This window comes from Triticum urartu, chromosome 2A, assembly GCF_056163025.1.
Source record: "Triticum urartu cultivar PI428250 chromosome 2A, HENAU_Tu73, whole genome shotgun sequence".
NCBI lineage: Eukaryota > Viridiplantae > Streptophyta > Magnoliopsida > Poales > Poaceae > Triticum > Triticum urartu.
This window is the reverse complement of record NC_141874.1, coordinates 273,889,745-274,033,923: the sequence shown is the minus strand read 5'-3', so window position 1 is coordinate 274,033,923 and position 144,179 is coordinate 273,889,745. Positions and strand designations below refer to the sequence as shown.

At 47.2% G+C, this 144,179-nt stretch overlaps 1 protein-coding gene across 4 annotated transcripts; it reads right to left on the bottom strand.

Moving 5' to 3' along the window:
- Positions 1–44,250: 44,250 nt before the first annotated feature.
- On the bottom strand, positions 44,251–79,635 carry LOC125541548 (uncharacterized). Of its 4 annotated transcripts, none has more exons than XR_015616222.1 (4): positions 77,636–79,635; positions 76,750–77,541; positions 60,691–75,976; positions 44,251–44,810 (listed from the first exon to the last, which is right to left on the bottom strand). XR_015616222.1 is itself a non-coding variant. In XM_048704926.2 (2 exons), exon 2 carries the CDS (start codon positions 68,993–68,995, stop codon positions 66,917–66,919), a length of 2,079 nt encoding a protein of 692 aa, XP_048560883.2. In that variant the 5' UTR covers positions 68,996–75,976; positions 76,750–79,631; the 3' UTR covers positions 60,060–66,916. The 4 variants fall into 4 exon arrangements, 1 of the variants encoding a protein (XP_048560883.2); XR_015616221.1 differs by having other exon boundaries at positions 60,691–74,636; positions 75,888–75,976; positions 76,750–79,633; XR_015616220.1 differs by having other exon boundaries at positions 76,750–79,631.
- Positions 79,636–144,179: the final 64,544 nt, after the last annotated feature.

Sequence of the window (144,179 nt, the reverse complement as noted above, 5' to 3'; positions counted from 1 at the left end):
CCCTCGAGTGCGCAGGCTCACTGGGAAGCGTGCGAGCTGTAGGCTGCGCAGGCTCACTAGGAAGCGAGCCCTTTGACTTCCATGGCCACCCGCCTTGTTTGCATCCTCTCCATTAATGGTGCCCAAGCCACGGTTTAATTCACTTTTTAAATATAAAACACTCATCGCAAACGTTTTAGTTAGAACACCCTTATGCAAACCGACAGCTTCCCCAGGAAGCCAAGAGAAAATGTGCCGAGCAGGATTTCTGCAGCTCTTGATCGCAAACGATTTAGATAGAACACCTGTATGCAAAGTTAGAGCAGTGCAGGATTTCTTCATCCCTTCTACGCAAACAGTTGTTTTGGATGACCCGTGTGCAACCACGTACAAACAATTTGGTAAGATTTGCATCTATCATATTGGGTATGTTGCCATTTGTCAAATTGGAAAGATTTAAATTTCTTGATCTAGTAATGTTGCCATTTGTCAATCCTTATAACACTGCGATTTGTCAAAATATGCAGCTAGAAATCATTAGCACTACGTAATTTTTGCAACTAAGATTCAATAATTAAGCATAGATTTCATTCATAGATTAAGCAGTCGTTCTTAATTTATACAAACAGTTCAACTCGACAACTGAACCGACCAAACTTATCCCCAATTGTTTCCAACCACATACTGAAATAGCTAGTTCAACTATATATACTAGCTAATTTTAAGTACATTGTACAGTTCGACCACACATCTATAGTCAGATGAACTGAACAAAATAGCTCCTAAATACTACTACCACGGAGGGTGTCGGGGATATACCCCGCGGTATGACCCGGCCGGATGTATGACCCGGCTGGACTTGGCGACTCACTGGTGACCCGCCCGGACTTGGCGACTCACTAAGTGACCAGCCCGGGTCTCTCCACTCACTGATGACCCGGCCGAGCCAGGTGACTCATTGGTGACCCGGCCGGCGGGTCAGAGGAGCGACAAGACCCGGTGGCCCAGAAGGCGGTTCATGGCGAGTCTGGCTCAAGCTATTTGGTGGGACGGCTTAAGAGGAAAGCATAAGAAATATTCCCTTACAAAGGAAGCAAGACTAGGACTCCACTTGTAATAGACTAATCCTAATCCTAATAGGACTAGTCATGTAAGCTGCCCCTTCAACATATATAAGAAGGGGCAGGGCTCCCTAAGGGGGACATGTTCCACAAGTAACCACAAGTTAGGTTTAGATAGACAAGTCAATATCTCTCGAGATAGAGCACCCTTGTAATCGTGATCATCATCGTCAATATCAATGAAGCAGGATGTAGGATTTTACCTCCACTGTGAGGGGCCGAACCTGGGTAAAACCTCACGTCTTTTGTCCCACTCAACCCCTCTCAAGCTACCACATAGATGCATTGGCCTCACGACTAAGTCCTTTTTACGAGGACATTTGCCGTGACAATTCCACGACAGTTGGCTCCCACCATGGGGCCTGCGCACGATGATGATGAGTTCTTGGAAGGATCTCTCTCAAAGATTGAGAAGTTCGCGATTTGCCGGGTAGAGAAGAGTCGGTGCAGAAGGATCTAAATCAATTCTAAGTTTATCAGTGAAGATCGAAAAAGTTTTTGCAGCTGCATAAACCAGACGAGAGTCAAAAGGTAAATTCAACGACGACCGTCCAAATGCGTCTGCCCAACAAGATCCGGTGAAATCTAAAAATAGGGTCACGTGTGGGAGTCCAGCTGCCATTCTGCGATCTTTCACGAATATCGCCAAGACCGAGAGTTCAAGGAGATCGAAACCGTTTCCTTCACGGGCTGCTCGCCTAATTACGCCGTCGGATCAATCCCTTGAAAGTAGCAGCCGTTCGGTGAGGTTGCTGGTACCCCTCGCTTCAAGTTCTGAGGTGATTCACCGGTGTACTGCGCAATGAATCTGCAAAGCCAGCGGCTACTAGTGGTCCTACAAAACGTCAAATTAATCTACAGTCCACACGAAGGCCGAAGCCAACTCCAGCCATCAAGTGTTTTCAACTAGTACTCTAGCTCATCACGTGGAGGCTACATGCCCATGGCGTGGCAAGGCGGTATCTCCAGCAGTCTGAGACAAAAAGAAAGGAAAGAAAGAAGGCTATCTAGTCATGCTAAACGATTGATCGATCAATTAAAAAAAATGCCATGACCCGGAAGACTCAGAGAAAGATACGGTGACTGTAGTTTTGTTTCGAGCGGCCTGCCGCGGCCGTACCTTAAGCCGCCAGTGCCCCTAGCACACGTCCTGAGCCATTGGTCCATGCTATCGCTCCCCTTGCCGCAGCCTCTGCTAAATCGCCGGCCACCGCCGTTGTCCATTACAATGAGCCGCCCTACATCTGCTGTGACCCGTTGCTCTGAGTTGGCCTGCTCAAATCGCCGTAGCTCTGCCTCGCGGCCATCGTCGAGCCGCCGGGGCTGCTGTGTCTTTCTACAAGCCGGCCAACTGTCGTGGATGGATCCGCCAGGTGACTTCTCCCGCGTGTGACCTGCCACTGTTGGTCGCGGCTCGTGTTAAGCCGACGGACCCTCCGCGTGCGAGACGCCGCTTCCAAGCTACCCGACTCCATGGCCGCGCCCCGCACTAGCTCTGACCCGCCGATGTGGCGTTACCCGGCCATTCGAGCCGCTCAAATTGTCAGCTCTGACCTATTTGAGCCGCCGCTACCACTGTGGCCTGGACTCACCTCCGCGCTCGCCTCTACCGCGCGTGGCTGTCATAACGGCCTCAGTTCTGAACCGCCGACGCCCCTCCGCAACTGCGGCACCAGTGTCAAGCTGCCACTGCCATTTTCAAAAGCTTCCTACTGAACGTTAAAGGTCACCAAGTCAGTGCAGGTTTTCAGTGTTCGGTTGTGGTGCAGAGTAGGGTGTATATTCAGAAGAATATCTCATGGGCACTCCTCTCACTATTACTATTGTTCGGTGTACAAAGCAAAATAATCCCAGTTCAATGAAACATCTGCGGAGGATCATCTGTACTAGTTGACGTACATCCAAAAATTATCAAGGCGGATAAGCAAAAATACCAGCCTCCGCCCGCTACTGATGCTTTGTCCATGAGTGAATAGCAACAATACGGCGCCTGATCGCTGAGGCTATCGCTGACGGACACCGCTGAGGATCATAAGGTCCAAATACATCAGGTGATATCCATCCAAACTATTTTAAATAGCACATCCATATTGTTGGTACCTTCGTATATGATTTTGGATCTGCGTATGGATCATCTATGGTCCGAATAAGATAGGTGATATCCATCCAAGTTTATTTTTATATTATATATTGTTTTTTTTAAAAGAGCAATTACTCTGGCTTGCGATATTTTTCATAGGACAATTGTTCACTGCAAGAGTGGCGGTTGTGTCATGGGTATATAACTCGCGCCACCATTATCATGCATCTGACCGCGCCATCAAGCTCAAAGAATATATGTGCAAGCCGCTGCTTTTGCGGCTCAATTTATATCAATAGGACGCGGCTGACTCGTCCATCCACGCCGGCTTACAACGTCGTGGCCGACTCGTCTGTCTATATCACCTCTGATGTTGCGGTCGTCTTTGCCGTTCGTCTCTCGCGGCCTGGTCTACATCAACACACCAGGATGTACCTGTCTGCACGAGCTGTTTATTGAGTGTGAGCAAGTCACTACTCGGGTAGCCCGATTTTCTTTCAACAAATTGGAGGCAAATTATTATATGTTATCAGCAACCGTCTGCACTGGATGGCTCAATGGGCAGGCGCACAAGTCGTCGCCACTACAGTTTGGTTAACTTTAAACATCCAGTTGGAAGGAACCATTGGCCGAGTTGCTGACACGGCTCATACGGGATCATTTACAACCCGCCGCAGTCACCTCAACCTTCTCTGGATTCACATCGCGCTAGCAACACCAATGATATACACCCTATGCTATGGCCAAATATGGAGAATCTCAAGCCAACTCCTCGAGTCGCCTTGAGACTCGGGGGCTATGATGACATGACTCAGTAAATGACTGACGGTTTAAAGTAATGCAAGTCAAAGACCCCGGGTCATTGAAGGGAAGATAACCCGGTCCCGGAGGCTATTGTTATATTGATGAAAATTTGAAGGCTGTCAAACGATTTCCAGCTCAAAATTAAGAATTCTGGTTTAAAATCCAGATTCAAGGGAAATCTGTCACCCACAAAGCTCTGAAGCTCTCAATATCCGATTTAACATCCGGTTCAATAAGAATATTATCTCTCGCAAAAAATTTGAGTTCTCAGAAAAATTAAAGGCTTCCAAGAGTACTCGTTGCCATAATGCACTGTTCAAACATAGGTATCCGATCCGGCTTATATGCCATGCTTACAGAAAACACATGGGGGCTTTTGCTTTATAGAGCGAAGTTATGATTACCGTTTGATCCGGCTTATTGGGCACAAAAAAAACTTGGGGGCTTGCTACCCAGGTTGAAGGGACCAAAGAGAGTCTGTTGCAAAAGCACAACTCAAACATAGGTGCCCCTTGAGCACAACTCAAAATATTGCCTGGGGGCTCTTTTGTTCTAAAGAACAAAAGTTGCTATAACCCTTGTGATAGGCTATAAAAGCCAGGCTTGGAAGCCAGGTGTATTCACCTAAAACCCTGGGTTATCCTGCGTGTATGCCAGATGCTTCTCCATCAGGTAATCCTGATTGACCCGCTGAACTCTTAGCAGTCAATCTTTTAAACAAGACCATGAACTCGTTAAGGTTAAAACGCAGGTTTGTCATGTGAGGGCACGATTTAAGGAAAGCAAGGAGAAGCTCAGGATGATAAAGCCGCTTCCTTAAAACTTGGATAAATCGGCCTGTGATGCATGATGCTACTCTGACCCCGCATACTCCTGATAAGTCTATCTTTAAATAAGAAGTAAACTTATCTGGGTTAAAATGTCGATTAGGTAATGTGAGTGCCGGCTCACGGAAAGTGCGTACCTTCTAGTGGCTAATGCTAGTTTCATTGAAGAAGATATTTTGGCTTGGCGGCCTATGAAAGCCTTGGATTTTCTGTTGTTTGATTTGAACGTATTTTTGAGATTTTTTTTTCTGGTGACATAGTAATACATGGTTGAAAACCAATAAGGCTTATAATGCCTTCTGAGTCATATATGACATTAACCGGTGTTCATTAACCCTGCCTGGTCTTCGACTATAAGTCGCCAGTATGAGATGAGATACTATCCGGTGTTTATTAACCCGGCCTAGCTTTTGACTATAAGTCGCCAGTATGAGATAAGATACTATCCGGTGTTTATTAACCCGGCCTGGCTTTTGACTATAAGTCGCTAGTGTATGATGAGAAAATATTCGGTGTTTATTAACCCGGTCTGGCTTTGGACGTTAAGTCGCCAGTATATATTTGGATTGCTCCATTGGAATCATGCGCTTATAAATCATTGGGTTATATTATTCAAATAGCCAGCATGGGTGGATTTTTATTATGGTTATCAATAACCAATATTATGATTGAGGTTTTCAATGTTGCTTCAGCGCAATGGCTATTATTTTATCAATGGATATAATTTATTCTACAATGGAAAGAATAGTCCCGAGTCGCTGTAGGCTTACGACCCGGCACTTGGGGGCTACATTATTCAAGTTGAGATTACATAGAATATGCAAGTCCCATGTCACTGCCAGGATGCACCATGACACCTGGGGGCTACATATGTGGAATATTCAGTTTTGATTAGTGACTGAGATGAACAACCCGGATTTCTTCAAGGTTGCAACACTTATATTGAAGCAAGTCTTAAGTTGTCGCTATGTTCTCCTCTTAAGACCTGGGGGCTACATGTATTATGCATATAAAGGAGGAACGTCTTCAAATTCTCAGTTTTGAGCAAATCAGGAAGATCAATTACATGACCCGGTGTCAACAACAATTATGACTCGACATCATCAAGTCTTTTATTACCCAGAGATTTTGGAAATTATATTTGGCAAGTTCAACATCTTCAAGCCGACAGAAAATCAGATGAGTATTTCAAAGACCAATATTTTTGTTAAGCATTGGGAGCTGAATCAAATGAATTATTCTTCACAATATTTTTGTGAGAAACCAATGTGAGCAAATTGATTATGAAGCTGGTCTATTGACCCGGATTTTCCAGGAGAAGGGAATGACAAGGACTTAAGGATGATCAGGTATCGATTCAGAAAAACTTTTAACCCGGAGCACAACCTGTCAAATTTGTTCTTGTGTTTATTTTGCAGGATGAGTTTAACATGGATAAATCCAAATTAAACTGGGGGCTAATGTCGGGGATATACCCCGCGGTATGACTCGGCCGGATGTATGACCCGGCCGGACTTGGCGACTCACTGGTGACCCGCCCGGACTTGGCGACTCACTAAGTGACCCGCCCGGGTCTCTCCACTCACTGATGACCCGGCCGAGCCAGGTGACTCATTGGTGATCCGGCCGGCGGGTCAGAGGAGCGACAAGACCCGGTGTCCCAGAAGGCGGTTCATGGCAAGTCGGGCTTAGGCTATGGTGGGCCGGCTTAAGAGGAAAGCATAAGGAATATTCCCTTACAAAGGAAGCAAGACTAGGACTCCACTTGTAATAGAGTAATCCTAATCCTAATAGGACTAGTCATGTAAGCCTCCCCTTGAACATATATAAGGAGGGGCAGGGCTCCCCAAGGGGGACAGATTCCACAAGTAACCACAAGTTAGGTTTAGACAGAAAAGTCAATAGCTCTCAAGATAGAGCACCCTCGTAATCGTCATCATCATCATCAATATCAATGAAGCAGGATGTAGGCTTTTACCTCCACCGTGAGGGGCCGAACCTAGGTAAAACCTCGCGTCTCTCGTCCCGCTCAACCCCTCTCAAGCTACCACATAGATGTGTTGGCCTCACGACTAAGTCCTTTTCACGAGGACATCTGCCATGACAATTCCATGACAAAGGGGCTTTGTGCTACTTCTGGCAGCCTCTCCTCTGCCGAGCACGCTCAGTAAGAGGCAAAGGAGGAGGAGGAGCCTACTGACGAGCTGGACAAATGCAATACGGTGCCTACCGTTGCTGCACGTTCAGCGACGCTCACCAGCTCGAACGCCCACTTCCGCTCCAGAAGATCCCTCTCAAAGCGGCTGGATTGCTCGTAGATCTCTGATAACCCACAAGTATAGGGGATCACAATAGTTTTCGAGGGTAGAGTATTCAACCCAAATTTATTGATTTGACACAAGGGGAGCCAAAGAATATTCTCAAGTATTAGCAGCTGAGTTGTCAATTCAACCACACCTGGAAACTTAATATCTGCAGCAAGGTATTTAGTAGCATAGTAATATGATAGTAGTGGTAATGGTAGCAAAAGGTAACGGTAGCAGAAGTAATATTTTTGGTATTTTATAGTGATGGTAACAGTAGCAGCGAGAAAGTAAATAAGCGAAGAACAATATATGGAAAGCTCGTAGGCAATGGGTCGGTGATAGAGAATTATGCCGGATGCGATCGATCGTGTAACAGTCATAACCTAGGGTGACACAGAACTAGCTCCAGTTCATTAATGTAATGTAGGCATGTATTCCGAATATAGTCATACATGCTTATGGAAAAGAACTTGCATGACATCTTTTGTCCTACCCTCCCGTGGCAGCGGGGTCCTATTGGAAACTAAGGGATATTAAGGCCTCCTTTTAATAGAGTACCAGACCAAAGCATTAACACATAGTGAATACATGAACTCCTCAAACTACGGTCATCACTGGGAGTGGTCCCGATTATTGTCACTTCGGGGTTGACGGATCATAACACATAGTAGGTGACTATAGACTTGCAAGATAGGATCAAGAACTCACATATATTCATGAAAACATAATATGTTCAGATATGAAATCATGGCACTCGGGCCCTAGTGACAAGCATTAAGCATAGCAAAGACATAGCAACATCAATCTCAGAACATAGTGGATACTAGGGATCAAACCCTAACAAAATGAACTCGATTACATGATAAATCTCATCCAACCCATCACTGTCCAGCAAGCCTACGATGGAGTTACTCATGCATGGCGGTGAGCATCATGAAATTGGTGATGGAGGATGGTTGATGATGATGATGGCAACGGATTCCCCTCTCCGGAGCCCCGAACGGACTCCAGATCAGCCTTCCCGAGAGAGTTTACGGCTTGGCGGCCGCTCTGTATCCTAAAACGCGATGAATCCTTGTCCTTGGTTTTTTTTCTCCCCGAAAGTGAATATATGGAGTCAAGGTTGAGGTCGGTGGAGCATCAAGGGGCCCACGAGGCAGGGGGGCACGCCCAGGGGGTAGGGCGCGCCCCCACCCTCGTGGACAGGTGGAGGCCCCCCTGACATGGATCTTTCTTCCAGTATTTTTTATATATTCCAAAATAATTCTCTGTTGATTTTCAGGTCATTCCGAGAACTTTTATTTCTGCACAAAAATAACACCATGACAATTCTGCTGAAAACAGCGTCAGTCCGGGTTAGTTCCATTCAAATCATGCAAGTTAGAGTCCAAAACAAGGGCAAAAGTGTTTGGAAAAGTAGATACGATGGAGACGTATCAACTCCCCCAAGCTTAAACCTTTTCTTGTCCTCAAGTAATTCAGTTGATAAACTGAAAGTGATAAAGAAAAACTTTTACAAACTCTGTTTGCTCTTGTTGTTGTAAATATGTAAAGCCAGCATTCAACTTTTCGGCAAAGATTATGAACTAATCATACTCACAATAACATTTAGGTCTCATGTTTACTCATATCAATGGCATAATCAACTAGCAAGCAATAATAATAAATCTCGGATGACAACACTTTCTCAAAACAATCATGATATGATATGACATGACAAGATGGCATCTCGCTAGACCTTTCTGAGACCACAAAACTTAAATACATAGCACCTTTAAATATCAAGGACTGACTAGACATTGTAATTCATGGCAAAAGAGATCCAGTCAAGTCATACTCAATGTAAACTAATAGTAATGAATGCAAATGACAGCGGTGCTCTCCAACTGGTGCTTTTTAATAAGAGGATGATGACTCAACGTAAAACTTAATAGATAGGACCTTCGCAGAGGGAAGCGGGGATTTGTAGAGGTGCCAGAGCTCGGTTTTGAAATAGATATGAATAATATTTTGAGCGGTATACTTTCATTGTCAACATAACAACCGAGAGATCTCGATATCTTCCATGCTACACACATTATAGGCAGTTCCCAAACAGAATGGTAAAGTTTATACTCCCCCTCCACCAACAAGCATCAATCCATGGCTTGTTCGAAACAACGAGTGCCTCCAACTAACAAGAGTCCCTGGGGAGTTTTGTTTGCAGTTATTTTGATTTGATTTGCATAAAGCATGGGACTGGCATCCCGGTGACCAGCCATTTTCTTGTGAGTGAGGAGCGGAGTCCACTCCTCTTGAGAATAACCCGCCTAGCATGGAAGATACAGACAGCTCTAGTTGATACATGAGCTATTCGAGCATACAAAATAGAATGTTTATTTGAAGGTTTAGAGTTTGGCACATACAAATTTACTTGGAACAGCAGGTAGATACCGTATATAGGTAGGTATAGTGGACTCATATGGAACACTTTGGGGTTTATGGACTTGGGTGCACAAGCAGTATTCCCGCTTAGTACAAGTGAAGGCTAGGAAAAGACTGGGAAGAGACCACCTAGAGAGCGACAACAGGCATGAACATGCATTAAAATTAATCAACACCGAATGCAAGCACGAGTAGGATATAATTCACCATGAACATAAAAATCGTAGAGGCTATGTTAATTTTGTTTCAACTACATGCGTGAACATGTGCCAAGTCAAGCCACTCAAATCGTTCAAAAGAGGATACCACCCTCATACCACATCACAACCATTTTAATAGCATGTTGTCACGCAAGGTAAACCATTATAAACTCCTAGCTAATTAAGCATGGCATAAGCAACTATAATCTCTAATTGTCATTGCAAACATGTTTATTTCATAATAAGCTGAATCAGGAATGATGAACTAATCATATTTACAAAAACAAGAGAGGTCGAGTTCATACCAGCTTTTCTCATCTCAATAAGTTCATCATATAATCATCATTATTGCCTTTCACTCGCACGACCGAATAGTGTGAATAATAATAATAGTGCACGTGCATTGGACTAAGTTGGAATCTGCAAGCATTCAATTCAAGAGATAAGACAAGGTAATATGGGCTCTTTGTTAGATCAATAATAATGCATATAAGAGCCACTCAACATTTTCATTATGATCTTCTCCTCTCAACCCCCAAAGAATAAGAAAGAAATAAAACTATTTACACGGGAAAGCTCCCAACAAGCAAAAGAAGAACGAGAAATCTTTTTGGGTTTTCTTTTTAATTACTACTATAGGCATGGAAAGTAAACTAACTAAAGGCTACAACTATATTTTTTGTTTTCCTTAAGGTTTATAAAACACACAAGAAGAAAGCATAAAAAGGGAAATAAACTAGCATGGATGATACAATGAAAAAGTATGAGCACCGACAACTAGCATGAGTGCGTGAACATAAATGTAATGTCGGTGAGAAATACGTACTCCCCCAAGCTTATGCTTTTGGCCTAAGTTAGTCCATGGCCACGGCTGGCATGGCGGATATCCAAAGTAATAGTTGGGGTCGTACTGAGAAGAATCCCCCTAGTGCCACTGGTTGGCGATCTCTTCCAGATTCCATTGATAAACAGACTGCCAGTGAGGATCAAATTATGGTTCTGGCTCTGGCTCTGTAGCTAGTGTGGGGTTTCGGTAGGCATGAATGGCCTCCGGCGGAACAAGGTACTTGCCTACAGATAAGTCAAACAAGGAAGGAGCAGGCAAAGTAATAGTCTCAGGGTGATTTTTATCAAATATCAGCTTGTACTTGAGCATCTTTTCCTTATTCTTAACGATAAAATCATGTGCTACCATACTCTTATATTCTACAAAAACAGCAGGCAACAACTTCTCTTCCTTCTCATAATGACTAATAGGTATGTTAAAGTGTGCAGCGAGGCGCGAGGCGAAGATACCTCCCAAGATGGGGCCCCTAGTACGGTTAATATTTAACCGCTTTGCAACAATGGCGCCCATACTAAATGTGTCATCACGGAACAAGGCATGGCACAAAATAACAATATCAGGGGCACTAAGGTTTCCATAGTTTCCGCGACCCATTAAGCATCTACTAGCAAAAATTGCGAAGTAACGTAAAACAGGAAAATGTATGCTAGTCATTCTTGCATCGAAAACTTTCCTCGTTTCCCCTACAACAATTGTATCAATAAACCCTTCCACATCGTCACGATGTGGTTCCTCTATGCTTCCCTCAAAAGGTATCAAACAAACCTGACAAAAATCACGGAGTGACATCTCCTTATGCTCATCATATAAATAAAATTCCACCGTAGGTGGTGAGCTCCTAGCATGGAAATGAAAGTTTTGCACAAAGATATTGGTGAGTAAGAGATACTGTTCGCGTTGGTCGTGGAGGAAGGTGGTGAGGCCTGCATTCTCAGCCAATTCATAGAAATCATCATAAATCGCGGCTGCTCTCAAGAAATCATCACAAGGCCATTCACACGGCCGAACCTCCGCGGTGCGAGGGAGATTATATTTCGGCTTCTTGTTCTCTTCACTTTGTTTATCCTTCGAGCTTCGGCTCGATGAGCCCCTCAAAAATATCTTCATCTTTTTCTGAAAATTTCTGAAATTTTTAGTAACTTCAAAATAAAAGTGAACCAAACTCAAAAAAATTGATAACAACTACTCCCACAAGTTCCTAGAGATTATATCATGCATTAAAACTACTTTTGACCATATAAATTTGACATGCAAGCTCAAGAACAGGGTCACCTAAGCAGCAAAAATTTGCAATGAATAAAGCACTAGAACAAAAACTAATTGGACCATTGGAGGAGTCACATACCAAAGAACAATCCCCCAAAGCAGTTTTGTGAATGGACCTTTGAGCAAGGAGATCGAAAATGGCAACAAGATGAGCTTGGACTCGGGTTTGAGCTGGCTAGTGATGTTTTGGGGAGGAAGAAGGAGTGTGTGGTAGTGAGAATAAGTGGAGGGGAGCCACCGTTAGCCCACGAGGCAGGGGGCGCGCCCAGGGGGGTGGGCGCGCCCTGGACCCTCGTGGCCAGGTGCTTGCTCCCCCTGCTGTGTTCTCAGTGCCAGATATTCTCAAATATTCCAGAAAAAATCATATTTAAATTTCAGGGCATTTGGAGAACTTTTATTTTCAGGGTATATTTTATTGCATGGATAATTCAGAAAAGAGACAGAAAAATACTATTTGTGCTTTATTTAATATAAATAACATAAAGTAAAAAGAGGGTATAGAGAGTTGTGTTTTCTGAATTCATCCATCTCATGCTCATCAAAAGGAATCCACTAACAAGGTTGATCAAGTCTTGTTAACAAACTCATTCCGAATAACATGGAATCGGAGAAATTTCGAATAACACTAGGTTACCTCAACGGGGATATGCACATCCCCAACAATAAGAATATCATATTTCTTTTTGACAGTAGGAAGAGGAAATTCAAAACCTCCAATAGTAATTGTTGAAAATTTTCCAATAGAATTGATACTGTGGACTTGAGGTTGTTTCCTCGGAGAGTGTACCGTATGCTCATTACCGTTAACATGAAAATTGACATTGCCTTTGGTGCAATCAATAACAGCCTCTGCAGTATTCAAAAAGGGTCTTCCAAGAATAATAGACATACTATCATCCTCAGGAATATCAAGAATAACAAAGTCCATTAAAATAGTAATGTTTGCAACCACAACAGGCACATCCTCACAAATACCGACGGGTATAGTAGTTGATTTGTCAGCCATTTGCAAAGATATTTCAGTAGGTGTCAACTTATTCAAATCAAGTCTACGATATAAACAGAGAGGCATAACCCTAACACCGGCTCCAAGATCACATAAATCAGTTTTAACATAGTTTCTTTTAATGGAGCATGGTATAGTTGGTACTCCCGGATCTCCAAGTTTCTTAGGTATTCCACCCTTAAAAGTGTGATTAGCAAGCATGGTGGAAATTTCAGCTTCCGGTATCTTTCTTTTATTAGTAACAATTTCCTTCATGTATTTAGCATAAGGATTCATTTTAAGCATATCAGTCAAGCGCGTACGCAAAAAGATAGTTCTAATCATTTTAGCAAAGCGCTCAAAATCATCATCATCCTTTTTCTTGGATGGTTTAGGAGGAAAAGGCATGGGTTTCTGAACCCATGGTTCTCTTTCTTTACCGTGCTTCCTAGCAACAAAGTCTCTCTTATCATAACGTTGATTCTTTGATTGTGGGTTATCAAGATCAACAACAGGTTCAACCTCTACATCATTGTCATTGCTAGGTTGAGCATCAACATGAATATCATCATTAACATTATCACTAGGTTCATGTTCGTTACCAGCTTGTGTTTCAGCATCAAAAATAGAAATATCATCGGGATTCTCAGGTGTGTCTACAACAGGTTCACTAGAAACATGCAAAGTCCTATCATTTTTCTTTTTCTTCATCTTAGAAGGACTAGGTGCATCTACATTAGCTCTTTGAGAATCTTGCTCAATTCTCTTAGGGTGGCCCTCAGGATACAAAGGTTCCTGAGTCACTTTACCTCCTCTAGTTGGAACTCTAACATCAAAGTCATTATTCTTATTATTTAATTCATCGAGCAAATCATTCTGAGCTTTAAGTACTTGTTCTACTTGAGTGGTAACCATAGAAGCATGTTTAATGATAAGTTTAAGTTCACCTTTAACATTAGCCATATAATCACTCAAGTGTTCAATCATATAAGCATTGTGTTTCAATTGTCTACCAACATAAGCATTAAAATCTTCTTGCTTAACCATAAAGTTATCAAATTCATCCAAACATTGGCTACCAAACTTAGCAGGAGGGATTTCAGCTTTATCATATCTATAGAGAGAATTTACCTTTACTACCTGTGTCAGGTTATCGAGACCATGTGTTTCTTCAACAAGCGATGAATTAAGACCATGTATTCCTTCAACGGGAGGTAAATTCTTAACATCTTCAGCTTTTATACCTTTTTCTTTCATAGATTTATTTCCCTCTTGCATATCTTCAAACTGAGAAATAGAATACCCCTTTTCTTCGGAGTTGGCTTAGGAGTTGGTTCAGGAAGTGTCCAATTATTTTCATTAGTCAACATATTATTCAATAGAATTTCAGCTTGATCAACAGTTCTTTCCCTGAAAACACAACCAGCACAACTATCCAGGTGGTCTCTGGAAGCATCGGTTAGTCCATTATAAAAGATATCAAGTATTTCATTTTTCTTGAGAGGATGATCAGGCAAAGCATTAAGTAATCGGAGAAGCCTCCCCCAAGCTTGTGGGAGACTCTCTTCTTCAATTTTCACAAAATTATATATTTCCCTTAAAGCAGCTTGTTTCTTATGAGCAGGGAAATATTTAGCAGAGAAGCAGTAAATCATATCCTGGGGACTACGCACACAACCAGGATCAAGAGAATTAAACCAAATCTTAGCATCATCCTTTAATGAGAACAGAAATAATTTAAGGATATAATAGTAGCAAGTTTTCTCATCATTAGAGAATAGGGTAGCTATATCATTAAATTTAGTAAGATGTGCCACAACAGTTTCAGATTCATAGCCATAGAAAGGATCAGATTCAACCAAAGTAATTAACTCAGGATCAACAAAGAATTCATAATCCTTGTCAGCAACAAAGATAGGTGAAGTAGCATAAGCGGGATCATATTTCATTCTAGCATTCAGAGATTTTTGTTTAAGCTTAGCTAATAACTTCTTAAGATCACCTCTATCATTGCAATCAAGAAAGTCTCTACCAGTTTCTTCATCCATAACATAACCCTCAAGAACAACAGGCAATTCATATCTAGGGGGAGAATCTTCATCATCACTTTCATCAATATTACCAGTTTCGATAATTTCATTCTCTCTAGCCCTAGCAAGTTATTCATCAAGAAATTCACCAAGTGGCACAATAGTATCAAGCATAGAAGTAGTTTCATCATAAGTATCATGCATAGCAGAAGTGGCATCATCAATAACATGCGACATATCATAATTAATAGCATAACCAGGTTTAGGTGTCGCAAGTTTACTCAAAACAGAAGGTGAATCAAATGCAGAGCTAGATGGCAGTTCCTTACCTCCCATCGCAGTTGAGGGAAAAATCTTGGTTCTTTGATATTTCAAGTTCTTCATAATGATAAGTAGATATAAATCCCAAGTGACTCAAAGAATAGAGCTATGCTCCCCGGCAACGGCGCTAGAAAATACTCTTGATAACCCACAAGTATAGGGGATCGCAACAGTTTTCGAGGGTAGAGTATTCAACCCAAATTTATTGATTCGACACAAGGGGAGCCAAAGAATATTCTCAAGTATTAGCAGCTGAGTTGTCAATTGAACCACACCTGGAAACTTAATATCTGCAGCAAGGTATTTAGTAGCAAATTAATATGATAGTAATGGTAAAGGTAGCAAAAGTTAATGGTAGCAAAAGAAATATTTTTGGTATTTTATAGTGGTGGTAATAGTAGCAGCAAGAAAGTAAATAAGGGAAGAACAATATATGGAAAGCTCATAGGCAATGGATCGGTGATAGAGAATTATGTTGGATGCAATCGATCATGTAACAGTCATAACCTAGGGTGACACAGAACTAGCTCCAGTTCATCAATGTAATGTAGGCATGTATTCCGAATATAGTCATACGTGCTTATGGAAAAGAACTTGCATGACATCTTTTATCCTACCATCCCATGGCAGTGGGGTCCTATTGGAAACTAAGGGATATTAAGGCCTCCTTTTAATAGAGTACCGGACCAAAGCATTAACACATAGTGAATACATGAACTCCTCAAACTACGGTCATCACCGGGAGTGATCCCAATTATTGTCACTTTGGGGTTGCCGGATCATAACACATAGTAGGTGACTATAGACTTGCAAGATAGGATCAAGAACTCACATATATTCATGAAAACATAATAGGTTCAGATCTGAAATCATGCCACTCAGGCCCTAGTGACATGCATTAAGCATAGCAAAGTCATAGCAACATCAATCTTAGAACATAGTGGATACTAGGGATCAAACCCTAACAAAACTAACTCGATTACATGATAAATCTCATCCAACCCAGCACCGTCCAACAAGCCTACGATGGAATTACTCATGCGCGGCGGTGAGCATCATGAAATTTGTGATGGAGGATGGTTGATGAGGACGATGGCGATGGATTCCCCTCTCCGGAGCCCCAAACGGACTCCAGATCAGCCCTCCCGAGAGAGTTTAGGGCTTGGCGGCGGCTCCGTATCATAAAACGTGATGAATCCTTCTCCTTGGTTTTTTTCTCCCCCGAAAGTGAATATATGGAGTCAAGGTTGAGGTCGGTGGAGCGTCAGGGTGCCCACGAGGCACGGGGGGCGCGCCCAGGGGGTAGGGCGTGCCCCCCACCCTCGTGGACAGGTGGAGTCCCCCCTGACGTGGATCTTTCTTCCAGTATTTTTTCTATATTCCAAAATAATTCTTCATTGATTTTCAGGTCATTCTGAGAACTTTTATTTGTGCACAAAAATAACACCATGGCAATTCTGCTGAAAATAGCGTCAATCCGGGTTAGTTCCATTCAAATCATGCAAGTTAGAGTCCAAAACAAGGGCAAAAGTGTTTGGAAAAGTAGATACGACGGAGACATATCAATCTCCTGATTTCTCACCTCTGCATCGGCGTGTGCTGCGGCCACGGCTGCAGTAAGGCTCTTTGCGTGCTCGACGAGGCGCTCCTCCTCCTCCCGCAGGAACTCGATGTAGCGCGCAAGGTCGCTGACGCATGTGCGGGCCTCCACCTCCGCCTCCCTCCTTCGGAAGGCGGTGGCGGAGCGGGTGATGATCCCAGCGATGGATGGTGGGCTAGCGGCCATGATGGCCGATGATGGGGTGGCAACCACGACCACCACCTCCCGCCTTCGGGCCGTGGTGGCAGAGCGGGTGATGGCCACGGTGGCCGGCAGTGGGGTGGCGGCCACAACAGCCACCTCCCGCCTTCGGGCCACGGCGGCGGAGCGGGAGATGGCCCTGGCTTTCGATGATGGTGTGGCGGCAACGGCGGCCGGCAACAGCTGCCGATGGGCAGCGGCGGTGGAGCGTGTGGTGGGTGTTCCGCGCACACCCAACAGGGACGCCACGCACACTACACTACGTCGGGGACTGCGCCGTCGCCGCGGTGTAGCCTCCCAGATGGAGCTGTCCTCTGATGACGGCGGAGTGGCTGAGCGACGACGACGGACCAATGCCATTGGTGATTGTGGGGAAGTAGACGAGATAAGCTACAGGGAGGGAGGGGAAAATGCGACGCGAGACTCGCCGGCCCTGAGGGTTTTTATAGCAGGCCGGCAAGCATTGGGATTTTGGGGGATTTCACCGAGTCGGGCGGGAAGCTTGCGCGGGAACCTGCGAGGTTGCGTGGGAACGGGCTCACCGACGATTCATTGGTGCCACCATTTGGCCAAAAGAACGCCCCCGCGCGCTGCGCAAGCTTGCGTTGTAAGCCGTCTGCGGCAGCGGGGTGACAAGACGTGCGAGAGGAGGACGAGAGGACACGTACACATATAGTTAATAAAAAATGTTTGTGATTTAATTACCTACAATACCCCTGTCCTAGTTTATAAGTAGGATTTAACTAATAAAATACGAATGCATGTCGCCATAGATTATATCGTTGGAGTCGTATTCGAACATAGTTTCCAACTATACAATTTTTGTAACATGCATTAACACTTCTTTTGTTAAATTTAAGGTTATACATAAGCAAGCGTTTGCCCGCAACACACACGGATTATTCCATGACAAACAGCTCTGATGGATCAATTGTCTGCCACGTATCGCACACGCAACTCTAATCTGATTCGTGCTTGATGTCTCCGACATCGCTCGCACAGTTCGTCTTATTTGCCATGTATCACTGTGCCGTCCTCTACTCGCGTCCCTTGGCAAGCTCTGCTGGACGTTAGGTGCCGTGGCGCGCTCTGTCGCGTCCGTTGGCGTGCTCTGCTCGCGTCCGTCGACGCACTCGGCTTGTAGACAGCTTTTCCTTGAGGCGACCGTGGAGTGCTCTGCTCGCGTCCCTCCGCGTGTGCTCTGCCAGCGGTTGGGCGTGCGCACGATCACGTCGGGGGCACCATATGCATGCGGTTGCGCCGTGCGCGTTGCCACGCGATGCAGTTACGTGTGGCACGATGGAGTTACGCGCTGCAAATTAGAACTGCCAGCAGGGTCTGCCGATATTCCTGGCCGTCCGGCTTCCCCTTTAATCCCCGTGGCCATTATAACCTTAGTCTCTTCAACCTTTCGATCGCGCCCCACAAAACAACAAGCACACCCACGACGACACATAGAGAGGGGATGTCCGGCGGTGCTCCAATGGAGTTCGGCGAGCATAGAGTGGAGACCCACGCGAGGGAGATGGATCTCTTCGTTGTGTACACCATCGACCCGACATCAACAACGTTGAGCAGTTGCTTACTGGAGACAAGTACAAGGTGATCGGCATCGACTTCCAGTACACCGCCGGTCGTCCCAGCATAGATCAGAAGGTTGCTGTCGCCCAGTTGTGCGTGCGCCATCATGTCCTCATCTACCACTACTGCATGGCAACAGAGCCTTGCGACCGTTTCAACAGGTTTGTCAACAGCACCGACTACAAGTTCGCCATGGTGGAAACCAAAGACGATGTAAAAGTGCTCAGTGTTACGGGCTTGGCGTGCAAGAACCTTGTCGAAATCCGTGAACACTACATGGTCTGGGGCAGCACGAAGCAGGACTCCCTGGTCGAACTCGCCTCGGCCATCATCGACCCCTACTACGAAAAGATGAAGCAGGATGCCCAGAGAACAAGTCCCGTATCCTGGCACAAGGCCTGGATGCGGCAACTGGATGAACCTCACCTCAGGTTCGCGGCCAAGAGCATGTACACATGCTACGAGATGCACAGGCAGATCGTTGACATGAGGAAGTGCCTCGTTACCCAAATCGACGAGCCCGGATCGAGCCACAAGCAGAGCAAGCGTCACAAAAGTAGATGATCATCAGATGATCGTTTATGCTAGTTAATCATGCATGTAATATATAGTGTACTTTATTGGTGTGTGTGGAAATGCCATGTGTGTAGTAGCCACCTATGTAATTATGCATGTAATAGTTTACTTTGGTGTGTGCAAATGCCATGGTTGTAGTAGCCACCTATGTAAGTGGATGTTTAATTTGGTTATGCAAGCATGTCCTTATAAGTGTGTGTGTGTGTGTGTATGTTGTTGTTCTGTATGCAATCCCACCGCACAACACACACGTCTTATTAGCAACAACCGTCTGTGTTATTATCGTTCTTCACACACATTTCTGATTACAAACCTGTTTGCCGCGTATCACACACATCTTGTTAAGTTGAACCGTTTCTGTTCTCATGTCTCAACGCAAACAGTTCATCCGAGTGAACCGCATGCCGTATATCGCACACACCTTTGATCTGGCTCACCATTTCTTTTGTGTTGCCTAATCACAAACAGTTCATCCAAGTGAACCGTATGCTGTGTATCGCACACGCCTTCATCTGGCTGCCCGTTTCTTTTGTTCCTCATCGCAAATAGTTCATTAAACTGAACCGTGTGCCCTTCATCGCACACGCAAATAAAACCTGAACCGTGTTTGATGCATCTGTCATCGCAAATGTTTTATACATTTCTGATGGTTTCCATACAACACCGTTTGAGATTAGTGCATCGCACACAGTTTCTCGAAGGGTCTCTGATCGTAGTGTCGCGTTAGCAGCATCCTGCAGTAGTGAGACCTCTACGTTTTCTTCATAAAAATACATAAGTTGGGCTGCATATGTTTCAGGAAAAATAAAACCTAGGATGGGAGGTCCATAGGCCGGTCTATACATGACATCCCTGAAGAAAATACAAACCGGCATGTCGTGGGCTACGCATGTTAAAAAAGAAAGCCTAGACGGGGCAGCCCACAACCCAGCTGATACTTGCCAGCCCACTGATAATAAATGATACCTGCCAGCTCCTCGACTTCATTGTAAATATATGTCCTTTAGTAACTACATTGAAGCACCTCAAAAAATGTAACTATGTTGACAAACCCGTGGGCCCCAACGTCAGTATAGCATTAGGAGGAAATATTTTTTCAATGAGGCACTTGCTTGCATACGGACATAGACCTGGTGGGTCCCGACTGTCCACCTCTTCACGTACAGTCCTCTCCAGATTCCTCTCGTTTGTTCAACATGTTCACAACAGCAGACAACAGCGCCGTGGCGAGCGCACAAAGGCGGAGGACGAGGACGAACCACCGGAGCCGGTGAAGGCATACTAGACGCAGTGCCTTATTTCTACCGAAACTACTGAACTAGCCCAGTGGCCAAGTGACACTACCCGACCGCTGTTCTGCCCGGGTTTGATTCCACTTGATGCAGTGAAAATATCTCCTAATTTTTTGCCTCTGCCATTATTGACATGTGGGTTCCCATTTTCATCTACACACACCACGTCCAACACTTGCCAAAACTTCATCCTTCATTTTCTCTATTTTGCGCACACTCGACATTGTGTGGGCATTTTGAAAATAGCATATCTTTTTGACTATCCATCATATGAAGATGTGCTATGCATGAATGTTGATCAGCATGATGTTATCTGGCTGGCAGTTCCATTTTCGACCATGAATAAAACTTCCAACATGATGTTATCCCTGTTTGAAAAGGGCGTGTTAATATAAATGCTCTGCCTTTGAAACTTGCAGTTTCTACCTGAAACTTGCAGTTTCTTATGTGAAACTGAAACTTGCAGTTTCTTTTGTGAGAATCACATTGTCTGCACTTTTATGTGAAACTGCATTCTTTTAAGTGCGAAAAATAGATCTCTAGAAGTCATAAAATACTTCATATGCTCAATACTGCAAATCTGAAATTCAAAAGACATTCATATATGAAAATACTCTCAAAATACACAACACAAAACATAATTCACAACTTGCAAATACTCACAACCCTAAGCTCCTCCTGACAATTTACAACCTACCCGACTATTGAGTTGGGGGGCAGTCCCCTCCTATTTCTCGGCGGCAGACAACCGCCCCGTGAGACGATGTGAACGGTGAGGGAGAGGATGGCGGGGAAGCGTCGTCGGGCCAACTGCTTTTCTCTTCTTTCAGTTGGGTTCGGTCGATGAAGACTCCACCGGCTCGCTCTGGCACGACACCCTGTAGATTCTCGATCCTTGATCTCTGATGGATGCTCCATATGGGATCGATACTACCACCACCACTGCCTCATGATCAGATTCGGTGAATCTGTTTGCTCCATGGCCCGAAGGAGCGGCTCTATGTACTCCCGCGCAACTCCCTTCGGGAGTATCGCTGCCTTTTCACTCTGTTGTAGATATTTGGCCATGGATGTCGCCGTCGCCACTAGTTGGTCCTTGTTGTCAAACCAAGAATGTATCTCCAACATCGTAGCTAGCATCACAGGGTTGCCGTCTGTGATCCTCATGTATCGGTTGTATTCCTCCATCGATCTACTTCTCCACAACACCTTCACTCGCCGGCGGTGGTTTTTGAATGGAAGAGGAGAGGAGCGGTGCTGGTTTTGGATTAGAATGGGAGAGGGGCGGCGCTGGTTTTGGATTGGAACAGGAGAGGAGGGACGGTGGTTTTGAAATGGAAGAGTAGAGGAGCGGCGTTGGATTTAGATTAGAACAGGAGAGGAACAGCGGTAATTTAAGAGGAGAGGAGCGGCGCTGGTCTTGGAAGTATTTTTTTTGTTTTGCGTATTTTGGATCAAAGTTTGACCACGTACTGTATTTGACAAGCAAAATGTGAATGCATGTCACCAAAAATTGTATTGTTTGGTTAATATCTGAATGTACTTCCAAATTATATTATTTTTGCAACGTATAACATATATTTTATTTGTGAAAATCATGGTCAATTATGTCCCAGAATAAAAGGGAGACTAGTTAATGTGTGGTCGCTTTCTTAATTGAAGGGTAAATTGATTTTGATTTTGATCCAGTCACAGCGTGCCGGCCCTCCCATCCAATCCTAAATCACTGCTGCATGCTCCTCTCCCTCCTCTCCATCGCAAAACCACCTCCTCTCCTCTCCATCATATCCATTTCAAAACCACCGTCTCGCCTCTCCCTCTTCTCCATTGCAAAACCACCCCCTCTCCTCTCCATCTTCTCCATTACAAAACCACCGTCTCGCATCTCCCTCTTCTCCATTGCAATACCACCATCTCACCTCTCCCTCTTCTCCATTGCAAAACCACCCCCTCGAGGCAAAAGTGAGGCCGAGGTGGTGGGCATACAGGTCGAATATCGAGCATCCACAGATTAACGAATCGATCGAGTACGGTGTGCCGTTCGTGAGGGTGCAGAGCCAGCCGGAGCCACGGGAGTATTTGTTCTCCCACCGAAAGAGGAGGCCGGATGGCGTGACATCGCTTCCCCGTCGTTCTCCACGGTTCCCTCGATGCTTTCCTTGTTTCGACGATGGCGTTAGGGTTTAAGATAAGCTTCACACTAACCTAATCTCCCATCCGCTCATGCTTACAATCAGCCTTCACCCGCGAGCTGCGGCAGTTCCAGTGGCCCACCCACCGCACATTCAAACCTGAGGTAGGACAAAAATACAATGGCAAGACTCACCCGTCAGAGTTCCTCAGCACCTACACTATCGCGATGCAAGCTGCCGGGGCTCGCGACGACAAGGTGCTCGCCAACTACTTCCCATTGGCACTTAAGCCCAATGTCATGTCATGGTTGATGCACCTGCCAGTGGATTCCATTTCTTCTTGGTCGGATCTATGTCACGAGTTTGTTGGCGCCTTTACCGGAGGCCACCAAGCTCCTGGCCAGGCAAGTGATTTGCATGTCATCCCCCAGAAGGACGGCGAAACCCTACGCAAGTACATACAAAGGTTCAGCCGTGTGCAGTACGACATCCCAGATGTTCATCCCATCGCCGTCATCAATGCATTCCATCAGAATGTGCGCAACCGCAAGATGCGTGAGGAGCTGGCGATGAACAAGGTTAAGGATGTAGCTGTGCTTTATGTTCTGGCGATAGATGTGCTCAAGCTAAAGAAGGGAGGAAGTACCCCGGCGAAGATGCCGACGCGGAAACCGACTCCGTAGACGAAGAAGAAGAAGGGTCGACGCTGCAATAGGAAGCGTAAGGGCAAGACTACGCTTGCCGTCGAGGGCTCCGGCGACCCCAGCGCCATCAAGAAGGCCAAGGTTGACGACCCCGGCAAGGAAGTTGCCGGGTGCGCCGCCTGCCGGACCTTGGTTGACGACTCATGATGAGGACGATGAGTACGAAGAGCACGAGTTCCAGAAAGCTACGGAGGCCATGTGCGTCGATGGTGGCGCCTTGTTGCACAACTCTCACCACGAACTAAAGCAGTGGGCGCGTGAGGTCACTACGGCGGAGCCATCGTTCGATGCCCAGAGGCCACTGAAGTGGTCCAGGACGCCTATCATTTTTGACACTGAGGATCACCCTGATCGCACGACTGCGGTCAGGTGTTTGCCATTGTTGGTTTCACCAAAAATACGCAACCTCAAGGTGACAAAAGTGCTAGTTGACGGTGGGGTCGGTCTGAACTTCATCTCGCCCGCCGTGATCGAGAGGCTACAAATCCCCGATGGAGATCTCGAGGAGACGAGCACGTTTCATGGGGTCAACCCGGGGAGGAGTTAGCCAAAGGGTAAGATCACGTTGCCCGTTACATTTGGGGGCGAGCTAAACTGTATGACAGAGAAGATTGTTTTTTATGTTGCCGAGATCCCCTTGCCCTATAATGGGATCCTCGGCCGCCCAACGCTGGCCAAGTTTATGGCGGCATCACATTACACCTACAACACGTTGAAGATGCCCGGGCTAATGAGCATCATCACCGTCCCCTCCGACAAGAAAGACGCACTCATCTGTGCCGACCAACTCTACCGGGAGGCAGTTGCAGCAGCTACCGCCAAGGCACTTGTTCCTACTGCTGAGACCCCAGGAGCGAAGAAAGCCGGCAAGGCCCCTTATGGCAAGACTACTGACCCCGGCAAGGACTCCCGCACCCCCTCCGGCAAACGCGCCTCTTCGGAGCACCGTGTTCCTGTGGAGGACATGCTAGAAAGTTGTAGGATCGAAAGTATGTCTAGAGGGGGGGTGATTAGACTACTTAACCAAATAAAAACTTAACCTTTTCCCAATTTTAGTTCTTGGCAGATTTTAGCTATTGTAGGACAAGTCAAGCAATCATCACACAATTCAAGCAAGCATGAAAAGAGTATATTGGCAGAGGAAAGTAAAGCATGCAACTTGCAAGAATGTAAAGGGAAGGGTTTGGAGAAATCAAATGCAATTGGAGACACGGATGTTTTTCCCGTGGTTCGGATAGGTGGTGCTATCCTACATCCACGTTGATGGAGACTTCAACCCACAAAGGGTAACGGTTGCGCGAGTCCACAAAGGGCTCCACCCACAAAGGGTCCATGAAGAAGCAACCACCCACAAAGGGTCCACGAAGAAGCAACCTTGTCTATCCCACCATGGCCATCGCCCACACAGGACTTGCCTCACTAGCGGTAGATCTTCACGAAGTAGGCGATCTCCTTGCCCTTACAAACTCCTTGGTTCAACTCCACAATCTTGTCGGAGGCTCCCAAGTGACACCTAGCCAATCTAGGAGACACCACTCTCCAAGAAGTAACAAATGGTGTGTAGGTAATGAACTCCTTGCTCTTGTGCTTCAAATGATAGTCTCCCCAACACTCAACTCTCTCTCATAGGATTTGGATTTTGTGGAAAGAAGATTTGAGTGGAAAGCAACTTGGGAAGGCTAGAGATCAAGATTCGTATGGTAGGAATGGAATATCTTGGTCTCAACACATGAGTAGGTGGTTCTCTCTCAGAACATATGAGTAGGAATTGTGTATGTGTTCTGATGGCTCTCTCCACGAATGAAGAGGAGGTGGAGGGGTATATATAGCCTCCACACAAAATCCAACCGTTACACACAGTTTTCCAATCTCGGTGGGACCGAATCAACAAACTCGGTCAGACCGAAAATGTAAACCTAGTGACCGTTAGAGATTTTCGGTGGGACTGACATGCAACTCGGTAGGACCGATATGGTTAGGGTTTGGGCATAACGTAATCTCGGTGAGACCGATTACACAAACTCGGTGAGACCGAATTTGGTAATTAGCTAACCAGAGAGTTGGTCAGGCAAACTCGGTGGGACCGATTTGCTCTTTCGGTGAGACCGAAAATTTACAAAAAGGAAACACTGAATTTACATTGCAATCTCGGTGGGACCGATTCGCTCTTTCGGTGAGACCGAAAAGTTACGAAAGGGAAACAGAGAGTTTGCAATCCCATCTCGGTGAGACCGAGATCCCTATCGGTAGAACCAATTTGCTAGGGTTTGGCAGTGGCTTAAGACAAGTGAAACTCGGTGGCGTCGGATAGAAAGAGTCGGTAGGACCGAGTTTGGCTTTGGTTTTAGGTCATATGTGGATATGGGAAAGTAGTTGAGGGTTTTGGAGCATATCACTAAGCACATGAAGCAAGAGGCTCATTAAGCAACACCTCATCCCTCCTTAATAGTATTGGCTTTTCCTAAAGACTCAATGTGATCTTGGATCACTAAAATATGAAAGGAAGAGTCTTGAGCTTTTGAGCTTGAGCCAATCGTTTGTCCTTAGCATTTTGAGGGTTCCACTTTCACATCCATGCCATGCCAATCATTGAGCTTTCCTGAAATAGTCATCTTGGAGTAGCATTAGCTCAATGAGCTATATGTTGTTATGAATTACCAAAACCACCTAGGGATAGTTGCACTTTCAATCTCCCCCTTTTTGGTAATTGATGACAACATATAGATCAAAGCTTCGACAAATGATAATAAGCATGAAATATATCGTCACTTTGAGAAGTATGTGATAAGTAAGAGCTCCCCCTAAATTTGTGCATATTTAAAATTTGCTTTGGACTGCAAATGCACAAAGAGTTAGAGTCATGGGTTACTCTTCCTTGTCACATACATCTTGGTGGAGCGCTTAAAATGATAAGAATGAAATACATGAACTCATCACCAAGAATAGTGAATGATCACATAAGATAGATAAGATAATAGCATTAAGCAAACATTAAGTGTAGCTTTTGATCAAACACATGATCATCAATGTCTCACAGATAATGACGTAGTATCTCAAGCACTCAAAAGCAAACAAAGTTCGAAAAACCACCAAATAAAGCAAGAGAGAAAAAAGCAACACTCTCTCTCTCGAAGCCTATGATCTATACATTTTTCTCCCCCTTTGGCAACAAGTTACCAAAAAGTTCCTAGAAAATGCATAGTGCTAGATCGACACTCAGGCTTGATCTTCTGGTGGTGGAGTCCGGATCACTCCAAGGACGAAGGCTTCTGTAGACGCTGAAGTAGACGCTGGAGTTGGAGCTGAAGTAGATGCTGGAGCTGGTGGAACTGAGGCTGTAGCTGGTGCTGAAGTGGTGGCTCTGGTGTCAGCAACTGGCACGGTAGACGACCTCGGACCTCGTGGCACTCTGTCAAAGGCATGAGTGGTAGTCCTGCCTCTCCTCTCCTGCATGTCATCCTGGAGCTGCTCCACTGCAATCTGAATCTCTGTCACCTTGACATCCAAGTCATAGAACTTTTGTTCCATGATTCTCTCTAGGCTTGCCTGGTTTTGAGTTAGGGTGGCTAGTCCTTTCTCAATCCGCAGGGTGGATGCAATCAGATAACCAAGCTGCTCTTGTTTGGTCTTCAAGAAATACTCAGATGCCTCCTCTTGAGTTGGCATCTTGGCAGCTTTCTCCTTCCTTGCCTTCTCCTTCTTTGCTTGTGCTTGGGCAGACGATGGTTCATTTTCAGTCATCACAACTTGATTGTCCTCAAAATCTGGACGGATGTGCAAGTGTTCCTTGTCCAACAGGTATATGCCCATGCCTATCTTGGAGTTAATGAGCTCCTGAATTTGTGGGGCATACCCACAGCTCCTCTTCTAGTCTGCTGTAGTCCTCTTGATAGTCTCAACTATGAGGCTCATGACTTTGAATTTCTGAGGTACATCAAATACATGAAGCAAATTGATTGCATGGCCTCTGATCATCTTGTGATCTCCAGACTTGGGCAAGAGAGTGTGCCTCAATATCCAATTTATAGTAGGCAGCCCTGACAGAAGATAATGCACAGACCCAAACTTGAAAGTATCAAGAGCTTCATTGGGAATTTCCTTGTACATATTGGACATTGAGTTATGATCCATCTTCTTCTTGGCATAGATATCCAAGTCATCCTCATGCTCCTCTGGGGCATTGATGAGCTGTGCCCACTCAGCAACAGTAGATTGGTACCTCGTACCCTCTGACATCCATGTGATCTTTCCATTTGGGTAAAAGTGTGCTGTGGAGTAGAACTGCATGATTAGCTCCTCGTTCCACTTTGTGAGCTTCTGCCCAACAAAGTCTGCAACTCCACACGCACTAAAGCTGTCATACACTCCAGGGTAGTGTTCCTCATTTTCCTTCATGTAGGTCCAGTCGACCCATCTCATGTCACAAACTATTGGCTTCTTGTCAAGCAAAACTGTCTCATAGAAGTCCTGCTGTTCCTTGGTGTGAAATGTGTAATCCACAGCAGTCCTTCTCCTTGAAGCATACAGATCTGCTTCTCTCCATTTCCTCAGCCCTGAGTCTCTCCTGAGCTTCATGTCTTCAGCCACAGGATGAGCATCGTTGTGGTCTGGGATCTTGGGCTTGAGCTTTCTCAGAACATTCTCTTCCTCTTCTTCTGCAGCTTCAGGCACTGGGGCCTTGTTCTTTTCAACAGCTGGGATGCTTCTTGTATTTCTCTTTGGTTTTGTCTTTGAAGCTGGCTTGGCCTTGGAAGCAGCTGCCCCTGATCTTATGGCATCACCCATCAGCTTGGGTGCCTTAGGTGCTGGTGCAGCTACCTCTTCTTCTTCCTCTTCTTCCATGATGGAAGCCTTTCCAAGCACTCTGGCTACGGTCTTCTTGACCCTTTCCTTCCTATTCTTGCCTTCAGCAGCAACTGGCTCTATGGGTGCAGGCTTTTCAGTTGAAGCTCTATCCTTTGACATAGGCTGCCTGCCTGCTGGCCTTTTGATCTTCAGTCCTGGCTTTGTGCCTTGAGCTGGCTCAACTCTCTTTGATGTGGCCTCTTCCTCTGCCACATAATCTTCATCTTCAGAATCTGAAGTTCTCTTCTTCCTTTGTCTAGTGGCAGCTTTTGGCAGATTGCTTGGGGTACTTTTGCTGCCATCATCTGAAGAGCTGGAGGGACTAGTGCCCTCACTCATCACCACTTGCTGTTCTGACACATTCTAGCTGTCACTCTGATCTGACATGTTGAACAAGCTGACTGCTGACCCTGTGAATAGTTTATAGATGAGGTAGAGTAGATGAGCATCACAAAATGCAAAGATCTTTGCAAAAAGAATGATCCAAAAACTTAGTTTTAGTTTCCCACTAAAATCATCTCGAATCTACCGATTTTCAAACTCGGTGATACCAAAGCAGTTTTGGAACCTAAACTAGTGAACTCGGTTGGACCGAGTCACAGTTCGGTGGCACCGAGACTGCTAGGGTTTCACAGAGTTCCAAAATCGGTCACACCGATAAGTAATTCTCGGTCAGACCGAGTCTCACTTGTGCAATGGCATAAGCCAAATCGGTGGGACCAAGTTTTTCAACTCGGTGGGTCCGAGATGGTTTCGGCGGAAACCTAACCCTAAAATTTTCGAATCAAACCTAATCTACGAACGCATTGACTGGACAGGAGTGTTTCAATCGTGGCAAGAATCATGATGATCACAATGTGCTAAGAATCGGATTGGAGAATAGCACAAAGATCGAGTCCATACCCTAGTTCGGCGGAGACTCGCTACGGCGGCAACGGTGGGGTAGAATTCCCGTTGACGGCGATGGAGACCAGTGGCTGGAGGTGGCTGGCGGCGAGGAGACGATCCGGAGACCACGTTGGCGGAGCAGGCTATCGCGCGGGCAAAGGGGTTCGGAGAAATTTCCAAAATTTTGCCCGTGACTATATATAGCCTGACCCTATCGGTGTGACCGAGTGGAACAACTCGGTGGCACCGAGATTCATAACTGCAAGCAGTTACTGAAACTCGGTGTGACCGAAATGTTCAAATCGGTTGCACCGAGATCGAAAACCTAGATCAACTTAATGATCTCGGTAGGACCGAAAGTGGGGTATCGGTCATACCGAGAATCATAAAGAGGTTTTGGAAGTTTAAGTCTATGACGAATCGGGGACTCCGAGCGCTCCTCACACAGAGTGGTTCGAATCTGACTTGATCAAATTTTGTGATGCAGCATGAATAGAGTTTGAGATGAGAAAAGCATAGATAGCTAGAGGAGGTTCTTAGGCATTCTTGTCCATCCACTTGGCAAAAGGAAATAAAACCAAACAATCAAAACAACAAGTGGATGTGCTCGAATGAGTAAAATATGCAACCAGCATGCTCACACAATAAGATGGCAAATGAAATATGTGACAAGGCATGCACAACCAATTCTAGCATCTACCAAGCAATTTGCGATGACTAGGTCATCTATATATGAGTATATTGACTTAGGAGTCAAGTGAGAACACTTGATCATAGGTCATACTCATCGTTTAAGCTCAAGTGGGGTTACCACTTTTACATAAAGCATTGTTGTGTTCACATCTTTAGAGTTGCTTTAGCTCAAGTCTTAGAGTAAAGCTCCCCCTAGATGTGATATCCCCCCTTAGAGGGATGAACTAACCTCGGGTTTTGTCGATGATGACTTCATGTAGATGTTGAAGATGTGGATGCTCAATGTTGATGTAGGTCACTTGGAGCTATCCATTTGAGTGAATTGCACTTTCAAAACCTACATGGGTTAGTCCCACAAGGAACAAACAAGGATATCCATAGACATAGAGTGATGCACACACAAGATGATGTCCATGAAAACTTTTAGGTTACCTTGTCCCTTGTCTTACCAACAAGAGGGTTTGTGACTCCTTGAACTAGTGCAAGATGTGGAAGTTGATTGCACTTGTTCTTGCCAAAATGATAAGAGTGAAGTATGTTGGCGGAGTCACCCTCAAGAACTCTCTAGTTCTTCTTCTTTTGGATCCACACCATCTTGATGGGAATCCTTGGAGTTGTAGTCGTACTAGATGAAGTGGAACTTGAAGTAGTCTTGGGAATCCACTTGACTAAGGTCTTAGGAGCTTCTTCAATTGCATCAATTTCCTCTTGAAGCTTGTCCTTGCCTTTTTGCTTGTAGTCTTGTGGTGAAAGATCATCTTGAGCTTGTGTCCCCTTGAAGGAAGTATCATACTTCTCTTGTTGAGGAACAAACCTTGTCTTGGGGTATTGATCTTCTTCCCACTCAACTCCATTGGCATTGAACTTTCGTTCAAAACCAACACCTTGATTCTTCCGGTGCATTCCTTGCTTGCGCACAATTTCCTCGAATTGCTTACTCCCGGCAAGGCTTGTGTACACTCCTTTCTCTATAATTCCCTTCAATAAGCTATTTTCTTGCTCAAGTGTAACTTGGCTAAGAGAATCATTAGTGGAATCAAGAGAATTACTAGAATCAACAATATTGGATTTAGCATGATCATTGTTACTACTAGAGGAAGAATCTTTCTTGTTCTTGTTATTAGACTTGACTTGAGGCATGTAAGTGGATAAGAGTAAACGCTTGGCAATGTGAGAAGAACTTTTCTTGCGGAGATCATCATTGATTGCTTTTAAGAACTCATGCTCTTGCTCAAGATTGAGCTTTTCAAAGCGTAATTTCTCATGAGCTCTTAAAAGTTCTCGATGATCTTCGAAGATAGTTTCATGAGCTAACTTAAGAGTGTTCAGTTCTTTAGTTAGAGCCTCAATCTTCTCCTTACCATTGTCATTCGTTTTATCTTGATTAGCATGATTAATTGACGTTTCATCATAGTATTCATCACTAGAGTTGTCAACAAGCAAATCATCACCTAACAAGTCATCTTCATCACTATTGAAATCAACATACTCGGGGTGTGTTACCTTAGGACCTTTGGCCATGAAGCATCTTCCAATTCCTTCATTTGGTGAGTCAAATATGTCGTAGTAGTTGGTTGACACAAGTGCTAGACCGGCAACACCTTCATCTTGAGTGTCTTCAGAGTCGGAGTGATAACTTCTCTCGGAGTGGCTGTCGGAGTTGGAGCCGGATACCCATTCACCAACATGAGCTTGATGTCTTTGTCTTGTGTAGCTCCTTGATGATTTTTCCTTCCTTTCTGAATCCTTGCTTCTCCGTGAGTATCTTCGTTCATAGCGATCATCTCTACTCCTTCTCTCTCTTGGTGGTGATTCTTTGCTTCTTCTTTTTGGAGAATCTTCTCTTCTCTTGTAGGGAGCCGTACACTCATTGGAATAGTGTCCGGGTCTTCCACAACTATAGCAGTTTCGCTCTTGACTAGAAGATCTTTTGTCATTGTAGGACCTTGACTTGAAGCTTCTATCTTTGCTTCTACTCTTGTAGAACTTGTTGAAGTTCTTCACCATTAAGCTCAATTCTTCATTGAAGTCTTGTTTCTCACTTGATGATGTAGGGGCTTCACACGAGGCTTTGTAGGCACCACTTGATTTGTTGTGAAGTTCCTCTTTATCCTTAAGTGACATCTCATGAGCAACAATTCTTCCAATCACCTCCGTTGGCTTGAGATCTTTGTAATTGGGCATCATTTGGATCAATGTGCACACGGTATCATATTTTCCATCCAAGGCTCTTAGAATCTTCTTGATGATGAATCTATCGGTCATCTCTTCACTTCCTAAGCCGGCAATCTCATTTGTGATGAGAGCAAGCCTAGAGTACATTTCAGCGACACCTTCACCATCCTTCATTTCGAACTTGTCAAGTTGACTTTGAAGCACATCCAACTTGGATTCCTTGACGGAGTCGGTACCTTCGTGCATATCAATCAAAGTGTCCCAAATTTCCTTTGCATTCTCAAGACGGCTGATTTTGTTGAATTCTTCGGGGCACAATCCGTTGAAGAGAATATCACAAGCTTGAGCATTGTATTGCAACATCTTCAACTCATCCGCGGTAGCTTCACGGGTTGGTTCTTTCCCATCAAAGAAGTCACATTGCAAACCAACACACACAATAGCCCAAACGGCGGGGTTATGTCCAAGAATATGCATTTTCATTTTATGCTTCCAACTAGCAAAATTAGTACCATCAAAGTAAGGACCTCTACGGTGATAATTTCCCTCGCTAGACGCCATACTGTCCTAGGTTGTGAAACCAAGGCTATGACCACCAAAAGCTATGGAGATCAAAGCAAATGGAGACCAAAGCTCTGATACCACTTGTAGGATCGAAAGTATGTCTAGACAGGGGTGATTAGACTACTTGACCAAATAAAAACTTAACCTTTTCCCAATTTTAGTTCTTGGCAGATTTTAGCTATTGTAGGACAAGTCAAGCAATCATCACACAATTCAAGCAAGCATGCAAAGAGTATATTGGCAGCGGAAAGTAAAGCATGCAACTTGCAAGAATGTAAAGGGAAGGGTTTGGAGAAATCAAACGCAATTGGAGACACGGATGTTTTTCCCGTGGTTCAGATAGTGGTGCTATCCTACATCCACGTTGATGGAGACTTTAACCCACAAAGGGTAACGGTTGCGCGAGTCCACAAAGGGCTCCACCCACAAAGGATGACGGTTGCGCGAGTCCACAAAGGGCTCCACCCACAAATGGTCCACGAAGAAGCAACCACCCACAAAGGGTCCACGAAGAAGCAACCTTGTCTATCCCACCATGGCCATCGCCCACACAGGACTTGCCTCACTAGCGGTAGATCTTCATGAAGTAGGCGATCTCCTTGCCCTTACAAACTCCTTGGTTCAACTCCACAATCTTGTCGGAGGCTCCCAAGTGACACCTAGCCAATCTAGGAGACACCACTCTCCAAGAAGTAACAAATGGTGTGTAGGTAATGAACTCCTTGCTCTTGTGCTTCAAATGATAGTCTCCCCAACACTCAACTCTCTCTCATAGGATTTGGATTTTGTGGAAAGAAGATTTGAGTGGAAAGAAACTTGGGAAGGCTAGAGATCAAGATTCGTATGGTAGGAATGGAATATCTTGGTCTCAACACATGAGTAGGTGGTTCTCTCTCAGAACATATGAGTAGGAATTGTGTATGTGTTCTGATGGCTCTCTCCACGAATGAAGAGGAGGTGGAGGGGTATATATAGCCTCCACACAAAATCCAACCGTTACACACAGTTTTCCAATCTCGGTGGGACCGAATCAACAAACTCGGTCAGACCGAAAATGTAAACCTAGTGACCGTTAGAGATTTTCGGTGGGACTGACATGCAACTCGGTAGGACCGATATGGTTAGGGTTTGGGCATAACGTAATCTCGGTGAGACCGATTACACAAACTCGGTGAGACCGAATTTGGTAATTAGCTAACCAGAGAGTTGGTCAGGCAAACTCGGTGGGACCGATTTGCTCTTTCGGTGAGACCGAAAAGTTACAAAAAGGAAACACTGAATTTACATTGCAATCTCGGTGGGACCGATTCGCTCTTTCGGTGAGACCGAAAAGTTACGAAAGGGAAACAGAGAGTTTGTAATCCCATCTCGGTGAGACCGAGATCCCTATCGGTAGAACCGATTTGCTAGGGTTTGGCAGTGGCTTAAGACAAGTGAAACTCAGTGGCGCCGGATAGAAAGAGTCGGTAGGACCGAGTTTGGCTTTGGGTTTAGGTCATATGTGGATATGGGAAAGTAGTTGAGGGTTTTGGAGCATATCACTAAGCACATGAAGCAAGAGGCTCATTAAGCAACACCTCATCCCTCCTTAATAGTATTGGCTTTTCCTAAAGACTCAATGTGATCTTGGATCACTAAAATATGAAAGGAAGAGTCTTGAGCTTTTGAGCTTGAGCCAATCATTTGCCCTTAGCATTTTGAGGGTTCCACTTTCACATCCATGCCATGCCAATCATTGAGCTTTCCTGAAATAGTCATCTTGGAATAGCATTAGCTCAATGAGCTATATGTTGTTATGAATTACCAAAACCACCTAGGGATAGTTGCACTTTCAAAAGTTCCGCCAGCGGAAGCAAGAGGTCCAAGGTGGCCCCACCAGAAACCAAGAAGGTGCCCATCAAGGAGGATGGCACGGGTGGAGGTTTTACCATAAGCTCCACCCTAGAGAGCAAATAGGAAACTTGATCATAGGTCATACTCATCGTTTAAGCTCAAAATGGGGTTACCATTTTTCGTTTAAGCATCTTGATATATTCACATCTTGTTGAGTTGCTTTGACTCATGTCTTGGAGTAAAGCTTCTCTAAGATGGAATGATATACCTTGGGTGGTGATGTGGTTCTTGCTCATGTAGTTGAACTTGTGTGGGTGCTCAGGGTTGATGTAGTTCATCAAGAGTTGGGAGCACCACTTGGAGTTTGAGTTCATCTACCTACATGGGTTAGTTCTTGCAAGGAAGAGCACTTGTGTATCCAAAAATGACAATCATGAAGCTTAACATAGAATTTGTCAAAGGATATGTTTGAATGGTTTTGTGCTTCCTCGTCTTCAACCACTATTGTGTAGAGTCTTGGTTTTGTAGAGATTGCTCAAGATGTGAGTGAGTCGCAATCTCATGGAATTGAATTCAACCAAGCACCTACATGGGTTAGACAACATACAAGGTGCAAATATATCCAAGACATAAGATAGTTATCATAGGAGATACATCATGGATTAGTTATAAGCTCATGTCTTGCATGTAGCCAATGGAGTTTCTACTCCAAGTTCAAAGCATCAATGATGTTCAATTCTCCTCTCAACCTGCAAAACACTTTCTCATCAAGCGGTTTAGTGAATATATCCGCTAATTGCTTATCGGTGCGAACATGCTTAAGATTGATGTCACCCTTAGCAACATGATCTCGAATGAAATGATGACGAACTTCAATATGCTTAGTTCGAGAATGTTGTATAGGATTATGACCAATTTTGATAGCACTTTCATTGTCACAAAGCAGTGGAACATGTTTCACATAAATCCCATAATCTTTAAGAGTTTGGGTCATCCAAACTAATTGAGCACAACATGAACCAGCGGCAATGTATTCCGCTTCGGCGGTGGATAAGGATACCGAGTTTTGTTTCTTGGAAGACCAAGACACAAGAGATCTACCAAGAAATTGACAAGTACCCGAAGTGGACTTTCTATCAACCTTGTCTCCGGCATAATCTGAGTCGGAATAGCCAACAAGATCAAAAGAAGACCTCTTAGGATACCAAATGCCAAAATTTGGTGTATGGATTAAATATCTCACTATCCTTTTCACAGCCTTAAGATGACAATCTTTAGGAGCAGCTTGATATCGTGCACACATGCACACACTTAGCATAATATCGGGACGTGAAGCACATATGTATAACAATGAACCAATCATAGAGCGATAAACCTTTTGATCAACAGGTTCACCATCTTTGGTCAAATCATTATGTCCGCTAGTAGGCATGGGTGTAGACATACCTTTGCATTCTTGCATATTGAACTTCTTGAATAAGTCCTTGGTGTACTTTGTTTCAGAGACAAATGTACCTTCCTTAGTTTGCTTGATTTGTAACCTGAGAAAGAATTTGAGTTCACTCATCATAGACATCTCAAACTTCTCTAACATTAGCTTTCCAAACTTTTCACTAAAGAGAGGGTTAGTTAAACCAAATATGATGCCATCAACATAAATTTGGCATACAAATAGTTCTCCATTAACCCTTTTAGTAAAAAGAGTAGAATCAATTTTACCAATTTCAAAACCACTTGTAGTAAGGAACTTGGTCAAGCATTTATACCATGCTCTAGGAGCTTGTTTAAGACCATAAAGAGCTTTGTGAAGTTTGTAAACATGATTTGGTTTCTTAGGATTGACAAAACCGGGAGGTTGTTTGACATAAACTTCCTCCTCTATTTCTCCATTTAGAAAAGCACTTTTAATGTCCATTTGGTACAAGGTGATATTATGGTGATTAGCATAGGCAAGTAAGATGCGAATGGACTCAAGTCTAGCAACGGGAGCATACGTCTCACCATAGTCCATACCTTCAACTTGTGTGTATCCTTGGGCGACGAGACGTGCTTTGTTGCGAACCACTTGTCCATCTTCATCTTGCTTATTGCGAAACACCCATTTGGTACCAATGATGTTGTGGTTGTTGTCGGGCTTCTCAACCAATGTCCAAACTTGGTTTCTCTCAAAATTATGTAGCTCTTCATGCATAGCGTTTATCCAATCCGGATCTTCCAAAGCTCTTCAACCTTCATTGGTTCAATGCTCGAGATGAATGAATAGTTTTCACAAAAGTTAGCTAAACGAGTTTTTGAGCGAGTGATTCTCCCGGTTTGTATATCATTTAGGATTTGCTCGACGGGATGATCTTTGTCAATTCTTGCTCGAACTCGTGAGAGCTTTTGCTTGGGTCTTTGTTGAGCATCTTCTTCATCTTGTTCTTCTTCTTGGCCTTCTTCATTGTTGACGTCGTCGTTCTCTTGTCGTGGTGGAGAAGGAGGTTGTTGATGTTCATCTTGACGTACTTCCTCGTTCTCTTCATCTTGGTGTGGCCCACTTGTGGATGCTTCCGTGTCGATTCTTGGTTCACCTTGTCGTGAAGTAGAAGCTTCCACTTGGACGGACGAAGTACTCTCCTTCACCTCTGTTGGACGAATTTTGCCAATAGACAAGTCTTGAATTGCTTCTGAGGGGTCTTTGTCTCCTACATCAATTGGCAATTGCTCTACTTGCGAGCCATTAGATTCATCAAACTTCACATCTACCGTCTCTTCAACCTTTCGGGTGAAATTGTTGTAGACACAGTAAGTGTGAGAGTTTGATCCATAACCAAGTACAAAACCTTCATGAGATTTAGGAGAAAACTTTGAACGATGATGCTTATCAAGAATGTAGCACTTTGAGCCGAATACTCGAAAGTATCCAACTTGAGGCTTGTTACCGGTGAGGAGCTCGTATGCCGTCTTGCCGAGTAGCTTGTGAAGATATAAGCGATTTGTTGCGTGACAAGCTGTCTCAACCGCTTCTGCCCAAAAGTGCTTTGGCGTCTTGTATTCATCAAGCATTGTTCTTGCCATTTCGATGAGCGTCCGGTTCTTCCTCTCAACAACTCCATTTTGTTGAGGTGTGTATGTAGCCGAGAACTCGTGTGAAATCCCTTCTTCGTCAAGAAAGGTGTACACATTTGCGTTCTTGAACTCCGTTCCGTTGTCACTCCGAACCTTCTTGATCTTCACATCAAACTGATTTTGGGCTTTCCTAGCGAAGTTTCTGAAGATCTTCTGGACCTGCGACTTGTCATTAATAAATAACACCCACGTAAATCTTGAAAAATCATCAACTATAACTAGACCAAAAGAATTTCCACCGAGACTCTTGTAGGCATTGGGACCAAAAAGATCCATGTGAAGCAGCTCGAGTGGCCTCCATGTGGTCATGATGTTCTTCACGGGATGTCTTCCTCCAACCTGTTTACCTGCTTGACAAGCACTGCAAAGTCTATCCTTATCAAATATGACATCGTTAACTCCAAGGATATGATTTCCTTTAATAAGCTTGTCAAGGTTTCTCATGCCAACGTGACCTAGTCGTCTATGCCACAACCAGCCTTTTGAGGATTTAGCAACAAAGCAAGTTTTAGGTTGTGCCTTTTTAGAGAAATCGACAATGTAAAGATCACCTCTACGCATACCCGTAAAGACCATTTTATGATTGTCTCGACGAAATACTTGGCAATCTACTTCAGTAAATAGGACGTTCAAACCGAAATCAGCAAGTCTAGATACTGAAAGTAAGTTATAGCCAAGAGATTCAACAAGCATGACATTTTGAATGGAACTATCATGTGAGATGGCCACCTTACCAAGGCCAACCACTTTACCCTTTGAATTATCACCAAAGGTGACATATTTTCGAGGGCCATTGTTTTCAGCAAGTTCACGGAACATCTCTTCATCTCCGGTCATATGATCAGTGCATCCACTATCAAGAACCCATTCCTTTCCTCCTGATTCATATCCCCGAAGATTTGCCATAAGACCAAAATGTCTCATTGCATTATCAAGATCGGAGTCACTATCATCATCATCATAATATTCATGTTCATCATGATCTTGTGACTCATCATTTCCTAGAGAGGGTAATTCATTAGATAAATGATCAAAGTGGTTACTTTTATGAATTCTTATAGCTTTGAGTATGATATCATTAATGATTCCAACATCTCCTTTAGCATGCTTAAGATTGGCAAGTTCAAGAAGACATTTACCAAAACTATGATCACTAGAGTTCATCTTACTCAAGGCAATAGATTTATGGAGAATTTCATCCAAAGTTTTCAAGGAGTGATTGGGAAACCGTTCCTCAAGAAATTTCCATATAGTATAGGCGCAATTTTGAGTAGGCAAACTAGCAATCAAATCTTTGGGCAATCCTCTAATGATGAGCTCAATAGTTCTAAGATTGCGAATCATGTTAATATCTTCATCTAGGGTAGGATGCAAGGGATCAATATGGGGTGCACAAGGACTAGCAATATACTTGTTTAAATGATATTGATTGAGGATTACAAGCATCTCATTTTTCCACTCATGAAAATACTTTCCATCAAGAATAGGCACTCTATGTCTAAGACTCCCTAGAGTAGACACATCCATCTTCCTCCACTGGTGATTAAACCAAGGCAATGGAGACCAAAGCTCTGATACCACTTGTAGGATCTAGAAGTAGATGTGTCTAAAGGGGGGGGGTAGACACTTCGTGCTAAAGTTGCAATTTTTTAATCTTTTTCGGTTCAAGTGGAGTTTAGGCACAATTTCAATACACACTATACATATCAAGCAAACATGCAAAGAGTATATGAGCAGCGGAATGTAAAGCATGCAACTTGCAAGAATGTAAAGGGAAGGATTTGGAGGGATCAAACGCAATTGGAGACACGGATGTTTTTCCCGTGGTTCGGATAGGTGGTGCTATCCTACATCCACGTTGATGGAGACTTCAACCCACGAAGGGTAATGGTTGCGCGAGTCCACACAGGGCTCCACCCAAGGGTAACGGTTGCGCGAGTCCACACAGGGCTCCACCCACGAAGGGTCCACGAAGAAGCAACCACCCACAAAGGGTCCACGAAGAAGCAACCTTGTCTATCCCACCATGGCCATCGCCCACGAAGGACTTGCCTCACTAGCGGTAGATCTTCACGAAGTAGGCGATCTCCTTGCCCTTACAAACTCCTTGGTTCAACTCCACAATCTTGTCGGAGGCTCCCAAGTGACACCTAGCCAATCTAGGAGACACCACTCTCCAAGAAGTAACAAATGGTGTGTAGGTAATGAACTCCTTGCTCTTGTGCTTCAAATGATAGTCTCCCCAACACTCAACTCTCTCTCATAGGATTTGGATTTGGTGGAAAGAAGATTTGAGTGGAAAGCAACTTGGGAAGGCTAGAGATCAAGATTCATATGGTAGGAATGGAATGTCTTGGTCTCAACACATGAGTAGGTGGTTCTCTCTCAGAACAAATGAGTTGGAATGATGTGTGTGTTCTGATGGCTCTCTCATCGAATGAGAAGGAGGTGGAGGGGTATATATAGCCTCCACACAAAATCCAACCGTTACACACAATTTACCAATCTCGGTGGGACCGAATCAGAAAACTCGGTCTGACCGAAGTAGTAAACCTAGTGACCGTTAGGAATTTCGGTGGGACTGACATGCAACTCGGTAGGACCGATTCGGTTAGGGTTTGGGCATAACGTAATCTCGGTGAGATCGATTACACAAACTAGGTGAGACCGAATTTGGTAATCAGCTAACCAGAGAGTTGGTCAGGCAAACTCGGTGGGACCGATTTGCTCTTTCGGTGAGACCGAGTGGAACTCGGTGAGACCGAAAAGTTACAAAGGGGAAACACTGAGTTTACATTGCAATCTCGGTGGGACCGATTCGCTCTTTCAGTGGGACCGAAAAGTTACGAAAGGGAAATAGAGAGTTTGCAACCCCATCTCAGTGGGACCGAGATCCTTATCGGTATAACCGAATTGCTAGGGTTTGGCAGTGGCTAATGACAAGTGAAACTCGGTGGCGCCGGATAGGAAAAATCGGTAGGACCGAGTTTGGCTTAGGGTTTAGGTCATATGTGGATATGGGAAAGTAGTTGAGGATTTTGGAGCATATCATTAAGCACATGAAGCAAGAGGCTCATTAAGCAACACCTCATCCCTCCTTGATAGTATTGGCTTTTCCTATGGACTCAATGTGATCTTGGATCACTAAAATGTAAAAGTGAAGAGTCTTGAGCTTGAAGCTTTAGCCAATCCCTTGTCCTTAGCATCTTGAAGGAGTTCCCACAACCTTTAGTCCATGCCACTTCATTGTTGAACTTATCTGAAACATGCTAGATAGAAGTGTTAGTCCAACAAGAGATATGTTGTCATCAATTATCAAAACCACCTAGGGAGCACTTGTGCTTTCACTCCCGGAGGGGAGCCCCCTCCCACATACCAGTGGAAGCACCATGCTCAGCGCTGGCTGACGACACTGCCGAGGAGCGGCTATGCCCGTACACATACGGAAGCGCTATGCTCCACGCTGGTGATAAACAACTGAGGGCGGCCCACGGCCGTACCAACCACAGGGACCCCGGAGCTCAGTGTCCGGCACCATCGCAACGCCTCCTCTCAGGAGCGCCGCGCGAGGGGGCTGGACATGGGGTCTACGCCCGGGCCTCGCCCGAGCGCACGCCACCCAGCCAGGTCCCTCGGACCTGGTCGTCACGCGCCCCTCCCCGAGCGGAGCCAAGGTACGGAAACCCGTTTGAACGTCAAGGGGGACTCCTGAGCATCGCGACTCAGGAGCCTAACTTGCCCCGTAGCCCCTCACTCCTTAATCTTGTCCTGGTTTCCGGTCGGGGCTAACGCTGGGTGAGGTATGCGCGGGGCCGGGCCCTGCCGATGCAGAATGATCAATCCACTCCTCATTCCCCCCTTTCCTACTTGTTGCTTACGCGTCAAGGGGGACTCCTGAGCATCGTGACTCAGGAGCCTAACTTGCCACGTACCCCCTTGCTCCTTAGTCCCGTCCTGGTTTCCAGTCGGGGCTAACGCTGGGTGAGGTATGCGCGGGGCCGGGCCCTGCCGACGTAGAGTGCGAGCAAGTAGGGGAGAAAAATGCAAATTCCAGGAAATTCAAAGCAAATATTACAAGCCATAGATTGTTTCACGACGCCAAACACAAGTTTAAACGCCTCCACGAGGCATGGTGCATGTTGCAGGAATAAAAACAGTAAAGAAGACGCGAAGGGATCACGCTTTAGTGGCGCCGCCGCCTGTGGTGGACTCACACTGGACCACTCCGCCTCCCGGGGCCGTGGAGCTGGCGGCACCGCGCCCGGGCAAGACACTGAAGGCGCGGAACCTCCCCAGCAAAGCTTTGGCTTGGCCTTTCACGACCTCAGCGGCAGCGGCGGCAAGGTCGCCGCTCACAGGTTCCAGCAGGCTGTCGAAGTCGACGTCGGGGTCGCGTAGGTAGACGAGGCTGAGGATATGCGTCAGCGCCGAAGAAGACAGGACACGCGCCTGGGCCTCGACCGCGGGGCCAAAGCCGTCTACGACATCTTCAAGCGCACGACCTAGGAAGGGAAGCATCTTGGCAGGGCCGTCCTCCGCATCGGCCAGCGGCTCCTCCAAGCCGCTCTCGTAAAGCGTCTTCAGCGCGACACGAGCCCTCTTCTCCATCTTCGCGAAGGCCACCCGATCCTCCGCCAGGACCTTCGCCTTGGCTTCTAGCTCGGTCCTCTCCGCCTTCAGCGACCGCTCCAGCGTCTCCAACCGGTCGTGGCGGTCATCAAGCTTGACGTCCCGGTCCTTGACGGCAGCCTCCCGAGCCTTCATCTCCCTCTCTTTCTCCTGGCGGCCGTGGACCTCCTTGGCGAGCTCGTCGCGTAGGCCTTGCAGCTCGATCTCCAGTGCCTCGCAGCGAGCCTTGGCAGCCTCAGCGTCGCCTAGGGCAGCGTCGCGAGTGGCCTTGGCTTGATTGGCGGCCTGCTTCCCCCCATCGGAGGCCGCCATGGCCTGGCTCAGCGCCACTCGGACGGAGGCAGCGGAACGGGCCCAGCAAGAAGCTAGCTCCAGGCGCCTGGCCACTAGGCGAGGGTCCACGCTCAGAATATCCTCCCACAACTGGCTCAGCTCGCTGGCGACCTGGACGAAGACGGCGGCAAAGGAAACAGAAGAAGCGAGAACCGGCGGAGTGGGCGAAGAAGACTGCAGCGTGATCACATCTTGGCAGGAAGGAACCCCCTGGGCCTTGGCTGCCCCGGCTACAGCATCGAGCGCAGTCGACTCCAGGGTTAGCGGGGCCACGGGGGCTGACTCCTCGCCGAGGCGTCCCAGTCGGACTCGCGAGGAGGCTAACCGCCGAGCACCACGATCGTAGGTAATCATGACAGGTTTCTCTACATGTAGGGACTTGTCAAGTCGTGCGGTCACCGGGGCATCGTGGGGAAGCGCATACGCCCACGTCCAATCAATCACCACGCGGCGCCCAAGGCCGCAGGCTATTAGGGCCCGCGGCGCTTCGCGCTTGCCCCTTCGCTTCCCTGCTAGGTCAAGCCTGGGCGCACCTTGGGCCTGGGGGCTACTATTGGCGTTCTGGGAACGGGGGTCCCCAGACTTGCCTGCCTGCGGCCTGCGGCGTGGCTCAAGTGGGGGCCCAGCGCGACCCATCTTCATCAGCTCAAGCTCAAGACCCTCGCGAGGGGCCAAGCCTCGCGAGGCGGACAACAGGAAGCTTCCTCAGAGGCAGCCTCGTCAGGCATGCTCGCGAGGAGGCGGAGAGATCAAGGCAGGGGTACCTCGCGAGGAGCCCGTGACTCAAGCCATGACGTTCGAGACCAGGCGGGCGCCAGGCGGGCGCCGGCCTTCGCAGTGTCCTTGTTTCCCCTTTGGTGCAAAGGGGGCAAGCACAGGCCAAGGCATCGGCAAAGGTTACCATTCCGGTGCAATGAGACCAAGACCAGCAGAGTGGCAGGACGGAGGTCACCGTGGAGCCCAAGACGACGTCATCACTAGTACTTTTGGCAGCCGAAGACCACCTTTGGTCAGGATAACTTGTACTAGATGTTCCCCTTCAAGATGGCCAATTGTTGGCGCCCTTCCCGCTCATTATTTGGGAAGAGGCCCAGGGCCTCTATAAATAGAGCTAGCGACCACAGAGTAGGGGGAGGGGGAGAACAATATAGAAGGATCCAGAGAGCGATCTAGGAGGGAGACGGCTAGAGATATGGTAGAACCCCAACAGAGAGAGAGAGAGGTGACTGAACTCACCCTAGCAGTTCATCGCACCAGCTCAAGAACACCTCTCGCGAGGTTGTTCTTCCCTTGTACTGTTCATCATCAGCCCCTGAGGCAATCCACCACACCACACACTGGAGTAGGGTATTACACCACAACGGTGGCCCGAACCAATATAAACCTCGTGTCCCTTGTGTTGTTCGTTGTTTCCAGCTTAGATCACGTGGGGAGATTGGACGTAGATCGGTAGGGGAGAGATCTCCACGTTCACCCTAGTGTTCGAACCTCAAGGGTCTGCCGGAACCCGAAATCCGACAACATCCGAGACAAGTAGACCGACTCCTGCCTGCATCTACTACTATTACTCCACACATCGACCGCTATCCAGCATGCATCTAGAGTATTAAGTTCAAGAGAACAGAGTAACGCTTTAAGCAAGATGACATGATGTAGAGGGATAAACTCATGCAATATGAAATAAACCCCATCATGTTATCCTCGATGGCAACAATACAATACGTGCCTTGATGCCCCTACTGTCACTGGGAAAGGACACCGCAAGATTGAACCCAAAGCTAAGCACTTCTCCCATTGCAAGAAAGATCAATCTAGTAGGCCAAACCTAACTGATAATTCGAAGAGACTTGCAAAGTTAACCAATCATAGATAAAAGGATTCAGAGAAGATTCAAATACTGTTCATAGATAAACTTGTTCATAAACCCACAATTCATCAGTCTCAACAAACACACTGCAAAAGAAGATTACATCGAATAGATCTCCAGAAGAGAGGGGGAGAACTTTGTATTGAGATCCAAAAAGAGAGAAGAAGCCATCTAGCTAATAACTATGGACCCGTAGGTCTGAAGTAAACTACTCACACTTCATCGGAGAGGGTATGGTCTTGATGTAGAAGCCCTCCGTGATCGATGCCCCCTCCGGCGGAGCTCCAGAACAGGCCCCAAGATGGGATCTCATGGTTATAGAAAGTTACGGCGGTGGAATTAGGGTTTTGGCTCCGTATCTGGTAGTTTGAGGGTATGTAGGTATATATAGGAGGACGGAGTACGTCGGTGGAGCAACAGGGGGCCCACGAGGGTGGAGGGCGCGCCTAGGGGGGTAGGCGCGCCCCCCTACCTCATGGCCTCCTGGTTGATGTCTTGACGTAGGGTCCAAGTCCTCTGGATCATGTTCGTTTCGAAAATCACGTTCCCGAAGGATTCATTCCGTTTGGACTCCGTTTGATATTCTTTTTTTCGAAACCCTAAAATAGGCAAAAAAACAGCAATTATGGGCTAGGCCTCCGATTAATAGGTTAGTCCCAAAAATAATATAAAAGTGTATAATAAAGCCCAATAATGTCCAAAATAGAATATAATATATCATGGAACAATCAAAAAATTATAGATACGTTGGAGATGTATCAAGCATCGCCAAGCTTAATTCCTGCTCGTCCTTGAGTTGGTAAATGATAAAAACAGAATTTTTGATGTGGAATGCTACTTGGCATAATTTCAATGTAATTCTTCTTAATTGTGGTATGAATATTCAGATCCGAAAGATTCAAGACAAAAGTTCAATACTAACATAGAAATAATAATACTTCAAGCATACTAACTAAGCAATTATGTCTCTTCAAAATAACATGGCCAAAGAAAGTTATCCCTACAAAATCATATAGTCTGGCTATGCTCTATCTTCACCACACAAAGTATTTAAATCCTGCACAACCCCGATGATATGCCAAGCAATTGTTTCATACTTTTCGTGTTCTCAAACTTTTTCAATCTTCACGCAATACATGAGCGTGAGCCATGGACATAGCACTTTAGGTGGAATAGAATGGTGGTTGCGGAGGAGACAAAAAGGGGGAAGATAGTCTCACACCAACTAGGCGTATCAACGGGCTATGGAGATGCCCATCAATATATATCAATGTGAGTGAGTAGGGATTGCCATGCAACGGATGCACTAGAGCTATAAGTGTATGAAAGCTCAACAAAAGGAACTAAGTGGGTGTGCATCCAACTCGCTTGCTCACGAAGACCTAGGGCATTTTGAGGAAGCCCATCATTGGAATATACAAGCCAAGTTCTATGATGAAAATTTTCCACTAGTATATGAAAGTGATAACATAGGAGACTCTCTATCATGAAGATCATGGTGCTACTTTGAAGCACAAGTGTGGTAAAAGGATAGTAGCATTGTCCCTTCTCTATTTTTCTCTCATTTTTTATTTGGGCTTCTTTGGCCTCTCTTTTTTCGTCCGGAGTCTCATCCCGACTTGTGGGGGAATCATAGTCTCCATCATCCTTTCCTCACTTGGGACAATGCTCTAAAAATGATGATCATCACACTTTTATTTACCTACAACTCAACAATTACAACTCAATACTTAGAACAAAATATGACTCTATGTGAATGCCTCCGGCGGTGTACCGGGATATGCAATGAATCAAGAGTGACATGTATGAAAGAATTATGAACGGTGGCCTTGCCACAAAGACAATGTCAACTACATGATCATGCAAAGCAATATGACAATGATGGAGCGTGTCATAGTAAATGGAACGGTGGAAAGTTGCATGGCAATATATCTCGGAATGGCTATGGAAATGCCATGATAGGTAGGTATGGTGGCTGTTTTGACGAAGGTATATGGTGGGTGTATGTGTAACGCCTCGAGACCGATGTGCCAGGTGTCTTCCAGTTATTCGCTTGCGTGTTGCATCTTGCCATGTCATCATACGCATTGCATCTGCATGTTTTCGAAACTTGCATCCGTCCGGGTTTCCCCAGTTCCGTCCGTTGTCCATTCTGAGTCCAACCACACTCGCACGCGCCTGCGGCATGTCCGAAATAGTATTTTATAAGTGGCTGGAAAATGTTCTCGGAATGGGTTGAAAGTTGGCATGCGGTCTTATTATAGTGTAGATAGACCGCATGTCAAGTTTCATCGCATTCAGAGTTAGTTTGATAGCCCAACCGTTAAACTATAGCGGCATTATAGCCGGTCTTTTCGTCGGACGTTTTCGGTCTCCGGAAACAGTCGCCGGGTCTCTCTCTTCTCTTCTCTCAGCTCGAGGCCGTCTACACAGCCCACTACTAACCGCCAGGCCCTACCTAACCTCTCTCGTCAGCCCGTGACCCTCCTCGCGCGCGTCCGAAAGTTGTCCCGAACCCGACCCAGACTGTCGTCACTGTTGGATCCAGAACATCCCCAAACATCTACAAAACATCACCGTTTCCTTATTTGGAATCCCTACCTATTTTATTCTCGTCCGTTGGATTTCGATCCGATGATCCAAATCCCTCTCCTTTAATCCTTTTGCTATATATAAGAGGACCAAACCCTAAAATCTAGGGAGATGTCCCATCCATCAAATCCTCCGCCGCCGCTGTTTTTCTCCCACCTCGGGATCCCCTTCGCAACAACCACACACTACCTCTCAATCCCCACTCAGCCAACCACCGAGACCACAACCACCTCCTCCCACCTCAGGATCCTCCCAGATCCCCATCGTCAAACCCACACACCTCACCAATCTCCGCTGCTCTTTGCTTCCCAACCGGTGCCAACCACCGAGACCATAGCCAGACCTTCCCTGCTCCTTTCCTTCTCCTTCTCCTTCCCTGCCTCTACTCCCTCCTCTCACATCTCTCTCTTTCTCTCTGTACAGCTGCAACAGGGAGCACGCCAGGCGCCATGGCCGCCGAAGGAACTCCGCCGCCTCACCGAATCCACGCCTCCATCTCTCCGTGCATCAAGGTCGCCATCCCTGCCGGACCTGCAGGACGCCAAGTCCAATGCCATGGGCACCTCCTCTGCCCGATCCCGCCTCTGTCTCGACTTCGCCGTGCTCCTCCTCTGCCCCGAGCCTCTGCCGTGACCAGCACCCGAGCAGCAGGGCCGCCAGCGCGCCCGTTGCCTCCTCCTCGCGCGCCTGCCGCCCTCGCTTTCTCTCTTCTTCCCCTTTTTCGTTCGGCTTCTTTGATTAACTCTCTCTCTCCATGTCCTTGCCTCGAACAGGAGCACCAGCCGGCGCCACCATCATCGAAGATGGGCTCCCGCCGGCCGAATCCGACGCGGCCCGTGTCCTCGGCCTCGTCCCCGCCTCCAGGGCGCCGCGCCGCCCACAGGAGACCACTTGCGCTGCCCGCCAAGTCCCTGCCGCCCCTGCATCTCCTGCAACGAGCTGGAGCTCGCCCGATGCCACCTTTTCTCCCTGATCCGATTGGACACCAGATCCGGCCATCTCCGACGCATACCCGCCGGTTCCCGTCGACCCTGTCGCCAGAACCTCCCCGGCGCCTGCGTCGCCCTGAACCTGTCGCTGCAGTTTTCCTTCAGAACAAGAAGAGCAGCTCACCGCCCTGCTCGACCGGATTGACCGCACCTCCATGCACCTGGGCTGCCTCCTCTTCGTTCGTTGACCGAGGCCCAGTCCCCACCTCCATAGATCTGGGCCTTTGGCCCATGGTAAGCAGCACCCGAGCCCCTGTGCAATGTTGGGCCGGCCTCTATTTCGGCCCATAGGTTTTGTTTCCTTTGTGCAATTTTATCATTTTCCAGAGAATGTGGTTTTTACAGAAAAGCCCCTCTTGTTCATGCATTTAATATCTCACAAACCGTGCATCGGATTAAAACAAGTTATATATGAAACTTGCTTAGAATTTTGTCTAGATTCGTAATATCCAACTTTCATCCATGTTCAAAATGTTTAAAATGATGTTTGTTTAAATTTGCCCCTATGCCATGCTAAAATGATTTATTTCATAACTAAATAACCGTAACTCGGATTTCAATAAACTTTATATGTATATGGGGTAGAATTTTTGCCTGGTTTAACATGGTGGCATCACTTTGCATGATTAACAACTATAAAATATGGTTTAGGGCAGAACAGTACCAAAACTAATATATGCATATGGGGGTTTACTGGAATTGTTGTTCGTTGCTTCCGGCCTCATTTAAACTTGACTAGATAGGTAGTTTTACTTTGCTTCACCCTCTTGCCATGTTCAACAACATTTAATATTGTTGGGTACATAAACGAGATCGAACTAAATAACTTGATGTGGTGTTTCGTCAATATGCAACCCGTTGCATATTGAGCCCCACTTAGTTTGTAGGGTTGTTTGTGCACTTTACCATGCCATGCTTCATTAAACCGGACATGCATCATACTTGATTGTGCATCATGCCATGTTGTTGTAGTGGTTGTTTACTATGTTGTTTGCTTCTTTCCGGGTTGCCTTTCTCGTGAGCTTCGGTTCCGTTCCGGAGTTGTGAGGATCCGTTAGACTTCGTCCGTGTGTCTTCTTCATGACTCGTTCTTCTTCCTTGCGGGATCTCAGGCAAGATGATCATATCCTCGAAATCACTTCTATCTTTGCTTGCTAGATGCTCGCTCTTTTGCTATGCCTATGCTGCAATACCTACCACTTGCTTGTCATGCCTCCCATATTGTTGAACCAAGCCTCTAACCCACCTTATCCTAGCAAACCATTGTTCGGCTATGTTACCGCTTTGCTCAGCCCCTCTTATAGCGTTGTTAGTCGTAGGTGAAGATTGAAGTTTGTTCCTTGTTGGAACATGGAGATTTTGTTCCTTGTTGGAGCATGTTTACTTGTTGGGATATCACAATATATCTTATTTAATTAATGCATCTATATACTTGGTAAAGGGTGGAAGGCTCAGCCTTATGCCTGGTGTTTTGTTCCACTCTTGCCGCCCTAGTTTCTGTCATATCGGTGTTATGTTCCCGGATTTTGCGTTCCTTACGCGGTTGGGCTATAATGGGAACCCCTTGACAGTTCGCCTTGAATAAAACTCTTCCAGTAATGCCCAACATTGGTTTTACCATTTGCCACCTAGCCTCTTTTTCCCTTGGGTTCCGCGGACTCAAGGGTCATCATTATTTTAAACCCCCCTGGGCCAGTGCTCCTCTGAGTGTTGGTACGACCGAGCAGACTTTGGGGCCACCTCGGGGAAACTTGAGGTTTGGTTTTACTCGTAGGATGTCTCATCTGAGTGTGCCCTGAGAACGAGATATGTGCAGCTCCTATCGGGATTTGTCGGCACATTCGGGCGGTGTTGCTGGATTTGTTCTACCTTGTCGAAGTTGTCTTGTAGAACCGGGATGCCGAGTCTGATCGGAATGTCTCGGGAGAAGGTTTATCCTTCGTTGACCGTGAGAGCTTGTGACGGGCTAAGTTGGGACTCCCCTGCAGAGATTTGAACTTTCGAAAGCCGTGCCCGTGGTTATGGGCAGATGGGAATTTGTTAATGTCCGGTTGTAGATAACTTGAACCTTAACTTAATTAAAATAAATCAACGGTGTGAGTTACCGTGATGGTCTCTTCTCGGTGGAGTTCGAGAAGTGAACACGGTGTTGGAGTAATGTTTGCCGTAGTTGGTTCTCTAGTGCTTCGTTCGTGCTTTGCCTTCTCTTCTCGCTCTCTTTTGCGAACAGGTTAGCCGCCATATATGCTAGTCGCTTGCTGCAGCTCCACATATTTACCTTTCCTTTCCTATAAGCTTAAATAGTCTTGATCGCGAGGGTGCGAGATTGCTGAGTCCCCGTGACTCACAGATACTTCCAAAACCAGTTTGCAGGTGCCGATGTTACCGAGCAGGTGACGCAACCAAGTTCAAGGAGGAGCTCGTTGAAGATCTTGTCCTTTGTTTTGTTTCATTCTAGTTGATCAGTAGTGGAGTCCAGTTGGGGTCGATCGGGGACCTTGTCGCATTTGGGGTTCTTCTTTTATTTTGGTTCCGTAGTCGGACCTTGATTGTATCTGGTTGATGTAATGCTTTAATTCATGTATTGTGTGAAGTGGCGATTGTAAGCCAACTATGTATCTTTTCCCTTATTGTACTACATGGGTTGTTTGCGAAGATTACCTCACTTGCGACATTGCTTTCAATGCGGTTATGCCTCTAAGTCGTGCTTCGACACGTGGGAGATATAGCCGCATCGAGGGTGTTACAGTATGATACCGGCGAAACGTGTGCGGTATTAGAGAGGCTAGCAACGGTGGAAGGAAGAAAAGTGTGTATGATCCATGGACTCAACCTTAGTCATAAAGAACTCATATACTTATTGCAAAAATCTACAAGTTATCAAAGCAAAGTATTATGCGCATGCTCCTAGGGGGATAGATTGGTAGGAAAAGACCATCGCTCGTCCCCGACCGCCACTCATAAGGAAGACAATCAATAAATAAATCATGCTCCGACTTCATCACATAACGGTTCACCATACGTGCATGCTACAGGAATCACAAACTTTAACACAAGTATTTCTCAAATTCACAACTACTCAACTAGCATGACTCTAATATCACCATCTCCATATCTCAATACAATTATCAAGTATCAAACTTCTCATAGTATTCAACACACTCATAAGAAAATTTTATTATTAATCTTGAATGCCTAACATAATTAAAGCAAATTTGTGATAGCCTGGCTTATTAGGGATGATAGACTACTCATATCAATAAGGAATTCCTTCTTTTCCGGAAGCCCATCCGGACAGAACTCCAAAGTTAAGCGTGCTCAGCTTGGAGTAGTTTCAGGATGGGTGACTGTCGGTGTCAAAACCGGCGGATCTCGGGTAGGGGGTCCCGAATTGTGCGTCTAGGCCGGATGGTAACAGGAGGCAGGGGACACAATGTTTTACCCAGGTTCGGGCCCTCTTAATGGAGGTAAAACCCTATGTCCTGCTTGATTAATATTGAAGATATGTGTAGTACAAGAGTAGATCTACCACGAGATCAGAGAGGCTAAACCCTAGAAGGTAGCCTAGGGTATGATTGTATGTTGTGATTGTTGTCCTACGGACTAAAACCCTTCGGTTTATATAGACACCGGAGAGGGTTAGGGTTACACAAGGTCGGTTACAAAGGAGGAGATATCCATATACGTATCGCCTAGCTTGCCTTCCACGCCAAGTAGAGTCCCATCCGGACACGAGACGAAGTCTTCAATCTTGTATCTTCATAGTCTAACAGTTCGGCCAATGGAGATAGTCCGGCTGTCCGGAGACCCCCTAATCCTGGACTCCTACAGTAGCCCCTGAACCAGGCTTCAATGACGACGAGTCCAGAGCGCAGTATTGTCTTCGGCATTGCAAGGCGGGCTCGTTCTCCGAATACATGACAGAAGAAGTTGAATACGAGGATAGTGTCCGACCCTGCAAAATAAATTCCACATTCCACCGTAGAGAGAATAACGTTTTCGCAGATCTAATTTGCTGGCTTGTTTTGGCAGCATGGCGTTACGTCACGGCCCGATGATTATTCGAACCGTTTCTTTTAACCAGCTCCACACATAACGCGAGGCGGTTTCATGACACGTCTTGCTGAAGCGGAGATCGTGTTCCCCCAATTACGGGATTCTCATTAATGTGGTCGTGGGTAACCCAACCGTGTCTAGGACTCCTAGATTATAGGCAAGTCCTAAACGGCTATGGAGAGGACGCTTGATATTCACCCTCTTTATAAAGGGACGAGGTTTTTCTTTTTCTCTCTCATGCTCAATCAAACCCTTCCTTCGCCTCGAGTTCTAACACCCAAAGCCCAGGTTAGGTGCTCCGGATCTTCAATCATGTCTGGATCCAGCCTTCAAGGCCGATGGATGCCCTCCTCCATTACGGAAGAGGACATTAAGAAGTTGAGGGAGGCCAGATACCTGACCGCCGAGGTTTCGCATCGGCTGCCTGCTCGAGGGCAGATCGTCCCTACTCTCGAACCCAACGAGAACGTTGTGTTCGTCTCCCACTTCCTCCGAGGTCTAGGCCTCACTCTGGATCCTTTCGTCAGGGGTTTGATGTTCTATTACAGGCTAGATTTTCATGATCTAGCTCCGGACTCCTTTCTTCACATCTCGACGTTTATTGTCGTGTGTGAGGCCTTCCTCCGTGTTACCCCTCACTTCGGCCTGTGGCTCAAGACCTTTGAAGTAAAGCCGAAGATGATCGAGGGGCGACAGGCAGCGTGCGGAGGTGCATCAATAGGCAAGATGGCAGGAGCTCCATGGCCGGAAGGTTCCTTTCCAGAGGTGTCCGAATTATGGCAACGGGAGTGGTTTTACGTCACGGCTCCCCGAAGTGCCAAGTGCGCGGCTGCCCCCGCTTTCCGCTCGGGACCCCCACCACAACTGATGTCATGGGTTAGTAGAGGCCTGAGCTGGGGTCCAGCCAAGGACGTGCCTATACTGCAAAGCCGCATTCGAGATATCTTCGAGGGAGATTTTAATTTGGCTGTGGTAATACAAGTTATGCTGGTTCGTCAAGTCCAGCCTTGCAGACGCCGGCCCCTTCGCTTGTGGGAGTTCAACCCAGAGGGACCGCGCTCCATTCAAAGTTTCCTCGGCCTGACGCACGAGGAGATGTACAAGTCATTCTTCGGATCTCAAGTGGAGTGTCCGGATATTACCGAGGACGTGGGCCTGAGCAGTAACCGCGCCGCCGAACAAGTAAGAAATCCTCTGGCCGAACACACTGTCTTTTATTCGATGTTGTTTCTGAGAGTTTGCTTTTTGACCAGGACTTGCTAACGAAGGCGAAGATGATTCGGTGTTTGGCCCCCCTCCCCGAGGGTTTAGAAAATCCGGTATTGGAAAAGATGCTCGAGGTCGCACCTTTCCCAGAGCCCTCGAAGGAAGATACTAGGGGGGGTTAATACGGGCGGGCACGGGCCCCTGTCACTGCTCGTTCCAACCGCGGGAATGAGCATCTCGATGAAGGAGGACAACCGGGGGAGCAAATGGACTGCTTCCGAGGATCCGGAAGCCGAACCCTCCAACGGGAGAAGAAATCTCCCACAGAAGGTCCCGCCTTGGGGGGTGCTCCTGCCGCACACAGTCCGCGGGGGGATCTTCCCTCCAACGAGTCGTAAGTGATCCCAAAATACTTTAAGGTATGCTATCTTTCTTCTGAGAAAATAACCACCGCATATATCTTGCAGTTCGGGCCTTAGCCCCTCTCAGATGAGCTCGTCTTCGGGGGATCTTCTTCCAGAGATGATGGAGAGCGAAACGCCTCCCCCGGACTCCTCCGCTCCAGAAGCGGGCAACCCCGAAGTGTCGTCACGGAGGGCCTCTCCGAATCCGGTGAGGCCAGAAGATAATCCCATAGACCCCCGAAGTCCCCAGCGTCCGGCTCCCGAGGAGAGCAGACAAAAGAGTCCGACACCGTCTGATGCACGGTCGGACGTTCTGAGGGAGTTGGTGGGGTGAGCGGCCATCTCAGAAGAACACCGTGTGCTGATGGGTACGGTGATGGAGAGAATCTCGTCCGCCAAAAGCGGATCACATGAAGCCTTTATGAGTCTACTGACAGGCTTTGAGGTAGGTAAGAATGTGATAGTACTGCACGTGTTAGGTGTGCCCTGTGTAGATAGTAGCCCCTGAGACTCTGGTTGTCGTCGAGAACGGCGGCGAACAGAGGATCATATTCTCAGGCAATAACCAGACTGCCCTTATGTGCAGGTGGTGGAGGCTCTGGTGGCTAGCCGGACTAGTGAGTTTGCCAAATTAAAACGGCAACTGAATGCGGCAGACGCCGACCTCGAGCTTGTTAACAAGAGGCTTGACGAGGCACATGGTAAGTGTTATTATCTGGTGAACGCCGGATAGTAAGAGAAGCATAATGCCAGTATCTTTAATATGTTGTGACTGCAGATGGAGCTGCCTCCGTGGAAACCTTGCGGGCAGAACTTGCCCGAGCCAAGGAACAAGCGAGGATTAGTAATGTTGCTGCTTTGAAGGCGGCCGAAGAGTTGAAGGCTGAGAAGGCCGCACATTGCGAGAGCCAGGAGAAGATGGCCAAGATGGCCGTGGAATTAAAAGACACTGCCGACCGTTGCCGGGTCCTTGAAAAGGAAAACCGAGCAAAGGCAGCGGACCTTGAGAAGGCCACGGCAACGGAGAAGGACACCCATTCTGCTATGAGAGCGAAGAAGGAGGAGCTGCGGGAAGCCGGGGATATTGCGGCTGGGAAACTCTTCATGTTACGGAGGAAGTTCAGAGATCCACGGTATGCCCCTCTGGATTGGCTGTGGAGTTCGGTAGATGCGTATATGGATTTGGTGGCGAGTGCTGCCGATGCTGCCAAGTACTTCCAAGGTCAGACAGATCGTGAAGTGGACAAGTTGTTCTGGTTGCAGTTCAACGTTCCAGAGCGTCCGCTTTCATTGACTGACCAGCTAGCCGAATGGGCCGAACTGAATAGGTTGTCCAGACTCGCCATGAGGGCTGTTGTGGATCAGCTGTGGCCGGAGAAGCAAAAGTCGGATAGCTATTTCAGCTTAGTGCAGCAGTTCCTTGGTGTGATGCTGCGCATTAATGCGATGAAGAGGTCGGCGTGCATAGAAGGCTCACGGATGGCCCTTGCCCGTGTTAAAGCATATTGGGCGGAGATGGACGCTTCCGTAGTCGCGGCGCAGGGTTCGGTCATAGGCCTAGTGGCAGCCGAGCATTATTTCGAGGAGGTTCTCGAGGGTGCTCGTTTGATAGAGGCACAGTGCTTGAAGAATATTATGTTTGAGTGATATGTATTCTCATTGTAAACACAATGCTTTTATGAAGTTTTTATAAGGCTATTTTTATACTTTTTCCTGAAAGTAGTATGAAGCGTCCTGTGCGGCCGTTTATGTATACATGTGTATAACCTGAAAGATTGCAGCCGTCGGCTTCAACCCCCACGCATATAATGTGGAGGTGCTCACAAAAAACGCGTGTTCACACTTAACCCAATGTCTTGGTCCTAATAAGGAGGTGATAGCGCAGCGAGCGAGGCAAACGGACTATAATGCTTTAACACTTTCACTTAGCCATAGGAGTTTGATAGTGGGGCTACTAGATAGCCCCTGGTGGCTCCGCACTCTCCCGATCGCAGGGTGCGTACATGCCTGGCCGGAAAACAGCCCTTCGTTAAGGCGGAGGAATTCTAACATTATGATAGGTCATCGAGTGGTTGACCAGTCTCATGCTATATCATGACAGACAGTTTTCGGCTTTCTCTACTGAGGTGCTTGTCCGGATGAACCAGGGCACAATCGCAGTAGTTCTCCTGTTGCTACCTTAGCCGGTAAAGCGGAACGTAAGGCACCAAAACATAGGAGCCAGGAAAACCCAACATTTGACCAAAGACAATGATTCGAAGCTGATGCATATAAGGCCAAACTCGCGATGCCGAACACTCCCTAAGGTATTCGGTCTTTATGGTATAAACCGGGCCGAAATAGTGCCGCTTGTAAGAAGCCCCTTGTGTCCAGGTACGTGCATTATTCTGACGTGGCCACATGCCAAGACATCAGCATCCTTCTCAACTGTGTTGAGAATTCGGTGGATATGTATCAACAAGAGACGGTAAAAAAGGTTTACACAGGGTCTTAATCTAAAAAGAATCCTTGGAGCGGGTCCCTGCTGCACGTCTGCGCCTGTGTCTCCGTTGTGCCGTATCCTGGACGGGTGTAGCACGATGATTGTCTATAAAAGGGAGGAGCTTAGGTGAAAAAGTTGTCGTGCAAAAAGATAGTTTTTAAAGAAACCATGTATAATTCAAGGTGAGTAAGAATTGCCACTTGTCTGCGCACGTTGAGCTCCTTGTATTTGTAAGAGGGGTGTGATCATTGATCCAGTATAAATTGCATATAGCTGCGCCGGACTCGTCTAACCGTGTCCGATGTCGGGACGACCTGCTAAATGCTTTAGTTGGTGAGGCCAGTTTTAGTGTGCAGCTGCTAGGGCAGCCGCACGCTCTTCGGCGCGCTTAATACTTCCGTTCACTGTAATGATGCCACGTGGACCAGGCATCTTGAGTGTGAGGGAAGCGTAGTGTGGTATTGCATTAAAGCGAGCAAGAGCTTCATGTCCGAGTAGTGCTTGATAGCCACTTTGGAACGAAGCGATGTGGAAGGTTAAATGTTTGCTACGGAAGTTATCGGGGAAGCCGAATATAACTTTTAGTAGCAGGGAGCCCGTGCAATGAGCCCCTGGGCCTGGCATTACTCCTTTAAAGGTAATATTGCTATGGCAAATTTTTGTTGGTTCTATCCCCATTTCGCAGATTGTATCCTGGTATATCAGGTTTAGACTGCTGCCACCGTCCATCAGGACTCGTGTGAAGTGGTATCCGTCAATTATTGGGTCTAATACCAGGGCAGCCCATCCTGCACGCCGGATACTTGCTGAGTAATCACGATGGTCGAAAGTGATCGATTGAGACGACCAGTGGCAGGACTCCGCGGTGATAGGCCTTCGGGCGTATTTTTCTAGGAGTGCCGTTTTGTTTCTTCCATTGATCACGTGTAACACGTTTACTGTTTTGACTTCTGGTGGAAATTTCTTTTGTTCCCCAGTGTCTTCCTTTATAGGCTCATCCTCATCTTCGCTTGGTGTATCCTCCCCCTTGTGTACGACGTTGAGCTTGCCGGACTGCTTGAAGACCCAACATTCTCTGTGGGTATGATTGGCTGGTTTGCCAGGGGTGCTATGGACCTGACATATTTGGTCCAAAATTTTGTTTAGGCTGGACAGTTCGTCTCTGGCGCCTTTAGAGGGCGGCTTTTGCTGACCTGGCCGAGAGCTTTTGAATCCGGCGTTTACTGCCGTGCTCTTCGTGATGTCTCCTTTATTCCGGTGTTTGTTATTGCTATTGCGTCGTGATTTCCCATTTTCATCTCTGACTTCAGATGTATTGGGGTCACTGGTGCTGCATCGGGCTAGCCAGCTGTCCTCACCCGTGCAAAAGCGGTTCATGAGGCTTGTTAATGCTGCCATTGTTCTTGGTTTTTTTAGCCGAGGTGTCGGGCAAGCCATTCGTCACGGACGCTGTGCTTAAAAGATGCCAAGGCTTCGGCGTCCGGACAGTCGAAAATTTGGTTCTTTTTAGTAAGAAACATGTTCCAAAGCTTTCGGGCTGACTCTCCGGGCTGTTGCGTTATATGACTCAAATCATCCGCGTCCGGAGGTCGGACATATGTCCCTTGAAAGTTTGCCCGAAAAGCGTCTTCGAGCTCTGCCCAGCTTCCAATGGAATTTTCGGGGAGGCCTTTAAGCCAGTGACGAGCTGGCCCTTTGAGTTTGAGTGCTAAGTACTTGATGGCGTGGAGATCATCTCCTCGAGTCATATGGATGTGGAGGATATAGTCCTCGATCCAGACCCCAGGGTCTGTTGTTCCGTCGTATGCCTCTATGTTTACAGGTTTGAATCCCTTTGGAAATTCATGATCCAGCACCTCATCGGTGAAACATAGGGGGTGTGCAGCACCCCTGTATCTGGGTGTACCGCGTTGTTCGGATGTTTGTTGTGTTATATCGTATGCTGGGGCGCGCTTGCATGGTCCATAGATGGATTTGGTTGCGATGTCCTTTTGGTGCAAGCCCTCGCGTGAATCGTGTATTTTCTTGTGAGTGGCATTGTTTGCCGCTCTATGTTGGCCGTGAGGTCATCTATCCGGCCAGGTGGCTGTTCTGATTTTTGGTTGTGAGGGGTCTGAGGCCTCCTCATCGAATTCAGGTAGCAACTTCCGCTTTGGGTAGCTCTTGGTGGGGCGACTGTCGCCGTACTTTGTTGCTGTGTTGAGTACTTTACTCCATGTGATTTGGAGTGTGTCCTACGCAGCCTTGAGCCTTTGCTTCTGCTTTTTCAGACTCCTCACGGTGGCAACAAGCCTTTGACAAGCATTCTGCTGCTCCGGGTGCCTGTCCGGCGTTGTGTCGTCCAGACTATTATCTTTGACAGAATTGGTTTGTTCGGTTTGATTCTCTGTATTGTCGTGGTCCGGCAGTGGTTCGCCCTGCTCCAACGATGGGTTTGTGTGATCATTATTTCTGGCGAGGCGGGATTTGGGGCGGTGCTTGCGCCGCCGCTATGACTGCTTCTCGAGGGAACAAGCCTTCGGTGCGTCCTTCCGTTCCTCGTCGTCTTCTTTTGGTGTGTCCACCATGTATATGTCATATGATGAAGTGGACGTCCAGTGCCCTGTGGGCGGTGGTTCCTCTTCGCCTCCCGCATCGTTGTCCATACTGTCGATGTCTGCGGAGTCGAAGTCGAGGATGTCGGTTGAGTTATTGACAGTGGCTATTAAGTGGGTGGTGGGTGGGCATCGAATTTCTTCGTCGTCCGCATCCCAATCCTGTTGGCCATAATCCGGCCAGGGCTCTCCTGACAAAGAGAGAGACCTTAGTGAATTCAGAATGTCGCCGAAGGGCGAGTGCTGAAAGATATCCGCGGCGGTGAATTCCATGATCGGCGCCCAATCGGATTCGATTGGCAGGGGCGCGGATGGTTCGGGGTCCGGAAGAGAGTCCGGCACCTTGGAGTCACGGGCTGTGCAGAGGATTATGCTGGTGTTTGGCTCGATCGCCGTCGAGACTGCAGCCCCTGAGGCGGTGTCTAGCCACCCATCCTCGATTGGCGTAGTTGGCTCCGAGCTAAGGGTCAGAGCTGATGCGGGCGCGGCCTCTGGAGTACCGTCCGGTGGCAGAGCTAGGTCATACCCATCGCGACAGTGCGGCGCGCCCGGCTGTGGGTCGAATCCGTCGAAGATCAAGTCCCCACGGATGTTGGCCGTGTAATTCAAACTTCCAAATCTGACCTGATGGCCAGGGGCGTAGCTTTCAATCTGCTCCAGATGGCCAAGCGAATTAGCCCATAGTGCAAAGCCGCCGAATACGAAGACCTGTCCAGGGAGAAAAGTCTCACCCTGGACCGCATCTCTATCGATGATAGTAGGAGCTATCAAGCCTAACGGCGACGACACAGAGGAACTCTCAATGAAAGCACCAATGTCGGTGTCAAAATCGGCGGATCTTGGGTAGGGGGTCCCGAACTGTGCGTCTAGGCCGGATGGTAACAGGAGGCAGGGGGCACAATGTTTTACCCAGGTTCGGGCCCTCTTGATGGAGGTAAAACCCTACATCCTGCTTGATTAATATTGAAGATATGTGTAGTACAAGAGTAGATCTACCACGAGATCAGAGAGGCTAAACCCTAGAAGCTAGCCTATGGTATGATTGTATGTTGTGATTGTTATCCTCCGGACTAAAACCCTCCGGTTTATATAGACACCGGAGAGGGTTAAGGTTACACAAGGTCGGTTATAAAGGAGGAGATATCCATATACGTATTGCCTAGCTTGCCTTCCACGCCAAGTAGAGTCCCATCCGGACACGAGACGAAGTCTTCAATCTTGTATCTTCGTAGTCTAACAGTCCGGCCAATGGAGATAGTCCGGCTGTCCGGAGACCCCCTAATCCAGGACTCCCACAGTGATCGACCGGGAGGACAAAGTGTGCGGAAAATACTAGTATTGATCTATGGGGCCAGTCTAGATCCCGCCAGGAGTAACGACCACCGGTGGGTGTGTCCGGGGAATTACAAGTTCGTATCAGAGCCGACCCTCGCGGTTACACGAATGTTTGCGGACAGGTGCGCGGTCATGTTGTTCACAACGTTTGTGACCCGTCGTGACACACGACATGGCACATGTACCGGACTGGATGCACAGACGTATGTGCCAAGAGGGAACGTTCTTGTGGCCCATGTGATAGCCTGGCTTATTAGGGATGATAGACTACTCATATCAATAAGGAATTCCTTCTTTTCCGAAAGCCCATTCAGACAGAACTCCAAAGTTAAGCGTGCTCAGCTTGGAGTAGTTTTAGGATGGGTGACCGACCGGGAAGTTGCTCCCGGGTGCGCACGAGTGAGGACAAAGTGTGCAGAAAAGACTAGTATTGATCTATGGGGCCAGTCTAGATCCCGCCAGGAATAACGACCACCGGCAGGTGTGTCCGGGGTGTTACAAAATTACCATGTTGTCTTTTAGGACTCTCAAAATAATCTAAGTGAAGCATGAGAGAACAATAGTTTCTATAAAACAAATCCACCGACGTGCTCTAAAACATATAAGTGAAGCACTAGAGCAAAAATTATATAACTCAAAAGATATAAGTGAAGCACATAGAGTATTCTAACAATTTCCGAATCATGTGTGTCTCTCTCAAAATGTGTGTACAGCAAGGATGATTGTGGAAAACTAACAAATAAATACTCAAATAATACAAGACGCTCCAAGCAAAACACATATCATGTGGTGAATAAAAATATAGCTCCAAGTAAAGTTACCGATGGAAGTAGACGAAAGAGGGGATGCCTTCCGGGGCATCCCCAAGCTTTGGCTTTTAGGTGTCCTTAGATTATCTTGGGGTTCCATGGTCATCCCCAAGCTTGGCTCTTGCCACTCCTTGTTCCATAATCCATCAAATCTTTCACCCAAAACTTGAAAACTTCACAACACAAAACTTAAAGTAGAAAATCTCGTGAGCTCCGTTAGCGAAAGAAAAGAAAACACCACTTCAAGGTACTGTAATGAACTCATTCGTTATTTATATTGGTGTTAAACCTACTGTATTCCAACTTATCTATGGTTTATAAACTATTTTACTAGCCATAGATTCATCAAAATAAGCAAACAACACACGAAAAACAGAATCTGTCAAAAACAGAACAGTCTGTAGTAATCTGTAGATAACGCAAGATCAGGAACCTCAAAAATTCTAAAATACATTGCTGGACCTGAGGAATTTATCTATTAATCATCTGCAAAAAGAATTAACTAAATATCACTTTCCAAATAAAAATGGCATCAGTTCTCGTGAGCGCTAAAGTTTCTGTTTTTTACAGCAAGATTAAAAAGACTTCCCCCAAGTCTTCCCAACGGTTCTACTTGGCACAAACACTAATTAAAAACACACAAAAACAGAACCAAAACAGAGGCTTGATAAATTATTTATTACTAAACAGGAGCAAAAAGCAAGGAATAAAAATAAAATTGGGTTGCCTCCCAACAAGCGCTATCGTTTAACGCCCCTAGCTAGGCATAAAAGCAAGGATAGATCTAGGTATTGCCATCTTTAGTTGGTAATTCTTTAATGAGACATCTATCACCTTTAGGAGTTTCCTTCCTTTTATCAATAATCAAACTTCTAGTCACAAGATCGTAAAAATCATTAGTAGCAACTGGTTCCTTAATGATAGCAAAAAGATTAGGATGAATACTTATAGATTTGAGATCCGCAGTTTCCTTGCTAGAGGATTCACCCTTATTTTTAGGAACATACATAAGCTTGCCAATTTTAGTTGGAGGACTTGGAGTATTCTTTACGGAAGAAAAAGCGGTTCCCAAGTTGTTAATGATACCCTCAAGTTTATCGATTCTAGTGGAATCATGATTTATTCTTTCATTAACTATAGGTTCCTTCTCTTTAACACTTTTCAAAGTTACTCCCACTTTAGATCCATATTGGGTAATTTGGTTGTGGATCTTTTTATCGAAATTTTCAATTAACTCAACGGTAGCAACTTTATTTTCAATAATTTCAAGTTTTTGCATTACATGCTCCAAAGTTAACATAGTTCCATTAACCAAAAGAGGGGGTGAGTCAAATAAATCTATCATAGCATTATAGGAATCAAAAGTGTGGCTACCCAAGAAGTTCCCTCCGCTAATGGTATCAAGGACAAATCTGTGCCAAGGAATAGCACCTACATAAAAATTGCGAAGAAGAATAGAAGTAGATTGCTTCCTGGTAGACCTATTTTGAGCATTGCAAATTCTATACCAAGCGTCTTTTAGGTTTTCTCCTTCCCTTTGCTTAAAATTAAGAACTTCATTTTCGGGAGACAACGGAGAAGATAGGGGACTAGCCATAATGGCAAGCAAACACGGAATGGGCAAAAAGAGGCAAATAGAGAAAGAGAGGGAGGACAGAGAGAGAGGGCGAATAAAACGCCAAGGGTGAAGTGGGGGGAGAGAAAAACGAGAGGCAAATGGAAAATAATGTAAAGCCGGAGTTAAGGGTTTGTGATGGGTACTTGGTATGTTGAATTTTGCGTAGACTCCCCGGCAACGGCGCCAGAAATCCTTCTTGCTACCTCTTGAGCACTTGCGTTGGTTTTCCCTTGAAGAGGAAAGGGTGATGCAGCAAAGTAGCATAAGTATTTCCCTCAGTTTTTTAGAACCAAGGTATCAATCCAGTAGGAGGCCACGCACGAGTCCCTCGCACCTACACAAACAAATAAATCCTCGCAACCAACGCGATAAGGGGTTGTCAATCCCTAGACGGTCACTTACGAGAGTGAGATCTGATAGATATGATAAGATAATATTTTTGGTGTTTTTATGATAAAGATGCAAAGTAAAATAAAAGGAAAAGGAAATAACTAAGTATTGGAAGATTAATATGACAGAAGATAGACCCGGGGGCCATATGTTTCACTAGTGGCTTCTCTCAAGAGCATAAGTATTCACGGTGGGTAAACAAATTACAGCTGACCAATTGACAGAATTGAGCATAGTTATGAGAGTATCTAGGCATGATCATGTATATAGGCATCACGTCCGAGACAAGTAGAGCGACTCCTGCCTGCATCTACTACTATTACTCCACACATCGACCGCTATCCAGCATGCATCTAGAGTATTAAGTTCAAGAGAACAGAGTAACGATTTAAGCAAGATGACATGATGTAGAGGGATAAACTCATGCAATATGAAATAAACCCCATCATGTTATCCTCGATGGAAACAATACAATACGTGCCTTGCTGCCCCTACTGTCACTGGGAAAGGACACCGCAAGATTGAACCCAAAGCTAAGCACTTCTCCCATTGCAAGAAAGACCAATCTAGTAGGCCAAACCAAACTGATAATTCGAAGAGACTTGCAAAGATAACCAATCATACATAAAATTTTTAGAGAAGATTCAAATATTGTTCATAGATAAACTTGATCATAACAATTCATCGGTCTCAACAAACACACCGCAAAAGAAGATTACATCGAATAGATCTCCACAAGAGAGGGGGAGAACTTTGTATTGAGATCCAAAAATAGAGAAGAAGCCATCTAGCTAATAACTATGGACCCGTAGGTCTGAAGTAAACTACTCACACTTCATCGGAGAGGCTATGGTGTTGACGTAGAAGCCCTCCGTGATCGATGCCCCCTCCGGCGGTGCTCCGGAACAGGCCCCAAGATGGGATCTCGTGGATACAGAAAGTTACGGCGGTGGAATTAGGGTTTTGGCTCCGTATCTGGTAGTTTGGGGGTACGTAGGTATATATAGGAGGAAGGAGTACGTCGGTGGAGCAATAGGGGGCCCATGAGGGTGGAGGGCGCGCCTGGGGGGTAGGCGCGCCCCCCCTACCTCATGGCCTCCTGGTTGATGTCTTGACGTAGGGTCCAAGTCCTCTGGATCATGTTAGTTCTGAAAATCACATTCCCGAAGATTTCCTTCCGTTTGGACTCCATTTGATATTCTTTTTCTGCGAAACCCTAAAATAGGCAAAACACAGCAATTCTGGGCTGGGCCTCCGGTTAATAGGTTAGTCCCAAAAATAATATAAAAGTGTATAATAAAGCCCAGTAATGTCCAAAACAAAATATAATATAGCATGGAACAATCAAAAATTATAGATACGTTGGAGACGTATCAACTGTGCTGTCACCTTCCTCACTGCTTCCACTTCCGGCCACTTTGTGAACTTGTCGATTGCAACGTACAAGTACTCAAAGCCCCTGACAGCACGGGGGAAGGGGCCCAGTATGTCGAGCCCCCAGACCGAAAACAGCCAGGAGAGAGGAATTGTTTGAAGGGCTTGAGCTGGTTGATGAAGCTTCTTTGAATGGAACTAGCACGCTTCACACCTGGTTACTAGTGTCGTCGCATCCTAGAGGGCGTTGTGCCAAAAGAAGCCTTGCCGGAATGCCTTGCCGGCAAGGGCCCTCGACCCTATGTGGGAGCCGCATATGCCTCCATGTATCTCTGCCAACAGCTCCAGTCCTTCCTCCTGGGGGATGCACTTCAATTTCACAATGTTTGGTCTTTTTCTATACAGGACGTCATCGACGAATTGGTACAAGGCAGACTGACGGGCTACTTTTTCCGCTTCTTCCTGCTCTTCAGGAAGTTCCCCTGTCTGGAGGAAACGGACGGTATGTTGTGCCCATGCCGGAGCCTGGGGCTCGACGGCAAGGACCAAAGGCACATCTTCCGCCATGGGGGCAGTCGTCTCTACAGCCATGGCTTGGCGCCCTGCCGGAGCCAGCTGCCCCTTGGCAGGCTTGGAATCCGCGGTAACACTCTTACCGGCGGCCCCTAGGGGCTCGGCGGGAAAGTACTTGTCGGGGCCTGATTTCCTCCGCTTGTTCCGCTCCATTGACGGTTCGACGGATGGTTAAGTTAGCCGAAGCAAAAAGGTACCTGGTTCCACAGGTAGCTTGAATGCAGTGCGCTTTGACAGGTATTCAGCAATGTCGTTCTTCACTCGGGGAACGTGCTCCGCTTGAATACCGTCGAAGCGCTCCTCCAGCTTCCTCACCTCATCTACGTAGGCGTCCATCAATGGACTCTGGTAATCTTTGTTGACCTCTCTGACGACAAGCTGCGAATCACCCCTGATGATGAGCTTCTTCACCCCGAGGTCTGCCGTGATCCTGAGACCGGGAGCAGCCCCTCGTACTCAGCAGTGTTGTTTGTGGACATCTCCCTGGGAAAGTGCGTCTGGATCACATACTTGAGGTGCTCTCCGGTGGGTGCGACAAGCAGCACACCGGCACCGGCGCCTTGCAGCGAGAAAGCCCCGTCAAAGTACATGATCCAGTCGCGACTTGCCTCCTTGCCGGGAGAGCGGTCTCCTGGATTTCCTCGTCGAGCGTTGAGGTCCATTCTGCAATGAACTCCGCCAAGACTATGCTCTGGATTGTCGGAGTACTTTCAAACTTCAAACCAAAGCTTGACAACTCCAAGGCCCACTCCACAATCCTTCTGGTTGCATCTGGGTTGTGCAGTATACGTTGCAACGGGAGGCGGGTGACGACAGTAATCTCGTGGGCTTGTAAGTAATGACGCAGCTTCCTCGAGGCCATAAGGAGGCCGAAGAGCAATTTCTGCACACCGGAGTACCTTTACCTGGCCCCCTGCAAGAGGGAGCTGACAAAGTAAACTGGGTGATGCATCATCCTCTTCTTCTGCACCACTTCACTTGGCTGCGCGGGCCCTTCCCCGATGGCGTCGGATTCTGCCGGGGGCCTTGCCTTTCCAGCACCAGGCCCTGCTGGGGGAATCCCTGACTTGCCATCCGCCGATCCTGCCGTGGCCACTGCCTCTTCGTCGACCTCCCTCTGCACCACTAGTGCGGCGCTGACCACTTGATTTGTTGCCGCCAGATATAGCAGCAACGGCTCTTGTGGTTTAGGCGCAGCTAGTATTGGTGTAGAGGAAAGGTATTTCTTCAGATCCTGCAACGCCGCCTCAGCCTCTAGGGTCCACTCCATTGGGCCTGCCTTCTTCAAGATTTTGAAAAAGGGAAGGGCATGTTCAGCGGACTTGGAGATGAACCTGCTCATGGCGGCAACGCAGCCAGTGAGCCGGCGCACATCCTTGATCCGCTTGGGTGCCTCAATATGCTCAATAGCCTTGATCTTGTCTGGGTTTGCCTCGATCCCACGCTGCAATACAAAGAACCCGAGAAGTTTTCCTGATGGGACGCCAAAGACACACTTCTCAAGGTTCAGCTTGAGGTTGATCTTGCGTAGGTTGGCAAACGTCTCTCCTGGGTCTTGTACAAGGGTCGCCTTGTCCTTGGTTTTGACCACTATGTCCTCCATATATGCTTCCATATTTCTATGTAGCCGGGTCTCAAGACCAATTTGGACCGCCCTTGCGAATGTCGAGCCAGCACTCTTCAGCCCGAAAGGCATCCGTAAAAAGCAATACGTACTACGTGGGGTGATAGAGGCTGTCTTCTCTTCATCTTCACTTGCCATGAAGATCTGGTCATAGCCCGAGTAGGCGTCGAGGAATGACAACAGATCACACCCGGCCATGGAGTCAACAATCTGGTCGATGCGCGGCAACGGGAAGGGGTCCTTAGGACAAGCCTTATTGACATCCGTGTAGTCAATATACAACCTCCACTTCCCATTTGCCTTGCGTACCACCACCGGATTGGCCAACCACGTCGGATGGAGCACGCTTCTCACCAAACCTGCCGCTTCCAATTTCCTGATCTCCTCTGTGATGAACTACTGTCATTCTAAAGCTTTCTTCCTGACCTTCTGCTTGACGGGTCACGCATGGGGACAGACAGTAAGGTGGTGCTCAATCACTTCCCTGGGAACGCCGGGGATGTCAGATGCTTGCCACGCAAACACATCGACATTCGCCCGCAGGAAAGCAACGAGCGCGCCTTCCTATTTGCTGTCGAGGGTGGAGTTTATGGTGAAAGCCCCTCCCATGCCATCCTCCTTGATGCAGCTCTGGGTTTCTTGCTTTTGTCGGTAGAGCTCTAGGGCACGTCCTCGATGGTAGCACAGCACTCCGAAGAGGTGTGCTTGCCGGAGTGGGTGCGAGAGGTCTTGTCGGTCTTCTTCTTCCTTCCCGGGGCCTCAATGGCAGGAGCAAGTGCCTTGGTGGCAGCTGCTGCAACTGCTTCTCGATAGAGTTGGTCAGCGCAGATCAACGCATCCTTCTTGTCGGAGGGAGCGGTGATGATGGTCATCGGCCTAGGCATCTTCAGCAAATTGTAGGCATAGTGCGACGCCGCCATGAACTTGGCTAGTGCTGAGCGGCCGAGGATCCCGTTGTAGGGCAAGGGGATCTCGTTCACATCGAAGACGATCCTCTCCGTCATGTAGTTCAACTCACACCCAAACGTCACGGGCAATGTGACCTTCCCCTTCGGCTGGCTCCTTACCGGGCTGACCCCTTGAAATGTACCCATTTCCTCAAGGTTTCCATCAGGAATTTGCAGCCTTTTGATCATGATGGGCGAGATCAAGTTTAGGCCGGCCCCTCCGCCAACCAGCATCTTATTCACCTTGAGTTTGCATATCATTGGTGAGACCAAAAACGGCAAACACCCGACCGCAGTTGTGCGGTCAGGGTGGTCCTCGGCGTCAAAGATGAGGGGCGTGTTGGACCACTTCAGTGGCTTCTGAGCGTCGAACGATGGCTCTGCTCCTGTAATCTCATGCACCCACTGCTTGAGCTGGCGGTGAGAAGTGTGCAGTGAGGCGCCACCATCGACGCACATGGCCTCCGTAGCCTTCTGGAACTCATGCTCATCGGACTCGTCGTCCTCGTCACAATCATCTTCTTCATGCTTCTTGTCGCAGCCCCGAGCGGGCCTCTCTTGCTGGTTATCCTTGCCGCGGCAACCTCCTTGGCCGCCACGCTTCTTGTCGGATCCTTCGGCACCATCCCGACCCTTCTCCTTGTCCCGCCTCTCATATTCGGCTTTTTGCTTTTCAGCAAGCAGCTCAACTTGTCGGCAGTTCTGGAGGTCATGGCCCTTGGTGCGGTGGATCTTGTAGTACTGCTTGTCGGAGCCCCTGGCTTGTCGGCAAATGCCAAGGCCCAGCAAGCGACGCACCTGGCAATCTCCTTGCCGGGGTCGTCTGCCTTGGCCTTCTTGGCGGTCCTTGTGTCGCCGGATCCCTCGACGGCAAGCACGGTCTTGTCCTTGCGTTTCATGGTTGCGACGCCGGCCCTTCTTCGTCGGGGCGGCGGTGTCTTCGTCGGTAGAGTCAGTTTCCGCACCGGCATCTTCACCGGGGTACTTCCTTCCCTCTTCAGCCCGGGTGTATCTATCGGCCAGAATGTAAAGTTCAGCCACGTCCTTGACCATGTTCATTGCCAGCTCTTCACGCATCTTGCGATTACGCACATTCTGATGGAATGCGCTGATCACGGCGGCTGGATGAACATCTGGGATGTTGTATTGCACTCGGCGAAACCTCTGTATGTACTTGTGCGGGTTTTCACCTTCCTTCTGGGGAATGATATGCAAATCACTCGCCTGGCCATGAGCTTGGTGGTCTCCAGTTAAGGCACCAATGAACTCGTGGCACAGATCTGACCAAGAAGAAATGGAATCCACCGGCAAGTGCATCAACCAAGACATGACATTGGGTTTCAGGGCCAACGGGAAGTAATTGGCAAGCACATTGTCGTCAGGAGCACCAGCGGCCTGCATCGCGATGGCGTAGATACAGAGGAACTCTGACGGGTGGGTCTTCCTGTCGTACTTCTCGCCGACGTCGGGCTTGAACGTGCGGTGGGACGGCCACTGGAACTGCCGCAACTCACGGGTAAAAGCTGGGCAACCCACCTCGTAAGGTAGGCCGCCGGAGCCTCCCGGTGCTGGGTGGTCCATAGTGGGGCCCGCCCGCCTGTCTAACTGGTGGCGCATATCACACCGGCGCTCGATGGTGGTTCGAGCGTCTTCATGGGCTCGCTCTCGAAGAACCTGGCGTTGGTCGCGGCGGGTCCGTGGGTCGGACGACGCTATGGAAATGTCATCACAAGCGTCATCATGACGGACCGACATCCGCGATGGTTTGCGTGGAGGAGGAGAGTGCACCATGGCCGCGGCGCCTCCGGCCCCTCCACCGCCAGCATGCAGTGGCTCGATGGAGCACCGACCTAAGGGCCCTGCCGGCTGTGGCTCGTCTTTGTTGGCGACGCCGATGAGGCTCCGGATAGTGGATGTCCACTCGTCGAGCTTCTCCGCAGTGGGAGGGAAGTCGAGGAGCAGCTATGCACGCGCCAGGGCTTCTACTGACATGGGTGGCGGCGAAAGCTGCATGGACCGTGGTGCGCTTCGACTTCTAACCACGTTAGAAGGAGCTCGGTCATGGCCCAGCGGCTGTGCGCCGTCCTCGCCAGCACTTCGGCGGGCATGCTGGCCCCCTTCGTCCCGCGGATGATGCACAGGACTCTTCCCACGGCGGCGTCCAGGGTCACTGGTGTGGTGACGCTGCTCGTCACACACAACCTGGGAAGAGCGCGCTGTGGGCGCTGAAGTGGGCATCTTGGAGGTCACCGCACCGCCCGCGGGTGGTACGGCGACACCCCCGGAGGGTCCTGCGCCGTCTGCTGGGGGCCAGCTCCATCTCTGGATTTCGCGGCGTGTGGCCTTTTGCCTTGCCCACGAACGACACCGCTTGCTAGGCTCTGACTGCCAGAGCGATGTTGGTGCTCGCAGGTCGCGCCTCGGGTTCTGTCCGTGACTGGCCCGCTGCTCGCCCGCACTGGTACGGGCCGTCCGGCTCCCGACGAACCGACTGCCGTGGCCGCCTTCTTCTTGGGAGCCATGGGGACGAAGAACTGGTAGGCTAACTGCTAGACCAGATTCTCACAACCGCCTCCCCTGCCTAGCGCGCCAAAGATGTCGGTGAGAATGACACCTATGGGATCACTAGGATCCCTTCTACGGTCGGCGGGTGCGGGGTCGTGAGAAGAGCAGGTTTAGGAGCAAGCACACGGGTCGTTTACCCAGGTTCGGGCCGCGAGGATGCGTAAAACCCTAGTCCTGCATTGGTGGATGTATTGAGTGTTCTTGAGCTTTTTGAACTAGCTACGGTGGTTGTGCCGTCCCAAAAAGCCGAATCCCTCTCCTGGTCGCCTCGGGCCTCCTTTTATAGGAAAAAGGGGCTGCCACAGTGGCACACAGGAGGTGGAAAGGCCTACAGTGCGCGAGCTTATCGCATGGAATTACGGGACAAAGCGCATTAAATGCGCTACGTAGGTGTCCATTAGCTTTATCAGGGACGGGAACGAGGCCCGGCCTGTCCGTCGCCGCTCCGCCTCGCTTCGACATGCGCCTAGGCTGGCGATGCATGCAGCGCCATGTAGGCAGGCAGGCAGCTGAGGTGGCGCGGTGGTAGGGCCTTCATGAAGATCTGCATGCCGCCACGCTGGTGCTTGCTGATTTGGCCTGGAAGCTGCATATTGCCACGCAGGTGCCTGCCCAGCTGGTTGGGCGGGCAGCAGCATGCGAACGACGGCAAAGTCTTGGCTAGTGCGGGCCTGGCAGTGGCCCTGCTGACGCCCTTGGCAAGGGTCTTGCCGGGGGGCCGGCAAGGGTCTTGCCGGGGCGTTGTTGTCATCCCCGGTAATGGTCTTGCCGGGGGTCTTGTGGATTTCCTCGGCTAGGATCCTGCCGAGGGTAGCCATCTTCTAGTCCTCATCTGAACTCATATATTTATGAGCTTGACGAAGATTTGCATGCCACCACAGAGGCGCCTCCCGAGCCCTGGTTCCAACGCAGTTGGTTAGGTTGGAGCCGATGGGCTCAAGGGTGGTTCACTCCGCTGGCATCGGGCAAGTTGCCCCGGCAAGGCTCTTGCCGAGGTAGACCACCTCGCCCTCTTGCCCTCCCGCACTTCCGGTCTTGGCGTCGCCTTGGTCGTCTTGTGCTTTGGCTTCTCTCCGGCTTCCCTCCTCTGCCCTGCTAAGTGTGGCCGTGGCGCGTGGCTCTGACTCCCCCTGCACAAGTAAAGGGGTCAAAAGGAGAGCCCCTACTTTTGTACACCGACACTCCGGTTAACAAGAGGAGCAAAACTTGATAAGATGAAAAGAACTTGAACAGAGGACAAAACACTCCTGCTCAATGGATAGACAAGGAAAAGAACATGATATTCACAAAACGAGAGGAAGGGTTGAAGAGAGCAACATCACAATGCCTCCAGAACGAACGAATAGTAGCTAGATCGTCGGAATAAGAGAACGTAGAAGGAAATGATAACTTCTACCACAATTGAATTTGGAAAGCATCCTTCCAAGAAGGTTAGAACGAAGTTATTGGAAAACCAACAACAAAAAGAATAAGCTTGCAGCGGGCTTATGGAAACATCTCAACACTTGAGGTGAAATTCTGCCACTAACAAAAAACAATTGCTTGCTTGAGATCAAAGAAAAGATGAAAACTTGTTTCTCCGAGAGGATAGGAGAAAACTCAGATCATTGATAAGCACCACAAATAGCAACATTCCCTAGGGAAGGCTTTAGGTGAAATATATATCAAGATAACTCCTACAAAGAAATTGATGGATTTAAAATACCTCATTCTTGACAACATGCGAATCATGGAACACGAACGGAAATTATCAAGAATGACAGAGCACCACCTCAAAAGATGAGATATAAAGAACTGCACTTCAAAATGCATGATGAAGAACGCTTAAGCTCCTTCAACAAGAATCTTGACGAAGAGAATGAATGAAATCTTTGATGAACCACAATGAAGAACCTCCATGATGAACTCCGGTAAGAAAAGAAATGGTAGGAAGGAAGTGAAGGTTGAAAAGAACAAGAATTGAAGCATTGCAATGATTCAGATGGAGCTTCATGGCGAGATACTTGAGAGATCTTGGAACTCTGACAGAAAAGATGAACAACTATGAACCGAGAAATTGATATCATGAACGAACTCCGGAAGAAGGAATTAATCACTTGGATGAAAGAAGAATAAGAATTATGTTATGCGTGTCCTTCACCAATTTCAATTGATGACAAGAAACGGATTTGGCATACTACTTATCTCACTAAAAAAGGATTGAAGAGAGATATAGCGCAAACTTGGGAAAATCTTCATGAACCACCAGTAGGATTGGAAAGAACGAATGAATTTATATGATAACCAAGGAAGAGAACTCTTGAACGAACCACCGTAAGACTTGAAAACGATTGAAGAAAAGAGAACAAAACACCAGGAAGAATTAGAATAGAATGAAAATACTTGAGGGAATTTTATACAAGAGAACGAAGATACCACGAGCTGACTAGAGAATACTTGAACGATGCACCGGAAGAATGGGGAATGAGAGCTGAATGTTGAGAATCAAGATTTCTGACATGATGGCCTTCGAATGAATAAAATGGAAAGAACCCATGAAATGCTTTGGATGGGTATGAAAAGAATTCTCACAATTGAAAACAATTATGAAAGGATGGCATGAAGGTAGAACCATGAATCTTTGAGAGAACGGATAAGATTCAAGAGAAACTCTTCTTCGGTCTTCAAAATTCGAGAACGACGACGAGAAACACCACCATGAATTGTTGAGATACTCCGGAATGAAGAATATAAAGATTGAGCCAAACATGAAAAGAATTTGAAATCGATCTTAAAGGAGGCATATGACTGATGGAATCCATTCTGACGTCACACTTTGAAAAGAATTTGAGAATAACTCCAGAAAAATAGAAGAGTCAGGTAAGATCCTGGGAAAAGACGTGTGGGTTAGGGCCCACTCAAAGATACACCGTTGAACGATTTTTGAAAATAGAGATTGCACCGGTTGAATTAAATGGCTTGAATGAGGTAACAACCTCGGAATAACTTGAACGGATTGAGAATGGAAACGCGAATCTTCCAAGATATCTTCAGCACTCCAGAACAATTGAATAGCAAGCGGGGAATAATTATGAGGTGCACCGGCATGGGAAAGCATTTGGAATGAGGAAAGGTATATGATCAACACCAAAAGCTTGAAATTAATCCACCGAAGAAGAAAACGAGTGAAGAATGACGAACTTGAAGCTCCCTTAGCATCTTCATAAAAAACACCGGGTAAAAACATTAAAGGAAAAGAATGAAGAGACTTCGCATGAATAAAATGAATATTTGATTAAGGATTCTGGCTCCATGAAGAAAAGGGGTGGGAGGGTGGGAAAATATAGACAACTAGGGACAAACGAAATGAACACCGTTGAGAAGAACTAGGTATTGATCTTGCAAATGTTGAAGGGATCTAATTAACTTGAAGAGAAGCACGTCAGTTGGAAAAGAATTGGCATGAAAATCTCGATTATTATAAAGGATTAGTATTCACATAGAAATATGAGAACATCGCTTAGGAAAGGTATGGAATCAACACTTGACATTGAAGCAACTAAAATATCACAACTCAAAACAAAACAAAGGATTTGGTTTGCAGAATAAGCCGGAAACAAACATATGATAGAGATTTTGTCTGAAGTTTTCATGGTGGGGCCCACACGGGCTCGATCGTACAACAGCATCATGTACAAGGTACTGCACATGACATACAAAGTGTTCCCGAGTCAGCATAGGCAAGGACTCTTTAAGACACAACGAGACCACTGTAAAAACGATCATGGACAGGCGGACCACTTGACGTCGAACCCCAATCTCATATCATGCATCTGTCGGAAAGATATCCTAGGTAACTACTTGAATTCCCACCTATTAACTCCTGAAATTATCTGGTTATGCAATCCGGTGTTGGGGATACAAGGAGGCACAAATATCTCGCACAACTAACAAATCCTACACTCCAACTGGCCATCCGTCAACACATAACCAAGAAAACTTCAGAAATCGTGTACCTCAGACCTTCGAAAACATCCGATATACTAGCTATGGCAATACATCTGATCGCTCTCCCCAGTACTGGGTGTCGTCAAACTACTCTCACCACAAAGAGAATAGAAGCGTTTTCGATGTCGGCGAACTCTGGTATTCCGGAATTGAAACGATAAACACTGTGAAAAAAACACCTTGGAGCTCAACTCCCCGGGACACTACCATAACCCCTAAATGTCAGGAGGCACCAAGATAGAATCCCCGTCACAATGATATCACAACGATCCAAAAATACCCGCATGATCCTAAAAAAATTGAGTGAAAAAGAGGAGAGTGAAGTCAAAACATCTATGTCACGAGTCCTCACCAGAGCGACGAAGGGGATAAGGAGTAGAAAGAATTCGTACTCTCCGATATAACTAGACACAAAATAGTTTTTTTTCAACACTCAACAACGCCAGTGATTCGATCAATCAAGGGGGCTCCTAAGGTCGGTAAGGCTCTGATACCAACTTGTCGCGCCCAAGATGCGATTCTATCCCAATCACGTGATGAATTCATGATTGGGGCACAACCGCATTTCGAGCACATAGCAAGGTGGATATCATTACAACATACCATGTACTGGATAGATGAGAATACAAGATAAAGGCTTACACTCATGACAAGCTACATCATTCATACAATAGTTCATCAATACATAGCAACCATCATACAGAAGAGTAGGATCCTACTACGGATGAAATAAAATGAAAAAGAAGAATGACATCCACCCTGCTAATCCCAGGTTCCCCAACCTGGAACCTATCCCTTGATCAAAGAAGAAGAAGCAGAAGAACTCCAAACACACAAGCATCGCACTGGCGTCAGATCATCGCATAACATGTACCTACAACTGTTGGTGTAGTAATCTGTGAGCCACGAGGACTCGGCAATCCCATTACCATGGGTATCAAGACTAGCAAGGCTTAATGGGTATGGAATGGATAAGTGGTGAGGTTGCAGCAAATGACTAAGAATTGTATAGTGGCTAACTTATGAGTACAAGAATAAGATGAGAAACTACGCAACGGTCGCAAACTAGCAATGATCAAGAAGTGATCCTGAACTACTTACGCTCAAACATAACCCAACCATGTTCTCCTCTCAAACTTCCCCGAAAGGAGACAGTCACGGTTACGCACACGGTTGGTGTATTTTAATTGAGTTTACTTCAAGTCCTCTACAACCGGGTATTAACAAATTCCCATCTACCACATAACCGCGGGCACGGCTCTCGAAAGTTTAAACCTTGCAGGGGTGTACCAACTTAGCCCATGACAAGCACATGATCCGCGGAGACAATTCTCCATCGCGGGACCCTCCGACCAGACTCAGAATCCTGGTGCACAAGACATTTCGACAATGGTAAAACAAAACCAGCAAGACCACCCGGTGCATCGATACCCCAATACGAGCCACACGTATCTCGTTCTCAGGAAAACACCGTCTATGCAAAGTGGACGATAACCAAAATACCATCAAGTTGCCCCGAGGTGGCACCGCCAACTGCTAGGTAGGTGGACCAACACTCATGTGGAGCACTGGCCCGGGGGTTAATTAAGGGACCTCGGGGCCCAGCAAGTCTCTATGCAAGTTTTAGTTGTTATTGGGCAAATGGTAAAACCAAAGTTGGGCCTTGCTGGAAGAGTTTTATTCAAAGCAAACTGTCAAGAGGGGCCCATAAAACCTCATCATGTTAGAGATGCAAAATCAAGGAACATAACACCGGTATGACGGAAACTAGGGCGGCAAGAGTGGAACAAAACACCAGGCAAAAGGCCGAGCCTTCCACCCTTTACCAAGTATATCGATGCATTAATTAAATAAGAGATATTGTGATATCCCATGATATCCATCATATCCATGTCCCAACATGGAACAAACTGCAACTGCACCTGCAACTAGCAATGCTATAAGAGGGGCTGAGCAAAGCAGTGACATAGCCAAACAACGGTTTTCTAGGATGGTGGAAAAGGTTAGATGCTGTTTCATGGCATATTGGGAGGCTTGATAAACAAGTGGAGGGTAGCGCGACATATCAATAGCATCGAGACAACTAGCATAGCAAAGATAGTAGTGAGATCCAAAGTCACGATCATCTTGCCTGAAATCCCGCTAGGAAGAACACCGAATCCATGAAGTAGACGAACCAACGTAGTCAAACGGGTCCTCACAATCGCAACATAACCGGAACTATCGAGAAGAAGCAACACCGGAAAGAAGCAAACGACATGGTAAACCAACAAGCATAATCATGGCATTATGCACAACCAAGTATGATGCATCTCCGGTTTAACGAGCCATGGCATGGCAAGGTGAAACAAACAATACTACAAGTTAAGTGGAGCTCAATATGCAATGAGTTGCATATTGACAAAACACCGCATTCAATTACTTAGTTCGCTCTCGTTTATGTACCCATCAATATTAAATATTGTTAAAAATGGCAAGAGGTGAAGCATAACAAAACTATACTATCTATGCAATTTAAATGGGGCCGGAATATAACAAACAACAAATCTGGAAAATCCCCATGTGCATATTTTGGTTATGGTACTCTTCTGCCCTATACACAATTTTAGAGTTGCTAAACATGCAAGGTAATGCCACCATGTTAATCTATCCATTTTTCTAGACAAGTTACATATAAAGTTTATTTAAAACGGAGTTACGGTCATTTAGTTATGAAATAAACCATTTTAACATGCTATTGAAGCAAATTTAAGCAAACAACAATTTTAAACATTTTAACATGGTTGAAAGTGACATATTGTGAAACTAGACAAAATTCCAAGCATTTTTCATATATAAAGTTTTTACATAAGATGCACGGTTTGTGAGTTATTAAATGCATGAAGCTTAGGGGGGTTTCTGCAACTCTGTAAATCCTGGATAATAGGTAAAATCGTTGGACTGGAAAAAAACATCCGCGGGCCGAAACAACTAGGCATGGTTGGGCTGCTCACCACAGGGGCCTTGGGCCAGATCTGGTGCTGGGCTGGACGGAGGCAGCAGCATTGGGCCGGCGGCTTGAGGCAGTGACCCGGTCAACGCACGGCTGAATCGAGCGAAGCAGGGCGCGTAGTCCTGGACAAAGCAGAGGAAGCAGCGCGCCGACAGCAGGGACTTGACGCGGAGGGGCTCGCGTCCATGGCGCGTCACCGGGGCTGCGCAGGGCTTGAGGAGGCCGAGGTCAATGAGCGAGGGGTCGTCTTCCTCGCAGAGAGACAAGATTGACAGCAGCTGCGCTGGAACGGGGTACGACGGTGCCCTCCGGCGGGTGAGGAACGACGGGCGGAACTTGGCGAGGAGAAGGGACTTGACAGATCCAGGCGGAGGCGGCGCTCGACGGCATAGGCTGGAGGCCGAAGCAGGGGAGGCCGCGATGTAGAGGAGGCGATGGACCGAGCAGGGGCTGACGGCATGGCTGCACATCAGCGATGCCAGGACAAGGCAAGCGGTAGTCGCGGTGGCGCTGAGGACTCCGACAGCGAGGAACTTGAGGCAGCGGTGGGACTTGAGGAGCTCGGCGAGGAGCAGCTTCCAGTGGAGCCGCGAGGGTTGCGAGCGTCTGCGTGCTGCGGCTGGGGAGGTTCTCCGGCGCGCCTGGGGCGCGAGGTCGGAGGCGATGACGAGCGGGGCTCGAGGCTGTCGGAGAGGGTGGTCCGGTGGCGCCGGCGTGGATCCGGGTCGAGGAGGCTGCAAACGGTCTCCTAGCAGGAGAAAAACAAGGGCGACGGACATGGCAGCTCGATTCCCTGTTGCAACAGAGAGAGAGAGCATTGAGAAAGAGAGAAGAGAGACACGGGAGAGGAAGGAAGGGATGGTAGGGGCGGCGCGAGGCTCATCTACTGGTCCGGCAACTCGGCTCTCTGCCGGACGTGGGCGCGGTGCTCGGGGAGGAGCTCGATGCGGCTGCGGGCTGGCTCCTCGGCCAGGAGGAGGGAGGAGTTCAGGGAAGCCATGGGAGGGCTTTGATTGGTGGGTTTTCGGATCGGGAGGAGATTGGTGGGATGGGGATCGAGGGGGAGACCGCTGGCCTGTGGGTGGCTGCGAGATGGATCCGGGAAGATCCCGAGGTGACGATGAGTGCGGCGGCGGCTGCACGGACAAATCTCCTAGAATTTAGGGTTGGAGCATATTTGGTTGGGCTGTCATCTGCTATAAATACCATATGGACTAGAGGGGGATTGGAGCAAGTTTGATCATCGGATAGCGATCGGACGACCCAAGTCGGATGGGGATTTAGGGTAGGCCTAGTGGGCTGGCAGTGGGCTAGGTTGAGATGAGAGGAAAGGAGAGCAGCCCGACACCGGTTGGTCTGAGAACAGGGACAAGGAAGAAGTGGAAACTACGAGATGCAAGTTTTGAAAACATGACGACAATAGAGTGATGATGCAATGCAAATGATGACATGATGAAATGCAACAAACAAATAAATAACACGACGGTCACGCAAAACATGGAAGGCGTCTGGAGTGTCAGTCTCGGGGTGTCACAAGCCTGGCCAAAGGATCCTTTCCCTCTGTCATGCATTGAACAACTAGTGGACTCCACTACCGGGTGTGACCTGCTGTCCTTCCTCGATGCCTACTCAGGATACCACCATATCTTCATGATGAAGGAAGACGAGGAAAAGATTGCGTTCATCACCCCATGTGGTACGTACTGTTTTGTGCGGATGCCTTTCGAGTTGAAGAGCGCTGGTTCGACATTCGCTCGAGCATTCCAAATTGGTTTTGAGCCCTAGCTGCATAGAAATATGGAAGCTTATATTGATAATATAGTGGTCAATACCAAGGACAAGGCCACGCTCGTGCAGGATCTGGAGGAAACATTTCCCAACCTGTGCAAGATCAACCTCAAGCTCAACCTAGAGAAGTGCGTATTCAGCGTCCCATCCGGCAAACTTCTTGGGTTCTTTGTGTCTCAACGCGGAATCAAAGCAAATCCCGACAAGATCAAAGCAATTGAGCTGATTGAGGCACCAAGATGAGTCAAAGACGTCCGTAGGCTCGCCGGCTGCCTTGCTACTCTAAGTAGGTTCATCTCCAAATCTACTGAGCGCGCCCTCCCCTTTTTTAAAGTTTTGAAAAAGGCGGGTCCAATGAAATGGACTCCGGAGGCAGAGGCAACGCTTCAAGATTTGAAGAGGTACCTCTCCTCCATGCCAATACTAGTCGCGCCTAAACCGCAAGAGCCGTTGCTGCTGTATCTAGCAGAACGAATCAAATGGTCTGTGTTGCGCTGGTGGCACAGAGAGAATTTGAGGTAGAAGCAGCGGCAGCGGCAGAGCCGTCGGGTGATGGGTCGGAGCTCTCCCCGGCAGTGCCTGATGCTGGCGGGGCGGAACCCCCGGTAGAGCCTGGTCCCGGCAAGACAGAGTCTGCGCAAGTGGGCGAAGTTGAACAGAAGAAGAAGGTGATGCAGCACCCAGTTTATTTTGTCAGTTCCCTCTTGCAGGGGGCTAGATCAAGATATTCTGGTATACAGAAGCTACTTTTTGGCCTCCTCATGGCCTCAAGAAAGCTGCATCACTATTTCCAAGCGCATGAGATCACCGTCGTCACCCGCCTCCCTTTGCAACGAATCTTGCAAAACCCGGATGCAACCGGGAGGATTGTGGAGTGGGCTTTGGAACTCTCGAGCTTTGGCCTCAAGTTTGAAATTACTTCAACAATCAAGAGCCGAGCCTTAGCAGAGTTCATAGCAGAATGGACTTCAACGCCCGACGAAGAGATTCGAGAGACCACCCTTCCCGGTAAGGAGACGAGCCGTGATTGGATCATGTACTTTAATGGAGCTTTCTCGCTGCAAGGTGCTGGTGTTGGCGTGTTGCTCGTCTGTAACACCCTGGATGTAACTTTCCCAATTTGTACTCCAACTCTTGCCGTTTCCGGCGTTAAGTTAATTTATTCTCTTGGGTTCGGGTTTTTGTCTCCATGTGTTGTTATCGTTGTCATGCATCTCATATCATGTCATCATGTGCATTGCATTTGCGTACGTGTTCATCTCATGCATTCGAGCTTTTTCCCCGTTGTCCGTTTTGCATTGCGGCGCTTCGTTCTCCTCAGGTGGGCATTTCTACCTTTCTTTCATGTGTGGGGATTAAACATTTCCGGATTGGACCAAGACTTGCCAAGCAGCCTTGGTTTACTACCGGTAGACCGCCTGTCAAGTTTCGTATCATTTGGACTTCGTTTGATACTCCAACGGTTAACCGAGGGACCGAAAAGGCCTCGTGTGTGTTGCAGCCCAACACCCCTCCAATTTGGCCCAAAACCCACCTAACTCTGCTCCATCATCTAGAGCGTTCGATCACGATCGCGTGGCCGAAAACCGCACCTCATTTGGACTCTCCTAGCTCCCTCTACCTATAAAACTAGCCCCTCCTCCGAAATTCCGGATCCCCCTCGTCCTCAAACCCTAAATTCCAGATCCGCGCCGGCCGGACACGTCCGCCCCGGCCGGACATAGCCGCCGCCCCAACCGGAAGCCGCCACGTGGCAAGCCGCCGCCGCCACAGCCTGAAGCCCGCGCGGCCCGGCCGAGGCCCTCCCGGCCCACGCGCCGCCGCCGCCCGGCTCCCTCGCCCGCCGCGCCCCGCCGCCGTTGCTCCTCCTGGCCCGCGCCGCCCTCGCGCGCCCTCGCCGGCGGCCGCCTCGCCCCTCGCCGGTGACGAACGCGGCCTCGTCGCCCCGCGCCTCCCGGCCCGGATCCGGCCGCCCCTCGCCGCACCTCCCCGCGCCGCTCCGGCCGGCCCCAGCTCCGGCAGCCGCCGCCCCCTCCTCCGCCGGAATCTCCAAGTCCGGCGACCCCCTCCAACTTCGGCGAACAGTGCATCTACGGCGATCCTCGATCCGCGTGCGATCCAGATCTGGGATATTTTTGTCTCGGTTGACTTTTCCCTCAGAAACCCTAGCCCATGTTGCATACTTTGACCTACCGTAACTTTGCATCCGTAGCTCCGATTCATGCATATAGCACATCAAAATGTTCATCTCAGAGAGTACATCATTTCATTCCATTGCATCATTTTCATTTGAGTTCATCTTGATGCCTGAAATGCTGTTAGAAGAGGGCTACTTGAGTTAATTGTCGGATGTGCTACTCTGTTTAGCCTTTTGTCATTTTTGCCATGATTAATGTGTGCTTGATATGCCCTGATGCTCTACATATGTTTTGTTAAGGGTTTTGTCATCTTTCCAGAGGTGCAACCCATGTATTTTTGTGATGTGTGTGGTGACTAGTGCAAGCTTGCAAAGTGGTGCACTTGCTAATTCTGATTTCAGGGACTTAGCATTTCCACTAAGTCCTTGAGCTGTTTATCTCATATGCTCATATGTTCATGTTGTTTCCTAGTGATTCGTGCCTCTTTTGAGGATGATCAGTAAGGATGTTTTGTTAATCTTGTGGTGCTCTATCCATCCATGTCTTTGTTTGGAATTATGGAGCACCCTAGCTTGAGTCAATCGAGCTCTACTTTTGCTACTTTGTGAATCTGGGTAGATTGTCAACTTGTTTGCAATTTTGCCGATGATGTTGTAGTTGATCCGTGCATGCTATGCTATTGCTCTTGCCATGTCTAGCTTGCATTTTGTGCCTTATTGATGGATGTATGCTTGTCTTGTCATGACTTGCACCGTAGTGAGTGCATCGAGCTCGTAAACATGCCTACTTGAGATATGTTTCAGCATGTGCCAGTTTTCACTAAGTCTGAAAACTGATTATGTTATTGCCATGTTCACATGCTTGCAATTGTATTTTCTGATCCCTTTTGGCTCAAGGTCACTAAGGGACTTTTGTTAAGCTCTTTGAGTAGCTCCATGCCATGCTTTACTTTGCCATGATCAGGTCCTGTAGCATGTTGTTTTGTTGCTCTGAAGAGTGCTACCTGATCTGAAATTCCAGACAAGTGTTAATTTCACTAAGGCTGAGATCTGTTTGTCATATGCATTTTTGCCATGCTTGTTTGAACCTGTTAATGGATGAATTGGCCGTAGCTCAGTGCTAGACTTTTGTTAAGAATCTTGAATGCATCCCTTCCATGTATTTTGTTGTCATGTTTGAGTGTTGTAGCATGTTCATCTCATTGCATTTAGATGGCTACTTGCTATAAATCGTAAACCGGTGTCATTTTTGAATCGCTTGCCATTTCCAAACCGTAACTCTGATTCCGGCGTTCTTTATATCGTTTTCAAGCGATTTCATCTCATCTTTCCAGTGGCACACTTGGAATTCCAAGTTGAGGCCAGGTTCATGCATTTCCTGTCATATCTTGCATTTTGCATCCCGCATCGCATCCCGCATAGCATGTCATCTTTGCATTGTGTTCTTTGATTCTTGCACGTGGTTGATTGTGTCCTTGTTGCTTGTTTGTCCTGTTTGGGTACAGCCGGGAGACGAGTTTCCTAACGAGGAGCCCGTTGAGTTTACTTTCGAGGATCCAGTCAACTCTGACAACTGTGCAGGCAAGATGATCATACCCTCGAAATCACTACTATCTTTGCTATGCTAGTTTGCTCGCTCTTTTGCTATGCCAATGCTACGATGCCTACCACTTGTTTTCAAGCCTCCCAAATTGCCATGTCAAATCTCTAACCCACCATATCCTAGCAAACCGTTGATTGGCTATGTTACCGCGTTGCTCAGCCCCTCTTGTAGCGTTGCTAGTTGCAGGTGAAGATTGGAGGCCGTGCCTTGTTGGAACATTTATTTACTTGTTGGGATATCATTATATTAACTTGTTATCTTAATGCATCTATACACTTGGTAAAGGGTGGAAGGCTCGGCCTCTCGCCTAGTGTTTTGTTCCACTCTTGCCGCCCTAGTTTCCGTCATATCGATGTTATGTTCCTGGATTTTTCGTTCCTTACGCGGTTGGGTTATAATGGGAACCCCTTGATAGTTCTCCTTGAGTAAAGCTTTTCCAGCAATGCCCAACCTTGGTTTTACCATTTGTCACCTAGCCTCTTTTTCCCTTGGGTTTCCGGAGCCCGAGGGTCATCTTATTTAACCCCCCCCCGGGCCAGTGCTCCTCTGAGTGTTGGTCCGACCGAGTAGACTGCGGGGCCACCTCGGGGCAACTTGAGGGTTGGTTTTACTCGTAGGATGTCTCATCTGAGTGTGCCCTGAGAACGAGATATGTGCAGCTCCTATCGGGATTTGTCGGCACATTCGGGCGGTGTTGCTGGTCTTGTTTTAACCTGTCGAAGTGTCTTGAAGAACCGAGATACCGAGTCTGATCGGAACGTCTTGGGAGGAGGTCTATTCCTTCGTTGACCGTGAGAGCTTGTCATGGGCTAAGTTGGGACTCCCCTGCAGGGTTTTGAACTTTTGAAAGCCATGCCCGCGGTTATGGGCAGATGGGAATTTGTTAATGTCCAGTTGTAGATAACTTGAACCTTAACTTAATTAAAATGAATCAACTGAGTGTGTTACCATGATGGCCTCTTCTCGGCGGAGTCCGGGAAGCGGACACGGTGTTGGAGTAATGTTTGCGCAGGTTGCTCTCTAGTTTCTCGCTCGCGCTTTGCCTCCTCTTCTTGCTCTCTTTTGCGAATAAGTTAGCCACCATACTTGCTAGTCGCTTGCTGCAGCTCCACTTATATTTACCCTGCCTTACCTTTAAGCTTAAATAGTCTTGATCGCGAGGGTGCGAGATTGCTGAGTCCCTGTGGCTCACAGATTACTATTACACCAGATGCAGAGCCTGATGATTCCGCTCCAGGAGACGCGCTTGAGCTCAAGTGGGAGTTCGACGAAGACTCTCAACGTTACTATGTTTCCTTTCCTGATGATCAGTAGTGGTGCCTAGTTGGGGGTGATTGGGACCGTGTCGCATGTTGGGTTCTATTTTATATTGGCGCCGTAGTCGGGCCATGAGTGTTTGGATGATGTAATGTTATTTATGTACTTGACTGACGTGGCGAGTGTAAGCCAACTATGTTATCTCCCCTTTATGATTTATATTACATGGGATGTTGTGAAGATAGCCTAACTTGCGACATATGCCTTCAATGCGATTATGCCTCTAAGTTGTGCCTCGACACGTGGGAGATATAGTCGCATCGAGATTGTTACAAGTTGGTAATCAGAGCCTTCCCCGACCTTAGGAGCCCCATTGCTTGCTCGTTTTTAGCGGCCGAGTTGTGTCTAGAAAAATGTTTTGAGTCAATTAGGAATTATATATCGGAGAGTTAGGAATTCTTTTTACTTCCCAGTCTCCTCATTGCTCTGGTAAGGCATCCTGACGTAGAGTTTTGACTCTTCTCTTCTCAAATTTCACTAAAAAAATTTTTTAGGATCACGCGGGTATCTTAGAATCGTTCCGATGGTTTTATGATGAGAACATTGTCTTGGTGCCTCCTGTCAGGGGTTTAGTGGAAGTGTCCCGGGGAGTTGAGCTCTGAGGTGTTGTCATCATAATTTTATCGTTGCAGTTCTGGAATACCTGAGTTTAGTATGCCGACATCGAAAATCTCTTTTATGCAGTTCGTTGGTGAGATAACCTCTACGCCACCCAGTATTGGGGCGGGAGTTCGGGAGTATCGCCATAACTTGTATAACGGAGGCTTTTCGAAGGTTGAGGTAGATGGTTTCCGAAGGTTTCTTGGTTATGTGTTGAAGGATGGATACAGCTGGATGTAGGATTTGCTAGATTTGGGTGAGATATTATGCTTCCCCTGTATCCCCAACACCTGATTGCATAACCGGAAAGGTTCGGGAGTTTCATTGGTGGGAATTCTTGTAGCTCTAGTTCTTCTTCCACGGATAGTTGGTTTGAGATTGGGATTTCTTACCGATTATTCGTTCTTGATCCGTACCTTGTTGATTTATTTCTCTACCTTAATTTTACGTGGCTTCTCAATTTATGGATATGTGACCATTTCAAGAGGAATGCATTTGTTCATTTTGTTCGGATGTGAAGACTATATGTTGCAATTTTCATTCCGTTGGATTCAGCTTCAATATTTATCTGTCAATGTGCTAATGGATGTCAACCTCTTCAGGATGGCTCCTCCAACGCGCATGACTCCGAATCCTGATCCGCCACCACCTCCACCTCCTCCGGAGGCATGGCAAGCTGTGATGGCCGCAACCAATGCAAACACACAGTTGATCATGCAAATTCTTCAAGAGCGCAATCAAGGCAACCAAGGGAATCAAGGCAACAATCAGAATCACTTTGCTACACTCAACCAATTCCTTGCTAACAGGCCAAAGACTTTCAGCAATTGTGTTGAGGCAACCGATGCTGACGATTGGCTTGTAGATCTGTGCAAGCATTTCGAGTGCAGTATCGTCAGGCCTGAGGACTTTGTCAAGTTCGCTTCCTTCCAACTCAAAGATCAAGCTGCAGAATGGTTCCAGCAGTACAAGGATTCCAGAGATAGACGTGTTATCACTTGGGATGATTTCCGTCGAGATTTCCGAGCTCATCATATTCCTCAGAGCGTGGTTGAAAGCAAGCGTGAGGAATTCCGCAACCTGAAGCAAGGCTCTTTGTCTGTCTATGACTACAACAAGTTGTTCCAGAAGCTCGCCCGCTTTGCCAAGCAGGACGTACCTGATGAGAAGAGCATGATATATCAGTTCAGGGGTGGTCTCAGAGAAGAAATCCAGCTAGCTCTTGTTCTCTTTGAGCCCTTGAGGTACGATGAGTTCTACAACATGGCATTGAAGCAAGAGGCTGCTCAGTTGAGGTGTGATGCTTCCAAGAAGCGAGTCAGAGATGTTACTCCTTCTTCCTCTACTCAAGTGGCCAAGTAGCAGAAGTATTGGCTTCCTCCTCCTCCGTTCCGTCAGCCGTATCTGCAGAAGAGCAAAGGTGGCAATGGTTCTTCCCACCCACCCAACCCTGGCTTTCAGAACAAGACTTCGTCTCAAGCTCCAAGATCGAGTGCTCCGTATCACCGTCCGCTTTAAGAGGTCACGTGCAACAAGTGCCAACAGAAGGGTCACTATGCCAACAAGTGTTTCAACCAGAGGCGTCTTCCTCCTCCTCCTCCTCCTGTCAGATCGGCAAGTACAGTTGTGGTCAAGCATAACCCCAAGCATGCCAAGGTCAATTTGATGAACGCAACCCAGGCAGAGGACTCGTTAGATGTGATCATGGGTAACCTTCCTATTAACGATGTTCCTGCAAAAGTTCTTTTTGACACTAGTGCATCACATTCCTTTTTGTCATGCCCTTTTGCATCGAAGCACAATGTTGATACTGAGATTATGCCCAAAGTCATGCAAGTTGTTTCTCCCGGCAAGCTTTTGACTTCTAGTTTGGTTGCTCCCGATATCTCTATCACATTGGGTGACTACAAGTTTCTCTCTTCTCCGGTGGTTCTTGGTAACTCGGATATTGATCTTATTCTCGAAATGGATTGGCTTTCTAAGCACAAGGCGCATCTTGATTGTGCAGCCAGGCAGATTCAATTGACTCATTCGTCTGAGGATGTAATTGTTTTTGCCGCTCGTGATAATACAATCTGTCTGTTTTCTCTCAATGAGAGGGGTGAATTGGATGCCATCTCTCAAATTCCAGTCGTTTGCGAATATCAAGACATCTTTCCAGAAGAGCTTCCAGGAATGCCTCCGCACCGGCCCGTTGAATTCGTTATTGATCTTGAGCCTGGCACGGAACCTGTGTGCAAGCGTCCTTACAAGCTCGGACCTGAAGAGTTGAAGGAGCTGAAGAAGCAACTCGATATTCAAGAGAAAATGGGTCTCATCCGGCCTAGTTCTTCTCCGTGGGGTTGTGGTGATCTTTTTGTGAATAAGAAGGATGGAACGGACCGACTTTGTGTTGATTACCGTCCAGTGAACAAGAAGACCATCAAGAACAAATATCCACTTCCCAACATCAATGAGCTGTTCGAACAACTCAAAGGTGCCCGAGTATTCTCCAAGCTTGATCTCCGTATGGGTTATCATCAGATTCGTATCCGTGAGCAAGATATTCCCAAGACGGCTTTCAGGACAAGCTTTGGTTCATATGAATACACTGCATGTCTTTTGGTCTCGTCAACGCTCCTCCGACTTTCTCTCGCATGATGAACTTCATCTTCAATGCCTACACCAATGACTTCGTTTTGGTCTATCTCGACGACATTCTGGTTTTCTCGAAGAACAAGGAAGATCATGCCAAGCACTTGCGTTTGGTTCTTGATAAGCTAAGGGAACATCAGTTCTACGCCAAGTTCTCCAAGTGTGAATTTTGGCTCGATGAGGTTCTTTATCTTGGTCATATCATCTCTGCCAAGGGCATTGCCAGGAATCCTGAGAAGGTGTCTGCAATTGTGAATTGGGAACCTCCTCAGAACGTGAAGCAACTCCGTAGCTTCCTCGGTCTCGCAAGCTATTGCCGAAGATTCGTTGAAAACTTTTCTAAGATCGTGAAGCCTCTCTCTAATCTTCCAGAAGCACGTCAAGTACGTTTGGTCTCCGGAGTGTGACATTGCTTTCAACACTTTGAAAGAGAAATTGATCACTGCTCCAGTTCTGACTCCGCCTGATGAATCCAAGCTGTACGAGGTCTTTTGTGATGCCTCTCTCCAAGGTCTTGGCGCAGTATTGATGCAAGAGAAGAAAGTTGTTGCTTATACATCTCGCCAGTTGAAGCCTAATGAGAAGAACTACCCCACTCATGATCTCGAGTTGGCGGCAGTTGTGCATGCTCTTTTGACTTGGAGACATCTTCTATTGGGAAGAAAAGTGGACATTTTCACTTATCACAAGAGTCTCAAGTACATCTTCACTCAGCCTAATCTCAACCTCAGGCAGACTCGATGGATCGAAATGATTCAAGAGTATAATCCGAGTATCGAGTATACTCCAGGCAAGGCCAATGTGATTGCTAACGCTTTGAGCAGAAAAGCTTACTGCAACAGTCTGATTCTCAAGCCTTATCAACCCGAGCTTTGTGAAGCTTTCCGCAAACTTAATCTGCAAGTTGTTCCTCAAGGTTTCCTCGCCAACCTTCTAGTCTCTCCTACCTTGGAAGACCAGATTCGCCAAGCCCAGCTTCTTGATGCTATGGTGAAAAAGGTGAAGATTGGGATTGCCAAGAGTCAACCCAAGTACAAGTGCTACCGCCTTGATGACAAGGACACTCTCTTCTTCGAGGATCATATTGTTGTACCCAAAGGTGACCTCCGTAAAGTGATCATGAACGAGGCTCACAATTCTCTCCTCTCCATCCACCCTGGGAGCACGAAGATGTATCAGGACCTTAAGCAGGCTTATTGGTGGACTCGAATGAAGCGCGAGATTGCTCAATTCGTGAATGAATGTGATGTCTGCAGAAGAGTGAAGGCAGAACACCAAAGGCCAGCAGGTCTCCTCCAACCTCTTGCCATTCCAGAATGGAAGTTTCACCACATTGAAATGGACTTCGTGACTGGGTTTCCAAAGTCCAAGCATGGCAATGATGCTATATTCGTTGTCATCGACAAACTCACCAAAGTGGCTCACTTTCTGCCTATCAAAGAGTCGATCACTGCAGCTCAATTGGCGGAACTCTATACCTCTCGTATTGTCTCTCTGCACGGTATTCCACAAGTGATCTCTTCAGACCGTGGCAGCATCTTTACCTCGAAGTTTTGGGATTCTTTTTCAGAAGGCCATGGGCACCAACATCCGCTTCAGCACAGCTTTCCATCCTCAAACTAGCGGTCAAGTCGAGCGTGTAAATCAGATTCTTGAAGATATGCTCAGGGCTTGTGTGATCTCCTTCGGCATGAAGTGGGAGGATTGTCTTCCTTATGCTGAATTCTCCTACAACAACAGTTTTCAAGCAAGTTCGGGCAAGGCCCCATTTGAAATTCTATATGGCAGGAAGTGCCGTACCCCTCTCAACTGGTCTGAAACCGGTGAACGTCAGCTTTTGGGTAATGACTTAATCACAGAGGCAGAAGAAATGTGCAAAGTCATTCGTGATAACCTCAAAGCAGCCCAATCCCGTCAGAAGAGCTACTATGATAGTAAGCACCATGATTTGGCTTTCGAGATCGGAGATAATGTTTACCTCCGCGTCTCTCCTATGAAAGGTACTCGTCGCTTCAGTATCAAAGGGAAGCTTGCCCCTAGATACGTGGGACCTTTCAAGATTGTCAGCAAGAGAGGCGACCTCGCCTATCAACTTGAGCTTCCTTCAAACTTTGCAAATGTTCATGATGTGTTCCATGTCTCTCAGCTTCGAAAGTGCTTCAAGACTCCTGACCGCACCGTCAACTTCGAGGACATTGAGATCCAAGAAGATCTCTCTTATCGTGAGCACCCAGTTGCTATTCTTGAAGAGACTGAACGCAAGACTCGCAATAAGTCAATCAAATTTCTCAAAGTCAAGTGGTCACACCATTCCGACCGTGAAGCTACCTGGGAACGCGAGGATCACCTCTGTTCTGAGTACCCGGCGTTCTTTCAGTCCTAGATCTCGGGACGAGATCCTTTCGTAGTGGTGGAGTGTTGTAACACCCCGGATGTAACTTTCCCAATTTGTACTCCAACTCTTGCCATTTCCGGTGTTAAGTTAATTTATTCTCTCGGGTTCGGGTTTTTGTCTCCGTGTGTTGTTATCGTTGTCATGCATCTCATATCATGTCATCATGTGCATTGCATTTGCATACGTGTTCATCTCATGCATTCGAGCTTTTTCCCCGTTGTCCGTTTTGCATTCCGGCGCTTCGTTCTCCTCCGGTGGTCATTTCTACCTTTCTTTCATGTGTGGGGATTAAACATTTCCGGATTGGACCAAGACTTTCCAAGCAGCCTTGGTTTACTACTGGTAGACCGCCTGCCAAGTTTCGTATCATTTGGACTTCGTTTGATACTCCAACGGTTAACCGAGGGACTGAAAAGGCCTCGTGTGTGTTGCAGCCCAACACCCCTCCAATTTGGCCCAAAACCCACCTAACCCTGCTCCATCATCGAGAGCATTCGATCACGATCGCGTGGCCGAAAACCGCACCTCATTTGGACTCTCCTAGCTCCCTCTACCTATAAAACTAGCCCCTCCTCCGAAATTCCGGATCCCCCTCGTCCTCAAACCCTAAATTCCAGATCCGCGCCGGCCAGACACGTCCGCCCTGGCCGGACATAGCCGCCGCCCCAACCGGAAGCGGCCATGTGGCAAGCCGCCGCCGCCACCGCCCGAAGCCCACACGGCCCGGCCGAGGCCCTCCCGGCCCACGCGCCGCCGCCGCCCGGCTCCCTCGCCCGCCGCGCCCCGCCGCCGTTGCTCCTCCCGGCCCGCGCCACCGCGCCGCCCGCGCGCGCCCTCACCGGCGGCCGCCTTGCCCCTCGCCGGCGACAACCGCGGCCGCATCACCCCGCGCCTCCCGGCCCGGATCCGGCCTCCCCTCGCCGCGCCTCCCCGCGCCGCTCCGGCCGGCCCTAGCTCCGGCAGCTGCCGCCCCCTCCTCCGCCGAAATCTCCAAGTCTGGCGACCCCCTCCAACTCCGGCGAACAGTGCATCTACGGTGATCCTCGATCCGCGTGCGAGATATTTTCGTCTCGGTTGACTTTTCCCTCAGAAACCCTAGCCCATGTTGCATACTTTGACCTGCCGTAACTTTGCATCCGTAGCTCCGATTCATGCATATAACATATCAAAATGTTCACTCCAAAGAGTACATCATTTCATTCCATTGCATCATTTTCATTTGAGTTCATCTTGATGCCCGAAATGCTGTTAGAAGAGGGCTACTTAAGTTAATTGTCAGATCTGCTACTCCGTTTAGCCTTTTGTCATTTTTGCCATGATTAATGTGTTCTTAATATGCCCTGATGCTCTACATATGTTTTGTTAAGGGTTTTGTCATCTTTCTAGAGGTGCAACCCATGTATTTTTGTGATGTGTGTGGTGACTAGTGCAAGCTTGCAACGTGGTGCACTTGCTAATTCTGATTTCAGGGACTTAGCATTTCCACTAAGTCCTTGAGCTGTTTATCTCATATGCTCATATGTTCATGTTGTTTCCTAGTGATCCGTGCCTCTTTTGAGGATGTTTTGTTAATCTTATGCTCATACATGCCTCTTTTGAGTAGCTCCATGCCATGCTTTACTTTGCCATGATTAGGTCCTGTAGCATGTTGTTTTGTTGCTCTGAAGAGTGCTACCTGATCTGAAATTCCAGACAAGTGTTAATTTCACTAAGGCTGAGATCTGTTTGTCATATGCATTTTTGCCATGCTTGTTTGAACCTGTTAATGGATGAATTGGCCGTAGCTCAGTGCTAGACTTTTGTTAAGAATCTTGAATGCATCCCTGCCATGTATTTTGTTGTCATGTTTGAGTGCTGTAGCATGTTCATCTCATTGCATTTAGATGGCTACTTGCTGTAAATCGCAGACCGGTGTCATTTTTGAATCGCTTGCCATTTCCAAACCGTAACTCTGATTCCGGCGTTCTTTATATCGTTTTCAAGCGATTTCATCTCATCTTTCGAGTGGCACACTTGGAATTCCAAGTTGAGGCCAGGTTCATGCATTTCCTGTCATATCTTGCATTTTGCATCCCGCATAGCATGTCATCTTTGCATTGTGTTGTTTGATTCTTGCACGTGGTTGATTGTATCCTTGTTACTTGTTTGTCTTGTTTGGGTAGAGCCGGGAGACGAGTTTGCTAACGAGGAGCCCGTTGAGTTTACTTTCGAGGATCCAGTCAACTCTAACAACTGTGCAGGCAAGATGATCATACCCTCGAAATCACTACTATCTTTGCTATGCTAGTTTGCTCGCTCTTTTGCTATGACAATGCTACGTTGCCTACCACTTGCTTTCAATCCTCCCAAAGTGCCATGTCAAACCTCTAACCCACCATGTCTTAGCAAACCGTTGATTGGCTATGTTACCGCATTGCTCAGCCCCTCTTGTAGCGTTGCTAGTTGCAGGTGAAGATTGGAGGCCGTGCCTTGTTGGAACATTTATTTACTTGTTGGGATATCATTATATTAACTTGTTATCTTAATGCATCTATACACTTGGTAAAGGGTGGAAGGCTCGGCCTCTCGCCTAGTGTTTTGTTCCACTCTTGCCGCCCTAGTTTCCGTCATATCGGTGTTATGTTCCCGGATTTTGCGTTCCTTACGCGGTTGGGTTATAATGGGAACCCCTTGATAGTTCGCCTTGATTAAAGCTTTTCCAGCAATGCCCAACCTTGGTTTTACCATTTGTCACCTAGCCTCTTTTTCCCTTGGGTTTCCGGAGCCCGAGGGTCATCTTATTTAACCCCCCCGGGCCAGTGCTCCTCTGAGTGTTGGTCCGACCGAGTAGACTGCGGGGCCACCTCGGGGCAACTTCATGGTTGGTTTTACTCGTAGGATGTCTCATCTGAGTGTGCCCTGAGAACGAGATATGTGCAGCTCCTATCGGGATTTGTCGGCACATTCGGGCGGTGTTGCTGGTCTTGTTTTAACCTGTCGAAGTGTCTTGAAGAACCGATATACCGAGTCTGATCGGAACGTCTTGGGAGGAGGTCTATTCCTTCGTTGACCGTGAGAGCTTGTCATGGGCTAAGTTGGGACTCCCCTGTAGGGTTTTGAACTTTCGAAAGTCGTGCCTGCGGTTATGGGCAGATGGGAATTTGTTAATGTCCGGTTGTAGATAACTTGAACCTTAACTTAATTAAAATGAATCAACTGAGTGTGTTACCATGATGGCCTCTTCTCGGCGGAGTCCGGGAAGCGGACACGGTGTTGGAGTAATGTTTGCGCAGGTTGCTCTCTAGTTTCTCGCTCGCGCTTTGCCTCCTCTTCTTGCTCTCTTTTGCGAATAAGTTAGCCACCATACTTGCTAGTCGCTTGCTGCAGCTCCACTTATATTTACCCTGCCTTACCTTTAAGCTTAAATAGTCTTGATCGCGAGGGTGCGAGATTGCTGAGTCCCTGTGGCTCACAGATTACTATTACACCAGATGTAGAGCCTGATGATTCCGCTCCAGGAGACGCGCTTGAGCTCAAGTGGGAGTTCGACGAAGACTCTCAATGTTACTATGTTTCCTTTCCTGATGATCAGTAGTGGTGCCCAGTTGGGGGTGATTGGGACCGTGTCGCATGTTGGGTTCTCTTTTATTTTGGCGCCGTAGTCGGGCCATGAGTGTTTGGATGATGTAATGTTATTTATGTACTTGACTGACGTGGCGAGTGTAAGCCAACTATGTTATCTCCCCTTTATGATTTATATTACATGGGATGCTGTGAAGATTGCCTAACTTGCGACATATGCCTTCAATGCGATTATGCCTCTAAGTCGTGCCTCGACACGTGGGAGATATAGTCGCATCGAGGGTGTTACATCGTCGCACCCACCAGAGAGACCCTCAAGTACGTAGTCCAGATGAACTTTCCCTTGGAAAAATCAACGAACAACACGGCAGAGTACGAGGGATTGCTTGCCGGTCTCAGGATCGCGGCAGACCTCAGAATCAGGAAGCTCATCATCAGAGGTGATTCGCAACTCGTCGTCAAGCAAGTTAACAAGGATTACCAGAGCCCGTTGATGGAGGCCTATGTGGATGAGGTGAGGAAGTTGGAAGAGCGTTTTGACGGTCTACAAGCAAAGCATGTTCCCCGAGGAAAGAACAGCATTGCCGACGACTTGTCGAAACGCGCCACCCTCAAGTTGCATGTGGAACCAGGTACCTTTGTGCTTCAATTAATCCAGCCATCCGTTGAGCCATCAGCAGGACAAAACCAACAAAGGAAGGCAGGCCCCGACAAGTACTTTCCCGCTGAGCTCCCAGGAGCCGCCGACAAGGATGTTGTCGGGTGCCCCAAGCTTGTCGGGGAGCTGCAACCTCCGGCAGGGCCTCAAGCCCTGACTGTAGAAGCAGTTGCCCCTACGGCCGAAGATGAGCCTTTAGTCCTTGCCGTCGAGCCCAGGCTCCGGCATGGGCGCAGCACACCGTCCGTTTCCTCCAAACAGGGGAACTCCCTGAGGAACAGGAAGAGGCGGAGAAAGTAGCATGTCGGTCTAGCATGTACCAGTTTGTGGATGATGCCCTATACAGAAAGAGACCTAACGGCGTGAAACCGAAGTGCATTCCTCAGGAGGACGGACTGGAGCTGTTGGCAGAGATACATGGAGGCATGTGTGGCTCTCACATAGGGTCAAGAGCCCTTGCTGGCAAGGCATTCCGGCAAGGTTTCTTCTGGCCCACGGCTCTCCAGGATGCAACTACACTAGTAACCAACTGTGAATCATGCCAGTTCCATTCAAAGAAGCTTCATCAGCTAGCCCAAGCCCTTCAAACAATCCATCTTTCCTGGCAATTTTTGGTCTGGGCGCACGACATATTGGGCCCATTTCCCTGTGCTGTCGGGGGCTTTGAGTACTTGTACGTCGCGATCGACAAGTTCACAAAGTGGCCGGAAGTGGAACCGGTGAGAAAGGTGATAGCACAATCAGCCGTCAAGTTCTTCAAGGGACTAGTCTGCCGTTTTGGTGTCTCGAATAGAGTCATCACCGACAATGGCATGCAGTTCCTGAGCCGCACCTTCATGCAGTATATCCAAGACCTCGATGACAAGGTTTGTTTTTCTTCTGTTGCTCATCCCAGGAATAACGGCCAGGCTGAGAGGGCGAATGCAGAAGTGTTGCGAGGCCTCAAGACCAGAACTTTTGGCCGGCTACACAAGTGCGGGAGGCGCTGGATTGATGAGTTGCCAACGGTTCTTTCGTCAATCATAACGACACCAAATCAAGCCACTCGCCAGACACCCTTTGCCATAGTATACGGGGCAGAAGTGGTTCTCCCCATGGAACTCATATACGGGTCACCTCAGGTGCTCTCTTATGATGAGCTTGAGCAAGAGCAGTTGCGCCAGATGATGCGACGCTCCTTGAGAAAGATCGTCTTCACGCTGTTGTGGGAGCTGCTTGCTTCCAGCAAGCCTTGCTCTGCTACCATAGCCGCAAGGTTCACGCTCGAAGCCTTGAGGAAGGCGACCTTGTTCTTCAGCGAATTCAATTCGCCGAGAATTCAAACAAGTTGACGCCAAAGTGGGAAGGCCCTTATCAGGTAGTACAAGTCACCAGGCCCGGCCCAGTCCGCCTGGAGACTGAAGATGGCATTCCGGTGAGCAATTCCTGGAATATCGAACATCTTCGCAAGTTTTACCCCTAAGGTGCGGTTGTCGGGAGCCCCGGCAACCCCCCTTTTGTACTAGCCTTGCCGGCAAGGCATGTAAGCCTATGTACAAAGCTAGACGCGGACCCTGCGCGTAGTCAGGGAAAGAAAACCCTTAGTATGTACAGTTTCTCATTGATTTCCATGTTTATGTGTACACCTATATGCATGCTTGTACAGGATATTGTACTACTTTTTGAATCCAACAAATGCTAATGGACCGCCAAGGTTCCATGCTCTTGCCCTCTCTTCTTTCCAGCCGCGGCAAGGACGCTCGATCCCGCCAAGGACCCGGCTCCAGCAAGAAGTTGAGAAGACCGCCCGGCACGGCGAACCCCAGCAAACCAAACAGATAAAGTTCACATCTTGCCCATTCATGTTCGTAACATGTGACTTGTGCATTAGAAAACCTCGCCGCTCTCTTTTAAACTTTGGTGCTCCCATCCCTGGCCCAAAAACTGCTTCGGTCAGAATGGTCGCTGTAGCCTTTGCTAAAAGGAGATTGATGAGGGGCTGGACCCTTTGTGTGTAACCCGGCATATGTGATTCTCCGGCAGGCGCAGAGGGCACCGACAACACAGCTTGTCGGAAGGACTCGTTATTTGCATTATGGGGGCATCTCGCCACTGCATGGACGTATACATGTGCGGGTTCCCTGCAAGGCTGGTCTTTTTCATTGACATGCTGATACAAGTATGAATGTTACAGGACACAAGCATGGGCTCGAGAGATTACATTACTTAGAAATTAAGATTTGGCAAGTGCCTACAAGTTAAAAAGAAAGATAAGTGCCCCGTGATCTCCGTTCTTGCCCCTTTCCTCCCAGGTGCGGCAGGTGAAGGCAAAGAAGGGGCAACGGGGAACACACCGATGGAGAGCATGGCGGGGATGACCCTCGTCAAGGCGCGTGGCTGAGGGAGGAGGGCGATGCAGATGATGATGCTGCCACTGACGATCATCCGGAGTCGGAATTGGCATCCTCCCGCCTGCTACCCTCGTCATCGCTATAGCTGTCCTCCTCATCACTGTCGCCTGAGGAGGATGTTACATTGTCGGTGGAGCTCTCCACGCAGCACCCTAAGCGGGTTCCCAAGTGCCCGAAGACCTTGACGGAGAGCAAGTCATTCTCCATTAATTTGAAATGGAGAACGAGCCCCTCCGATAGGCTATGGGCCCGGGCAAAGGTCTTCCACCCATTGCAGAGATACATCATGTAAGGGGCAGGGAAGTCGACGTCGACCCGCATGCCGCCATTCCGGCAACCCCTCATGTGCAGCCTCGAGCCATGTGGCGGGTGGAGCTCCATCTCCTAGGCGAATGGGGTGGGGAGGAGGAGGTGACCGCACACCGGCTTGTACAGCCCGATGAAGAACTCGCGGGGCTGGTCTCCGACGTGGCCCTCCATTGGGGGGGCGCTGGTGGAAGCGCGGCCGGTGCGCCGCCCCGTCCTCCTCTCCCCCAAGTGCCACGGTAGCCTCGGCATCGCCCCCTCCCTCTTCCTCTCACGCGGGCTCCGCCGCCGTGAGCTCCGGAGGAGGGGGGACATGCTGTCGAGCAGAAGCCCTTGTCGCTGCCATTAGAGTGCCGACGCGCCCTCTCACCATGGCGAATGGAAAAAAGGGACCAAGCAGGAAGGAGATGAATGCAGAAGGACGCTATCCCTCTCCCCTTTTTGTAGAGGGGCAGGGCCGGGGCTCGGCCTCCCAACCTAAGGGCGGCCACCCCACTCGACCAATCCGACCGCTGATGACCCACAAGTATAGGGGATCTATCGTAGTCCTTTCGATAAGTAGGAGTGTCGAACCCAACGAGGAGCAGAAGGAAATGATAAGCGGTTTCCAGCAAGGTATTCTCTGCAAGTACTGAAATAAGTGGCAACAGATAGTTTTGTGATAAGATAATTTGTAACGAGCAACAAGTAACAAAAGTAAATAAGGTTCAGCAAGGTGGCCCAATCCTTTTTGTAGCAAAGGACAAGCCTGAACAAACTCTTATAAGATGTAAAGCGCTCCCGATGACACATGGGAATATCGTCAAGCTAGTTTTCATCATGTTCATATGATTCGCGTTCGGTACTTTGATAATTTGGTATGTGGGTGGACTGGTGCTTGGGTACTGCCCTTACTTGGACAAGCATCCCACTTATGATTAACCTCTATTGCAAGCATCCGCAACTACAACAAAAGTATTAAGGTAAACCTAACCATAGCATGAAACATATGGATCCAAATCAGCCCCTTACGAAGCAACGCATAAACTAGGGTTTAAGCTTCTGTCACTCTAGCAACCCATCCTCTACTTATTACTTCCCAATGCCTTCCTCTAGGCCTAAATAATGGTGAAGTGTCATGTAGTCGACGTTCACATAACACCACCAGAGGAGAGACAACATACATCTCATCAAAATATCGAACGAATACCAAATTCACATGACTACTAATAGCAAGACTTCTCCCATGTCCTCAGGAACAAACGTAACTACTCACAAAGCATAAACATGTTAATAATCAGAGGGGTATTAATATGCATATAGGATCTGAACATATTATCTTCCACCAATTAAACCAACTAGCATCAACTACAAGGAGTAATTAACACCACTAACAACCTACTAGCACCAATTCTGGACTTGGAGACAAGAATTGGATACAAGAGATGAACTAGGGTTTTGAGATGAGATGGTGCTGATGGAGATCTTGATGGAGATTGCCCTCTCCCGATGAGAGGAGCGTTGGTGATGACGATGGCGATGATTTCCCCCTCCGGGAGGGAAGTTTCCCCGGCAGGACAGCTCCGCCAGAGCCCTAGATTCACTACAAAAAATACACTTCCGTGATGATACGTGTTTGTCACAGTAGGTCGGTTTTTTTTTCATGGATGTACATCCATGACAAATTTATGACAGAATCAAGATAGTCATACATGTGCTGTCGTAGAAGTGTTCCATGACATTACCAAAATTATCATCACGGAAGTGTCCACTTCCATGTCGATAAATCGCGTGTCACAGAAGTGCTTTCGTCAAGGGTGACCGACACGTGGCATCCACCGTAATGGAACACCGTTAAGCTATCGGGGCGGGTTTTGGATCCGATAATCCGTTAACAGCCCTGACCAATGGGGATTTTCCATGTGTAAAATCATCATTGGCTAGAGGAAACACGTGTCGACTCATCGTCAGGACAGATGTCATCCACTCACTGGACAGAAGGTGGCTATGATACATTGACACATGGCACGGCCCAACAAGTTTAAATGGGCCGGCCCAACTAAAGGCCCACAAGATTTTGCGGACCATAATGGGCCGGCCCAGCTAAACACCCACAAAATTTTGCGGACCATAATGGGCTGGCCCATCTAAAGGCCCACAAGATTTTGCGGGCCATAATGGGCCGGCCCAGGTAAAGGCCCACAAGATTTTTGTGTGCCATAATGGACCGGCCCAGGTAAAGGCCCACAAGATTCTTGCCGGTCAAAATGGGCCAGCCCAGCTAAAGGCCCACGAGATTTCGCCGACATTAATGGGTCGGCCCAGCTGTAGGCCCATAAGATTTTGGGGACCCTAGTAGGCCGGCCCATTAACTGGCTGCCATGTTTTGGGCCAAATGCCGGCCCATATTTGATCCGGTCCATTAATGGCCTGCCACGCTCCGGGCCTAATAGTGGTCCATATGAGATCCGTCCCGTTAAAAGCCTACCACGTTCTGGGCCAAATTATGGCCCAGATCAGGTCTGGCCCTTTAAGAGGCTTTGGGCTCAATTATGGCCCATATCAGATTCGGCCCGTCAACTGGACACTATGCTTTTGGGCCCACTTGCTAAAGGCCCACTTAGTAATTCAACCTGATATTGGTTTTGGCCTGTTAATGGCCCGTTTAACATTTCGGCCCTATATTAATTTCGGCCTATTAAAAGCCCGTCATATAGTTGGGCCTAACTACGGCTCGGTTTGCATCCGTCCTGCTCGCAGCCGATATCTGATTGGGCCAAACAAGGACCCAGACAATTTTGGCCTGTTAAAAGCCCGTGATTTGATTCGCACAATCATGGGCCGGGGTTCATTTCGGGCTGCTGCGTAACTAGTAGGAGTTAAGAACAAACCTACTCTATACAATAAAGAAATTACGGCATAGTAACTAAGAATAAACCTACACTACACAATAAAGGATTTAAGACATATTACATCCACTGGGCATCAAAGTTCGCCACCAGTGATCATAAAGCGCAATGAAGAAGCAAATTACAAAAACTGGGCACCATTGAAGCGTAACAAAATAATACTTAACCAAGACCACTTCCAAGATAGTTCAAGAAAGGTTAGCCTTGCGGGGGAACTGCTACGCAACCTGCTGAGCAAGGCTGTGAGACCGGCCTAGCATGTCGGTCATAGCTTCCAGGTGTAGCTGTTTAGCGATGAGGTTCTCATTGGTGTTCTCCGCAATCTTTCTTAGAGATAGGACTTCAAGTTGAAGTTGAGTTGCATAATGCCTTTTTGCTAGAACTTGGGACTGAAGAAGTCGAACTGATTCAGACAACGAATTCTGTGAGCTTGTATGACTGTTAGTCTCAAGGAACTTGAACACTGCATCAAGACAAGACTTTGGGGTTGTCTCGCTATCTTCAAGATGTTTTGCCTTCTTTGTTGCAATATATGTTGGGTTTGTCTCACAGCCTTCAGCAGATTTGTGCATGCCATCAGGCATATCACCCTGAAACAAAGCAGAGAGATGACAGGTTTTGCACGTGAATAAACAAAGATGATAACTGTTCTGTCAATTCTATCCAATTTCAAATTAGAAAATAAAGAGTATGTTCAAAATATCAATAGCATAATTTGGCATTGTTCATAATGCGGGGAGCTTCACCACACTACTGGATTACCATGTCAACATAACAAGCATAGATGAAGGGCAAAGAAAATCATTGTATCTATTTTGGATAATGTGCATGGCATGTTGTTCATATCATCAGCCACATCAGTAAGATAAAACAAGAGATGACAAGGTGCAAATGTGGGCTGCTTCACCACACATTGGATTATAGATCCACAAAAACAAGCATACATATAGGGAGTATTAATTAATGTGCATGGTATGAATAAGGAATTTGGTTTTACAAGTAAAACTTATAACTTACGGTTCTTACGAACATGCATTTTGGTAGAAACAACAAACTAAACAGCAGTAAACGATAGGGAGTATGAGCAAATTAAACAACAGTTTTGGATAAAGGCTTTAGAAGGACTGACTTACATTAACAGTTAACACTGGCTTTATAATGCCCTTCTCCATGGCAAGGGAAGGATAACTCAAGAATTTCAGCACAGAATCTTCTTCATAAGCATTGCCTGTACTCTACATTTTGTAGAGAGTAATTATAGATATGATAATACTGGGAGGGATAGAGGATAATGAAGATAAGATGCAGATTGATGCTACATAATCAACTACCAATCCCTGGAAGTACAAGCGTTACAGGACAAAATGTACTGACAAGAGCAATGGGCTACACTTCTGCACTGGCATTGTCTGTGTATTCTACTTGTTGGTAATATTAAATATAGATCTGATCTTTTTTAGTAAATGGTGGGCGAGGGAGATAAGATGCAGAATGCTACAAAATGAACCAATCCCTCTTCCCATAATACAAGAGTGTTTTGAACACTGGTGTACTGTACAAAACGTTCTTATATTATGGGACGGAGGGAGTAGCTGTTAATGTAAGTATAGTGATAGACCACGTTCAGTCCTTACAAGAGGACTGCAGAGCTAAACCTCTTCAAAAGCATTGGGTTGATTCTAAATTTATGTAAGAGTCCATACGGATCTTATAATGTCCACAAATGGACGATTACAAGGCTAACATGTGCAGTGATGCTACATAATCAAACAACTATGGAAGTAAGTATGGTCATACAGGGCAAGAGGTACTCACAAGAGCAATGCAGTGTGCAGTATAGTTGCGAGATTCTGTGGTCCCTTGAGAACGAATGTTCTTCTGCTAACAGTTTTCGTACAAGTGAGACATTAAGGCAAATGCAGAAATGTAGTTCAAATTGTGATGTGATATCATAGATAGTACCTTACGCTGCAGCCGAGACTAATGTGTAACAAGATTGTTCCAGTCACCGTCGGATAAATGTAGCACCGGAGACTTTACAAAAATTTCGTTCAGAGGCTTGCCATCGAAGTGTGTTTGCCTCAGGTAGGAACGATACTTCATCAACGAGTGCTTGAAAAGCGCAACCAACCCTTGCTCGTCATCACAATCCAGTTTGCGCCTCGCCTATTTAAAAGAATGGAATCTTGTGTCTTCTGTCAGTAGAAACATATGCAGTAATGACCATGAATAACATTAGTACATTACTTACACGTAAGTTGCGGAGGAAGACTGGAAATTGTTCTGTGTCGTCGGTATAATCTTTCCATGAAGGAAAGATGCGCACAAAGTTCCTGACAACAACATAAGCTTCGTCTTCTAAACTGCGAAGAAATGGAACAGGGGTCCTATTTGCTGCAATTGGGGCTCTCTCTGGTTCGAAAAGGGATTTGGCAACTGGATTTGGTGTACTCTTTGCTGGAATGGGGGTTTGCGTCATACAGCTGGTGCTATGTCAACTGGCATAATCATACTGTTTGCTGCAGTTGGGGTCTGCTGAGTTGGGGCATCAGAAATGACCAGTGTAGTAGGGCTAGAGTCTGCTAGAGTTGGGGTATTTTGTGGGTCAGGTGATATTGCAACTACACCTAATGGGCTATTTGATTTATCAGGTGCCACTACTTTTTCCAAATACTTTGCTTGTGCTCCTCCACGATCAGCAATCGCACTCTTCCTTTTGAACGTCTGATACACAAGAACAACATTTGAATGGATAAATATGGTATGATGACAGATGGAATATGTACTGAAAATGGATAGGCAGGGCGTATTCACATACACAATGTGTAAACTAAGCTAATGGCAGTTCAACAAAGTAGAAGCAATGCAAAGCATCAGTTGCAAGATATGTGCGAGCAATGTAACCTTGGAAAGTTAGAGCAAGTACCTTGATGGGTGAATAAGATAGGGCATCTTCCTCTAACTCCACTAGGGAGCTACATTGACTTAGGTCTCCCTCTAGCTCAGATTCACTGTTAGGATCATATTCTGAGCATGAATCTGTAGGTGGAGAGTGTTTGCATTGCATTGCATCCAGACTTGATTTCAGTCCCTTAATGCCAAGTTTGACAGCCATGGCATTGTTCTGCTTTATTCTTTTCATGCGCGCAAGCTCATAATCGTTATGATGTTGTTCAGAATCTGAGATTCATGAAAACATAAAAAGTAGTCAGATTATCTATGGAATGCATTGCGGTTTCAACTCGGAGAGTGTCTCCCTATAAACCCCTGCATATGCGAAGTTCACCTCCCCAACCGTGCTGACCAGACCACACACAGAGATACACATCCGAGCGGCGAACATGTAATTTCGAAACTAATTTAGGAACATTTAGCTGACCAACTAAACAACTCTGTTTTAATAATATCAGATTCATATTTGAACAACTAAGCTTGTTTAGCTTGATGGGTGGAGCAGTGTTATTATGACACGAAGCATGTATTCTGATCGTATAGTGATCATAAAAGGGGGAAACTCTAAGCATATATTTTTTAGCAAAAGAGGGTTTCCCCTCTGATTTCTATTAAAGAAACCACCACGGAACCAACATGATCAATTAAACCCTAAGCATGATCAATTAAACCGTATTATGGTTGTGCCATGGCATATTTGAAGCTGCAAACCGGAGAAATGATATTTAGCATCCTTTGTTTGCTTCGAACTAAGAACTAAATTCTAAGAGCTGAAAACAAAGTAGAGTAACCAAGTTAAGATCTATTTTCTGGTTGAGATCAAACAGTTGAGGAGATATGAAGTACCACCTCTCTTGCGGCACCGTGTAGGCATCGGGGGTGCGATGGCTGTCGGTGCGTTGCATCAGATTTGGACGGTAGATGGGTGCATCGGGGGATAAGTCCCGTTGCGGTGGAAGAGAAGGTCGTGTGAGCGGCCTCAGCAAAGAGGACGACGGCGTCGCTGAAGCGAGAGGACGTGATGCAAGGCTATTGGCCCATTGCCGTGGATGAGAAACGTCCATCTCTAGTAGTGGACGACGCAGTCTTGGTAGGCACTCCGGCATGGTGGAGGATGGTGGCGATGGACGTGGTGGAGGACGACGGCGATGGATGGGGTGGCGGACGGAAGCTGGTGCTGGAATGGGGTGTTCTAGCACGGATGGTGTATGAATGGGAAAATGGAGGGAGAGGTACGGGGAACCATGTTTTTGGGACGCGCATGTCTGAAATATGGGAAAGTTAGGAACTTATCCCCCGTTTCAAATTTGGACGTCTCGTCGGTTGGGGATAGGACGGTAATCTCGCATCTCCCAAATATTTGTCGGTAACTATTTCGTGCGAGGAGAGGGTGTTTTGCCGCCCACGGTTGGCGCCCATGGTGTATGAACAGGGCTGATAGGTAGGGCGGTTGTGTCACGTCTGATGGAAGTTATGCATCTGCCCCTATTTAAAATATTAGCCTACATCGATTTCGGGCGAGGAGAGGGTGTTTTGCCGCCCACGGTTGGCGCCCATGATGTATGAATGGGGCTGACAGGTAGGGCAGTTGTGTCACGTCTGATGGAAGTTACACATCTGCCCCTATTTAAAATATTAGCCTACATCTATTTCGGACGAGGAGAGGGTGTTTTGCCACCCACCGTGTATGAATGGGGAATGGAGGGAGAAACAGAGGTCTTTCGGACGAGCTTGAATCAAATGAGTTTCGCCGCCCATGTTTGACGCCCACCGTGTCGGAATGCGCTCAGAGGCGGTCGTGTCACGTCTAATTGAAGTTACTAACCTACCCCTATTTAGAGCAGTGGAAATCGGGCCAATGGATTGTCCGTGTAATGGGTAGACAGTAATTTCCATCTCCCAAACACTTGGCTTCGGGCAGCCGATGTGGGAGTGGACATTTTGCTATTTCTTTCGAATTTTGGGACAATAAGCATCCATGTTTACCCTAGAAACTAAATTCGAATCCATTTTGTATTCCTATATGAATCTTTATAAATCATTCTATGTGTTTTCATATATCTTCAAAAGGACGGCAAAGATGTATTCCACTGTCATATATGAATATGGTTTACAAATGCCGATACTCAAATTCAGAAACTAGAATCCAGTTTAAGGTGAATTCGAATATTTGGAACACTTCATGTCCAACTCAAATGTCACACGCAACATAATGTGTACTCCCATTTAGATATGTACACAAGCGATGTATCAAGATTCAAATACCGAGTCAATCAACCAAGAATGTACGGAACTAACAGACATATAAACACTTATAGAGTATATGGATCAATAATATCAACTAACATACGTAAGCCAGGCCGCTGTACTTTTTTTGGCTACAACAACATCCTTTTTTTAGCTAGCATCTTGGCCCTTTCCGATGCGTGCCACTTATGGTCCATCTATACTACTATTGCTGAATGCACATTCAGCCCGATTGGCATATTTGTAGGTCTGGCACAGCAATCCAAATGAAATGTCTCCGAGTCTTATCAATTAATATAGACTTGTGCTCAAATAAAATTACAAACAAAAAAACAATTATTACATGATCTCTAAAAAAATGGTTTGATTGATTACATGAACAGACAACACAAAGGTTATTCAACTATGGAAAGAACATTTCACCTATGATTTACCAAGTAGGAATTTAATTTCCTTTTTTCCTTCAGGACCTTAACAATCTGGTCAGTCTCAGCTTGCTTCGTTTTGAAATCCACCAAATATTTAATGGTTGTCTTGAGTACTGCTTGTGATTGTGTTGTTTGCTTGCTCAACATGTCAACTTCATCTCTAAGTGCAGAAGCAGAATCTCTTTCTACCACTAGTTTAGCCTCTAGAGCATCAGCAGTTGGCAATTCATAATGCACGATTGGGCCGGTGCCACTGCTGTGGGATGATGCAACGTCCATGGGGACCTCGCTCTTTGATCTTGGGCTAACCTGTTTTGCCATTAAAGTTCCGATTGGATTCAGAAAAGTTGAAGTTAGCAAAACATCTCAACTAGGAGTTATAACAGCAAACCAGTTAAACAAACAAGGAATTAAAGAGTTTCAATTGGATGCTGAAAAGTAGTTATTAACATCATTGTAACCCACTGTTGCAGCAGCAAAGCAGTTAAACAAACAAGTAGATATTTAAGTTAAGGCAAACAGGTAATTCTTAACAGTAAGTATCAAACACATAGATAGGCGCAGTCTACAATATGATTAACAGGCTATGCCACTATGTAATCAGTAGCAAACTAAATTAAGCCAAGCAACGTAATTGAACAATTTTGCAATAAGTGGATAACTAAAATTCCGAGAAGCAGGTAACTGAACTTACGCTAGTTCTTTGTACAGGCACACTGCAACTTCTTTTTCGCTTACAAGGTTGTACGAAGGAGTCAATGGCATCAATTGCTTGGATACGCAGTCCCAATACTTCTTTCTTCCCACACTGCATGGGTAAGTCAAATGGTTAATCTGGCAAGATGGTGCGTCCTTGATATGTTATATGAGGACGTTTAGTCAGACTAGTTGTAGCCAAACACATCACACTGGCTTTTACTATATATTTCATGCGATTACTTTTGGCATATCGAGATCTAAGCAATCTACAATAGGATGAAAAGACTTGCATCCTTCACATTATTGGTGAACTCAATTCATAGAAACAAGCAATTCAACCATTTTGTGGGTAAATCAAAAGCGCCACTGGAATATTTTTCACTATCCAATCATACACGCAAAAAGGGGTGACGCCACCATAGGGGCTGGTATGGGCGGCCGCCTCAGGTGGCTGGAAAGTGTGCACCTAGTTTGAGTCATCCAGGTTGGCCCATGCTAGTTTTGTTCGTCCCAACGCATGAGCAGGCAATGTAAAAAATGAAGAAAAATGTTTCAATTTGGATGGGCCAATAACATAAGTGCAAGGCAGGCCCTATAGCAGGCTCGCGGCCCAAACGAGCACCTCCCATATCAATCGACACCAGGAAAAATCCCAATTCATTCGCTCCAGCCTCCAGTCTGGTTCGCTCCTAACCTAGCCGCCGTTCGACAGACCGACACAACACTTCCTCGCACCCTCGTTGGAGGGCGGTCGTCGGGCTTCAAGCGAACGGAAGGACAAGAAGATGAAGATCCAACCCTGGGTGTAGCCTACGTGGGAGGCAGTGGCGGCAACACGGACATGGCATCGAGCTTGCACAAACGGATAGTCGCAGCTTGCAAGACCAGCATGCGCAACGAGCAGGTACATCATATCCCTGATTATATCTAATTCAACTCTTCAATTTCTGGCCAATAGTTAAACCTGACGGTGTTGTAAAACTGCTTGTATGTAGGGAATCTATGAGAAAATGAAACCAATTTCTACTTATTTTATAACTCCCCCAATCAATACTGAACTGACTGAATCTGATGTATCTAATCAAGTTTCCGGTGCAAACATACAAGCTCATGTTATTCTTGAGCCTGAAGTGTCTAATGAACATACTGCTAATGGAGGATTTGATGCAAACATTTTACATGCTCCTGGTGATGAACATATAGTGTCTAATGAGGGATCTAATGCAAGCATTTTGCAAGCTCATTGAAGGATTTAGTGTCTAATGATGATCTACTATGTTGAGAGAGACAGAGATTTGCAGGCATTGCTGACAAGCAAATTATAGTGCATTTTCATAGCTTGAGGAAACATCGAGGCCATCTACCAGAAAGTCCTCGTATCATGACAACATAGCATAAATACTTTTATAATTTGTTGTTTGAAATTATTGGCATACTTGTGCAGGATAGATATATTGATATGCAGTTTGCGCACTGGTTATACATGCAATTACACTTCGATATTTTCAGCCAGAGAACGAATAATTCAAGCAGGTACAGACCATGTTTGTAGTCCTTGTACACCATGTTGCATTTTGTGGTTTTTGGTGCTTGCATCATTTAGTGTTTATAATCTGAACTACTTTGAATCATTAGCTGGTTTTCAAAGTGCATGTAGCTTCACATTTCTCAAGTTATGTTGATTTCCGGAGTGCAAGTGCCTTCATATTTTTCAAGTTAAATGTTCGCCCCTGGTAACTTGAATTCGTGGATCAGCCACTGCACACAAATCATACACGAATTCCAGTACGAATTAAATGAAATGCAGGGACTTACGCTAGCTCGTTGTACAGGCTCACTGCAGCTCTGCTTGCGCTTGGGATGTTCCATGTAAAAGTCCATGTTACCACTTGCTTGGATGTGCAGGCCTTGTGCTCCTTGCATCCCCCTCTGCATTTTTGACACAGCGAATGGTTGATCAAATAAGAGGAATCGACCTTGATGTTGTACCGGAGGACAAATACTTACAAGGTTATACGGGTGTGCAGGATGTGTACCAGATCCCATAGCGCCATCATGCTTCGCTAAAATATGGATTTGCTTGTTTCAGATGATATCTCCAGAAGAAATAAGAGTTAAGGTCAGAGTTGCATAGGCATGTAAGCTAAGAGAGCAGTGAAAGGATATCCAAACATCGTCGGAACAATGCACAAGGGAGTGATGTGTGGATACCTAGTTCAGGCCGGCGTTTGGGCATGCTCGCCTAGCTAGAGTGCGGGTCACTTCAGAGCCGTTGAGGGTGATGCGCTGGCGTTGGCTGGCCACGCACGGATGCAGATCTTGAGTGGCAGCGGAGCGCTACGATGTGGTGGACGAGACCGTTGGTGAAGCCCCAACGGCCTCGGGGGCGGAGGTGCGACGATGTGCTTGGTGAAGTAGCCCTGATGAGCTGGGAGACGGCGTCAGTGAAGTGCACCTGATGCGGTGGAACTCGGTGTCTGTGAGGCACGTCGGTTGCGGCGGCCGACGTTGTCGGTGGACCACCCGGTGTGGTGGACGAGGGCGTAGATGAGGTAGCTCCAGTGCGGTGGTGAAGCGCGATCGTCGTCTTCGTCGTCGTCGTCCAACACAGAGGTGGGGAACGGTTGGGAAAGAGACAAGACGAGGGGTGATTCGAGGGTTGGCGGCGAATTAGGGATTTGAGCAATCTGGGCGCGGAAGGGGACGGTGGAGAAGAGAGATTTTGCAGGGCTGGAATTGGGGCCGCCAGATATTTCAATCCGAAACGTGGAAGCGCGAACTTATATTGTCGTCATCCTTTTTGGGGGGGAGAGGGGGGTGGGTGGCTGGGTGCTATGCGTTCGTCCGACACACGCGACCACCCCGACAGGACTATGCTTCGGTGCCTTAAGGCACCTGCCTTTGTGTCCATGACATATGGGCCCAACAGGTGGCTGGCCCACATGTCAGTGACCCAAAGGGAGTTGCCTTTAAGGCACCGAAGCAGCATCCACCCCGACACGACCCTGGTTTGCCTCGTGCGCCTACATTTGACAGTGCAAACGAATCTTCTTTCATTTGCAAAGGAATATGTATGTATTACCATGCCCGTGTTTTCCTTGCAATAATTAGTCATTCGAAACGAGATACTCCATCCGTTCACTTTTGTAAGTCGTTTCAGACAACTTAAAATGAACTGTTTTGCACATTGTCTGAAATGTCTTCAAGGTCTTATAAAAGTGAACAGAGGGAGTACTATAAATTCATTAATGAGGAGTTATTTGAAAAAATCAAAACGGTACCCACGCTAACGTGGATTAGAGTTTGTGTCACATAATTAGTTATTTGAATTAGAGTGTGTGTCACGTAGTTAGTTATTTGAATTAGAGTGTGTGTCACGTAGCGATCTCCAATTCTAACGTGGATTTCTCATTTCACTGTATCCATGCTACTTTTTTAATACAAATTCATATGTATATGATGAAAACCATGGTAGTGAGAAAACTTTTGGATGGATTCAAACATATGACCTACAAAATAGCACAACAAACTGAGTCAATGTCAACTTTTCGAAACTTAGTATGGCACGAATTCGAAATAATTACCCGTTTGCCTGGTCCTCGGTTCAAATCTTACAATGTACACCTAATTGAAACATCGATATTAAGTCTCGTACTATGTACATTCAAATGTTGTTTTTAGCCCCCCCCGCACAAACGCTACATACTTCCTGTATCGGTCAATCTTCCTCTCCTAACCACCTTAGGAAGCTATCGGTTTCCAACACACGTTCATTCTTTCTCTCCATGTTTCGATCTCTAAGTCTCTCAAATACACAACCCCCTTTTCCACTTTGTTACCAAATGTATTTACCTCACACACCCGCCATTGCACCCCATGCCGAGCTCTCTCTCTCCCCCCTCTCCCTCTCACCCTCTCGCGCTAAATACATGCATTGCCTATCTAGCCCCCCAACCTCTCGTGCATGCGCACGCACGCACGTTGTATATCTAGGTCACTCCCTCGAGACTGTCTCACTCTTTCTTCCGCACGGCGGGCCACACTCGCTCAATCTCGCTCTCTTATCTGAGTCTCGTTTAACCTCGTTTTCTTTCACACACAAATGATATATCTCCCTGTTCGGGCCTCGATCGACACACTCTATACTCTCTCACACAGATTGTCTATCTAGGTCAGTCCATCCAAGCCGCCACCACTCTTTCGACCTCATGGTGGGCCACGCTCATTCAATCTCTCTCTCTCTCTCTCTCTCTCTCTCTCTCTCTGTCTCTCTCCGTATGTCTCGATTGACCTCGCTCTTTCTCGGACAAAAACGATATATCACCATGTTTCAGCCCAATTCGACCTATTCACATTATATACTCTCTCACGCACATTGTCTATCTAGGTCACTCTCTCCAACCCGTCTCACTCTTTCAATCGCACGGCGACCCTATGTGATCGGTTGACCTTGCTTCCTCCCACGTACAAAATATATCTACACGTCTGTGACTGGATCATCTCTCAAGCTCTATCCTACAGCCCTCACCCTTGCCAAAAAGCTCAATCGGACAATATCTCTCCAGAGCATATATATTTGTTCAATGAATGTCGGACCACACTCACTTTGTCTCTCTATCTATATCTCTCTCGATTGACCTTGCTTTCTCACACCGTATCTTCCACGCGTTGAAGCTACTACCTCTCCATCCCTCGCAAAGCCGGAGCTATTTACGTTGCGAGGGGCACTCCAACCTTGGATCAATTTGTGTAGGCATTTATTCCGGTCGGTTTAGATTATATTTTCGTAGCATTCGGCCCACAACTACTCCAATCACTATAGCGGGTAATTAAGCTACGGGGAGCACCTAATATGAGCACCGGGGAGCCGTTGGATCGAAGATGCAGCGGCACACATGAGGCCTGAATGTTTTATTTGCAAAAAAACCTTTGGAGAGTTTGGAAATTGCGCATAATTACAAAGACTACTCCCAAGCCATTGGATCTCACTTCCACGGTGTAAAAATTTGTATCACCATAGTATCTAAGCTGCAGGGTGGATGTGATATTCTATGCCGCTGTCATTTTTGTTCGTAAACTTTCAAAAAATGTGTAACTCGTGCCGTTACTTGTCTAACCGCGCAAAGTGTTTGTTCAAAAAAACCATCCTACACTAAAATATCGGAACAACACACGGGGGTCCCACTTGTCATTAATCAAATTTGGACCTAAAACTAACAAATTTGAAAGACGAGATTCGAACTGGCAACCTGGACTACAAAGCGTAAGTCGATAGCCTGAAAAAACGAACGGTTGTTGGCTTTGTCCCATAACTTGATTTTATACAGTACTTGCGTTGAGTAGAGTAGAGGGAGTGCCTCGTCAACACGTGCATGACCGTTATCTCACTTACTGGTGGGTCCCATGTCTGCGATCTCAATCTCTCTTCTCTCCATCGTCTAACCTTTGCACAGGAACACACGAAGAGCGGCGCTAGCTTGCCGTGGTGTTATTACAACTAAAAGAAACTTGGAAAATAGAAGAATCGCCTAGAACAAGAGACGTTGTGGCTGGTCGAGACGGAGCTAACCACATCTATCCTCCGTGCCACGTTTGCATGATGAAGCTGTGTGGCTAGTGGGGTGTTTTCAACCGACTGGCTGGGTCCCGAGGTCGAACCATAGGTACTACGTCTGATAGAGTATATTTTCACACGCACATCTTTCCTCCGTGCCGAGATGTGGCACACCCTACCGCGCGGTTTCGGGGTCCTCCCGGGTGGTGCACGCATATATTATTCCTGGCGTGGGACGCCCTACCGCGCGTTTTCAGGGTCCTCCTCGGTCGTAGCGCCGAAGCAAGTAAATGATTCTCAAATCACGAAAGACCACCTTTCCCGCCGAGTACATCAGTGAAGCACGGTGGCTAGCTAGTTGGGCTAGTTTGACCGATTAGCTAGGCCGCCGCCACATTTGTTTTTTCACCCCTTTTTTATCTACTTGCCGGCAGGTAAATTTACATATCCACCGCAGCGTTGCTCTGGTGTTTGGGTGCGACAGGATTTTTAATTTTTTTGATTGACAGGAGCAGGCGCCGCAGGATTTTTAATTTTTTGATTGACGGGAGCAGGCGCAGTAGCAATTAGTCACGATGACTCCGCCTGTACCCACTGCTCCCTGATGTGAGAAGTCGTCGACTGGTGTTTTACCCTGGTGAAAACCAAAAGATTCCCCGCTCCCTCCGCCTTCTCGTAGATTGCATTGCCTTTCAGCCGTTTCACCCCCTTTGCTTCCTCTCCCCATTGCTTCTACCTGGTGCCATGGCGGCACAGCAGATCACGGAGTCCGAGGTGAGGCTCCTGACACAGGAGCTCCACGCCAAGGATGCGAAGCTCGGGGCCAAGGATGTGGAGCTCCGTGAGCTCAAGGAGGAGAGGAGTGCCATGCTCCTCCGTTATGTGCGGGAGTTCACGGAGCTTCAAAAGCGGCAGGCGTCCACCACAAAGATGCTCGAGGCATAGGCGGCATTGCTGCAGAAAGCGGGAGATACGATCCGTCAGGGGAGCCGGCTGGAGCGCGAGCGGGCCGATCGTGACGAGGTCCAGGATCACCGCAACCACTTGGTGAACAAAGTTGCCACGCACGTGTTGCGGCTGCGCGATGCCTACCGTCGTGCCAGCGCGACGATGCCGGCCGTCGGGCTAAACCCGTTCGACCACCCGGTCGACTTCAACGAGCTGCAGCTTCCTGACCTGGTCTCCTTCTTCACCTATATCTCCGAGGAGCTGAGCCGTCTCTGCACGATGGTGGGGGCTGAGAAGGACAAGGAGGGGTTGCGGGCTGTCGTCGCCGTTGCCGGGCGAATCCTTTCAGGGCTCCGTCACCGGAATCCATTCGTGCCATTGGACGCCGTCTTGGACGAGCTGGCTCCCGTCGATCGGGAGCAGGCTCTGCGGGCGGTTGCACCCTGCATCACCAACGTCGTGTGCCTCGAGAAGCAGAGGGACTTCGGTGGTGTTTAGGCGCCCTCTGCATGGGCATGTCCATGTCTTGGCGCAACATGACCGTTGGATCAAACTTAGACGGTGCAGATCAGTCACTGTAGCACAAAAGCGTGTGGGTGTGTTTGGTTGCATTCTCATCTCAATATAGTTGTTTCCTCTTCGTGTATTTTTGTCAACCTACTAGTGTGGACTCATGCACCCTTCATGCACTCTGCCAAACACCCAAAAGTGGGTCGAGAAGGGAACTTTTGCTCCCATCCCGTGCACCCTTCATACACCATGCCTAACACTATTCATGCTTCATATGGTTCATGTTTCGTGGAGTATTGTAGCACCGTACTCTCCGTGCGCTGTGGACCTAGTTCTGTTAACATTGATCTCACCGTTCATTCTCGACCGGACAGTCGAAAAAGCGGTACTATGTTACATATAGGAGTAGTTGACATGCGCACAACATCATTTGTTATCGTCATATCTTACTACACTAGCAACAAGATTGTGTAGTACTAACGTATGAACCACTGCACATCCCTAGTAGTAGGAGCACTGTGTATGTTCAAGTGGCTGTCATGTTTCGCACTCCTCCGCCGTAAGAGTGGAAACGCTTGCTATAATCATTTTTTTCTTCTGAAAAATAGTGGACACGCTCTACCGTGCGGATCCTCCTCCAGCCATACACTAAATTACTCACTTTCGCCGACGTGTGGGATAGCCAGCATCGGGGTCCACCAGCCATGCACTAAATTACTCCGTAGTAGAGTGACGGTAGACTACCCCAATCGAAGCGCCGCAGTAATGCCCAATGAGCCGTTAAATCACAAAACCCCCTCCTTTCCGGCAGTAAGTTGGACGGCCGAAGCAACCATCATTTCACTCTTCTCTCTCAGCTTCCTCTCTACCCAACCCTCGCTTCTGCCTCATCTTGTTCCTCATTTCTTCAAGAAAACCCCGGCCTGCTTCTGCCATTGTTCTTCTCTCCCAAAGAAGGAAAGGTGAGCGCATCAATGGTGTTGATTTTGGCCAAGGCCCGATCTTGCAACCCCGAGACTGATCCTATAACTCCCTCTCTTTTCTTCTTCTGGGTTTGTGATTATGGTTTCTTTTCTTTTATTTCTATTTGACAGTTTCTTGATGGACACTGGAGCACCGGCCGAAGTGATGTCTATGGCTCTGGCCAAAACCGTCGAGGCTCATGGTACGAAGAAGCGCAAGCACCCTGTCCGAGACTACCGCAGACAAGCTCAAAGCCATCGCCCTGTACAAGCCCCCCTCTTCGGGATCCCTCATTAAGCAAGTCCAGGTAATATCTCTTCTTGACGATCTTTTTCTCGATCTTGATCATGTTTTTTCATCTAACACGCAGTACTAGTACTAGTAGTACAACTTTCTAGGGGACCTTGCATGTGATTTTTGTGTGCTAAATGACGGTTCTAAATTCCTATTTTGACCAAAACATGCGAGAGGTTAACACTGATTTCTTATAGATTACTTTCAACTACTCCCTCTGTCCCAAATTTCTTGTCTTAAATTTGTTTAGATACGGATGTATCTAATACTAAAATGTGACTTGATACATCCGTATCTAGACAAATCTAAGACAAGAATTTTGGGACGGAGGGAGTACTTTATGAACATCAATGCTACCTTTTAAGAGGGTATATTTGCCTCAGTAACTTGTGTTATGGATATTGCATGTAATCCCTCTGCTCTCATGCCTTTGAAGACATGTTCTAGTGTCTTTGTTCACTCATTTCTGTGCGTATATGGAGTATAATATCAAAAACCATCTTATATTTCTGAACGGAGGTAGTAATAAAATATGGTTTCTGTTTGAATTAGAACCAGCTCTGTGGTGGAGACGAAGTTCTCAAAGTCATGTCGTGTGAACTGGAAGACTTGATGATGAGTTCTATTGCTAAACTATCCAGCTGCTGTGTCCTTGTCGCCATGTGTCCTGAACTAGTGTTTTCCTGTAGCATTGTTGTCAGGCGTGTTCTCGAGGTTGTACTTGACCACAACAACTTCCTGGTTGTGCCTTCGATTACGAAGGGTGTGGTTCTTGTAAAGCTTCCCAACAAATCTGATGCGGCATGCCTTCATCATCATGTTTATGAGTGGAAAGACCACTCTGTTAGGTTCTCCAAGGTTGACAAGATGTTGATGGTGCATGTAGACATCTCACACGAAGTCCATGGCCTAGTCAGTTATGCGCGGTTCATCCCGTAGGTCGGTGGCAAAAAATAGTCTGCAGAGTTTAGTTATTGCAACTTTGCTTGTCTATAGTAAGTACTATTGTTCAGTACTTGATTTGTGTTTGTGAACCCTGTATTGTTTATTAGTACTGCCGCTTTTGGTGTGTGGTCAGTCCTGAGAATGGTCTATGTTAATGTCTGTCCACTCAACCAGTCTATATATTTTGAAGTATCCATATCATATTTTTTGTGAGGACGGTCTATCAATTATGGTTACACTCCAATATCTGTATGCATTGCAGGGTTTATCGCACCCACCAGGATTTCCAGCCCCATGGATGTTCGGTCCATACGATTTGTCACGACCTTTGGACTGTCCTGCTTGTGGGAGTAGGCGGGGCCCCTGCATGCCACGCGTAGTTGGGCAATCAATCTTCTGTTTAGTACTTCAACATAGTGATTTCCTGGTAAGGATTCACTCGTGTCACATCAAGTAAATCTTATTGATTTACTGTCTAAATCTTATTGATTTATTGTCATGTTTTCTTTCTTTTCCTGTAATTTTACTATGCAGGTTTTGCCATGTGACATTCATCACAGAATAAACCGTTTGGTTTGCTCTATGATGGCTATTTTTGCAGGTTCCACTTCTTATGTCATGTCAGTAACGAAGGCACTGTCTATCACTTATATTACTGGAAAAAAATTGGATCAGTCTGTTGTCTGAGTACAAGCTGAATCCCTATGATGAACTGCAGTTTGGTTTAACAAAAATGCCACAATTAGTCTTTCTCGCATTTAAAAGAAATGAAGAAAAAGACTGGATCACGGTCACAGATCCTAGTCAAGTTAGAAAGATGATCATAGCAGACCAGACACGATCGCCGCTGTCTCGCACAGATCAAGCACCGGCAGTTGCTCTAGCACTGACAGCGGCAGCAGCTCAGTCTGATCCAGCTGAGGATTGGGCACCGACCGCGTCAGCGGATCAGTCTGATCTACCGGAGGATCGGGCATCGACACCGGCACCAGTTCTACAAGGAGCACCATCTCCGGCAGCAGCAGCGGCGGCTTGGGCACCTGCACCAACACTTGCACTTGCGTCTGCTCCGGCCCATGCAGTTGCACTGGCAACAGACTGGGCTGAAGTTCGCACTTCATATACCAAAGTCCTTCCAAAAACTGACATGTCCACCTTCTTGGTAAGCATTGGCCGCCCAAGTGCTTTGTTCTTTTTTCTTTCCATGTTTCACATGATTCACAGTGTTGATCTAAATGTTTGGGTATGTCTTCTTTTTTGCAAACAGAGAATTTCTAGAGCAACGAGGGAGTCGTTCAACAATCCAGGCGACCACGGCCAAGTTTCTCTTACCATGTGCAGCCTTGGTGTGAATGAACCTGCTCAATATACCGTAACTACAAAGGATGGTCGCATGATGATTGATGCTAAAGGATGGTCAAGGTTCAAATCTAAATCATATCTTGCGGTAGGGGATGATGTCAAAATCGAACTTTCTCGGCAAGGAGAGCTGGTCCAAATCAACTTTGAAATTCTTCAGTAGCAGCACGCAACTGCCAAACTGATCTATCCTCCGAGAGATTTTGATGTAATAATCTGGCATGGTGAAACAAGTGTCCTGTGTGTATAAGTAGTACGACAGTATTATTTATCACATGGTATATCGTTGATAGAATTGCAACTCTGATTGATGGTTAGGAACTGTCGTTCGATTTCATTCCAACAGCTGCCATGCTTTATTCAATTTTGGGTATTCTCCTTGCGACAACATCTAAAACCAGCGCCGTACCGATCGCTTGCAATATGAAAAGCGCTGAGCTAGAACACATGGGCCCCCAAACATGCAGGGTCGGCCTGCGGCACAAAGTCCAGAATCGTGAGCCTATCTGAGTATTATATTCTCAGCTGAACCCCCATAAAAAAAGATGAACCCCCATAATGCCCGTGCGTTGCAGAGGGAGTATATTTCTCGGCAAGGTGAGCCTGTGATATAAAAGATTTGTATATTTCTTTACAGAGGGAGTATCTCTCTATCAAAAAATATATTTATGTGTAACTAGTTACTCCTGTCTTTCTACTTCCTTTCACTGATATGTGGGGCAACCGGCAACGGGGTCCACGTGCCATATGCACAAATTAGAGTGCACAACTTCACAGTAGACACACCCCGGTCATAGCGCCGCAGTAATGCCCAATGAGCCGTCAAATCACAACCCCCCCCCCCCCCGCTTTCCAGCTTTAGCAGTAAGCTGGACGGATGAAGCGGCAATATTTCACTGGGCCTGAATCCCCTTCTCCCTCGTTTGCTTGTTCAGAGAAAACCCCCTCTCGGCGATTTCATAGGGTTTTCTCATGGAAAGCCAGGTATGAATTCTTCATCCATCCCCGATAAACCCAAGTCCCTTGGTCGCAGGTAATCCTAGGATAGCAGCCGCCGCCGTTGATGCATTTTTCTTCCTACTGAATCTAGTGTGTTTCATTTGCAGTGCCCAAAGTGCGAGTACCCTATAGGTTTCTGCGCCCTTGGCGAGACGCCACACTTGTTCCTTCTCATCCTAACACAACATTTTGAAACGCGCACAGTATGTTCCTAGAATCCTCTTTTCTATCCGGGAGGGTGGGGGCTTTTTGAACATGCTGTGTTCTCATATTATTTTTCATGCAGTGTATTATTTGCTCTTCCAGAACACATGTACTCAAGATGCTCGGCCTTGCCATAACTGAATACACTAGTTTAATGGTCACAGTGAACACAAGCCATGGATATAAGTTCCGAGTTGGGTTCATGAACCAAGAAGATCGCTGCTTTTTATGGCCGAACTTGGATAAACTTTCTAAAGTGTTACGGACTGAAAGTTGGCGCACGAATGTTGATGGAAATAGCAGAACCTGGTCTCATCTTCACTGCGATCTTCCACCCCGACGTCGTTTCAATTGTTCATCCATGTTAGTTTTGTATCTGGTTCTTGCTTGTTGCCTCGATTACTTCTTAATCCACCTATTCTGTCTAACTAATCACAATTTAACTTTAGAAGTAGCAATGAATCTCTCACGAAGATGCTACTTCTAACTAATATTTTCTTATAATTGGTGACACGTGTAGGTTTTTTCAGAGTTAAGCAGTCTGCTCGTTTGTTACTCTGTAATAACTCGGCTGTTACTAATGGCACTGAAGTTGACTGGATCGACATCCACAAGTTCGTACACTTTGTTGATCATCTTGAGGTCCTTGGGGGCGTTTCAATGGTGGAAGGCCACATGGGATATGTGTGCCACTGCTGCACTCATTGAACAGGTCCAACTGTGTCGAGAAACTTATGGTACGAGCTGTTTTCTGTTATATATGTTTTTCATAAACTATTGCTTATACACAGTTTTACAACCGTGATCTTCTTGAAACAGGAACTGTCGAGTTCTATTGTTCCTATACAGATGTTTGACCATGGTCGGGTCAGACTTGCGCTTGGTCACAACATGATGTTTACGTCGAGCTACTCAATTCCCCTTGGAGGTGAAAAGATACTTATTCATGGGTGGTCTCAAATAATGAAGGCCCGTCCATCTTGGAGAATAGGACAGAAGATTATGTTCATGCTTTTCCATGGCTCTAAAGCGAATATACTGTTTATTGGCCATGTTGCGAGATGAAGCCGCTTTCAGAAGGTTGTGGATGCGCGGGGTGGCGCCTAGGCCTTGTCCTGGGGCTTGGCGGCCTCACCCTTGGTTAACTGTTGGCAAAGTAGCACTGTTCGAGGCGTGCTTTGTATGGTTGAACCTGTATAAGTACTCATACTACTTTCAGTATTGGTTGTTAAGTGCCCCTGCTGGTTTCAGTTAAGGTTGTTAAGTACTCCTGCTGCTTTTACAGTCTGTCGTGTTTCTTCAGTCCTATCTTCCTCCAGCCGCCAAAACCAAACCAGCGCCGGCGGGGCCACCTGCTTCCGCCTCCCACGGCTGGCTGCGCCTCAGCGCACGCATCGCCGCCCCACCGTCTCCTAAATCATTAACGCCGACGTCCTCCACGCGCTTTGGTGCGCTCGCCACGGCGCCGCCCTTTCGCGTTGTCAACATGGTCAACAAACAATAGGAATCGGCAGAAGTACGTGGAGAGGATGACAGTAGGGGCCCACCACGTCAGCGTATGGAAAAATAAAATGCTTCCTCCTAGTGTTTTCTTGACATCTGGGACCCACGACATTGTGAGCGTATATAGTCAATAGACAAGAGAACTGCACAAGATCGGCTGACACCTAGGACGTAGCTACTCAAGCAATATTTTTTTTGTTTGGTATTGTTGAGACGGAGCAGGGTTTGAACTGGGCTGTGGCCCGTCTAGCCCAGGCTTATATTTTATGTTCACCATGTGACCAGCCCAGCTATTTTTTCTTTGTGAAAATGAGCCCAGTTTATTTTTTCTGAAGAATACCCAATCCAGGCCTACTTATTTTTCTACACCCTAATGGGCTGCAACTCTTTCAAGACACCTGCAAATCTTGAAAGTAATATGAAATGGGTTGTAATATAAAAACAGATGACAAATTGGCAATTACTTTATAATTTCTGAATTTTATTACATTTTCAGATTCCTATTTCACCGGGCATTAACCTAATTTAAATATATCTTCAAAGTACTTTAAATCTGGCTGGACATTTTAGTATTAATAATAGTTTGGAACCCATAGAAATATGCGAAATTGGCCCTGGCCAACCAAAAAAACGACTGCAATAAATTGCATAAGAAGTTGCCATGAGCTATATATAAATTATTAAAAAAAAGAGGGAGTGGTCTGACTTGTGGGCCTGTTTAGTTGACGCATATGCAAGATTTTTTTAGTTATTATATACGTCAACAAATGATTCTAGCAGACGTAACCGTTGCATGTCAATCCAACGGCCGTCATGTTTCTTCAATCTCTGATCTTCTTGCTCCAGCCGCCAAAGCAGCGCTGGCGGGACTGCCTACTCCCGCCTCCCGTGGCCGGCTGTGCTGCCGCGCAGGCCTCAGCGCCCCCTACTACGCCCACCGCTGGCCAGGGCATCCCTCTAATCACCCACACCCCCTGTTATTCTGCGGCGACGGTAGCCTCACACCGCAGCCGAACCGGTGAATGCTCGTACTCCTCTCCGCGTGGGCATCCACTGCCGCGTCTTCCCCGGCTCCGCACCGTCTCCTTCCTATGCCTCGCCGTCGTCCACCGCCATGGTGCTCTCGGCGCGGCATTGTCAATGCGGTCAACGACCGACTTCCATCGGAAGAGTACTGTACGTGGAGAGGCTGACAACTGGGTCCACGGCAGCCGCAAGGAAGTGCCTCCTTATTACGCGGAAAATAATTATTCCTCCACCTGACAGCAGGGACCCACCGGACGGGCCACCAGTATTTTGCGAAAAAAATTGTTTCCCCCTGACTGTTGGGACCCACCGGACGGGCCACCGTATTTCGCGAAAAAACGTTCCCCCCGCTGTCAGCTCGGACCCACCGGAAGTGCCTCCTTATTATGCACAAAAAAATGAATACTCCCCCGGCTAGCTGGGACCCACCTTGGTGGGAGGCTGACTTGTGGGCCTACTAAGTTGATGGGGATGAAGGGCTTTGTCAAATTAGTAAATATGAACGATTCTAGCTCCAGTGACTGTACGATGTCCATCCAACAGCCGTAGTGCTTCTTCAACCTCTGGTCTTCTTGCTCCAACCGCCCAAAGCAGCGCCGGTCGTGCCTCATGCTCCTGCCTCCCATGGCCGGCCGTGTTGCTGTGGAGGCCTCACCGCCCCTACTATTCCCACCGCTGGCCAGGCCCTGCGGCGATGGCAGCCTCACAACGCAGCCGAACCAGTGAACCCTCGTACTCCTCTCCGCGCGGGCTTCCACTGCCGCATCTTCCCTGGCTCCACGTCATCCCCTTCCTAGGCCTCGCCGTCGTCCACCGCCGTGGTGCTCTCGGTGCGGCATGGTCAATGTGGTCAACGACCGACTTCCATCGGAAGAGTACTGAGCGTGGAGACGCTGACAGCTGGGTCCACGGCCGCAGCAAGGAAGTGCCTCCTTATTACAAGGAAAATAATAATTCCTCCACCTGACAGCGGGGACCCACCGGACGGGCCACCGTATTTCGTGAAAAAAACGTTTGCCCCTGATTGCTGGGACCCACCAGCTACATCTTCGCACACAAGGAAGTGCCTGACAGTCAGGACCCACCTGGTCGAAGCATACGTAGCGTTGTCATTCTGGTCGCGAACGTGTACGTACATATATACTGGTCGATTTAGAGGCGCGCACGTGTCGTAGTAGAGGCGCGCACGTAGCATGTACACGTACGTACATCGACCAAGGTGCAAGAAAGAACATACGGCCACGTATGTGTACATACGGGCGGGGTCTCGAACGCCTACTCGCGCATACGTACGACCAGGGCTCATGAACATGGCTGGGTCGGAACAGAGAAACAGCATCGTCGTCGTGTTCATGGGGAGGCAACGGAATGCGTCGTGTTCATGGGGAGGCAACGAAATGCGTCGTGTTCATCGGGAGGGCTTGGACGGAACAGGCGATGGAAACGAGGCCTGGCGTACCGCAGAACGGAGGAAACAACCTTGTGTTCGACCGGCCATGTTCGAAACGGGATCCTGTTCATCGGGAGGGGTCTGGCGTACCGTAAAACGGAGGAAACGGACCTCCTACGGTCGAAACGGGGGTCCTGTTGATCAGAAGGGGTGTGGCGTACTGTAAAACGGACGAAACAGACTTGTGTTGGAGCGCTACGGTCGAAACGGGGGTCCTGTTCATCGGGAGGGGTGTGGCGTACCGCATAACGGGACTCCATGGGATACAGTTCATCTCCACTATCGACCCCCTCCAGCCTCCACGAGCTACTATTCATCCACCGTCGACCTCCTCCAGCCTCCACCTGCGACTGTTCATCCATGGGCTCCTGTTCATCCAGCCTCCACCTTGCGCTACTCCACCGGCTACTGTTCAACCAGCCCTCTCCACGGGCTCCTGTTCAACCACCCCTCCACGGGCTACTGTTCATTCTGCCCTCCACCGTCTACTGTTCATCCTGCCCTCCACAGGGTGGTCCTGTTCATCCAGCCCTCCACGGGGTCCTGTTCATCCAGCCCCAACCGGCTCGATCGATCGGGGTCCTGTTCATCCAGAGGCAACACCATGGGGTCGTGTTCATCCACCCCCACCGGGAACTGTTCATCCAAACCCGCCCCCCCGCAACACTCACTGTTCATCCAGAGGCAGCATCGATCGGCTTCAGTTAGCAGCTGTAGTGAAGGAATCGCTCGATCGGGTTCAGTTAACAGCCATCGATCGCTCGCTCGGGTTCAGTAACGCGTAGCCTGCAGTGCAATCGCTCGGGTTCAGTTAGATCCCAACGCCTCGCTCGGGTTCAGTTAGAGCCAACGCCTCGCACATGCGCGCGTACGTGTATGAGAAAAGCGCGCATCGCTCGGCCCCCGACCTCCCACCATAATCGGGAACTCCCCGAAATTTTCCTCGCCCTCGCTTCTACCATGGTTTTTTCCGTCATGGACGGCCCAAAAAATGTCATGCAGCTGCGTCAATGGCCCGCCTAGTACGAAAATCCCATTTTCTGTCATGATTTTTTGTCATAGAAGTAGGAGCCCACCACATCTATGATGATACCGGGTTTTTTTCACAATTATCGTCATAGAAGTGTCATATGTATGACATAAAAAAAATTTGTTCGGCCCAAAATGTCACTGATGTGTATTTTTTTGTAGTGATTGGTTCCGCCAAGGTTCCGCCTCGTGGCGGCGGAGTTTCGTCCGAGAAGATGGCTTATGATTTTTTTCCCATCGAAGGACTCCATATAGCAGAAGATGGCCACCGGAGGGCCACCAGGGGGCCCATGAGGTAGGGGGGCGTGCCCAGGGGGGTTGGGTGCGCCCCCACCCTCGTGGGCAGGGTGTGGCCCCCCTGGTGAAGTTCTTGCTCTCAGTATTTTTTATATATTTGGAAAACATCTTCCGTGAAGTTTTAGGACTTTTGGAGCTGTGCAGAATAGGTCTCTAATATTTGCTCCTTTTCCAGCCCAGAATCCCAGCTGCCGGCATTCTTCCTCTTTATGTAAACCTTGTAAAATAAGAGAGAATAGGCATAAGTATTGTGACATAATGTGTAATAATAGCCCATAATGCAATAAATATCGATATAAAAGCATGATGCAAAATGGACGTATCAACTCCCCCAAGCTTAGACCTCGCTTGTCCTCAAGCGAAAAGCTGAAATCGAAAAATATGTCCACATGTTTAGAGATAGAGGTGTCGATAAAAATAAAATACGGAGATGAGGGCATCATGATCATTCTTAAAACAACAACTTATATAATTCTTGTCATATGATCTCTAATGCTAGAGTAATAATTCAATCACAATATCAAGTATGAATCGTAAACTTCATTGAAAACTAACAAACTACAATCTCAGTCATTGAAGCAATTGCAATTTATAATAACATAGGAAAGAGTCAATGTATAAGAGCCTTTCAGCAAGTCCACATACTCAACTATCATATAATCTTTCACAATTGCTGACACTCACGCAATACTTATGGGTATGGAGTTTTAATCGGACACAGAGAAAGATAGGGGCTTATAGTTTTGCCTCCCAACATTTTACCTCAAGGGTAATGTCAACAGTAATAGTTCATGAAAACTCACATCCAATTATCCATATATACCAGGATCTTTCCAACATATTGTGCTTGCCAAAGTATAAAGTGTAAAAAGGAAGGGTGAAAATCACCATGACTCTTATGCACTGTAGGAGATAAAAGTAAAAAATAGGCCCTTCGCAGAGGGAAGCAGAGGTTGTCATGCACTTTTATGGTTGGATCCACAAAATCTTAATGCGAAAGAACATCACATTATATTGCCACTTGTGATATGGACCATTATTATGCAGTCTGTCGCTTTTATTACTTCCATATCACACGATCGTATAAAGCTTATTTCCTCCACACCAATCAATCATACATATTTAGAGGGCAATTTTTATTGCTTGCACCGATGACAACTTACTTGATGGATCTTACTCAATCCATAGGTAGATATGGTGGACTCTTATGGCAAGACTGGTTTGAGGGTGTTTGGAAGCACAAGTAGTATCTCTACTTGGTGCAATGAATTTGGCTAGCACGAGGGGGAAAGGCAAGCTCATCATGTTGGTAGATCCAAGACAGTAGAATTCATCTCAAATGTAAGAAAACATAACCCATTATGTTGTCTTTCTTGTCCAATGTTAACTCTTTTTAGCATGTCATATTTTAATGAGTGCTCACAATCATAAAAGATGTCCAAGATAGTATATTTATATGTGAAGACCTCTCTTTCTTTATTACTTCCTATTAATTGCAGTGATGACCAAAACTATGTTTGTCAACCCTCAACAACTTTTATTCATCATACTCTTTCTATGTGAGCTCATTACTCTCCATAAGACTCACATGATCTCTTTGTTTCTTTTTATTCCTTTTTCTTTTCTTTTATTCACTTAGGATCATGGCAAAATAATCAAGCCCTTGACTCAACACTAATCTTTATTATATATCTCACGGACTTGATCACATAGAAGGATAATAAAGAAAAACTCACAACTAGATCATACTAAGAACTTTTATTCTACTAGATCAAGATATTACCAAAAGGATCGAACTAAGAAAAACGGTAAAGATAAAGTGATGGTGATAAGATACCGGGGCACTCCCCCAAGCTTGGCAGTTGCCAAGTGGAGTGCCCATACCAGATACTCAATTCTTCTTTGTTGGTGAAGATGGTGGTGATTTTGTTGATGGCGTAGGCTTGTCGTCCTTCTTCCAAGGCATAGACTCACCATCATAGAAAGATGACTAAGTCTCTGGGATCCTCAAATCTGCAGCCAAAGTCATCCTTTTGAATCTATATTCATACTCACAGTTTTGGTTTTGCAGGTCATAGATTTGAGCTTGAAGGTGCTCAATTTTCTCGTGAAGCTTGAAGATGGTCTCCTCGATGTTGTCGGCATCCAGCTTGTGTTTGTTGGTGAATTCTGCGATCATCATGTGGTTGGAGTTGAGTCCACGCTCCACCATCCCCTGACACTTGAAAACTTGTTGCTCCATTGCTTCAAGCCTCGTCTCCACGCTTCCGGTCCCTTTTGGTCCCTCAGCATCATGGATGTGCAGCAACCCATCACGCATCTCAATGGTTTGAGGGTGTCGCTGCACCTTCGCGAGGTAAGGGTTGATGACCTTCTCAAAGAACTTGTCCCTGGGAGCACTTGGAGACGCCATGATAATCTAGATCTGTCAGAAAAATAGCTCAAAACAAAGACAGGAGATTTTTGCATGATACAGGAGTCAAAACCCCCGGGAGATTATATAATGAATTTCTACCGACCAAAATATGTGTCGTGTACGAAAACGGAGTCCGGAGAGCACACGAGGTGCCCACGAGGTAGGGGGCGCGCCCAATAGGGTAGTGCGCACCCTCCACCCTCGTGGAGCTCTCGTGTTCTTCCCAGACTGCTGCTTATTTTTCTATTTTTCTAAATATTCCAAAACAGAGAAATATTGCCTTAAAACTGTTTGGAGTCGGTTTACTTACCGTACCACATACCTATTCCTTTTCGGAGTCGGAAACATTCCGGAAAGTGTCCCTTATGTATTCCTCCGGGGTTATGGTTTCAGTAACATTAGTTTCAACATTTATGGGATCACTTGAGATATAATGTTTGATTCTTTGACCGCTCACCACCTTCGGATTTGTGCCTTCGAAGTTGTTGATTTTTATGGCACCGGAACGGTAGACCTCCTCGATAACGTAAGGACCTTCCCATTTAGAGAGAAGTTTTCCTGCAAAAAATCTTAAACGAGAGTTGTATAGCAATACATAATCACCTACATTAAACTCACGCTTTTGTATCCTTTTGTCATGCCATCTTTTAACTTTTTCTTTAAACAACTTGGCATTTTCGTAGGCTTGGGTTCTCCATTCATCAAGTGAGCTAATATCAAATAACCTCTTCTCACCGGCAAGTTTAAAATCATAATTAAGTTCTTTAATAGCCCTATAAGCCTTGTGTTCTAGTTCGAGAGGTACGTGATATGCTTTTCCATAGACCATTTTATATGGAGACATACCCATAGGATTTTTATATGCAGTTCTATAGGCCCATAATGCATCATCAAGTTTCTTGAACCAATTCTTTCTAGACCTATTAACAGTCTTTTGCAAAATTAATTTGAGTTCTCTATTACTCAATTCTACTTGACCACTAGACCGAGGCTGATAAGGAGATACAATTCTATGATTAACATCATATTTAGCAAGCATTTTACGGAAAGCACCATGAATAAAATGTGAACCACCATCAGTCATTAAATATCTAGGGACTCCAAACCTCGGAAAAATAACTTCTTTAAGCATTTTAATAGAAGTGTTATGATCAACATCAACCTTTAATGTCCTTGGGACATGGCATCTTTTCAATAGCATCAACCTTGGCTTTATCAACTTCAATACCTCTTTCAGAAACTTTATGACCCAAGACAATACCTTCATTCACCATAAAGTGGCACTTTTCCCAATTCAAGACAAGATTGGTTTGTTCACATCTCTGCAAAACTCGATCAAGGTTGCTCAAGCAATCATCAAAAGAAGATCCATAGACGGAAAAGTTGTCCATGAAAACCTCACAAATCTTTTCACAAAAGTCAGAGAATATAGCCATCATGCATCTTTGAAAGGTAGCAGGTGCATTACATAAACCAAAAGGCATACATCTATAAGCAAAAGTACCAAAAGGGCATGTAAAAGTAGTCTTAGATTGGTCTTTGGCTGACACAGGTATTTGAGAGAAACCAGAATAACCATCTAGAAAGCAAAAATGTGTATGTTTGGATAATCTTTCTAGCATTTGATCTATAAAAGGTAAGGGGTAATGATCTTTTTTTAGTAGCCTTATTTAATTTGCGGAAATCAATTACCATCCTATAACCTGTAATAATTCTTTGAGGAATCAATTCATCTTTATCATTAGGAACAATAGTAATACCTGCCTTCTTAGGGACACAATGGACAGGGCTTACCCATTGACTATCAGCAACGGGATAAATTATACCTACCTCAAGGAGCTTTAGTATCTCCTTTCTTACCACTTCTTTCATTTTAGGATTCAGCCGGCGTTGATGATCACGAACTGGTTTAGCATCTTCTTCCAAATTAATTTTATGTTGTCATAGAGTGAGACTAATGCCCTTAAGATCATCAAGAGTATACCCAATAGCAGCGCGGTGCTTCTTCAGAGTTTTTAATAATCTCTCCTCCTCATGCTCTGAAAGGTTAGCACTAATAATAACAGGATATATCTTTTTCTCATCAAGATAAGCGTATTTAAGAGTATCAGGTAACGGTTTAAGCTCAAACACGGGATCACCCTTGGGTGGAGGAGGATCCCCTAGGATTTCAACAGGTAAATTGTTTTTCAGAATAGGTTCCTATTTAAAGAATACTTCATCTAGTTCCCTTCTTTCATTCATAAACATATCATTTTCATGGTCTAGCAAATATTGTTCTAAAGGATCACTAGGAGGTACGACAATAGAAGCAAGACCAATAATTTCATCCTTACTAGGTAATTCTTCTTCACGGTGTTGTCTAATAAATTTAGAAAAATTAAATTCATGAGCCATATCATCTAAACCGATAGTAACAACATCTCTTTTGCAATCTATGGTAGCATTAACAGTATTTAGGAAGGGTCTACCAAATATAATGGGACAGAAGCTATCTTGTGGGGAACCAAGAACAAGAAAATCAGCAGGATATTTAGTTTTCCCACACAAGACTTCAACATCTCTAACAATTCCCATTGGTGAAATAGTGTCTCTATTGGCAAGTTTAATTGTGACATCAATATCTTCCATCTCAGCAGGTGCAATATCATGCATAACTTCTTGGTATAAAGAATAAGGTATTGCACTAGCACTAGCACCCAAATCACATAAGCAATGATAACAATGATGTCCTATTTTAACAGAAATAATAGGCATGCCTACCACAGGTCTAGGTTTATCTTTATCACAAGGTTTAGCAATTCTAGCAGTTTCATCACAGAAATAAATAACATGCCCATCTATATTATCAGACAAGAGATCTTTAACAATAGCAATATTAGGTTCAACTTTAACTTGCTCAGGAGGTGTATATGTTTTAATATTGCTTTTACGAACTACAGTTGAAGCTTTAGCATGATCCATTATCCTAACAGGGAAAGGTGGTTTCTCAACATAAGAAGTAGGAGCAATAGGATCATTATAAGTGATAGTCTTTTCTTCAACTTTAATAGGTGCAGCTACTTTTACTTCTATGGAAGGATGGTATTTAAACCACTTCTCCTTGGGGAGATCAACATAGGCAGCAAAAGATTCATAGAAAGAAGCTACTATCTCAGAGTCAAGTCCATAGTTAGTGCTAAATTTACGAAAAATATCGGTATCCATAAAAGATTTAACACAATCAAAACTAGGTGTCATACCTGACTCCTTACCATTGTCGAGGTCCCAATCTTCAGATTTACGTTTAATTCTTTCCAATAAATCCCATTTGAATTCAATAGTCTTCATCATAAAAGAGCCAGCACAAGAAGTATCAAGCATGGTGCAATTGTTATCAGAAAGCTGAGCATAAATTTTTTGAATAATTAGTTCTCTTGAGAGCTCATGATTCTGGCATGAATATAACATTGACTTAAGCCTCCCCCAAGCTTGAGCGATGCTTTCTCCTTTGCGAGGCCAAAAATTATATATATAATTGCGATCACGATGAACAAGATGCATAGGGTAAAACTTCTGATGAAATTCCAATTTCAATCATTTGTAATTCCAAGACCTCATATCATCACATAGCCTATACCATGTCGATGCATCTCCCCTCAAAGATAAAGGGAAGACCTTCTTCTTAACAACATCTCCGGGTACACCTGCAAGCTTAAATAATCCACAAACTTCATCCACATATATCAGATGTTCATCAGGATGTTTTGTTCCATCTCCTAAAAAAGGATTAGCTAGCAGTTTTTCTATCATACCCGAAGGAACTTCAAATCAAGCATTTTCATTTTCATTTTCATTTTCAGTAGGTTTAGCAGGTTGAGGAGCAACTCTTTGCTCTATTGGTCGGGGTGAAGATACCCCGAACAAGCCCCTCACAGGATTACTTTCCATGGTAACAAGTGACAGTAAATTTTAGCACACTATATAAATTTTTCCTTACCAAATTCCACCTACCAAAGGCGCTTCACTCCCCGGCAACGGCGCCAGAAAAGAGTCTTGATGACCCACAAGTATAGGGGATCTATCGTAGTCCTTTCGATAAGTAAGAGTGTCGAACCCAACAAGGAGCAGAAGGAAATGATAAGCGGTTTCCAGCAAGGTATTCTCTGCAAGTACTGAAATAAGTGGTAACAGATAGTTTTGTGACAAGATAATTTGTAATGAGCAACAAGTAAAAAAAGTAAATAACGTGCAGCAAGGTGGCCCAATCCTTTTTGTAGCAAAGGAAAAGCCTGGACAAACTCTTATAAGATGTAAAGCGCTCCCAAGGACACATGGGAATATCGCCAAGCTAGTTTTCATCACGTTCATATGATTCGCGTTCGGTACTTTGATAATTTGGTATGTGGGTGGACCGGTGCTTGGGTACTTCCCTTACTTGCACAAGCATCCCACTTATGATTAACCTATATTGCAAGCATCCGCAACTACAACAAAAGTATTAAGGTAAACCTAACCATAGCATCAGACATATGGATCCAAATCAGCCCCTTACGAAGCAACACATAAACTAGGGTTTAAGCTTCTGTCACTCTGGCAACCCATCATCTACTTATTACTTCCCAATTCCTTCCTCTAGGCCCAAATAATGGTGAAGTGTCATGTAGTCGACGTTCACATAACACCACTAGGAGAGACAACATACATCTCATCAAAATATCGAACGAATACCAAATTCACATGACTACTAATAGCAATACTTCTCCCATGTCCTCAGGAACAAACGTAACTACTCATAAAGCATAAACATGTCCATAATCAGAGGGGTATTAATATGCATATAGGATCTGAACATATGATCTTCCACCAATTAAACCAACTAGCATCAACTACAAGGAGTAATTAACACTACTAGCAACCTACTAGCACCAATCCCGGACTTGGAGACAAGAATTGGATACAAGAGATGAACTAGGATTTTGAGATGAGATGGTGCTGATGGAGATGTTGATGGAGATTGCCCTCTCCCGATGAGAGGAGCGTTGGTGATGACGATGGCGATGATTTCCCCCTCCGGGAGGGAAGTTTCCCCGGCAGAACAGCTCCACCAGAGCCCTAGATTGGTTCCGCCAAGGTTCCGCCTCGTGGCGGCAGAGTTTCATCCGAGAAGATGGCTTATGATATTTTTCCCAACGAAAGACTCCATATAGCAGAAGATGGCCACCGAAGGGCCACCAGGGTGCCCACGAGGTAGGGGGCACGCCCAGGGGGGTAGGGCGCATCCCCCACCCTCGTGGGTAGGGTATGGCCCCCCTGGTGAAGTTCTTGCTCTCAGTATTTTTTATATATTTGGAAAACATCTTCCGTGAAGTTTCAGGACTTTTGGAGTTGTGCAGAATAGGTCTGTAATATTTGCTCCTTTTCCAGCCCAGAATCCCAGCTGTCGGCATTCTCCCTCTTTATGTAAACCTTGTAAAATAAGAGAGAATAGGCATAAGTATTGTGACATAATGTGTAATAACATCCCATAATGCAATAAATATCGATATAAAAGCATGATGCAAAATGGACGTATCAGCCGCCAAAGGCGCGGGGAATCAGGACCGAGCCGCTGCTCCAATCAGCAACGCCCGGCTTCCTGCCTCAACGTTAAGGCACGTGCCCTCCGTATCCGCCACCTACCCTTCCTAAGGCATGGGGGACAGATCGCGGGCGGGCCGGAATTAAGAAGACAAGTGGGACGACTGTTTTCCACCCTGTGATCTTGGGGCGCGGGCGCCATGAATGCCACGACCCGAGTCCCCTTTGTAAATGTGCTGCGCCCCTACAGCTCCCTCTTTTTATGGGGAAGGCGCAGGCTGCCTCTTTACTCTTCATCGCAGGGTGATGCAAGCGTGTTGTGACTGTTCCACGCACGATCCCCACGTCATGCACTCAATACGGGTCGTGGGGAAGCGCAACTGGCGAAGGAGTTACCGCGGTTAAAACTCTGCCATGCGTGCCCGCACACCGTTCTAGGCCTGGCCCAACAATGCTTCACGCTTATGTGTGGCCTAGGCCCAGGGGCTCCTGAAGGTGTACGAAAGTAGGGGCCTTTCTGTACCCCTTTACTTGTGCATGGGCAGTCATAGCCACACCTGTGGCCATGCTTGGATCGGCAGAGGAAGGAAATATACAAGGCTATCGAGGCAGCACTCAAATCAGAGGCATGAAGAGCAAAGGGGCAAGATGGATCCCCCCTGGCAACACCCTTGCTGGGGCAGCCTACATAGCACCGGCAAGAGCCTTGCCGGGGCAATTTGCCCCACACCAGCGAGGCCGCCACCCTTGAGCCAAAGAGCTTTGACACCACCGATAACGTCAAGACCAAGAATCGGGGGGCGCCCGCGTGGTGGCATGCAGTCTTTGTGAAGACCAAGGGCCTACGAGCCTAGATAAGAACCAGAAGACGAAGACCCTTGGTGAGGGAGTCTTGGATTAAGGGGTGTTCGGGTAGCCGGACTATACCTTCGGCCGGACTCCTGGACTATGAAGATACAAGATTGAAGACTTCGTCCCGTGTCCGGATGGGACTTTCCTTGGCGTGGAAGGCAAGCTTGGCGATGCGGATATTCAAGATCTCCCACCTTTGTAACCGACTCTGTGTAACCCTAACCCTATCCGGTGTCTATATAAACCGGAGGGTTGTAGTCCGTAGGCAATCAACTCCATACACAAGAATCATACCATAGGCTAGCTTCTAGGGTTTAGCCTCCTTGATCTCGTGGTAGATCTACTCATGTACTACCCATATCATCAATATTAATCAAGCAGGAGTAGGGTATTACCTCCATCGAGAGGGCCCGAACCTGGGTAAAACAAAGTGTCCCCTGTCTCTTGTTACCATCCGGCCTAGACGCACAGTTCGGGACCCCCAACCCGAGATCCGCCGGTTTTGACACCGACATTGGTGCTTTCATTGAGAGTTCCTCTGTGCCGTCACAATCAGGAAGGATGCCTCTTCCCGTCTTTAAAGACGGTGCCATTGCTAAGCGAGCCTTGGCTGTTGGCCAGACCCTCCGGCTAGGTGGTTACCTCACGACCACCTCTTCGGCTGTTGCGCCGACGGTGACCTCTCGGGTCATCAAAAGCAACCTACACGTCAGCTCGGAGCTCGCCGAGAAGCTAGATCCAATGGAGCTCTCTTCCGTAAACGAGCTCTTCGATCGCATCGCCGTCCTGGGGGTCGCTACGGATTACGACCAGGTTGGGCTTAAACCCGATCTAAGAGAAATTAACTCTCCCCAAGTCACCCACCACGTTGCCGTGGTAGAGGCGCAGTGCGGCGACCCTTCATCTATTTTAAGGACTAGCTACGTCCGAATTCCCGACTCCTCCAAGCCGGATACCTGCGGAGGGGAGGATGTAACTCAAGACCTGAGCCTAGGATCAGGCAACGGGCTAGATTCATTGGACAACATCCAAGAATCCGAACTTCAGAGTTCGGAAACTCTTCAGCCTCCGGATCTTGAATTGGGTGAGGTTCCAGATTCAACGACACCCGCCCACCCGAACATAAGCGATCTCTCCCAAATCAGGCAGAGGCCCGAGGAAACAGTACATCATTACTGGGCCAGATTCCTCCTGGTTATGAACAGGATAAAGGATTGCCGCGAGGAAGACGCAATCTCAATTTTCTGTAGTAATTGCATGAACGAGGGAATCCTTAACGCCGTAAGTCGTCGTGATGTTACACGCTTCGCGGACTTGGCGTCCATAGTACAAAAATATTGTGCGATGGAAAGCGCCTGGAAAACCGAAATAAAATTTTGGGATAATCCGGCCTTGAATAGTAATCCCGTCCGAACTAAGAGGGTGCATCATCATAGGACACCCGGGATAAACACCAAAAAGCCAAAACCCTCTACAGGGCATGGAACCATACTGGAAAGGTGGCTTAATGGACCCTGTAGAATTCACAGTACAGAGGACGCCACACCAACTCACAGCCTTAGAGCATGTTGGATACTCTGGCAGGTGGCCAAAATTGGCGAGGACCTCTTAATTCTGGAGGCCGCAGAAAGCCAGCCCGAGGACGCCAGTACCGTTCTCACAGTCTTCGAGACTTTCGCATCAAACAATGTGCGAAAAAGAACACTCCGCAGCCTCACCGAAGTCTATCAAGTTGCAACAATAAATCCATGGAGCGACACTGCCATTACCTTCAACGCAAGTGATGAACCTAAATTCCGGACAGCCCGAGCACCAGCCGCATTGGTCCTTAGTCCCATAGTGGACGGCTTTCGCCTCACCAAGGTGCTCATGGATGGAGGCAGCGGACTGAACCTCATTTATGAGTAAACCCTTCAAAAAATGGAAATAGACTGGAGCCGCGTCGAGCGAAGCAGCACAACCTTTAGAGGAATAATCCCCAGTCGGGAAGCGCGCTGCACAGGAAAAATCACACTTGATGTGGTGTTCGGCACGCCGGATAATTATAGGTCGGAAGAAGTCACGTTTCAAGTGGCCCCATTTAAGAGCGGACATCACGCTTTACTGGGACAGGAAGCATTCACAATCTTCCAAGCAATACCCCATTACGGGTACATGAAGCTTAAGATGCCCAGGCCGAACGGAATTATCACTCTAGCTAGTGATCCGGATGTTGCACTCCGTGCCGAAAACAAGACGGCCGCATTAGCCCTTGAGGCACTATCCGAAGCCCTAGCGGCCGAGGAATTGAGTGCGTTGCGCTCCACGGTTAACAAGGATGATGTGATACTCGATAAGAGATCCAAATCCACATCCTTCAAGCCAGCTGACGAAATAGTCACATTCCAGGTCCATCCAACGGACCCCAATAAAACAGCTTCCATCGGGGCACGATTGAGCCCTGATGTAGACGCCGCACTGCGAGAGTTCCTACGAGAGAACTGGGACATTTTCTCCTGGCACCATTCAGACATGCCAGGGATCCCACGCAAGCTGGCCGAACACAGCTTAAATATCCTAAAAGGATTCAAACCTGTCAAACAAGCCCTTCGGCGTTTTTCCGAACCCAAGAGACAGGCTATGGGAGAGGAGCTTGCCAATCTATTGGAGGCCGGATTCATTAGAGACATAAAACATCCGGACTGGCTAGCAAACTTGGTGATGGTACCAAAGAAGGACAAATCCTGGCGCCTGTGTGTCGATTTTAAAGACCTTAACAAGGCTTGCCCAAAGGATCCCTTCCCCCTCCCCTGTATCGATCAAATTACCGATGCCACCGCAGGACACGACTCGTTGTGTTTCCTCGACGCATACTCCGGTTACCATCAAATCAAGATGGCAGAATCAGACCAAGCTGCAACAACATTCATCACACCATACGGCCCATTCTGCTTCAACACAATGCCCTTTGGGCTGAAAAACGCCGGCGCAACATATCAGCGCATGATCCAGACATGTCTGGCAAATCAGATCGGCAAAACAGTGGAGGCGTATGTGGATGACGTGGTCGTCAAATTAAGACATGTCGAATCTCTAATAGATGACTTGAGGCTTACATTCGATAACCTCCGAAAATATGACATCAAGCTCAACCCGGAAAAATGCGTCTTCGGCATTCCAGCCGGAAAGCTCTTGGGCTTCATTGTATCCGGTAGAGGAATTGAAGCTAATCCAGCCAAGATCCGAGCTTTGTCACAATTGGATATCCCAAAGGACCTCAAACAAATACAAAAATTAACCGGATGCGTGGCGGCTTTAAGCTGCTTCATCTCCCGCTTGGGAGAAAAGGCACTACCCCTGTATCGCCTCCTTCGGCGCACCGAACACTTCGAGTAGACGGAGGCCGCCATGGCCGGACTTGATGAAATAAAAGCCATATTGGCAACAAACCCAGTCCTGGCCGCACCGAACACCGGCGAACCAATGTTATTGTACATTGCAGCAACACATCAAGTTGTCAGCGCAGTGCTCGTTGTCGAGCGGGAAACGGATGGACACAAATTCCCCCTTCAAAGGCCGGTCTACTACGTATCCACTGTCCTCACTCCATGCAAATCACGGTACCCGCATTATCAAAAGATTGTATACGCGGTATTCATGGCATCCCGGAAGCTACGACACTACTTTCAAGAGTGTTCCATAACAGTAGCCTCGGAAGTACCACTCAACGATATTATCAACAACCGCGACGCAACGGGCCGGATTGCAAAATGGGCCATCGAGCTCCTCCCGTTCGATATAACCTATAAGCCACGACGAGCTATTAAATCGCAAGTTTTGGCCGACTTCGTCGCAGAATGGACGGAGGCCGAGCTCCCTAAAGAGTACGGCACATATTCAAACTGGATTATGCATTTCGACGGCTCCAAAATGTTGGTCGGACTGGGGGCTGGCGTCGTCCTGACGTCCCCCACAGGAGACACAGTCCAATATGTGCTCCAGATCATGTACATGGATTCCAACAATGCAGCCGAATATGAGGCCCTCCTACATGGTCTCCGGATAGCAGTATCCATGGGTATCCAGCGCCTAGAGGTACGAGGGGATTCAAACCTCGTGATATCCCAAATAAATGGAGACTTTGACGCCAAGGACCCAAAAATGGCAGCTTACCGAAACGCCGTCCTAAAAATGTCAGCTTGGTTCGAAGGGCTGGAGTTTCACCATATAGCCCGAGAAAACAATCAAGCAGCGGACGTCCTGGCACGCATCAGAGCAAAACGCGATGCAGCCCCCCCCCCCCCCAACATCTTTTTGGAAAGATTGTTCAAGCCATCCGTAACATGGGAGGGGGAACCCGTAAATAACAGCCCAGACCTAGCCGCACCACTCGACGCCGAACAATCTGACACAATCGAGGCTCTGCCAATGAAATTACACCTTCAGCCCACGTAATAATGGCGGTCATCGCCCAGTGGACAGAACCATTCCTAGCCTACCTTACTAGGCAGGAACTCCCGGAGGACCAAAACGAGGCCCGCTGCATAGTGCGGCGATCTAAAGCCTATAGAGTCCATGAGGGAGAGCTTTATAAGAAAAGCACTACTGGAGTCCTTCAAAGGTGCATCTCCGAAGAGGAAGGGCGGAACCTTCTGGCTGAAATTCATGCCGGACTCGGTGGTCACCACGCCGCTGCTCGGCCCCTTGTTAGCAAGGCTTTCCGTACAGGCTTTTATTGGCCGACGGCCCGGGCAGACGCTCAGGACCTAGTCCAACGATGCGCTGGTTGCCAACTTTTTTCCAACCAAAGCAATATGCCACCCACCGCACTCCAAACTATACCCATCACCTGGCCTTTTGCGGTCTGGGGGCTTGACATGGTTGGACCCCTTAAAGGTGGGACCGATAGGAAAAAATACTTACTGGTCATGGTGGATAAATTCACCAAATGGATAGAAGCCAAGCCTGTTAAAACGGCCGAATCCAGACCTGTGATAGACTTCATATCCGGGGTTGTACACCGTTATGGCGTCCCCCACAGCATCATAACCGATAATGGTACAAACTTTACCGCCGACGAGGTAAAACTCTGGTGCAAAAACATGGGCATCAAGCTCGATTATGCTTCCGTCTATCACCCACAAACCAACGTCCAGGTCGAACGTGCAAATGGTCTTATCATGAGCGGCATTAAACCCAGACTGGTGCGGTCCCTCAAGGAATCTAACACGCACTGGGTAGAGGAGCTCGACTCCGTACTATGGGGGCTGCGGACCACGCCAAATCGCACCACCGGATACACACCATTTTTATGGTGTACGGCACAGAGGCAGTTCTGCCCTGCGACATAATTCATGACTCACCTAGAGTGCGCATGTACGAAGAAAGAGATGCCGAGCTCGATCGGCAGGACAACTTGGACACCCTGGAGGAGGAGCGTGACGTGGCAAAATCCCGTTCCGCATTTTATCAACAGCAGGCCCGAAGATATCAAAGCAGAGAAGTACGGGCCAAAAATTACAATGTTGGCGAACTAGTTCTACGCCTGCCGGATAAGAAAAAGGACAAACTCAAGCCCAAGTGGGAAGGTCCATTCATAATCGACCAAGCCCTGATTGGCGGGGCGTACCGCCTGCGAGATGCGTCAGATAACCGACTCGAGCCGAACCCGTGGAACGCCGCCCGTCTCCGAAGATTCTATGCCTAGCGCCGGACTCTGTGTTTGTCTCCTTCCTCTGTCCATTTTTTGCATTTTTCTGTCTTACATTTCTCTCCTTCCCCTCTTTTCTTTTATAGCCCTTAAAGGCTCATCTAGTGACGCGCTACTCGCGCTCATTAAACCTGGGGGCTTCTTTAACAGAAGCTTATTTATACGGGCTTTATGCCCAACACATGCGTCAAACTTCCACATGTACCTTTTTCTTCACCATTATATGCATCGAGATGACTTAAGTTTTGGCCAAGCTGGGTTGCCTGGCTCCTATGCATACCCCTACGTTCCCATTGTTCGGCTAGGCGGTAAAGGGAGCACCTCTGCGATTGTTACTGCCGGGTCAGCCGGATGTGTACCTCAAACTGGGTGAAGCCGAAAGCTAGCGTTCTTAAGGGAATATTCAGTCGGTGAGATAAAAGATGATCTTTTTACTCATTTTATGCGCCCCCAGATGCTTTTTTCTGCGTCTTTTTACGCAGTCCGGACATGCACTTTAGGGCATGCCTCCCAGCAAAAGGAACCCCTAACGGAACTATTCTCTCTGGAAGATGTTTCTTACTAACCATGTAATATAACATAACTAGTTGGGCACTTGTATGATAAAGCACTAATGACCCCTACGCCTGGTCTCCACGCATACCACGGTTCTTATATAACCGCTATGGTATTCGGACACACTCCGGACCGTCAGGTCCCGAGGTCGAAGCAAAAAGGTCGGCAACGACAAACAATCTACAATCTGGCTAGAAGGCATTACACATGTCAATTCAAAATTACATAGTCATTCTGACTGATTGTATTCCTCTTCTATACCATCTAACATGCTGTCTAATTTACAGTCCTGCTGGGAATACTTTGCGGCCAACTCTACTTGGCCGTATACCAAGCTCACAGGGATCTCCTTCCCGTCAGGCCCCACTGGTCCGACCTCGGCCATGTGGTTTGGGTCAGACTTCGTAAAACGGGTCTTCACCATGGCCCAGGCTTCCCTAGCGCCTTGTCGGCAGGCCGATATCTTCCACAACCGGAAGCGCCGCCGAGCTCCCTTCAGCTTCTCCGCAAGCTCGCCAAGGCCCTCGGGCATGGAGTGGGCAGGCCATAAGGCTTGGGTAACACCTCGCATCGCCTGCCGAATTCGCTCGTGCAGTTGCATGAGTTCGGGAAGAAGGTCACCCGTAGAACCGGGCATCTCCTCTGCAGGACGAGCTGTGAGCATACCTACAGACATTACTCTATTAATCGACTTCTTCGCCGAACTCTTTTTTCAAAGTTCGTTCTAGCACTTACTAAAAATGTCGCGTCGAAGCCGCTGATTCTCCTTCGTGGAGTCCGACAGCTGGCCACGAACATCTTTAAGTTCGACGTCCAGCTTGATGTTGGCATCCTGAAGATCATTCTTCTCTCGCCTCACCCTTGTCAACATACTCTCACCGGCCTTTAGCTGGCGTAAGAGTTTTTGTTTGTCTGGATTGAGTCAGGCGCCATCTGCAATATGATTTGTCAGATTTACACCCACACCGCACAATACTAATCTTTCGAAGTGTATCTTACCTGAGGGGGTCTCTTTGGACTCCCCTGCTACGGCTAGTGCGGCCTCTAGTTGGGCCTCGCACTTTTCCAGCTCCTGGGACAGCACAGTATTCTTCTTTGTAAGAACCTGCATATTAAAAGATCCTTAAATCAGTTGATCTAACTGTTTCAAGTCTCGGGGGCTACTGGTATATATATATTTGACCAAAATTTTCTTACCCGTATGTCTTTTACATACTGCTCCGTGCCTCTGGCTAAACCATTTTGAGCGGCACGGAGGTACGCATCTCCCGAATTAAAGGCATCTAAAGCCTCTTGGGAGAAACAAGCGTCGCATAGAACTGTCCGGCGATGCCTGTGGTTCATGGCACTCTCCACTTCAGAATTTGTGGCAGACAGCCTGTCCTCATCCTCTGTCGGAGGAGCGTCCGGTACGCGCCTTGTGCTCGCCTCCGCTTACTGGCCAGCCGTTGGAGCCTGGCTGGTGGAGGCGCGATTGCAACCTCTCCAGATGTAGTTCGGCGAGGTCTCTTCGTTCTGAAGATAGCACGAACGTTAAATATGCCCTGACAGAATAACACCAGGGAAACAGAGGGTGCGCCGGCATCTCAGTCCGGACTTCATTCCTTTTTGCCCCACGGGGCCCTGCGGCCCCTCGTTGGCTAGCCGCCGCAGGGTCGGCCTCCTGCCTCGGAAAACTCCCCTGCAAAACATGGTTGTCATCAGAAACACCGGAATACGCGAGAGTGCAATCTCTCTCAAGGGAATGAGACTCCGGTTTCTGTCACCTGGGAGGCCGGAATTAACCCTGGGTAATCAGCCATGATGGCTACCAAGGTATTGTCCTTGCTTAGCTGATGGAACACCCCGTCGATAAGATCCACCAATATGTCCGGATCCTCTTCGGAGTCCAGATTGAGGGACTGTTCTGGGTCCTCGGGCTGTGGAGGGCGGCTGCTTATGTCCTTTACCTCCTGTCGCAGTTCCTGCATTGAAGTCGTTAGACTACCTATCTAACCATGGGAGTATAAAACAAACGGGCAAGTGCAATTGTTCACTTACCCAACTTGGAGGATCGTACATACTGAATCCGGCCTGCGGATTGACGCGGAGGAATTCCTACTATTCTCCCTTATACAAAGAGGATAAGATCTTTACTAAGGCGACGGCAGAGTCCGGCCCCTTACGACCGTAACGTGTGGCGTCATCCTCCCTGTTGAAATCCCACATGGGGTGGCCTCTATATTGAAGCGGCTGCACCCCCCGCATAATGCATGCGGCCATGACTCCGATCATGGTTAGTCCGGAATGAGCCAATAGTCTTATCGGGCCCATCAGGTAAAGGACGTCTTTGTCACTTTCTCTCTGAGAGCTCTGCGGACGCCAGCTCAAGTGTTTCTTCAATGGAGCACTGTTGAACTCAGGGAGACCGACCCGGATAGGGTCCGGTAGCGGGACGTCATCTATGTAAAACCATTCCGAAGGCCAGTCCTCGGACGCCTTCTTTGGCGTTCCGGATAGGTATCCGGTCCCGGCGATGCGCCATACTTCGGCTCCGCCCACTTGATATATAGACCCCTTTTGAGAACGGGGACCAGACATAATAACCTCTTCCACAGCGTGAAATGAGCCTCAACGCCTAAAAATAGCTCACAAAGGGCGACGAAACCCGCAATATGTAATACGGAGGCGGGCGTGAGATTGTGCAGCTGGAGGCCGTAGAACTCCAGAAGCCCGCGGAGAAATGGATGAATTGGAAACCCCAGTCCACTTATTAGATAGGGGATGAGGCACACCCGCTCTCCTTTAGAAGGATTGGGGGTGCTCTCCGCTTGTTTTCCGCCATTATAGGGGGCGAGACCGGCTCGGACCGGGACCATGCATGCCTGAGGGAGGAATCCCTGGGCCTAAAGTGACGCTAACTTGCTATGCGGGATGGTGCAACTCTCCCAGTCCCTGGGTTTGGGACTGGAGGGGCGAGGGGAGGAGTTGCGACGGCTGGTCATGTTGGAATGGACCTTTGCTGGAAGCGCTCTGATGATAACTCGCGGAAAGGAGAAGATGTGGTCTGGACCTAAATCCCCATCCTGTTAAATAGGCGGCTCGTTTATATGGCTAGGGGTGTGGATGTAGAAACGCCCCGGCTTTTCGCATTTGTTTGAACACGTGGAAGACGGCCATTATTGAGCATGGAAGCCGAGGAGGACTACATTACAAAAATCGGACATTATTCCTACAGGTACACAAGATTTGGAGAGGAACCCGCCTTGCAATGTTGAACAATCTGCGCGCCGGACTCATCGTCATTGAAGCCTGGTTCGGGGGCTACTGAGGGAGTCCTGGATTAGGGGGTGTTCGGGTAGCCGGACTATACCTTCAGCCGGACTCCTGGACTATGAAGATACAAGATTGAAGACTTCGTCCCGTGTCCGGATGGGACTTTCCTTGGCGTGGAAGGCAAGCTTGGTGATGCGGATATTCAAGATCTCCCACCTTTGTTACCGACTCTGTGTAACCCTAACCCTATCCGGTGTCTATATAAACCGGAGGGTTGTAGTCCGTAGGCAATCAACTCCATACACAACAATCATACCATAGGCTAGCTTCTAGGGTTTAGCCTCCTTGATCTCGTGGTAGATCTACTCTTGTACTACCCATATCATCAATATTAATCAAGCAGGAGTAGGGTATTACCTCCATCGAGAGGGCCCGAACCTGGGTAAAACAAAGTGTCCCCTGTCTCCTGTTACCATCCGGCCTAGACGCACAGTTCGGGACCCCCTACCCGAGATCCGCCGGTTTTGACACCGACACTTGGCAAGATCCTTGTCGGGGATAGCTGAAGACCCCCAGCAAGATCCTTGCCGGGAACGGCCACGAGGCCCCGGCAAGACCCTTGCGGGGGGCATATGCGGGGCCACGGCTAGGCCCGCACCCACCAATGTCTCACTACCCCGTGGATGTTTTGACGCGTCAACCAGCCCGCCAACTAGGCAAGCGCCTGCGTGCATGTAACACCCCGGATATAATTTACCCAATATGTAATCCAACTCTTGCCATTTCCGGCGTTAAGTTATTTTATTTCCTAGGGTTTGGGTTTTTGTCTCTGTGTGTTGTTGTCATTGTCATGCATCTCATATCATGTCATCATGTGCATTGCATTTGCATACGTGTTCGTCTCATGCATCCGAGCATTTTCCCCGTTGTCCGTTTTGCATTCCGGCGCTCCGTTCTCCTCCTATGGTCATTTCTACCTTTATTTCGTGTGTGGGGATTAAACATTTCCGGATTGGACCGAGACTTGCCAAGCGGCCTTGGTTTACTACCGGTAGACTGGCTGTCAAGTTTCATACCATTTGGACTTCATTTGATTCTCCAACGGTTAACCGAGGGACCGAAAAGGCCTCGTGTGTGTTGCATCCCAACACCCCTCCAATTTGGTCCAAAACCCACCAAATCCCTCTCCATCATCTAGAGCGTTCGATCACGATCGCGTGGCCGAAAACCACACCTCATTTGGACACTCCTAGCTCCCTCTATGCCTATATATACCTCCCCCATTCGAAATCCCGGGTATTTCCACCCCTAACCCTAGATCCGCCCCTCTCCGCGTGGCCGGACACGTCCGCCGGCCGCCGGACAACATCCGCCGCCCGCTCGGTCCACTCCTGCGTCGCCACGTGGCGCCGCACCGCCTCCCGCGCCGCCGGCCCTTGAGCCCGGGTCAGGCCCCCGCGACCCGGATCCTCCCCGCCGCCTCCTCGCTCCAGGCACGTTGCCCCGACGCCGGAGCTGCTCGCCGCGCCTCCACGCCGTCTCGTCGGCGAGCTTAGACCTCGCGGCAGCCCCATGCCGCGGTCACCGCCTCCGCCGCCCCACGCCGCGACCACCGCCATCTCCGGCCATCTCTCCGGCCTCCCTCGTCGTCTCCGGCCACCGCCGCCTCCTCAGCTCCGGTGAACAGTGCTTCCCCGGGTCCTCGGTTCCCGCAACCTCAGATCTGGATCTGGAAACCCTAGGGGTTGATTTTTTTCCCTAAGTCCCGAATTATTTTGCCATGTTCATCATGTTGTATCTCCTCATCTGTAGATCCGTTTTGGGAATATAGCATATAAAATTGTTCGCCTCAGAGAGCACATCATTTCATCTCATTGCATCATTTTCATTTGAGTTCATCTTGATGCCCGAAATGCTGTTGGAAGAGTTCTATCTGAGTTAATTTCCAGATTTGCTGCTCCAAATAGCTATTTGTCATTTTTGCCATGATTATTGTGTGCAGGATATGCCCCTGAGCTCTACATATGTTTTGTTATATGCTTTGTCATATTTCCAGTGGTGCCATCCATGTATTTTTATCTTGTGTGTGGTGACTAGCACAATCTTGCAAAGTGGTGCATTTGTTAATGCTGATTTCAGGGACTTAGCATTTCTACTAAGTCCTTGAGTTGTTCTTATCAATATGCCATATGTTCATGTTGTTTCCTAGTGATCCGTGCCTCTTTTGAGGAAGATCAGTAAGGATGTTTTGTTAATCTTGTAGTGCTCTATCCATCCATGTCTTTGTTTGAAATTATGGAGCACCCTAGCTTGAGTCAATCGAGCTTTACTTTTGTCATTTCGTCTGGGCAGATTGTCTACTTGTTAGCGATTTTGCCGAGGATGTTGTAGTTGGTCCGTGCATGATATGTTATTGTTCTTGCCTTGTCTAGCTTTTATAATGTGTATTCTTGATGGGTGTATGCTTAGATTGTAATGACTTGCTCTGTAGTGAGTGCATCGAGCTCGTAAACATGCCTACTTGATATCTGTTTTGCATGCTCCAGTTTTTCACCAAGTCTGTGATCTGTTTGTGTTTTTGCCATGTTCACATGCTTGCAATTGTATTTTCTGATCCCTTTTGGCTCAAGGTCACTAAGGTACTTTTGTTAAGATATTTGAGTAGCTACATTCCATGCTTTACTTTTCCATGTTCAGGCCATGTATCATATAATTTTCATGCTCCAAAGTGTGCTACATGATCTGAAATTCCAGACACGTGTTAATTTCACTAAGTCTGAGATCTGTTTACCAATTGCACTTTTGCCATGCTTCTTTGAACCTGTTAATGGATGAATTGGCCATAGCTTAGTGTTCCTCTTTTGTTAAGCATCATGAATGGATCCCTGCCATGTATTTTGTTGCCATGTTTGGGTGTTGTAGCATGTTCATCTTGTTGCATTTAGATGGTCACTTGTTGTATATGGCAGACCGGTGCCATATTTGTTTTGCCTGCCATTTCCAAACCGTGTCTCCGATTCCGGCGTTCTTTATATCGTTTTCAAGCGATTTCATCTCACCTTTCCATTGGAACACTTGGTTTTCCAAGTTGATGCCAGGTTCATTCATTCCTTGCCAAATCTTGCATATGCATCCTATATCGCATCCCGCATAGCATACCATGTTTGCATCATATTGTTTGAGTTGTGCACGTGGTTGATTGCGTTACTTTTGCTTGTTTGTCTTGCTTGGGTAGAGCCGAGAGACGATTTCTCTAATGAGGAGCCCGTTGAGTTTTCTTTCGAGGATCCAGTCAACTCTGACAACGTTGCAGGCAAGATGATCATATCCTCGAAATCACTACTATCTTTGCTTTGCTAGATGCTCGCTCTTTTGCTATGCCTATGCTACGATGCCTAACACTTTATTATCATGCCTCCCA

What these genes read in the sequence shown, in the direction of transcription:
- LOC125541548 (XM_048704926.2), bottom strand. Translation starts at nt 68,995, where the DNA reads ATGGTGCACTCTCCTCCTCCACGCAAACCATCGCGGATGTCGGTCCGT.